Source organism: Lactuca virosa, chromosome 1, assembly GCF_052849685.1.
Source record: "Lactuca virosa cultivar CGN04683 chromosome 1, Lactuca_virosa_CGN04683_v6, whole genome shotgun sequence".
In the NCBI taxonomy this organism is placed as follows: domain Eukaryota; kingdom Viridiplantae; phylum Streptophyta; class Magnoliopsida; order Asterales; family Asteraceae; genus Lactuca; species Lactuca virosa.
In genome coordinates, this window is record NC_136426.1 from 171954284 (window position 1) to 172098462 (window position 144179).

Sequence of the window (144179 nt, forward strand, 5' to 3'; positions counted from 1 at the left end):
AGCGGTTTGCGTCGCTTGTCGGCATAACTCTTTTGTCGGCTACGAGATGCGAGAAGGTTATCGCGAATCTGAGTGATTTTGTCGGTTGTTTCCTGGATAAGCTCAGGACCAACGATTGGAGAATCCACTGTTGCGCGAATCACGTGGGACTCACCGATTTCATGCCAGCAAATAGGAGATCGGCATTTACGGCCATACAATGCCTCAAATGGTGGCATCTTGATGCTAGAATGATAACTGTTATTATAGGAGAATTCCACCAACGGTAAATGAGAGTCCCAGTTTCCTCCGAAATCCAAGACACACGCCCTCAACATATCTTCGAGTGTTTGAATTGTCCTCTCAGATTGACCATCGGTCTGAGGATGATAGGCGGTACTGAGATCGAGGCGGGTTCCCATGGCTGTTTGAAGTGATTGCCAAAACCGAGAGAGAAATCTCCCATCACAATCTGAAATGATGCTGAGAGGAATGCCATGCCGACTAACTATCTCGTTGATGTAAATCCGAGCAAGTTTTTCGACTTTGAAATTTTCCCGGATGGGAAGGAAATGAACGGATTTGGTCAAACGGTCAATGATTATCCAAATGCTGTCGTGTCCTTTTGTGGTACGGGGAAGTTTGGTTACGAAATCCATGGCGATCGCTTCCCATTTCCACCTGGGGATTTCTGGTTGGACCAATAGTCCAGAGGGTCGTTGATGTTCTACTTTGACCCTGGAACATGTAAGACATTTGGCCACGAATAAAGCAATATCCTTTTTCATTCCCGACCACCAATAATTGGTTCTCAGGCCATGATACATCTTGTCAGTGCCCGGATGAATGGAATATCGGGTTTTATGGATTTCTTCCATCAGGAATATGCGAAGATTGTCACGATCTGGGATCCAGATGCGATCTTGATAATAGAAAATACCATCAGATTTGGTTTCCAACTCCCCATCAATTCCCGTGGGCATGTCATTTTCGGTAATTGCCGAGTGTTGGGCTCCTCGAATTCGGTCGCTGAGATTGGACAAGATAGGAGAACATATTAGATGAAATGCATGGGCATGTTCTTTTCGGCTTAACGCGTCGGCTACGACGTTTGCCTTGCCCGGATGATAGCGTATTTCACACTCGTAATCATTTAGGAGTTCGACCCATCGTCTTTGCCTCATATTGAGTTCCTTTTGATTAAGAATATGTTGCAAGCTCTTGTGGTCGGTGAAAATTACGCATTTAGTGCCGTAAAGGTAATGCCTCCAAATTTTAAGAGCGAAAATCACGGCACCGAGCTCCAAATCATGAGTCGTATAATTCCTTTCGTGGATTTTGAGTTGTCGTGATGCGTAAGCTATAACCTTTCCCCTTTGCATCAAAACACAACCTAGACCGAGATTGGAGGCATCGCAGAATACCACGAAATCTTCGGATCCTTCAGGGAGTGTAAGAATCGGAGCGTCACACAAACTTTGTTTAAGGGTTTGGAAAGCGTATTCCTGCTTGGGTCCCTAATCAAATGGTGTACCCTTGCAAGTGAGAGAAGTAAGCGGTAAAGCAATCTTTGAGAAATTTGAAATGAAACGCCGGTAATAGCCGGCTAAACCAAGGAAGGACCGAATTTCCTTGGGGGTACGGGGGGCTTTCCAATTCTGGACTGCTTCAACTTTTGCGGGATCGACTAAAATACCCTTGTCACTTACAATATGACCAAGGAATTGTACCTCATTTAACCAAAACTCGCATTTCGAAAATTTGGCGTAGAGCCGATTTCCTTGCAACGTTTGGAGAGTTAGGCGAAGGTGTCTTTCATGCTCTGCCCTTGTCTTTGAGTAAATGAGGATGTCATCAATAAAGACGATAACAAAACGGTCGAGATAAGGTTTAAATACCCGATTCATCAAGTCCATGAATACGGCAGGGACATTTGTTAGGCCGAAAGGCATAACGGTGAACTCGTAATGACCATAGCGGGTTCGGAAAGCGGTTTTGGGGATGTCTTCTTCCCGTACTCGAAGTTGGTGATAACCCGAGCGAAGGTCAATTTTTGAGAAGCATGAAGCTCCTTGAAGCTGATCAAAAAGGTCGTCGATCCGAGGTAACGGATATCGGTTCTTGATGGTTAATTTATTTAACTCCCGATAATCGATACACATACGAAACGAACCATCTTTCTTTTTAATGAAGAGAACCGGGGCTCCCCAGGGTGAAGTACTAGGGCGGATAAATCCCTTATCGGTTAGTTCTTGGAGCTGACTTGCCAATTCTTGCATCTCGGTTGGAGCCAACCGATATGGAGACTTGGCTATGGGAGTAGCCTCAGGAACAAGATCGATGCGGAACTCTAGCTCACGTACTGGAGGGAGTCCAGATACATCATCGGGAAAGATGTCGGGAAAGTCTCGTACTATCGGAATATCTTCAATCTTATTTTCTTTGACCTTTGTTTCCACCACATGGGCTAAGAAAGCCATGTATTCTTTTCGTAGATATGATCGAGCTTGAGTACTTGACATAAGACTAAGCTTTTTCGAATGAGTCTCGCCATAAATACGAAGACTTTGACCGTCGGCGAGAGGAATACGAATGAACTTATCGTAACATACTATTTCAGCATGGTTTTGGGATAGCCAATCCATTCCTACGATGATGTCGAAGCTACCAAGTTCCATAGGAACTAAATTGACAGAAAATTTATGACCGGAAAAATCGAAAGTGCAATCTTGGATGACTGCATTGAGTGAAACGTATTTTCCATCGGCGACTTCTACGGTAAAGTACTCATTAAGAATCGTGCGAGGTGTGTGAAGTATGGGCTCAAATTCCAAAGACACAAAACTTTTATCGGCACCTGAATCAAAAAGTACTGACGCGTAGCAGTTATTTATGAGAAACGTACCATTTACGACCTTGTTATCGGTCTTTGCTTGGGTTGCGGTAATGACAAAGGCTCGGCCTTTGGGAGCTGGAACCTGCATTGTTGGATTTGCCTGGGCTTGGGTGTTGATGATATTGACTAACCTAGGACACGCGTTTTTGAAATGGGTGGGGTCACCACAGTTGAAGCATGTTCCAGTTGGATACCGGGTTTGTGTTTGCTGATTTGAGGGTAGATAGAGTGGTCGCTGAGTTTTTGGTGCACGACATGTGTCCGCCAAGTGGCCATAGCGACCACAATTCGTACAGAGGCGACACGGGCTAGTGGTCATATGGTGATAGTTACAGTGGTTATAGAGGGGGTGAGGTCCGGTATACGGATTTTTATTTGGTTGGGCTGGTGGGGTGACTTGGGTGATAGGAGTAGCAGGGGTAATAACAGCATGGTTGTGGTGATGACTTTTCCGCTTCTTTTTGTCATGTCGGTGGGAGGACTCGGACTTGACAATTTGGGGGGTCTCAGGGGTCGACTTTTCAGTTGACATCTTTGAACCCTTGCGTGGGAGGACACCATCGTTCACATTGTCCTCGTTGAGTTGACCTGCTAATTCAATGGCGGATTCTAGGGTAGATGGCCTGCTGCTGGTCACCGAATCACGGATCTGGCGTGGTAACCCTTTGATGTAGCGGCATATTGCAGTTTTCATAGGTTGAACCATGTGAGGTAGGAGTCTCGAGAGATCATGGAATCTATTGGTGTAGGTCGCGTTGTCGCCTCCCTCCTGTTTCAGATTCCAGAATTCATCCTCGAGAGTTTGCAATTCGCTGTCAGGGCAGAACTTCTCCATCATGCGTTCTTTTAGTTTTGACCAGGTCATTCTCAAGGCAACAGCCTCTCCCTTTGCCCGTTTTTCTAGGTTCCACCATGTGAGAGCATGACCTAGGAGGCACCCTGTAGCATGACGGACCATCAGGTCCTCAGGACACTCGCTATAGATGAAAGTACTCTCCATTTCTTCAATCCATGTGAGGAGTGCGGTGGCACCATCGGTGCCTTTGAAGTAAGGAGGATTGCAGTTACGAAAGTGCTTGAACGAGCAACGAGGAGTTGTTGCTGGAGCTTGTGGCTGAAGAGAATGAAGTTGGGTTGCAATTGTTGGGATGACGTTTGCTACCTCCTTGGCGACCAGGGCAGCTAGCCTTCTGTTGTTGCGAGCAGCGTATGGGGGTCGTAATGCCATCTACGAGAAACACGCATATGTACTTGTGAGTTATTTGTAAATTGATTATGGAAATAAAGTTTTTTTTAGACATTGTTGGGTAAAATAATTGTAAAACACTTGTTGGGCCATGGTTAGGAGTGTTGGGCACCTTTTGGGCTTTCCATGGTTACTAAATGTGAAACATGTAGCACTTGCGTGGGCCCCCACAAAACTAAGTTTTCATATTTCTTTCCCACTTCTAGGCCCATTAGGGAACTTAATAGTCCAATGAGTTGGCCATTTTGGAGTGTATCCTTTCGGATACGTTTGATAAGGTCGGGTATTTTGATGGCTCAAAAGTAATGTGAATGACGCGCTTTGGCCTATAGGTTTGGGAACTCTCGCCTTTGGTCCCCAGATAAGCAAACTGGTCCCTCGGTTGATTGGGATGTATACGAATGCTTACCTAGTCAGGACTTTCGGGCTACCGGCACCTCCCCCTTCCAGTTACTACGCGTCCATTACTATGATCCTACCCAACTAGAGTGGATGACTTTGAATTTCCTATGAGCTCTAAGGAATACATATATGTATATACATTTTGTTAAACAACTTGAGTATGTGTGTGATTTTCAGAGAAAGTGGAGAATATTCACAAGTGTATGCACACATATAAGTGTCAGGAGTAATACGTATGCACATAAGGGAGCAATTAACACACAAAGGTATTCCTAGGATTTTCTAAGTGCGAATTGCATACAGTTGTGTGTGCATTTTATAAACTAGCATACGAGAGGACCCTAGAGGCTATAGACTAGGTCAAGGCAATTAACCTAATTCCCTATAGTCAAGGGCTCTGATACCAATCTGTCACACCCCGATCCTTGTCGGAATCGATCAAGGCGTGATATATTGTTCAAAGTCTCATGACAACTATGTTATAATATGATTAGATTCAATTAAGTACTAAGTATGCAAACAAGATCCACAACATACAAATACAAATCCAAATACGAACAACATTTATTACATCAAATTTAAATTGTCTTGTGGATTTCTAAGGCACAACCTATTTTTCATCAATCTTCATTCTTCAAATCTGCATCATGGGTAAAAACAGGTCAACTACGAGAGTTGGTGAGTAATCTAATTTTAGTAGAGAAAGTTGTGAAGTTGAAACATTTATAATTTGAAATTTGTTTTCTTTTGAAGTCGACAAACAATTGTATTTGAGATAACGGTTTATAAATCAAAAATTGATTAACAAATGATAACAACAACAATAAGTCATCACCCTATATATACATATGTATATATATATTTATATATATATATATATATATATATATATATATATATATATATATATATATATATATATATATATATATATATAGGATGGAGCATCTAATCATCAAACACACTCAACCACGTGCGATCAATCACCTTAGCGTCCCAAGGCGGGGTGGTCAACCCAATAGCGCTATTATTGTCCATAACGTACCTCAAGAATACGGGCATAGTCATGGGGATTAGACTAAAAATGATAATGCACTACAAGTACATGTAGCGTAAACGAACAATAGTTATACAATTAATGACTCACGTATAAATGTCCCAACAATGTCTCAATTGTGATAAAACAATAAAATGAAGTTGGAACATATTAGAACCACATGATACACCCCAAAAGTATTGAAATTTATAAAGTATGGGGTAGATTACTCACTTTAGTCCCAAAACGAAATGCGTGTGTTGTACGATAGACGATTCGGGTCAAAATGGCGTAGAACCTAATATAATTAATAGTTTTGGTTTAGGAACTGCTAAACAAGAATGGAGTATTAATACAAATAATTAGACACGTATTCTTATATTAGATGAATTAACAATAATTCATTTTGATTATAATATTAAGATATTTATTTGTTAAATGAATTTTAAATTGAATTACTTACTTTGCATAATTAATTTATATTTTCAATTTAGGCCAGATTTTAATAATTTCTTATTAAAATAATAACTTGCCCAATTATAATTATTTACAGATTTTAACAATTATTTATATGAAATAATCATTAAAATGCATTTTTTACATGCTTAAATACTTAGGAAAATAGTTTTAAATAGTAAACAGTATTGAAAAATTATGAAATTTTTAGGAAATCATTATTTCATACAATATGAATTACTGTAAAATTTGTATATTTTTCTGAACTGTTTTAGTATTTATTTAATATTTTAATGATTAAACAACACAAAATTCGGGAAAAATAGTAAATGATTCTCAAAAAATCTGTAAAATTAACCATAGTTTTATAACATGATGTAGAGCCCAGTGTATAAGTTTCAGATATTTGTGACTATGGGAAGTATTTTTTATATATTTCATTATTAATTAATCAATAAAATCATAAATAATAGTAAATAGTAATATAAATGCATGAAACTTCATATATCATGTTTAATCAGTATACAGGTCATCCCAGAATTTTCTCAGAATTTATTGAATGCAACAAGTATTTTATGTGAATTATTGCCCTACTTTATTGAAATAATTATGATAATTCAATAAAAATAAGTTATTTTCTGAAAATTTCCAGAACTTCTTATTTTATTGATGGTATTCTGAGAAAAATCAGGTTTATGAAAAAAATGAGTTTTAGATATTTTGGTGGATTTAATTTGTTTCTTGTATGAATTTGAAACTTTTAACAACATACCTTGATGAATGCTTCAAGAGGGATGAAGATTTGAGTATAATAGATTGTTCTTGGATGGAATATGAGTATTCTTGGAGGAAATTTCGAGATTGAGAGTGAGAGCAAGAATAGAGAAGATTTAAGTGGTGAAGAGAATAATGTGTTGGGAGAAAAAGGAAAGGAAAGTGGATGGGAGGTGTGAGTGGGAGACCATGGGAATAATCTTTTTGCTTTTGGTGGTCTTCATAATTTCCCACTAACACAAGCATCTTTTACATAATTAATATATGAGTTTTATAAAATTTAAAGTAAAGTTTATAAAAAATAGAGTTTTATAAAATTTAATGTAAAGTTTATAAAAATGGAGTTTTATAAAAGATAGGTTATTATTTGATTATAACAATCTACTTTGATTTGAAGTTTAATTAGAGAATTCAAGTTTGATTCTTTTAATTTAATTAGAGCATTATACTTTGATTTGATTTTAATATGGTATCATAATTTACTTTGATTATAGTTATAACGTTGTACAATACTATGTTGCTATTAACGTCAAGTTATATCGTATTGTATGGGTTTTGATCCTATTAGCGTCAAGTAATCTTGAGTAGGGTTTATTAAATTTCCAATTGGGTTGGGTTGACCCGAATCCATTTTAGGCGGATGTCACAATATGGACTCTGCTACATTCCAAGCTGCTGTAACAGCGGCAGTAACCGCTGCTATGGCACAACTCAACGCAAACAACACCAACAGAGGTGGAAACAGCATCGACATGTAACATCCCAAAATTCAAGCCCAAAAATTTCATTTTTAATTAACTGGGTCATAAAAGTATTCATTAGAAAATACTGTGAAAACACGTCATCTCATAAAACAATGTATCATGTCTGAAACCCAAGTCATAAACTAATAACATATCAGAGCAAAATCCCAGAAAACACCATGCGGAAAATCAGGTGTGTGTGTGATGCGATGCTACACCGCCGACTCCTTCCCCTTAGACGAAGAGGTACCTGAAACCAAAACTGAAACTGTAAGCACAAAGCTTAGTGAGTTCCCCCATCATACCACATACCATACAATATCCTCGGTATCTTTCAACCGATAATCATCGTCGGTATCTTTCAACCGGTAATCCTCATCGGTATCTTTCAACCGGTAATCATCATCAATATCTTTCAACCGGTAATCATCATCGGTATCTTTCAACCGGTAACCATCATCGGTATCTTTCAACCGGTAATCCTCATCGGTATCTTTCAACCGGTAACTGGGGACTATTCCACCCCCTACCACTAGCATACAACAACAAGATATAAACATACAGTCAGGCATATCCGAGTACTAACCTACCCTTCGGTCCTAAGGACCACTGTCAGGGAAACTATCCCTATCATACACATAACATATCATACAGATATAACTCATAACCAAAACACGTAACCAGACCAAGATAATTATCACAAAGACAATCATCTTCTAAATACTCCTCTTTGGTGGGCCGACATTGTGGCCTTAGACCCACCCCTACTGGAAGGTAACTCACCTCAATGTCGTGCAGTGTTTGAATTCTCCTTGGCGCACAAGTCGACTCCCTTCGACTCCTCGATCCCTACACGACGACCTTCAGATCAACACACAGCAAGTACAACCCTAAACAGGGTCAGTCCAAGTCCAGACAAAGTCAACTTCAAGTTGACCCGACTCGCCGAGTTGGGCCGTCAACTCGCCGAGTCCCTCACCCTTTACTCGTCCTCATCCATGACCCCACTCGTCGAGTTGGGCCGTCAACTCAACGAGTTCTTATCTCATATGAACATCACATGAAAACTCATCCGACTCGCCGAGTTGATGAACAATTCGTCGAGTCCACCTTCATCTGATGAACAAGTTCTGTCCTCGACTCGCCGAGTTGATGAACAACTCGTCGAGTTCATGTTCATCCTTAAGAAGATTGCCTTGGACTCGCCGAGTCTGTTCTAGCACTCGCCGAGTCCCATGAACTCCAAGTCTAAAATCACGTCCAATGCATTGGGTAACTCTTTCTGTCCGATTACAAACCTTCTAACACTCAACTGGGTTCCTTTGACTCTCAACAGATATGGGGCTCAAAGCCTCGGACTCGTCGAGTCCAAGAACGGACTCGCCGAGTTGGTCACGTCCACACTCTAAATCTTTGATTTCTGATGTACAACCTTTGATCAAAAGATAGATCCAAGCTTCTATAATCGATCTAGCACGTAAAGTTACAAACTTTACGTGTTTGCATGGGACATTGAGCTCAAAAAGATATAAAACAAGCTTTTAAGATGCGTGGGGTCTTTCATGGGTGCAAAAGCCACTCAAATCTGCCTAGTGACCCCTTGAATGATGTGATTCAGAAGCTTTAACCCCCAACCATGTTTGCAAACATGGTTGGCCACCAAAAATGGCTTATAAAATCCCTAAATCTCCCCAAAGAGGGATCTAACAATGAATGAGCAAGGTTACAGCTTTTTACCTTCAATGAGCTGTAGAAAGTGCACAATTTCGGGTTCCCTTGGTCTCTACTTGCTTCCTCAAGCTTTTCTCCTTCCTTCTTAAGACAAAAAGCACCAAAATCCACCAATAAGGCTTAGATTGCTTCAATGACGGCTAGGGTTTCAATGAGAGGTGTTTTAGGAGCATAAGGGACGTCTTGGACGACATAACATTGTTTAAATAGGGTGCAAACCCTTGGATTAGGGTTTTTGTCCAGACAGCGTCTAGTCGCCAAGTCCGGGACCCGACTCGTCGAGTCCATCACTTAAATCCCGCGTCCCGTCCCGCTTCTACTCGACGAGTTGGTCCGTCAACTCGCCGAGTCCAAGGTCAAAAATGCAAAATACTTAGGAAGAAATACGTACCAAGAACCAGGTGCTACAAATCTCCCCCACTTATTTTAGACTTCGTCCCCCGAAGTGTGCTGCTCGATCCTGAAACATCTCTGGGTAGTGCTCCATCATCTCGTCCACCGGCTCCCACGTCCATTCCGAGCCCTTCCGGTGCTGCGATTGTACCTTCACGAGTTCCACTCTCTTGTTCCTCAGATCCTTCGACTTCCGGTCGAGGATCGCCACAGGTCGCTCAATGAAGTTCAGGCTGCCGTCGACCTGAATGTCCTCCAAGGGCACCACTGCTGAGTCATCCACCAGGCACTTTCACAGCTGGGAAACGTGGAAAGTGTTGTGGATCTGACTGAGTTCGGCTGGCAGATCCAGTCTATACGCCACCTTGCCCACCCGGGCTATAACCCTAAACGGTCCAATATACCTGGGACCCAACTTGCCCCGCTTCCTGAAACGGATGACGCCCTTCCATGGCGACACCTTCAGGAGAACCATATCCCCGACCTGAAACTCCAGGTCCGATCGGCGCTTGTCGGCATAACGTTTCTGCCGACTCTGAGCAGTCTGAAGTCTGCTCCGAACCTGCTGAATTCTCTCTGTCGTCTTGAGCACCACTTCGGTGCTCCCCATGACCCTCTGGCCAACCTCACCCCAACATATCGGGGTCATGCACTTCCTCCCGTATAACATCTCAAAGGGAGGACGGTCAATACTCGCATGATAGCTATTATTATACGAGAACTCCGCCAACGGAAGGTAGGTATCCCAACTACCTCCGAAGTCTAAAACACATACCCACAGCATATCCTCTAGCGTCTGGATGGTCCGCTCGCTCTGACCATCCGTCTGCGGGTGAAAGGCGGTGCTAAAATGCAGACGAGTACCCAGCTCGTCATGAAACGTCTTCCAAAACCTGGAAGTAAACCAAACATCTCTGTCTGAAATCACCGACACTGGCACCCCGTGCCGTGCTACCACCTCTCTGATATAAATGTCGGCCAGCTTCTCGGCCGAGATGCTCTCCTGAATCGGAATAAAATGAGCGCTCTTGGTCAATCGATCGACGATGACCCAAATTGAATCCACTCCCTGCGCGGTCCTGGGAAGCTTTGTGATGAAATCCATCGTAATGTCCTCCCATTTCCATAACGGAATATCCAACGGCTGCATCTTGCCGTGCGGCCTCTGGTGCTCGGCCTTGACCTTCCTGCAGGTCAAGCACCGCTCCACATACCATGCTACGTCCCGCTTCATACAGGGCCACCAATAGTCAGGATGAAGATCTCTATACATCTTCGTCGCTCCGGGATGGATAGAAAATCTGGATTTGTGTGCCTCCTCCATCAGGATCTGGCGCACGCCTCCATGATAAGGGACCCACACCCTACGGTGAAGAGTTAATAACCCTCGGCTATCATAGTCGAAGGAGGAAACCTGTCCCACAATCCACTCGCTCTTCCGATGTTCCTCCTTCATAGCCTCCTGCTGGGCCTCCCGAATCCGCTCCAAAAGTGGAGTCACCACTGTCATCCTCAGACAGATATCCCTGATCGGCGCTGCCTTGCGGCTAAGCGCGTCGGCCACCACATTGGCCTTCCCCGGGTGGTAAAGGATCTCGCAATCGTAATCCTTCACCACGTCCAACCACCGACGCTGCCTCATATTCAGATTTGGCTGGTCCATGAGATACCTCAGGCTCTTGTGGTCCGTGTAAATCGTACAACGAACCCCATAGAGGTAATGACGCCAAATCTTGAGGGCGAACACAACAGCCCCCAACTCCAAATCATGTGTCGGGTAGTTCGCCTCGTGAGGCTTCAGCTGCCTCGAAGCGTAAGCAATGACATGCCCTCTCTGCATCAATACTGCGCCCAAACCCGAGATGGACGCATCGCAGTATACAACAAAATCCTCCATGCCCTCTGGCAGGGCTAAGATTGGCGCCTCGCACAATTTCTGCCTCAATGTCTCGAATGCGGCCTGCTGCTCAGACCCCCAGCGAAAGACCACGACTTTCCTCGTCAGCCTGGTCAGGGACACGGCTATCTTGCAGAAATCCTGGATGAATCTCCGATAGTAGCCGGCTAATCCTAGGAAACTCCGAATCTCAGATGGAGACCTCGGAACCTCCCATCCCATCACGGCCTCCACCTTGGCCGGATCAACCGAAATCCCATTCTGGTTGACAAGGTGCCCAAGAAACTGCACCTCGCGCAACCAGAACTCACACTTGGAGAACTTAGCATACAAGCTCTCCCTCCTCAAAGTCTCCAGAACCTCTCGCAGATGCTCCTCATGCTGCTCTCGCGTCTTGGAGAAAACCAAGATATCATCGATAAACACTATCACAGACCGGTCTAACATCGGTCTACACACGCGGTTCATGAGGTCCATGAACACGGCATGAGCATTGGTGAGCCCGAAAGGCATCACCACGAACTCATAGTGGCCATAACGCGTCCGAAACGCCGTCTTCTGCACATCCTCCTCTCTGACCCTCATCTGATGATACCCTGAACGCACATCAATCTTGGAGAACCAAGATGCTCCCTGTAGCTGGTCAAAGAGGTCATCAATCCTCGGGAGTGGGTAACGGTTCTTCACCGTTACCTTATTCAGCTCCCTATAGTCTATACACATCCGATGCGACCCATCCTTTTTCTTCACAAACAGAATCGGGGCTCCCCAGGGTGAACTGCTCGGTCTAATGAAACCCTTGTCCAACAGCTCCTGCAGCTGTGTAGACAACTCCTGCATCTCAGGAGGAGCCAACCGATACGGTGCCTTGGCTATCGGAGCCACACCACGGACCAGGTTGATCCTGAACTCCACCTGTCGCTCCGGAGGTATCCCAGGCAACTCCTCGGTGAATACGTCCGCAAACTCTCGTACCACGGGCACATCGTCCACCGTAGCCCTACCCGCCTCCCGGGTATCCGCAACATAGGCGACATAACCTGCGCAACCCTGCTGGAGGTAGCGCCTAGCCCTCGCTGCCGAACATAAAGCTGGTCCTCATTGTGGCCTTTCGCCCTGAACCACCAGCTCTCCCCCACTAGGGGTCCTAATCCGCACTTACTGCTGCGCGCAGTCAATCACTGCCCCATTGGGGCTCAGCCAATCCATACCAATAATAACCTTGTTCCTCCGTAAAGGTATGGGAACCAAGTCCACCAGGTAACGTTCCTCGAATAGCCTCAAAACACAATCCCGGTAGACCTCTGACGCTCGTACCGACTGGTCGTCCGCAATCTCGACCTCTAGAGGGCAATCCAACATGCCCGAAGACTCCGGAAACTTCTTGCTAAGCGCAAGAGAGACGAATGATCGGGTGGCACCCGAATCAAACAATACCTGAACTGGGATACCGTTCACATGGAACGATCCTAAACCGTGCACATACATAACATATCAAGATCACAGCGCCATAACATATAAGCATAAGAAAGGAATCATACCCGTCACTACATCAGGTGCAGCGCGTGCCTCCTCGGCTGTCAGCTGAAAGACTTAGCTCCGCACCACTGGAGCCTTTGTCTTGGCCTTCCGACCATTGGCAATCCGCGCCGTCGCTGAGACCGGCGCCGCTGCTGGCGCTGCTGCTGACGCTGCTGTCAATCTCGGGCAGTTGGCCCTTTTGTGGCCCCTCTGATTGCAATGGAAGCAAATCAGGTCTGTCATCTGTACCGTGGGGGCGGCGGCAGTACAATCCCTGCCAAAATGCCCAACCTTGCTGCACTTATAGCAGCCTGAACCCGGCCCAGTGCGACAAGCTCCCTCGTGTGACCGACCGCATTTCCCACAGCGGTCCCGCCCTGATTGGCCTTTCGGCCTACCATCGGATCCCTTGGGCTTCTTCCCCGAAGCCCCAGTCGTCAGCCCCTCCACTGCCTTCCTCTTCTGGATGTGCTCCAGATCAATCTCCCTCTCCCTAGCCCTGGTAATCATGGAATCCAAGGTAGGGCAAGCTGAAAAACTAACATGCTCCCGAATGTCAGCTTGTAGCATGTCGTGGTAGCGGGTCCTCCTCATATCCTCATCTCCCGCATACTGGGGCACCAGCAATGCCCTCTCCCGGAACTTGGCGGTGATCTCCGCCACAGTCCCCGTAGTCTGTCTCATGTCCAAAAACTCCCTAGCCAGCTGTTGAAGCTCAACAGCTAGCGCAAACTCCGCCCTGAATCTAGTCATAAAGTCTGACCAGGTCATAGCCTCAACAGCCGAGGCTCCCAACGAGTCACCAACCGACTCCCACCAATCTCTGGCCCTGTCTCACAAGCATCCTGCTGCATATCTAACCTTCGACTCCTCCGGGCAGAAGCTCATCAGCTGCGCATACTCGATGTCTGCGATCCATCTCCTGGCAGCAATGGGATCTTTCACCCCATGGAAATCTGGCGCACCACTCCCTCGAAAGTCCTTAAAGGACAGTGTGCGCGTACCCACCTGGCTAGACGCCATATCACTCCTGAATGCTCGGAGGCGATCCTCCATCAGCTCAACAATCCCTTCCTTGATCGACCCGAAAATGATAGGGGTCGACTCAAGGATGCCTCTTGTGATCTCAGACGCGATGAACTCGCGCAGCCCGTCATCAACCTGCTCGGATCCTGCTCCCGAGCCTGATCCTGATCCTGATCTGGAACCTCCTGCTCCATGTTGCGTGGTCACCATGCTGAAAATACACGCATAAATTTCAGGATCATACATACTCCCGAGAGGTCTAACACACTCCCCAGGGTTCCCGGTTCCATCTAGGCCCTCCTTGATTCGAGTACGGGTCCTCTGCTTTCAGTAGTACGGGCCCATACTACGTTCCACATCTACATGTACTTTCCTCAAGGATTGCTTCGACTTCACCAAGTCCCTTTTACCGATACCCTTCCCACTGACCTCATCCTAGGCTTCCCTAGGGCACTCTCCGACCTACCCTCCGCCATCAGCTGCACTAGGAGTCCCCACCACTTCCTCCTAACTAACTTGCAGATACTGTTACATATCCGTTCCTTAGTTAGTCGAAAATGGCCAAGACCCCCATAGCACAAAGCAAGCAGCATTCGTGCATTGGGTAACCAAATCAGTCATAACCTACACAGGCCATCCTACTACTGACTAAACAGTCCTAGCATACAGCTCATACAACAGGCATATAAGGCATCCTCCTAGATCCTTAGCCCTAACTAGCATGCAATTCTCAGAACCATATATCAGGCACACAAGGCATCTTCCTAGATCCTTAGTCCTATTCTAGCATGCAGTTTTCTGAATCAAAACCATATAGCATAACATAGCAAGTATGGGTGTCTTTGGGAAAACTTACTTGAGCCCGGCCGGTCGCATGCATCACACACCTTGTCTTTCTTACAATCCTTTCGTTTTGATTTTAGAAAACCATTTTCCTTGTAAAAATCTTTTAGTCCCCCGGTTTGAGTCCAGACACTCCCGAGGGTGTGTGCGAATCCCTCAAACCAGGGCTCTGATACCAACTTGTAAAATCCCAAAATTCAAGCCCAAAAGTTTCATTTTTAATTAACTGGCTCATAAAAGCATTCATTAGAAAATACTGTGAAAACATGTCATCTCATAAAACAATGTATCATGTCTGAAACCCAAGTCATAAACTAATAACATATCAGAGCAAAATCCCAGAAAACTCCATGCAAAAAATCAGGTGTGTGTGTGATGCGATGCTACGCCGCCGGCTCCTTCCCCTTAGACGAAGAGGTACCTGAAACCAAAACTGAAACCGTAAGCACAAAGCTTAGTGAGTTCCCCCATCATACCACATACCATACAATATCCTCGGTATCTTTCAACCGGTAATCATCGTCGGTATCTTTCAACCGGTAATCCTCATCGGTATCTTTCAACCGGTAATCATCATTGGTATCTTTCAACCGGTAATCATCATCGGTATATTTCAACCGGTAACCATCATCGGTATCTTTCAACCGGTAATCCTCATCGGTATCTTTCAACCGTTAACTGGGGACTATTCCACCCCCTACCACTAGCATACAGCAACAAGATATAAACATACAGTCAGGCATATCCGGGTATTGACCTACCCTTCGGTCCTAAGGACCACTGTCAGGGAAACTATCCCTATCATACACGTAACATATCATACATATATAACTCATAACCAAAACACGTAACCAGACCAAGATAATTATCACAAAGACAATCATCTTCTAAATACTCCTCTTTGGTGGGCCGACATTGTGACCTTAGACCCACTCCTACTGGAAGGTAACTCACCTCAATGTCGTGCAGTGTTTGAATTCTCCTTGGCGCACAAGTCGACTCCCTTCGACTCCTCGATCCCTACACGACGACCTTCAGGTCAACACACAGCAAGTACAACCCTAAACAGGGTCAGTCCAAGTCCAGGCAAAGTCAACTTCAAGTTGACCCGACTCGCCGAGCTGGGCCGTCAACTCGCCGAGTCCCTCACCCTTTACTCGTCCTCATCCATGACCCCACTCGTCGAGGTGGGCCGTTAACTCGACGAGTTCTTCTCTCATATGAACATCACATGAAAACTCATCCGACTCGCCGAGTTGATGAACAACTCGTCGAGTCCACCTTCATCTGATGAACAAGTTCTGTCCTCGACTCGCCGAGTTGATGAACAACTCGTCAAGTTCATCTTCATCCTTAAGAAGATTGCCTTGGACTCGCCGAGTCTGTTCTAGCACTCGCCGAGTCCCATGAACTCCAGGTCTAAACTCACGTCCAATGCATTGGGTAACTCTTTCTGTCCGATTACAAACCTTCTAACACTCAACTGGGTTCCTTTGACTCTCACCAGATATGGGGCTCAAAGCCTCGGACTCGTCGAGTCCAAGAACGGACTCGCCGAGTTGGTCACGTCCACACTCTAAATCTTTGATTTCTGATGTACAACCTTCGATCAAAAGATAGATCCAAGCTTCTATAATCGATCTAGCACATAAAGTTACAAACTTTACGTGTTTGCATGGGACATTGAGCTCAAAAAGATATAAAACAAGCTTTTAAGATGCGTGGGGTATTTCATGGGTTCAAAATCCACTCAAATCTGCCTAGTGACCCCTTGAATGATGTGATTCAGAAGCTTTAACCCCAACCATGTTTGCAAACATGGTTGGCCACCAAAAATGGCTTATAAAAGCCCTAAATCTCCCCAAAGAGGGATCTAACAATGAATGATCAAGGTTACAACTTTTTACCTTCAATGAGCTGTAGAAAGTGCACAATTTCGGGTTCCCTTGGTCTCTACTTGCTTCCTCAAGCTTTTCTCCTTCCTTCTTAAGACCACAAGCACCAAAATCCACCAATAAGGCTTAGATTGCTTCAATGACGGCTAGGGTTTCAATGAGAGGTGTTTTGGGAGCATAAGGGACGTCTTGGACGACATAACATTGTTTAAATAGGGTGCAAACCCTTGGATTAGGGTTTTTGTCCAGACAACGTCTACTCGCCGAGTCCGGCACCCTACTCGTCGAGTCCATCACTTAAATCCCATGTTCCGTCCCGCTTCTACTCGGCGAGTTGGTCCTTCAACTCGCCGAGTCCAAGGCCAAAAATGCAAAATACTTAGGAAGAAATACGTACCAAGAACCAGGTGCTACACGACAACTCCAGCCGAAGGAACGAGCATGGAAACCAACCAGTGACAGCTTATCAAAGTGCTACAAACCCCAAGCTTAAGAGCGGGAAGCGAAAGTCAGGAAGTAAGAGAAAGGGGCAGCCAACTCAAGGGTTCTCGAAGAAGCAACATGTTGTTGTTGTCCATGCGACCATGACCCCTACTACATCAACACCATCGAGATCATATGCTGCAAGCCTTCCAAAATGCAACCAGTGCAATTTCCTTCATAAGGGAGCCTGCCGGGAGCCGTATTGTAATATATGCAACCGAAAGAATCACACCGCCAAATACTGTAGAACTCGTCCACAACAGAATCGGCAGTCAAACAACAACAACAATCGCAACAACGGTAACAACAACATCAATGTTGGGGCCAGTCACACCTGCTATGGGTGTGGAGGAACCGACCACTTCCGACTCAATTGCCCCAAGGATAACAATCAAGGGGCAGGAGGATCAGGAAGAGCCCTAACCCTAGGTCAAGGCGAAGCAATTCAAGTCCCGACGGTTGTTACTGGTACGTTCCCACTTAACAACTCCTTCTCTTGCATCTTACTCGATAGTGGAGCTGAACGAAGTTTTCGTTAGTAACAAATTCAAGCACTTACTAAAACAACGACCCCAGAAGCTAAACGAAGCCTTCACGGTGGAGATGGCTAATGGGAAAAACCGAATCAACCAAAGATATTTATGTAGGGTGTACCTTAACACTAGACATCCATTCTTCTCAAATAGATTTAATGTGAGTAAATATTAGGAATTTTGATGTGATAATCGACATGGTTGGATTAAGCCCCCAGCATGCTGATAATATGTGTCGCAAGAAGGCCGTTTGCCTTCACCTCCCTAATCACGAAACTCTAATAATATATGGTGATAAACCTGGTGCCAATCCTCGTCCTATCTCGTGCATCAAGGCACAGAAGTGCCTGCACCAGAAGAACTATGTTTTCCTCGCTCATGTTGTGGACAAGACCAAGGAAGAAGTAAGCATACAAGGTATTCCAGTAGCATGCGATTTTCCGGATGTATTTCCCGAATAACTTCTGGGAATACCCCAGAGAGATAGGTCGAATTTCGAATCGACCTCATACCGGGAACCACATCAATTGCCAATTTACCCTACAGGTTAGCTCCCGCCGAAATTCAGGAGTTATCCAGTCAATTAAGAAAATTTTTTAGCAAAGGATTCATCGGACCAAGCTTCTCACCCTGTGGGGCTCAGGTCTTGTTCGTCAAGAAGACGGATCCTTCAGAATGTGTAGCGATTTTAGGGAATTGAATAAGCTCACTATCAAAAACTGATACCCACTTCTTCGGATTGACGACCTATTTGACCAAATTCAAGGAGCTATTTGCTTCTCCAAAATAGATCTAAGATCCGTTTACCATCAGCTCCGAGTCCGAGAAGAAGACATTCCAAAAACTACCTTTCGAACTCGATACGACCATTTCAAATTCGTTGTGATACCCTTCGGTCTAACGAATACACCCACGATATTCATTAACCCTACGAACCGAGTTTTCCCAACCGTTCCTAGTCAGCCTTTTCATTATTTTCATCAATAACATACTCGCCTGCTCACGAAGCAATAACAAAACACTGTCAACATCTACGACCGGCCTTGAAAGCAACCAAGCCGGAGAATATCGTTGAGGAAGCACTGCATGGATGGATAAAACTCTCGAAGTCTAAAGACGAAACTGATCGTTATAAGAGTTGAGTTGGGCGTTATCTAGGTGATCGTCGATAGGTTAACCCAATCTGCCCATTTCCTGCTAATACGGAAATCAAACAAGACGGAAAGATTAGCTTGGATCTATATCAAGGAGATCGTGAGACTCCATGAAATATCAGTATCTACTATCTCGGATCGGGATAACGGAATTACTTCAAAACTTTGACAGTCACTTCAGAGGGCTATGGGAACATAGCTAGACATGAGCGTTGCTTACCACCCTCAAACCAATAGCCAAAGCGAACGGACCATTCAACCACTCGAAGTCATGCTCCGAGCCTGGGTGTTTGAACTCAGCAAGTCATTGGATACCCGATTTCCCTTGATTGAATTCTCATACAATAACAACTATCGCATGAGCATCAAGGATGCTCTTTTTGAGACTCTTTATGGTCGGAAATACAGATCACTCGCCAGTACTCTCACGGGACCAGAAACCATTCGAAAAACGATAGAGAAGATAATCCAAATCAGAATTCGACTTCGAGCATCACGAGATAGACAGTAGAGTTGTGCTGAAATATGATGAAAACCTCTGGAAATCCAAATCGGAGGCTGGGTGCTATTGAAAGTCTTTCCCTGGAAAGGAATGATTCACCATGGGAAACGAGAAAAAAAAATTGAACCCGCGATACATTGGACCGTTCGAGATCCTTGCCCGGATTGGTCCAGTGGCTTACAAGCTGTAGCTACCTGCCGAGCTCAACAACATACACCCAGTGTTCCACGTCTCGAATCTGAAAAAGTACCCTCACTTATTCTTCCCTTCGTAATCCTAGTTTTCGAAAGAATTTCGGGATGAAGTTCCCTCTAACGGGGGGATGATGTCACAACTGACATTTTTGCTAAGAAATTCTACTCTCATGTAATCATTCACCTAGTGTAATAACTTGTACTCTAAGCGAATATCCTACTCTATGCTCATTTAAATGCACCTCTCATGTTCAAAAAATAGTCTGAAAACCCTAAGAATCTCGGTTTAAGTCCATATTGGACTAGGATCTCCTTATTGGGCCTAATGGACCAATATGCTTCCGATTCGACTATTTTGGGCTTAGGACCCTTAAATGGGCTCTAATTGGACCCACTTCCATAAAACTTAGCATTTTGGGCCATTTTGGGTCCAAAATAAATTAGTTTACCCTTAATGGGCCTTCTTGGGCCATTAATGAATTAATTTGCCCTAATGGGCCATAAAATCCCTTTTTCTTTCAAACTGGACCAAGAACCACCCTGAAGGCCCAATCGGCCGAAAATTTACTCTATGGGCCTCACGATTTCGAACAAGCCAATAGATTGAGCCCAATGCTATTTTCTTTCACTTCATTTGGCCCATTTTCGGCCCATATGTGTAAAAAAAGGGATAATCAACTTAAACCATGCCACCTCATTTTTATATATAGGATACCAATGGATTATACACACCATATATCCATAAACTTCTCATATCTCTATGCAACCATCACCTCAAGACTTCTCTCTCTCTCTCTCTCTCTCTCTCTCTCTCTCTCTCTCTTCTTCTACTTACGGCCGAGAAGAGCACACACACACACACACACTTCACTTGCAAAATTTCTCTCAATCCCTCAAGAACAACTCCTCCTTCATCCCTCAAAATTTCGAGATTTAGGGTGTTTACAAGAGGATTTTTCACCACAATCACCATCATTGGTAAGTTGTTATCAAACACAAACATCTCCTTTCAATTTAACATTAAGAACTTCTTCTTACATAGCTTTATCCCATGAACACACTCTTAGAAACTTCATAAACTCGAAAACTACTCCAAGGTGTTGCAAGGACCATAAATCTCTTCATTTCCTCTTCAAAACCGAAACATCAAAGCAAAAGTGAGTTCATACCCCCTTGTTTTCGGTTTTTACATGATTTTTGGGGGAGAATACAAGTAAAATGTGTAGATCTATGTGTATATGCATGTCTTGTGTGATTTCTTAGCTTAATTGGCAAAAATGTGTTAGATCTTAGCAAATCTCGAAATTTTAAGTAATATTAAACAAAGATATATGAACTATGACATTATATACATCATATTATCAAGCCAAAGTGATTATATGTTTAAGATATAAAAATCTAAGGCAAAAACTTTATTATGGGTCAAAATTGTCAAGAAAACAAAAGATAAGGGTAAAAAGCGACATTTATGTTTTTATAAGGATCAAACAGGTCCTACTAGTATAAAAATGGATTTTTATGATAAACATGCTTTCCAAAGGGCCAAAAATGTAATTTTTAGCTTAATGGGCCAAATATTTGGGCCTCACGGTTTTGGGCCCAAATTTGCGAAAAAATGGAAGTTTTGGGATTAAAAATGTTATTTGACCAAAGTTTGGGTCATAAATGTAAATAAACCAAATTTAGGGGTGAAAATAACATTTATTGCTAAATTGGACCAAAAATGTAACTTTTATCAAAATTGGGCCGAAGGTGTAAATTTTTACAAACAATGGGCTGAAAATGCACTTTTCTGCAAAACTGGACCTTAAATGTCAAAATATATATTTTTGGACTAAAACCATGAATTTCTAGACATTTGGGACAAAATTACAATTTTTTATAAATTATGGACTAAAGTGTCATTTTACAAAACTTTGGGCCTTAATTGAAAATTTTGAAACTTATCGATCAAGAACGTCGTTTTCTCAAAAGAGGACTTTTTATATTCAATTCAGTAAATCTCGAACTAAAACAAATAACGAAATAATAACAAATGGACGTAATACAACGATAACAAATTTATTGGGCCTAACATTCACATTACGTGGCCAATGGGCCCTAAGGTCCCATTCAAGTGTATGTTGAGCCCAATATTTCCATGACATGTTTATTGGGCGCTGCGACCCATTTACATGTTAATTTGGGCTTGAGCTATGGGTCACATGTTTGTTGGGCCTTTGTGGTCCATTTACATGCCTATTGGGCCCAAATTACCCACTTACATGTTATTGGGCATTTGTGATCCATTTACATACTAATTGGGCTTGGACTAAAATTCACATGCTTAGTAGATCGTAACTATATCTTTACATAATTATTGAACTTCGTATACTTATATATGTACCTTTGGATTTGATAACATACAACATACACGTAAACATTAAACATGGTATTAGAGGTTGAGATTCTAGTGAGACTTGTCGGTTGGCACCCTTGAGTGTACAATCGTAGCCTGTAGTTATAACCAGAGTTTCCTGTAGGGAGATCGGGAGTTTGTGTATAGATCTATACGGGGTGACCCCCCACGCCTTAGCTGTTCGCTACAGCTAGACTAGGCCAGTCTAGGGCGACAAACCTTACCTATATCAAAACCGGCGCCTGAAAACGTCAAGACGGGCGAATTAGTCATTATCAATTATGGTTGTAACGGCTCACTTAGAGACTAGCTTCACCAATGATTTCGGTATCTTTATACAAATCTAGACGATACTAAAAACATACATACATCGATACACGGTCTTGAAAATTTTATGATTACGCTACTTTTATATGCAGAAAATATCGGATTTTTTGGGATAACTACATTTATACATTACCTTCCACTTACAACAGAAAAATACAGGGTTTCTATCTGGATTACATTTTGATTATTTATACATTTCAAAAGCAGTAAACACACATGCATTAATACTTGATTTTCACATCATTTTCAAACACTTTACAGAAAATATCGGATTTTCTGGTGCTTTACGAACTATACAAAACTTTTCAATCAAACATGCTTATGAACTCACCAACTTTTCAAAATAACTTGTATTCTCAGGGACTCGCTAGGCAGAAGAATCATCAAGAATATGGGAATTTGTTTTGTGTACTGTTAAACATCATCCAGTGAACGTTTTGGTCATGTAATTTAAAAGATTGTACTTGATGTAAACAATGGCAGTTGTATTAAATTATGCATGGTGATGGTGATGTTATGTTTCATTTATATTCACTGTGATGATATTTCAAGATAAAGTCACGCGCAAGCCCCCGGATGTTTCCGCCGTCTGGTTCGGGGGTGTGACATCTCTCCCCCACTTAGATTCGACTAAGTCTTCACTACACGCGAGAATTGAAGGATTCCCAATCCTTCTCGCTTTCTAATATCCCACTGATGATAACCTGCGCTTACCAATGCTAGCGATTAATCACCGGTCAAACCCTAAGATCGCCCATCCTCTGAAATCTTTGAGAGTACTCTTGAAATCTGGTCCAGTCTGATACCTCAGTCCCACCCCCAATCTCGCAGCACTCTGGCTGACGAATCCTCGTTCCCACCCCCAATCTCGCAGCACTACTGAACTCTGACCAAACACAACCCATGCGAGAAATGCAATTCTCTTGAACATCCAATAACCGAACACCCATGCGTCTAACACTCGCAACTGACTCCACTATCTTCATGCTACTAGTCCTTCCCTAGTAAGGGTAGTGCCTTGAACTCCAAAGTTCATCCATGGACAATTGTCGACCATACCTGAACCATGATAGAACCACTGAACGCTGACTTTACTCGAGAACTATCGCTCTAACCCTGACCGAATATCCTCTAAATAATACCCCGCATAGATCCTGACGAAGACCCGGAATGATAATGGTATACGCGGAACCCACTCCACAAGATGCGTCCCTCTGTGGGTTCATCAAGGACTTTTCGGCATGCAGGATGGCATATATGATCCTTTGGTAACCCAGACACTAGCAGAAACCGACCAGAGATCTAACTTATCCAAACTCAACCAAAATTCCAAGTGGTACAATTCCTAACATCCATCTAGCAGCAGTAGAAGATGACATACCCGCAGCATCTGCAGGAATACTGATCACCTTCAGCTGACATGATCAACCACGCTACCCTGTAGCAGCCTAACCCTTAGAGCGACAAACTCCCTTTTGCACTTTCCCGTACATGCTGCACTAACTCCGGCCCTACTGGCCTTTCACCCGATGATCATAAGTCATTGGTCTCTTCCCAGGATGCTCGAAATCGATATCGCATCTACAAACTCTTCACGTTCACTGGCTCACTTGCCAATGGTTGATCTGCAACAGCTGGAACATCCTCTGTCCCCAAACAGGGTCATAAACTCCTCCCCGAAGTTTCTCAGATTCTCCTGGACTCTCACTGATTCGAGTATGGATCCTGTGCTTTCAGTAGTACAAGCCCAATACTACCTTCCACACCTATCCATACTTTCCTCAGCAATCCTCCCGAATCCTCCAAGTCACTTCCTCAAACTGGTACACCCAAGTCTCACTTAACCTTACTACTAACCCACTGAAACATCTCCTAGGCTTTCCTAGGTTCCCGTACCCAACCAGTGCTCAGCTGCTGAAGGATTCCCAGTAATGTCAACTAGCTACCTCATGAATATAGCCACATGCAACAGAGATCAGATAATCCTTCGAGTAAAAGACCCATCTCTAGAACGGTTGTACTCAAACAAGAGCTGCGCAATAGGGTCAAATCTATCACTCTGAGATTATCCAGCATGTCACATCTGACTTAGCATATTCACTTAATAGCTAGCTCACATTACTAAGAGTCCCACAAAGCACAAAGCAAGCAACATTCAGACAATGGAAAATCTGACCATCATATTCCAATCAAACCATTCTATCCTCTAATCAGGAATCTGTACATGCAATTCAAAGGCTCATATAATCAGACATAACCTAAACAGGCTATCCTATTACTGACTGATCAATACTAGCATGCAAGTCTACAAGCACATACAATAGGCATATAAGGCATCCTCCTAGATCCTCAGCCCTAATCTAGCATGCAGTTCTCATAATCATATCATAACATAACATATCATAACATGTATGGGTATCTTGGGGAAAACTTACTTGAGCTCGGCTGATTGCACGCATCACACACCTTGTTCTTTTCAAAGTTCCTTTCTATTTTCAAACTTCTTTTTATAAACTGCTTTTACTTTTGAAAAATTTTCATACCAAGTCCTTAGTTTGAGTCTAGACACACCCGAAAGTATGTCCGAATCCCTCAAACTAAGGCTCTGATACCAACTTGTAACATCCCAAAATTAGAGACCAAAAATTTCGTTTTTAATTAAGTTATTATAAAACCATAAGTAATAAAACATCCATAATAACATCTCATGTCAAAAACCAAAGTAGAAATAATCAAAACATGTTATCATAAAACAATATCAGAGTGTAATCACCAAGATCTCATGTGCGGAAATATAGTGTGATGCGCTGCGATCGAGCCGACTCATTTCCTTTGAAAACGAACCAAAACTGAAAACCGTAAGCACAAAGCTTAGTGAGTTTCCCCCACCATACCACATACCATACAGTAACATACATAACCAAGCATATCTGGGTGCCGGCCTCCCCTTCGGTCTATTTCAACCGGATAACTGGCTAGCATATCTGGGTGCTAGTCTCCACTTCGGTCTCTTTCAACCGGATAACTGGCTAGCATATCTGGGTGCTGGCCTCCCCTTCGATCTCTTTCAACCGGATAACTGCCTAGCATATCTGGGTGCTGGCCTACCCCTTCGGTATCTTTTAACCGGTAACCGGGGACTATTTCACCCCTACCACTACCACATAATAACATAGCATAACATACATAAATATACTGCCAGGCATATCTGGGTGCCCGACCTACCCCTTCGGTATCTTTCAACCGGTATCCGGGGACTATTTCACCCCTACCACTACCACATAATAACATAACATACTAGCACATAAAGCATACAAATAGTGGCATACCAGATAATTATCACAAAGACAATCATCTAACAAACAACTCCTACTAGTGGGCCGACATTGTGGCCTGAGACCCACTTCTACTAGAAGGTAACTCACCTCACACTGCTAAAGTCCCGCAGACACAGCCCCAGCTGCTGGATGACAGGTTCCCAAACTGTCAACATCAAAACAACACCCAATTAATAATTGGGTTCCAATACATAAGCATAAGTCCATGCTTGGGGGTAAAAGAGTACTCTACCCCTAACTTGGCTTGATTCAAGCCCAAGGCCCAAACCAAAGGCCCAAAAGGTCCAACTACGGCTCAAGGCCCAACATATGACCCAATTTTCCAAATTGGGCCCAAACCTTCACATGGTCTCATTCTAAGGCCCAACCATTTATTCCAGTCCAACAATTGACATTCTAATGGCCCAATATCATATAACCATTAAGGCCCAAACTATGGCCCATCTATGGCCCAATTTTCCAAATTAGGCCCAAATCCCTCACATGGGCCTTACCCTAAATCCCATTAAATTATTCTAGTCCATTTGTTTGTTCTTGGATGGCCCATTAATAACCCAATTACCAAAGCCCGATAGAAAGGCCCAACTCAAGGCCCAATTAAAATTAGGGTTTCTCATAAAATGACAATTAAGGTTAAGTGTTTCTCACTTAACCCATTAAGGACTTAACCATTAAGTCCATCACTCTACTAGATAAGTCATATGGTGTGAGTGGGCTTAATACACAATTCCATTCCAATGGCCCAAATATGGGTCCCGATAAGTCCAAGCCCATAAATCCAATATTTAAGGTTTTCTAAACCCTAGTTAGGGTTTCCAACCCCATCTTATCCCAATAGGCCCAATAGCTAGGTCTTTTGATCAATTAAGGTTCATTAGGCCCATTAGTCACATGTTTGGGCTTTTATGTCAATTAGGGCTTCATTGGGCCCATTAGGGTTTCATTAGGCCCACTAGGGTTTATTAGTGTCACACCCCCAAACCAAGGATGGCGGAAACGTCTGGGGGTGGAGGACTTCATGTATAGTATCATAACAGCAATTGTAATAGTAATTCAAGCAAACACAACCAACATATATATATAATTGAAAAAAATTACATCATTGTATGAATTACATGTTTACGAATCAATCACAATATGTTGATAAAATATGAAATAGTAGACGCCTTAGCGTCCCATCCTCAAATGCACTTGATTACCTGTTTAATGATTTCCTGAGAATACAAGTTGTTTGAAAAAGTGTCAACACAAAGGTTGGTGAGTTCATAAGCTTCTGTTTGGTATTATTAAAAGCCTTTCGTTTGTAAAAGTAGTATTTGTGTTAGAAAAATCCAATATTTTCCTTAATGTGTAAATGTAGTCTTAAAACCCAAAGACCGAAATGTACAAGTAATTTGTCATATTTATAGTAAAACAATGCAAGTTTAAATCGACATAAACTCGTTAAATTTTTAATGAAGTTCCCGTAAATTCCAATGTTTGTTAATACTTTATGTGAGTTTATTATAACCATACTATGACCAAGGTTGCCTAAAACGACGTTCTTCAAGCGTCGGAAATGTTATGACATTTGTCACCCCAGACCTATCGGTCTAACTGTTGCATGCAGTTTAGGTGTGGGTCTGTCAAACCCAATATAGATCTATACACAAGTATCACGCTCTCCCTTAAGGAGACTCTGGTTACAATACAGGACTTAATGGTAATTTGAAGTAAATGTCTCACAAAGTCATTAACGGAATTACGTGTTATGAAAACTTGGTACCGTATGGTCGTACCTTGCTTAATGAAAATATCCTTTGTATAAATGTACCCTTTTTAAATGTATGTGTTATGTAATGTATCATAAACTATACCTATTATAGTTTATCAACCAAGGGTAGTACGTGGTAATGTATGCAAACTATATTCAAAATAGTTTATTTTATGTTTGAATGTATCGATTGTACTTTGATTATAATCACTTGTTATTCTTTATATTTTATATGACCAAATCCAGTTGTAAACTGATGTGTGTCTAAATATTAAGATAAAATGTCATATATTGCAGTAACATATAGTCACATAAAGATATACACCTTGCTCAACATGTTACAAGGTGAAATGAAATTAACAGCAACTTTTCGTTAAAAACAGTTTCTGTTACCGTTCTTAGAAAATTTATAGAAAAATCATCACAGCTCTAAATCCAAATCCGCAAATTTTGAGAGTTTGGAATATGAGTCTAGTTTGTTCGTAAATTTTATCATGATTTTTAGTGATCTCTAACAGAGGTGAAAATGTTCATAATCACAGACTGGTCCGGGTTTGCCTCTGAAATGACAGGCAGTTTTGTAAAAATCACCATTAATTGTAGAAAAATCATTTGGAGATGTGAAAGTAGTCATTTTAAAGCTAAGAGTTTGAACTACTTGCACCTGAAACAGCTTTGAAAACTAAAATATTTAAGTTGACCAAAACAGTCCGTGATTAATGTCCATCTTTTCTGATGCAATCTGTTAGAAAAAGTTTAATTGTGTTCTTGATGATTTTACTTGTATTCCCTCCTTAAAACTTAAGAAAAACATGTAAATGTATGGGTATGAACTCACCTTATGTGGTTTCAGTAGATGAAAGTGAGAGAAAGGAAGTGTTCAACTCAAGAACACTAAGAAGATGTCTTGATGATTCGAAAATCTAACACCGAATAAGATGGAACTTGTGTAAGATATCAATAATGGAGTTTAATAATTATGTGAATGATGAAGATACTTACTAATTGAAGAAAGAAATCCCTGGAGAAAGCCTTGAAGTTCTTGAAGTTAAGAGAAAAGATGAGAGAATTTTGGAGAGTGTTCTTGGTTGCTAAGTGTAGAATGAAAGAGCTTTTATGGAGAATGAGGAGAGAGGATCAATCAACCAGCTCTTAGAACGTGGGAAGAGCTGGAGATTGGCTGTAAAGGTCCACTAAGGAGACAAGGGGTAGTGGGAAAGAGTGGCTGATCATAGAGTGAGGTGGTAGTGGGTTGCTTTTGCCATAAATTAAGGAAAAGCAAATATTCCCTCAATAATTAGATCAATCACCAATTCTTTTAATATATTTTATAAAAACCCTGGAGATTTATATATTTTGGGGCCTTAGTTTATAAAATAAAGTTTTGGGTGAAAATCCCACGTTAAAATAATGAAAAACGGAGTTAAAACGAAGTCGTAGTCGAAAAACCGGTAAAAAGGGCCTGTCTGCGAGGCTTCGCTTCGGACCTTCGGACTTCGGACACGGCTTCGGACTTCGGACACGACTTCGGACACGGCTTCGGACGGACGGGACTTCGGACACTGGTCCTTCGGACCTCGGACCTCGGACTTCGGACCTCGGACCTCGGACACAGCTTCGGACCAGAAGCTTTGGTTTCGGATCCTTAAAGCTATTTTACTCGTTTTTATCCCGTTTCAAGCGATTTTGGACCCGGTTAAGGGTCGAGATGACCCAAATGATTACAAAAAAGTTAAAGTAACTTTTGAGAGAGATTTGGGAGAGATTTTAATTAGAAAGAGATAGAGTGAAAACGATTTAGAGAGGTTTCGTTTGTGATTAATTTGAGTGTCCGGCTTCACAACGCAAGGTTCGTAAACCCCATTAAACCGTGTTTTAGTGTCGTACACAATCCCGATGATTGTGCAATAGTGTTTTATCGCTTTGGTTCGTTATTTAGCACTGTTAAGGCTAAGGAAAATCAAACACATGAACTTTCCAAGTGATGATTTCTCATTAAAATAGCGAATTGTATAGTGATTACATAACGTAAACCCTAGCATACAAGGGTTATTGGAGTTGACCGGTTTGACTTGTTGACTTTGAATTTACCGAAATTTGACGGTTGTCACATCATCCCCCCGTTAGAAGGAATTTCGTCCCGAAATTTTCATTTTGACTGGGATTTCAAGAGTTTGGAAAGAGATGTGGATACTTTTGTTTCATCTGATCCTCGCGTTCCCAGGTGAATTCGGGTCCTCGTTTAGCGTTCCAACGTACCTTCACGATGGGAATACGACTTTGTTTCGTTCGTTTGATTTCCCGATCCATGATTTCGACTGGTTCCTCCACGAAGTGGAGATTTTCGTTAACTTTGATTTCGTCGAGTGGTATTACGAGTGTCTCATCAGACAAACACTTCTTTAGGTTAGACACGTGAAACGTGGGATGTACTTTGTCAAGTTCCTGAGGTAATCGAAGCTTGTATGCTACTGGCCCAATCCTAGCAAGGATTTCAAATGGCCCGATGTACCTTGGATTTAGTTTCCCGCGTTTGCCGAATCGTATCATTCCTTTCCAAGGGGAAACTTTTAGTAGTACTCGATCACCCACCTGGAATTCCAAGGGTTTGCGTCGTTTGTCTGCGTAACTCTTTTGCCGATCGCGAGACGCTTTCAGTCTCTCTCGAATTTGAACGATCTTTTCTGTGGTTTCCCTTATGATTTCAGGGCCAGTGAGGGTGCTATTAGAGACTTGCCCTCTAGCTAGCTGTGTATCCCCCACCTCAGCCAAACACAGGGGTGATCTGCATTTGCGACCGTAAAGAGCTTCGAATGGAGCGACTTTGATGCTAGTATGATAGCTGTTATTGTAGGAGAATTCAATAAGCGGTAGATGGGTATCCCATGCTTTACCGAAGTCTATCACACAAGCTCTTAACATGTCTTCCAACGTTTGAATGGTTCGCTCGCTCTGTCCGTCGGTTTGTGGGTGGTAGGCCGTACTCATGTCAAGCCTAGTTCCCAATGATTTTTGTAGAGACTACCAAAACCGTGAGGTAAATCTACTATCTCTATCGGAGATAATGGATATCGGCACACCATGGAGTCGTACAATCTCTCTGATGTACGTTCTAGTCAGCTTCTCCATCTTGTCGGTTTCTTTTATTGGTAGAAAGTGTGCTGATTTGGTCAATCTGTCTACAATTACCCATATTGTGTCAAGACCGCCCGATGTCTTAGGCAGCTTGGTTATGAAGTCCATTGTTATTCGTTCCCACTTCCACTCAGGTATATCCGGCTGTTGTAATAGCCCGGATGGTTTCTGGTATTCGGTTTTGACCTTAGCGCAAGTCAGGCACTTGCTCACATAGGTAGCAATCTCAGCTTTCATGTTCGGCCACCAGTATAATTTCTTGAGGTCCAGATACATCTTACCCGACCCGGGATGGATGGAGTATCGAGTCTTGTGTGCTTCATTCATGACGACATCTCGGAGTCCACCGAACTTCGGTGTCCAAATCCGGTTCATGATATAACGTGCTCCATCATCCTTGACTTCTAAGTTTTTATCCATTCCCCTTAATGTCTCTCCTGCCACCTTTTCTGGTTTCAAAGCTTCCAGTTGAGCTTCCTTGATTTGTATGGTCAGGTGGGAATGGATTGTCATTGTTAAGGATTTTACTCGGCAGCCCGAGTACTCCTTCCTGCTTAGAGCATCGGCCACTACATTGGCCTTGCCCGGATGATAACGAATTTCGCACTCGTAGTCATTCAGCAATTCCACCCATCTCCTCTGTCGCATGTTGAGCTCTTTCTGATTGAGGATATGCTGAAGACTTTTGTGATCAGTGAAGATAGTGCATTTCGTGCCGTAGAGGTAGTGTCTCCAGATCTTCAAAGCGAATACCACTGCTCCTAATTCCAGGTCGTGCGTAGTATAATTAACCTCGTGCGTCTTAAGCTGTCTTGATGCATACGCGATAACCTTCCCTCTCTGCATGAGCACACATCTGAGGCCTTGATTCGAAGCATCACAGTATACTATGAAGTCCTCGGTTCCCTCTGGGAGAGACAAGATCGGTGCGCTGCATAGGGCTTGTTTTAACGTTTGGAAAGCAGTTTCTTGTTTATTTTCCCACTTGAATATCACACCTTTCTGCGTCAAGGTGGTGAGTGGTTTCGCAATCTTGGAGAAGTTTTGTATAAATCTTCGGTAGTAGCCAGCAAGCCCAAGGAATTGTCGAATTTCGGTTGGCGTCTTGGGTGCTGACCAATTCTCGATTGCCTTGATCTTGGAGGGGTCCACATGTATGCCTTTCTCACTTACCACATGTCCAAGGAAATCCACTTCTCTAATCCAGAATTCACACTTACAGAACTTAGCATAAAGCTTCTCCGCTCTTAGCGTCTCTAGCACTTGGCGTAGATGTAGGCGATGCTCTTCTTCGCTTCGCGAGTAGATCAAGATATCGTCGATGAATACGATTACAAACTTGTCTAGGTAGGGTCGACACACTCTATTCATTAGGTCCATGAATACCGCAGGTGCGTTTGTTAAACCGAAGGACATCACCACAAACTCGTAGTGCCCATAGCGAGTTCTGAATGCAGTTTTGGGAATATCTTCTTCTTGAACTCGTAGCTGATGGTAGCCTGACCTTAGGTCGATCTTTGAGAAGAAATTTGCTCCTTGGAGTTGGTCGAAAAGGTCGTCGATTCGGGGCAGAGGATATCGGTTTTTGATGGTGAGCTTGTTTAGTTCTCGATAGTCGATGCACATGCGAAAGGATCCGTCCTTCTTCTTTACAAAAAGGACTGGTGCTCCCCAAGGTGAGAAGCTTGGTCTGATGAACCCTTTGTTCAAAAGCTCGGTCAACTGACTGGACAACTCCTGCATTTCTGATGGTGCGAGGCGGTATGGAGCTCTGGCTACGGGGGTAGCTCCGGGTATTAAGTCAATTCTGAAATCGACTTGTCGTGCGAGTGGTACACCAGGAAGATCCTCTGGGAACACATCCGGGAAGTTACACACTTCGGGGATGTCCTTGATGTCTTTCACGTCTTGTTTCTTGTCTACTACATGGGCTAAGAAGGCGTGGTACTCCTTCCGGAGATACTTTTGGGCTTTGATGCATGAGATGATTTGTAAATTCGCACTAGGTTTGTCACCATAGATAAGAAGGGTTTCGTCATTTGGTAGATTGAGGCGAACGGCCCTTTCGTAACATAGAATGTCGGCACGGTGAGGAACTAACCAATCCATCCCGATGATTACGTCGAAACTTTTTATGGTGACTGGCATCAGGTCAATTTTAAATGTATGGTTGTCTAGAGTGAGAGTACATTCTGAGTATATATCGCTAGTGCGTTCTACTTTCCCATTTGCCATTTCTACTACATAAGTATCCTTTAGTGATTGGGGATTTTGTTCAAGTAAATGTTTATATTGGTGGCTCACGAAACTCCTCTCCGCTCCACTATCGAATAGTATGCATGCATAAGAGTTATTGAGGAGAAACGTACCGGTAACCACCGTGGGATCCTCGACTGCTTCCCCATGTCCTATTGCCAGGACTCTTCCTACTCCACCAGCATTAGGGGCTTGTGCTTTGGGGCAGTCTCTTTTGAAGTGACCTGCGTCTCCACAGTTGTAGCAGGTCCGGGTTGCCCCCGTACTGGCGACTTGGTTGATTGGTTGAGCCGGCGCTTTACAGAAACGAGCAGTGTGCCCCTTCCTGTCGCAGTTGTTACAGTGCATCTCCCTACAAGCACTATTGTGGTGAAAGTTGCACTTGTTGCACTTAGGTAGTTTTCCCGCATATGGCTTCGGTGGTGCTGGAGTGGTAGCAGTAGTGGCAGCATTAGTGGCAGCATGGACAGCAACAATTTGTTGCTTCTTAGCGGGGTCCTGTGCTGGTTGGCTCTTCTTTTCGTTCCAGAACTTCCTTTTGTTGTTTCCCCCTTTTGATTTATCAGTGGTGGTGGTTGTAGTATTATGACCGGCTCGGTGGTCAACAAGTTGTTGTGCCAGCTCCCTGGCACTGTCAAAAGTAGTTGGCCTTGAAGCCAGGACACTACTTTGCACGTGGAGAGACAGTCCCCAAAGGTATCGCTCCACCTTTTTCTCCTCCGGAGTAACCATTGTTGGGCAGAGGAGAGCCAATTCATTGAATCGGGTGGTGTAGGTTTCAAGGTCAGAGCCCGTCATCCTGAGGTTCCAGAGTTCTTGTTCCAGCTTTTGAATTTCACCTCTCGGGCAGTACTCCTTCATCATCAACGTTTTTAGTTCTGCCCAGGTTATGGAGCTAGCCACTTCGAGAGTAAGTGACTTAACCCGACAGTTCCACCAAGTAAGGGCCCGGCCGGTGAAGGTTAAGGTTGCGAACTTAACTTTGCTCGCTTCAGGGCAGGAGCACACCTGAAAGACTACTTCGGTCTTTTCAAACCATTGCATCAACGTGATGACTCCCCCGCTTCCATTGAAGTTGTCGGGTTTGCCATTTGTGAAGTCTTTGTATGAACACTCTTTTGCACGCCACGTACTGTCTCCGTGGTTAGAGTGTGTAGCTCCCGATCCCGAACCACCAGCTCCGTTGGTCCCTATCTGCGACATTGCGGCCGCTACGGCTGCTGTTACTGCAGCCTGGAACATCGCGGGATCAAACTGTGGAGGCGGCGGCGGAGGAGGTGTTGCTGTGTTGCTGGAAGGTCTTGGTCTTCTTCTTGGCGGCATGGTTCTGTCATAAGTCGTAAACCAATGTACTTTTAGTAAAAGTGTATTTATAGGGAGAGAAATCTTTTATACATAAAGTATATTATTACGTTGTTTTCCGGTATGTTTACGATACATACGATTTTATACTTTTTATTGACCTAATACATTGGGTTATGAGGTAAAATGAAAGTATAAAATATTTTTATTATAGTAACACAAAATACTCCTATAGTATTTGTAAATGTTTAGTTTTGAGTTCTTAAAGCATTTAGTTACTTTATAATATTCATCATACTTTTAATGAGAATTTATAAGTCCTTGTCTTACCCGTTCGGCTAACGACCCTCCACCGATCAAGGAAGCGGTGGGTGAGAGTGGACACCCATTAAGTTGCCATTTTATAGGCAACAACCTTATACCCCCCTTATAGATCGGCTTCGTGAATGAGGCGTACTAGCGGTAAGACGATTTTGTTAGATTTGTTATCCATCCTGACCATCCCCCGGTATATGCAAGTCAATTCCCGGACAGATATAGTTGATCAGGCTATATCCTTCCCAGACTTGATTTACATATACCAAGGCATACCCATAATGTACAACTCCTCTTCTTTTATTTTATGTTCTTCTAGTTATGACACTATGTGAGCATGTATGCATGTATTTATACTTTTTAATAAAAAGAATCATTTATTTTCTAAAAGTATATTTATTTGAAAAATGCACAAATCAGAGACTATTAGTCCCAATTGTGTTTATAGTTTGTATATCTTATGCGGTTTGATATACTTAATTCACTATAAACTGCGCTCTGATACCAATCTGTCACACCCCCAAACCAAGGATGGCGGAAACGTCCGGGGGTGGAGGACTTCATGTATAGTATCATAACAGCAATTGTAATAGTAATTCAAGCAAACACAACCAACATATATATATAATTGAAAAAAATTACATCATTGTATGAATTACATGTTTACGAATCAATCACAATATGTTGATAAAATATGAAATAGTAGACGCCTTAGCGTCCCATCCTCAAATGCACTTGATTACCTGTTTAATGATTTCCTGAGAATACAAGTTGTTTGAAAAAGTGTCAACACAAAGGTTGGTGAGTTCATAAGCTTCTGTTTGGTATTATTAAAAGCCTTTCGTTTGTAAAAGTAGTATTTGTGTTAGAAAAATCCAATATTTTCCTTAATGTGTAAATGTAGTCTTAAAACCCAAAGACCGAAATGTACAAGTAATTTGTCATATTTATAGTAAAACAATGCAAGTTTAAATCGACATAAACTCGTTAAATTTTTAATGAAGTTCCCGTAAATTCCAATGTTTGTTAATACTTTATGTGAGTTTATTATAACCATACTATGACCAAGGTTGCCTAAAACGACGTTCTTCAAGCGTCGGAAATGTTATGACATTTGTCACCCCAGACCTATCGGTCTAACTGTTGCATGCAGTTTAGGTGTGGGTCTGTCAAACCCAATATAGATCTATACACAAGTATCACGCTCTCCCTTAAGGAGACTCTGGTTACAATACAGGACTTAATGGTAATTTGAAGTAAATGTCTCACAAAGTCATTAACGGAATTACGTGTTATGAAAACTTGGTACCGTATGGTCGTACCTTGCTTAATGAAAATATCCTTTGTATAAATGTACCCTTTTTAAATGTATGTGTTATGTAATGTATCATAAACTATACCTATTATAGTTTATCAACCAAGGGTAGTACGTGGTAATGTATGCAAACTATATTCAAAATAGTTTATTTTATGTTTGAATGTATCGATTGTACTTTGATTATAATCACTTGTTATTCTTTATATTTTATATGACCAAATCCAGTTGTAAACTGATGTGTGTCTAAATATTAAGATAAAATGTCATATATTGCAGTAACATATAGTCACATAAAGATATACACCTTGCTCAACATGTTACAAGGTGAAATGAAATTAACAGCAACTTTTCGTTAAAAACAGTTTCTGTTACCGTTCTTAGAAAATTTATAGAAAAATCATCACAGCTCTAAATCCAAATCCGCAAATTTTGAGAGTTTGGAATATGAGTCTAGTTTGTTCGTAAATTTTATCATGATTTTTAGTGATCTCTAACAGAGGTGAAAATGTTCATAATCACAGACTGGTCCGGGTTTGCCTCTGAAATGACAGGCAGTTTTGTAAAAATCACCATTAATTGTAGAAAAATCATTTGGAGATGTGAAAGTAGTCATTTTAAAGCTAAGAGTTTGAACTACTTGCACCTGAAACAGCTTTGAAAACTAAAATATTTAAGTTGACCAAAACAGTCCGTGATTAATGTCCATCTTTTCTGATGCAATCTGTTAGAAAAAGTTTAATTGTGTTCTTGATGATTTTACTTGTATTCCCTCCTTAAAACTTAAGAAAAACATGTAAATGTATGGGTATGAACTCACCTTATGTGGTTTCAGTAGATGAAAGTGAGAGAAAGGAAGTGTTCAACTCAAGAACACTAAGAAGATGTCTTGATGATTCGAAAATCTAACACCGAATAAGATGGAACTTGTGTAAGATATCAATAATGGAGTTTAATAATTATGTGAATGATGAAGATACTTACTAATTGAAGAAAGAAATCCCTGGAGAAAGCCTTGAAGTTCTTGAAGTTAAGAGAAAAGATGAGAGAATTTTGGAGAGTGTTCTTGGTTGCTAAGTGTAGAATGAAAGAGCTTTTATGGAGAATGAGGAGAGAGGATCAATCAACCAGCTCTTAGAACGTGGGAAGAGCTGGAGATTGGCTGTAAAGGTCCACTAAGGAGACAAGGGGTAGTGGGAAAGAGTGGCTGATCATAGAGTGAGGTGGTAGTGGGTTGCTTTTGCCATAAATTAAGGAAAAGCAAATATTCCCTCAATAATTAGATCAATCACCAATTCTTTTAATATATTTTATAAAAACCCTGGAGATTTATATATTTTGGGGCCTTAGTTTATAAAATAAAGTTTTGGGTGAAAATCCCACGTTAAAATAATGAAAAACGGAGTTAAAACGAAGTCGTAGTCGAAAAACCGGTAAAAAGGGCCTGTCTGCGAGGCTTCGCTTCGGACCTTCGGACTTCGGACACGGCTTCGGACTTCGGACACGACTTCGGACACGGCTTCGGACGGACGGGACTTCGGACACTGGTCCTTCGGACCTCGGACCTCGGACTTCGGACCTCGGACCTCGGACACAGCTTCGGACCAGAAGCTTTGGTTTCGGATCCTTAAAGCTATTTTACTCGTTTTTATCCCGTTTCAAGCGATTTTGGACCCGGTTAAGGGTCGAGATGACCCAAATGATTACAAAAAAGTTAAAGTAACTTTTGAGAGAGATTTGGGAGAGATTTTAATTAGAAAGAGATAGAGTGAAAACGATTTAGAGAGGTTTCGTTTGTGATTAATTTGAGTGTCCGGCTTCACAACGCAAGGTTCGTAAACCCCATTAAACCGTGTTTTAGTGTCGTACACAATCCCGATGATTGTGCAATAGTGTTTTATCGCTTTGGTTCGTTGTTTAGCACTGTTAAGGCTAAGGAAAATCAAACACATGAACTTTCCAAATGATGATTTCTCATTAAAATAGCGAATTGTATAGTGATTACATAACGTAAACCCTAGCATACAAGGGTTATTGGAGTTGACCGGTTTGACTTGTTGACTTTGAATTTACCGAAATTTGACGGTTGTCACAATTAGGCCCATTAAGGTTTTAGTCCCTTTGTGCAAACATCCCAAACGAGTCACAATACAAACGAGGCACACCGCCACCCGACACGGTGGCCGGTGGCGGCAGCCACCACCCTATGGTGGCGGTTTTTGATTTTTATTCCATTATTCATTTACCGATTACATCATACAATGCACATCTCAAACAATACACACACACACACACACAACCACCCTAGTGGTGGCCGACGGTGGAACGTGGTGGTGGTGGCCTTTCTTATGATTTCCGGCCAAACAACCCACACACAACACCTTCTCACAGCAGCAATACACACACACACGCACCAAAACACGCACACAGCCAGCTTTCACGGTGGCTAGTGGCGGCATGATAGGGTAGCTTGGCGGCGGAATAGGGTAACGGCCACACCTACGCTTTGCTCGAGATCCAAAAGCAGCCACCCACCTGGTGGTGTTCAACAAACTGCGGCAACAACCACATGGCATCCGGCAGCAGCTTGTTGTCGACAAAAACGGGCAGCGGCGGAGATGGTGCAACGGCAGTGGAGGCGGCGCTACTCGTCTGGTGGTTCCCTGTCTTGGTGTCTATTCTAGTTCCGCCTACGTCTCTGACATCAGGGTCGTGAATGGCTCTCAATGGCGAGGCAGCGGGCATCAGCCTTGTCTGATCGGAAGAACACCCATGGCGGCAGCCGGAAGTCAAAGGAAGGAAGGTGGAGTGGGGGCATCGTTGACGGAGAAAGGGGTGTTATAGCTCGACCGGTTCAAGGGAGTGGCGGTGATCGTCGGTTCCGGCGAGGCTAGAAGGTGGCGGCCGGAGCTTGGAGGTATAAGGGTGGCGGTGGGTTAAGGTTCCTAGGGTTAGGGTTAGTGTTACCCTTATATATGGAGGCTGCATGAGAGAGTGACGGGTTCACCCGTGTTTCAACCAACTTCTGCCCATTTTACAATATCGGCCCCTCCCTTCCAGATCTTTTCCAATTTAAACCCAAATGTTACCTTTTAACCCCTGCCTCCATAAAATCTTCTCAACTTTAATCTAATACTTACACTTTTAACCCCCGACTTCTAAAATTGTGACAATTAGCTCTTCGAGACCATCCTTTGATATATAATTATTTATTTTTGGGCTACTATTCGTTCATTAATTTATCTGTTTAATTATTTAATAAACGGGGTGTTACAATATATATATATATATATATATATATATATATATATATATATATATATATATATATATATATATATATATATATATATATATATATATATATATATATATATAGGTTTAGGTTCTATGGAAAACAAAAAAACCTTAAAAAAACCCTAAAAATCATAAAAATACATAAAAAAAATACCTAGAGATCACAAATATTTTTTTTGACTTTATATTATTAAAAATCGCAACTTTTTATATAATTTCGCTGAATTTAAAAAAAAACAAAAAAATTAAAAATTGATTTTTTAATATTTTTTTCGGCGAATTTATAAAAAAAGCTATGATTTTTAAGAATATAAACTCAAAAAAAAAATTTGTGATGTGTAAGTATTTTTTTAATGTATTTTTATGTTTTTAGGGTTTTTTTGTTTTCCATATAACCCTTCCATATATATATATATATATATATATATATATATATATATATATATATATATATATAGATTATGAACAAAAATATAATCTTATTTTCATAATTTGCCCAGGGCCGGTCCAAAGTCAATTTGAGGCCCGTGGCAAATACAGAAAATGAGGCCCTTTAAAACATAAAAAATTTGTATTTTTTTTTTGAGTAGCAAATGATTTTACGTATTAAAAGGTTAGCTTATAACTAGCAAAAAAAAAAAAGATATTTTATCAAACATGTGCCATCCATACTATTAAAGAAAAACACATAACAAGCTTCAAGTTTAAGATGTCCTTTCTTACTTCACGTGGTAATTTATCGCTCGTTTAGGTGCTGTTTGTTTTTTTGAAGCCAAAATGTCTGCAGTCTGCGGACCTCATCTGGAAGCCTCTACGGCAGAAGAGATGGACCAAATGTCTGCAGTCTGTAATAAAAAGACTGTTTGTTTTTAACATTTGCAGATGTTGAAATAAATTGATTTTTCAAACTTAATTTCATGTCATAAACATTAAAAATGCATTTTCAGCAAAAAAAAAAAAAAAAAAAAACTGCACGGTGGCCTATGTTTTTTTTTTTGTTTAGGTTAAAATGAGGGCTGAAGACCTTTGAAGACAGTGGCCCATGTCTGCGTTAGGAAGACCTCACGCAGACGTTTTGTGATCTGCGCACTTCCAAAAAACAAACACTCTGCGAGGGCATATGTTTGCGCGGCGCAGACAAAAGTGGTTGCGCAGATCTTCACAAAAAAAACAAACAGCCCCTTAGACATTTAACTACCTCTAACTCTCAATAATTTCTTCCGGTGCCTGGAAATTAACAAATTCAAATTATATACAAATGTTGTATTTCAATTCAATCAGACGAGGAAAGAAAAGCACATAAACAAAAGCGAGTTTTGGCAATTAAACTCAATAGAACCTACATATTACAACTCATTGTACACAAATCCAACTTAGGAAACCAAAAATCAGAAATGTAATAGGTTTACAGCAAGGTTGATTGAGGATTTGAGGTCATTGAATTGTCTTGTTGAAGCTTGATACTTGAATGATGGCATATTGACGACGGATCGACTGTTTAGTGAAAAAAGCTAGAACACAAGGGCTAAAATCTGAATAGACAAAAAGCCTTAAAAGCATAACTCACTTCGGGAATGGTTGTGCTTGAAAACTGAGAAGTCGGTTTGGAAACCGGAAGAACCTTATTGAAAACTGATAAGTCAAAAAGTCCAAAAACTATTGAAAAATGTGAAGTCGTTAAAAAATATATAGAAACTGTTGAAAGTAAGGTTCAAACTAAGGTCTAAGCTATTAACATTCCATGCGCTTAAACCATCCCAACTACAGATTTTTTTTTTTTTTTTTTTTTTTTTTTTTTTTTTTTTTTTTTTTTTTGCTGCATAATATTATTTACATTTGCTAAAACTATATGTATATATATTAATTACAACTTGACGCGGCCCCGAGATTTGGCGAGGCCTAGGGCGGTCGCCCAACTTGCCCTCTCTCTAGGGTCGGCTTTGAATTTGCCAAAGGTTAACACTAATAAATAACAATGAACTTTCACAAATCTTGCAATTTGGTCACTGCATCCAACTAACAAATGAAATTTCATTTAGAGTATCGACTCAAGAAATGCATCCAAGGCTTCTTGTAGTTGTATTTGGGGAAATGCTAAGACCCACTGGAATATGAGGGAACATTCTGTGAATCCACGGTTGGTTTCCCAAGGGAAATACAAATTCAAAATCGTTAGCATATATCTTTCGTACATGCTTTCATTATGAAATTTAGATCAGATTTTCCAAATCAAATTACAATTAAAAAAAAAAACAGATATGTAACCTAGCAATCAAACATAATATTCATCACAAAAACACACATAACAAATTTAAAATTTACACTTTATATAATATTTTTAAATTATATCTTAACTTTTCATCTTTAATGGTCATTAACACCTCTTTCTATCTTATTGTTGTGACATGCATCTATATCGCAAATAAGAGAAAGAACCATAGAGAACGAATGTTGACAATCATCTTTCATTAAAAACGCAATAAAATTCTTCGTGGAGCCGCTGAGATTCTTCTACATATAAAATTTAGTTATTTTCAAGTACAACTTCATTTCTCCATCTGAACCCTACAATGCAAATTTGTGCATTAGACAAAAAATAAAAAATAATCAAGAAATATACATCCTTTGATTTTAGTCCAAACATGACAAAAAGGCCCTTCACGTACAAAACTTGGCAATCTCCTGTTTTGGCAAGAAGACCAAGTGTATAGCATGCTAAGATTGTCTCATTTTTTTGTCCAATTACACCTCCTGATTATGTTGCTCTTTTTTTTTTAATTCTAAAAAAAAGATAGAAATACCCATCATAACCACCTCCTGTTGCTTTTACGGACAAGTATGTAAATTGCTGTTAAAATCACCTCGCCTAAAATATCTACTATATATATATATATATATATATATATATATATATATATATATATATATATATATATATATATATATATATATACACACACACACAAACATACATACATAGAGGTAGGTTTTGTTGAGATTAGTAAAAAAATAGAGATCTTGAAATTCAATCTCATCCATAAATTTCACATCATATCTGCCGCTCTAACCCTCAGACGTACCGGCGTGACATGCCTGTTAAAATCATAAATGATTATATAGCACTGCCCGTTGCTTTCTCCTTCACCACCATCCCAACCACCACAACTGTCACCACCACCACCACTACCACCACCTCTGACACAAGCCGACGCCACCACTGCTACCTCCGTTACTTATACCACCATCACCTCTACCACCATCATCTTTTTTTCACCAACTGTCATAATCATATATGATTACTGAATCTGTGAACAGACATATATGTATAATCATTTATGATTAGTCATATACATATAAACATGTATAAACATATATGCTTATACCTATCTGCCATGTAATCATTTATGATTAGACATACTCCGCTGTTGCCGGTACACTGGAGCGTTAAAACGACAAATGAGAAATATGTGGCTGAGGTTGAATCTCAAGATCTCTATTTTTTTTAATCGTAAGTGAACCGTCCCATATATATATATATATATATATATATATATATATATATATATATATATATATATATATATATATATATATATATTCCATACAATTGCCAAAAAAACCTTTTTCTTTTGTTAATTCTTCTATCTTTAATATACCATTTGACCTTTCTTTTTTTTGTGATACATAAACAAAATTTCAAAATCCATACTAACTCCATTATCTTTTGGCTTCAACTTCCTGGTCCAATTTTTATTAAAATGCTAAAAAATATTGAAATGACCAAGATACCCTTTTCTTTTCTTGGTGTGAGTTCTCATACTATATATTAGTGCAGGTGCTTCCTATATAAAAGTAATCATTCAAACTCCATCTTTTTATTTTCCTTCTACAAATGCCAAAAATACCCTTTATTGTTACAATCATACATACTATATATTTTCAACAGATACCAAAAAAGAGAAGATGCATATTTTATTCCCCAAGTAAGGACTATCACACATCTTAATTTTTATTTCTTTAAAAGTAAATCATCCCTCCAAAAGACTCCACTTTCTAATCTAACAATGCAAAAAAAAAAAAAAGCTTTTGTATTTTTTTTAATAAAAATCATAATAAATGGGATGTAAAACTAACAAACTCATGACCAAAAGATCAAATAAAAACTACCTAATGAACAAAAATATATTAAAATTAACAATACATTGAAAATCATGCTTCAAAAAACAATAGGAAGATATAACAAGAGAAATTAAAAGTAGAAGTATATTTGATTTCTTATATAAAAATGTCAAAGTAAGATGTTATAAATTTAAACACTTGTGGATCAAAAAATTATGTAAAACCACCTGATCACCAAACAATGTCATCTCATGTGCCAAGAATTGTACACACCCATTTTAGAAAATGAAAGAAAAAAGTTGAATCTTGATTGGTTACTTAATCTCATATGTAAATTTGCCCATATTAGAAATGGACAAAAAATTTGCAAACCATAAGTGAATCAAAGAATAAAAAGGGTCAGAAGCTTAAAAGCATCAATCAAGTCATTCAAGTGTATTCTTATCGAAAGATACCTGACTTGTTGTGAAGAGGTCTTGACCAGTCCATTCATATTCATTGAAAGTATAAAAAAAATCTGTAAAAATCAAGAACACAAATCATATATTATAAAAATATCTTTGAAAATATATCTATTGTAATGGTGAAGATCGAGAGATAAGAGAAATGAGGCAAAATTTAGATCCTGATTTGTAATTACAAACCGTATCTGTTCAAAATTTAGGGTTAAAATTGTGCAACAAAACGAATAAATAGACAGTTTGAGCAAAATATTTGAAAAAAATGACCTTCAACCGATCAAGATTTTCGTTGATTTCTTGTTTCTAGGATGTGGTTATAAATGACATTGATACTGAAAAGGGTATATTTTGATCATGTTGCTAATTAATCTTAAAACTCGATGATTGCTAATTTATAGGAACATTTTCTGAATTTTTGAGATGATATAGTATATCAAATTGCATTCAAAATAGATAAATCTTTCCATGTTTTCTTGGTCTTGAAAATCTATATAAAATCATGGAGAATGAATAAAGAAAATATTTTCCAATAACAATGTCATTTTCAATAAAGTTATATGTATCCCTTAAAATACCTGATGAATTGGAAAATTTATACAAAAGATTTAAAATACATACCTGATGTCAAATGCTTCTTTGAGTTGACATTAGTTATTATATGAAATGACCTAAAGAAACAAAATATATTTGTTTTAGTTGAGCTTTAAAAATAAATAAAACAAAAAAAATAGAAAGATATACAATAAAGATGGAATTACATATAAAGCAACTACCTAGTCACATCAACTCTATAATCATATTTAAAGAAGTGGCTTCAAAACTATCACCTAGCTTATCCTTGGACTCTCTTTTCCATCATTAAAAAAAAATGGTGAACTGAAGCACATAAATAACATATAACATGAAATATAGAAAAATAAATAAAAAATCTTACACAAGAGATGTCCTTCTAGATCTGTTATCAACATTTTTTCAAGTTTGTTTTTAGTGTTTCTCAAGTTTGTATCACCGTTCTCTATTCTTTGTTTCTTATGCTCTAAAATTCAAGAAAAGTAAACATTAATTAACCTGAAAAGTTCATGAAACAAAAGTCTAAAATCTTTTAATTTTTTACTCCTTTAAGATCCAAGAAGATTCACTTTTTAGATGTAATAATTCCACTTTACCAATGAAGTTCATACCTATGAGATATCTGACATGGTTCCCTTTTTTCTTCATCTCCCATGAATCTCGATGCTATAATTGAAGCCTAGGTTCATGAGAACCTGTTTAAATAAACATTTTAAATAAACTTCAAAAATTGGAAAGATAATGAGAAAATTCATGTAAATAATAGGAACCACATGTGAAAAGAAATAAAAATCACATAGAGATACATATCTAAAATAAAAAAAATAGCACACTTTTCAAGTAAAAAAATTACAAAAATAAGTTTTGGCATGTGAATATTTTCAACGAATAATGAGATGATGAGGCAAGCAAGTTAAAAATATTAGAAAAAATTAAAAAGAAACAACCACTCTTGTGAAAATAATCAAAGAAATAAGGAAGATAGATAATATATAAAATGCAACTTCACACATTGGATAATCAAAAAATAAACACATGATTTTGGAAGATATTTGTTACATCAACTAAAAGAATAGGTTTTGGAATCGTTTCTTATCCTCTAATTATCTTCTGAATAAATACAATTAGAGAGTGCCTTCAAATTAGGCAATATAATCTACAATATCTTTACAATATTTGAAAGATTATATAGGATATACATGAAGAAATACAGCGATATCTAATACACCCCCGCAGTTGTAGCTAGAGGAGATCAGAGGTTAAGACTGGACCTAAAATCCTCGAACATAACACGTGGCAGCCCCTTTGTAAAGATATATGCGATTTGGAACCGAGAGGAAACATGTAAAACCCAAACTTGTCCTTGACGGACTTTCTCCCGAACAAAATGTATGTCAATTTCAACATGTTTGGTCCACTGGTGTTGAATTGGGTTACCGGACAAATAAATAGCATTAACGTTGTCACAGTAAACAATAGAGGCTTTAAGTGGAGGGTGATGGAGTTCGAGAAACAGATTGTAAACCCAACACAACTCGGAGACAATTTTAGTTACCCCTCGGTACTTAGCTTCCGTACTAGACCTGGATATGGTGGTTTGCCTTTTGGATGATCACGATATGAGGTTAGGTGACCAAACGTCCGCCCCCTAATTACTAGACCGACCTGCTATAATAGTTCCATAAACACCTAGTGAAGATATGGCAAACAAATAAAGTAGCCCTATGTTCGGATCTGACAATACCATACCATAATCAAAAGGTGCCAGGTCGTCTCACACTAACATAATTTCCTGAGGCTGAGTCTCCGCCCATTGAGGAGTCTCTTTTTTATTTTGTTTCGACAACTTTTTCTATTTTCGTTTTTGGTGTCCCACCTATAAAGATCGATTTTCAAAGTATAGACAATAGCTTGATGTGGATCTCCGTGTGTATGGACAACCAGCCAAATTGGCGTCCGTGTAGCCAATGAGAGACATGGTGTTAGGTTTTGTCATGTGAAGACCGAAGGAGATGGTGCCTTGGATGTAGCAAAGGATTCTATTCAATGCATTGAAGTAGGGAATGCGAGGTGCGTGCATGACCATGCAAACTTGTTGAATGCCATAGGTTATGTTCGGTCAGGTGAAAGTTAAGTATTGGAGGCCCCCATCAGGCTGCAATATAATGTGGGGTTTTCTATGAGTTCTTCGTCGTTTTCACTTAGTTTACCATTAACATCAACAGGAGTGAGGGCTGGCTTGCATGATAAGAGGCCGAATCGTTTAAGGATATCCGAAGCGTATTTTTGTTGAGAGAAAATTAGGCCGGTTGGAGTGTGAGTGACGGAGACGCCGATGAAATGATTCAAGCGACCAATATCTTTAATTTCAAATTCGTCGGATAGTTGTTGCATGATGGTTGAACGAAGAATGTCAGATGATGTGATGAGGAGGCTAGTTGTTCAGGAGTAGCAGTGGCTTCATCGATTTCAACGATTTCCTTTTCAAGGACGTATTGTTTTTCCTCAAATCGAAGAGCCATCTTGATATTGCACATCCAATCATTGTAGTTGGTTCCATCAAATGTCACCTTGGACATGACAGAGAGTAGGGAGAAACTCAAATGGTGGGTAGATGACGATGGAGCAGAAGCATCACTAGGAGTATACATCTATAAAGAAAAGAATAGTTTTTAGTTAGATGACAATAATCCTTAATATTTTAACCCATAATAAACAATTAAGGTTAGGATCCAAAATAACAATTCACAACTAAGAAGAGAGATGTCATAATCTTATTGCAAATTTTATAAAGGCAGGTAAAGGCAATTTACAGATTTCGAAATATGAACTTCCTAGATCTTTTGAGATTCATTGTATCTATCAATGTCATGTTTAATCTCATCTTATTCTCTTCTATTTGTGACTGAGATACCGAGGATCACAAATAAGATGTGAAATAACCATACAAATATGTTTTGCACTCTCGATGCCATTTATCATCTCATTTTTATGTATCGGTTAACCACACGCGCTCCATTAGTCAACGATAATTTTCGAGATGCCCATTATTGCTCTATATAGTCATTATTAGTGTGCCGTTTAACCACACATGCTCCACCAACTACTATAAAGTATAATGTGTTATTTTATAGATTAGCATACTTTTCACATTTTTCCTAAAGTAACTAAGAGTGAGATTTTTATAAAAAGATTTAGTTACTTTTATAGCATTATAGTTATTAACGAAGTTATGTCCTATCAAGCCCATTCGGCTAACAACCCTCCACCACAAGAGCGGTGGGTGAGAGTGGACACCCATTCAACAACCCTTTATAGGCCGCTTTCTTATACCCTCTTCATAGTGTGGCTTCGTGATGAGGCCTACTATTGATTTGACTGACTTATTCTTATAAACACACACACACACACACACATATATATATATATATATATATATATATACATATACGTATACATATACATATACATATATTAAACAATTAATCATATTTATAGTATAAGTTGTATTTTAAACAATTTTAAAATACTAGATGTTTGAAATTAATTTGATAAAATTAATTAATATCTAAATTAATCACTTACACATTAAAAAAATAATTATATTTATCAATTAAAAAATTAATCAAGTCAAAGATTTATCTCCTAATTTTTAGGCTTTTATTTAATTATCAAATATGAAGCCAATTAAGATTTCGCGTGTATAAAAACAGATAATTACCAAATAAAAGGTATCTAAAACAGATTAGGCAGATAAACTTAAAAATTTCAAATTTATCAGATCTCACGTCGTGAGCATCAATTCTCATGTCGTGAGATACGAAAAACCAAAAATTTTTGTTTAAACAATTCACTAATTTGTAATTAGATGAAGGATAGCCATAGACTATGATATCACCGATGGAAAACATATGTTACAACTTAATGCACTAAGCGGAAAAACAAATAACTATTAAATGAATTAGGGCACATGCAATCTAAAAGATCTATGTATTTCATATAAAGACAACATACTATGAACTACAAAACCTAATGAAATTAGAATTCATAAGTAGGATTACATACCTCTTGATTTGTCATTGTAAACAAATCTAAAATCCTTCTTCAAAAAACTTTTGGAAGCGAGCACCAGAAATCTTGTGCCTCTGATGGTTCACACCGAATCCTAGTAACTAGGAACTTGAAGAGAGAGGAGAGAGGTGGTAAAATTTTGGCCTTCTCTAGAAGAGAATGAGTTGGATAAAAATTAAAGCTAAATACCTCCTTATATAGCTGTTAGAAAAACCTCAGATAAACCTTACTTGATTAAAATTACAATATCTTAAATCATGTAATTATCTGGTTTATTAATTATCTTCAAGAGATATTCTAGATCCCTAAAGAAGCCTTATAAAATTCGGCCATCCTAGGATTATTCTAGAATCCCTCACTTGTTCAACTATTGAACAATTACAACTAAGGTCTTTGCATTTTGAATTAATCCAATTAATCCCAAAATTTATTCTAATTAAATTCTTAATTAGACATTGCTATTTCTAATTAATATATTATTTCCATAATATATTAACAAATTTATTTATTGTATTTATTAACCATATAATAAACCAATAAACCAGTCTCTCTCTCTCTCTCTCTCTCTCTCTCTCTCTAAAAGTCATCCTATTCAATTACTATGTCACAACTAGCAAATTTAGAGTTGAGATTGTGATTCATATACAAAACAAATTCCTCTATGTAACCTTACAACACAAAATTAGTGAATTTCAAACTACAGTTTTATTTGAATACATACGTGCGTACATTGAGGATCAAGATGAAATAGCCACATGCAAGCCCAAAACTTGATCCAATAGCTAAGCCCACCCAATTTTGGGCCTTGACCCAAAAATTGTTGGCCCAAGCACTCTAGACCAAAAACCCATTTCCTTTGGGCTTTCTTGGGCCAATAACCCTTTCTTTGGACCTTAGTGGGCCGAAAACCCTTACATTGGGCTAAAGTAAGCCCAAAAACCCACACACTCGTCAAAACCGCAAAGCCTTTAAGGAGATAGGGTGTTTTCGACCACCCTAAAAACCGAAAACCCTTTTGAAGAGCCATAAGGGCCGAAAACCCTCCACATTTTCGGTTAGGGTATGTGTAAAAAAAGAGAGAAAAGAAATTGGCAAAAAGCTTGCCACCTCATTTGTATCCCACAAATAACAATGCTATTAACTAGCATACAACCATGCATATATACCATTACCCATCATGTTTCTATGCAAGTATCCCATCAAACATCAAAGAAACAACTCTCCCCTCTCTTATTCTCGGCCACAAACTCACACACACACAACACTCATTTGCAAGTCATCCCACTCTCCAAACTCTCTCAAGTTCTCTCATCCTTTCACTCAAAATTTTCGAGTTCCATCTTCAAGGAAGGAGTCCACTTCAAGGAAAATCTTAGTCATTTGGTAAGAACTTCATGTAGCCCTTGTAATTCCAAACATCTTTATGCTACAAACTTCTTGTTTACACACTTTTGTTATGTGTTAAATTCTTAGAAAACACTTGAAAAGTTCGAAAATTTCTCCAAGCTCAAGACCTGACTCAACAACTTCTTCTTCTTCTTCCTACCACACAAAACCAAGGTGAGCTTCATACCCCCATGTTTTCGTATTTTTCATGTTTTCGGGGGGAGAATACAAGTCAAGTTTCGTTTAACCATTGGATAATTGCATGTACCATCGTGTTTATGTGTTTAACCATTGGATAATTACATGTACCGTCGTGTTTATGTGTTTAACCTCTGGGTAATTGCATACATCTTAGTTATGGAATAAAAATGAAACAAAAACTTGAATAAAATGGTTCTTATCATGTGAAAATTCATAAAGTAAATGTTGATAACATCTTAGTGTTATAAAAGTTTTTGTGGTCATGTTGTACACTCCTAATGGCGAAAATATGAGGGTTGTGCTCAAACATGTTTAAACTCTTGGACATATACATTTTCAATACCTATACTTATACAAATTTTTGGTATTTAATAAATTTCAAGGTTATTATATGTATTCTTGTAAAAATCATGACTTATTTGAGGCACAACATAATAAAATATTTTGTGTTACAAAACTTTCAAACTAGATATGGTGTGTTAAACAAATTACAAAACTTGAATATTTTGCTAAAAATAATTTTTATTAGTAAAATAGTCGTAACTATGTTATCACCATTTAGATGGCTTAAAACCGGAAATATTATGTTACTAGGTTATAACCCGTGGAAATCACGGTTAGCAAAGTAAAAATATATTAATACTTCAAAACAATACTCGTTAATCAACGATTTCAAACATTTATTAATTTACAAAATTAAATGATTTGTCGGTAATTTTATGGTAGATTTAAATTAATATATAAAGTAATTTGAAGATACGAACGACGATCTTATGTATAGATTAATGATAAAATGATTATGTTGTAGAAGAAAATTACACCGATTCTTAAGATTTGGAAGTGATCCCCAAATTGGTTCTAGTTCCGGTTCCGAATATACTTTTTTTTTAAATAATAAATAAATTAACTATTACAAAGTAAATAAATAACCATGGGTGTCATTAGCAAATAAATACATTTTTCGAATAAGTATATTTGATTATAATTCATCGTTAACCAAGAAAAGCCAATTACGCTTTTTAACCTAACAATAAATAGGAGATTTAAAATCACTAAAGTCAACCGTTGATGATAATTTAAGAGCTTCTTGTTAGTAAATGACATAATTTCTAGTAAATAAGTTTTTCTAACTTAAATACATCATAAACGGTGGATTGATGTTATAATTAATTTAAACATTACTTTATTGTGACAAATCAAGTGATGGATTGATGTTATTAATTTATATATTGGTTTTTTGACAAATCAAGTGATGCTTGCAAAAAAGTGTGCAATTTACAACAGAGTGGCTCTATACATGAGATGCGTGTTGCATAATATTGTTTACAAATTAAGTGGTGCATGTAAATTTACTACAAATCAAATGGTTTATGTATATGTAATACACTTAACAAAAGTTTGGGTAGATAATTTCAAAATTGCATTACACAATTGTTGTTATCTATCCTAACAAAATCCTAAAATAATATTAGACAAATACCATTAGAAGTCTGTTGGTACAATCTTCATGCTTTACTCTAGGGTCTACTTTAATTGAATTGAAAACAAAACTTGTATGGGAGATTGCATCCGACATTCAACCTTGCCTTTTTGCTTAGTTAACAAATCAAGAGAGTGAATATTTAAAACATTAAAATCACACTCTAACTTAATGTATTCAATTTTATTAAATTCATAATCTGTTTAATCTACAATGTAAATAAAAGATGGCTTAAAATGCATGAATGGTCATCAAAGAAATATGTTAGCAAAGCGTTGAACATTTTGTTGTAAAACATTGACTTCACAATCCTCCCAATTTTTCCACTAAGGGGACCTAGCATGGAGCAAAAACCATGTAAATTAAGCGCAAACTAAAAATCATGCATGAATATCTACAATATTAGGCACAAATGACTCGCTTTGGCTACAAATGATGATCATCTCTTCTTCAACCATTTCCTAATGACCCCTGCTTAGCTTAGCAGGACCCTTGCAAGTCAATATAAAAGTACTCTGCACAAACAAAAATAATGACAGAGATGGAAGTAAATTTGTGAACGTAATTAATTGTGCCTTTAATCAACTTTACATCAAAGAACCAAATTTTACAATGTAACTTTCCAAGCTTTACATAGAAGACTTACAGTCAATGAAAGCAGAAATAGACAAATCTACTTGAATCATAAACATCGATTGTCATGTCAGAGTATCAGATCAAACAATGGCTTTATATCCGATCAGTTAGACTGTACAAATATCATTTTGTCTTAGAACATGATGAAATTATGCTTCAGATCGTAGCGAATTTCCAAATCAATAACAAACTATCGACATTCACGTGAAAAAAAAAATTAACACGGATAATTAACAATTGCAAGAAGATTTAACATGTAATGCACATATAACCTATGACATAGTACGTGTATGCTCTATTTTTTCCATGATATTTTGACCGAGTTCCCATTAAAGGACGATGTGGAGGAGATTAAAGAGAAGGCATCGATCATCATCGTAACTCTGCAATGAAATTTAAGGGATTGCAATCATGTAAATAAATATCAAAGCACTGATTTTTTAGGGATTACGATTTTGATTTAGTTGATAATTCCAATTTGAGATATTTGGTAATTCCGGATTACATGCATTCTAAAAGTCATATTTTGTTTTTGAATTTAAAAAGACAATCCCATAAAATTACATGTGTCATTTTTAGAGAGTATTAGAAAAAAACTGAAAATTATAAGAAAATGACACATGGACAAATCTAGACTCTTTTATTAGAAGATGTAGATTTTCACAACTTATGTTACAATTAGATATATTCAATAATGATTATTTATAAGAAGTATTATAAATAATTTAACCAAAATGGTATACAAAGCAGAATTCGTGACAGAAAGATTCGCGTGTCACGACCTGTCTATCATAAAGCTGTTAAAGCATGAGTAATAAGTTGTATGTCATAAAACTGTAAAACGTGTGTCATAAAGATTCAGTCATAAATTTACACTAGTAATGTCGTTCTCATTATTCAATAATGGGAGTCAAAGTTCGCGTAAATTAGTTAATGCTCTTGTGAGGCGTTTTCTTCACCGTACCAAACTAGCGTACACCGTAAGTCCTGCGTTATAACCAGAGTCTCCTAGAGGGAGAGCGAGACCATTGTTTATAGATCTATACGAGACTGACAACCACATACCTCAGCTATTCGCTACCGTTAGACCGACGTGTCTAGGGTGACAAAGGTCCCCCCCGGCTCCGACGCCTGAAGAACGTCGTGTTCAGTATTAGCATGGTTATAAGAACTCACATAGGGATTAACATACTATTTTGGTTTACGGGAAGCTTACACTCATTAGTTTTTCTAAAAGATATAATTACATACTATTGTTCAGTAAAACAACTCTCATACATTTTTGGTCTTAGGGTTTAAGACTATAGTTTTTCATACATCAAAAAATATTGGATTTTCTGGGAACACACTCTTCACAATTACAAACAAAAGAAAACAAAGGACATGCATGCATATATTCACGGTTTTGAACGAGACTTACAAACAATTTTCATAGAAAATATCGGATTTTCTGAAAGTACTACGAGAATTATTCTAAACAAGTACAAAACTATTTTTTTACACAAAAATGCTTATGGACTCACCAAATTTTTAGTTGACACTTTTCAAACGACTTGTATTCTCAGGGAACTAGTAACAGGTAAACAGCTCTGCTATGAGATCAAGTGGTGCGACTTTATGAAATTTTACTTCTTGTCACTTTTGTGTAACTGATGAAAGTAAAAAATGTAAACTATGTAAGTGTGTATTTCCAATGTATGTCGCTTGGAATGCTATGTTTCATTCATATTCAGTTGTTGTGACACTGTACAATGACGTTATTCGCCCCCGGACGTTTCCGTCGTCCTGGTTCGGGGGTGTGACAGATTGGTATCAGAGCATTGTTTATAGTGAACTAGTATATCAAACCATACAAAATATACAACTATAAATACAATGGGACTAAAACACTCTGACTAAAAGTATACTTTAAAAGTATAAGTATTTTATAAAAGTATACATACATACTAGGACAATGTCATGATAAGAACAAAACCAGAGTCTTTAAATGTTGGACACTACAGTCAAACCTAGACGGTTATGTAATCATATCTGGGATAAATATAGCCTGATCAACTATATTTATTTGAGATATGAGCAACGTATGTTTGGGAGTGATAGTGGTGTTGCAACAAGTCTAAAACTTACCAACTGTACGTTCCAAGGAACATTAGAATCGAACATAAAGTTTAAAATATTATAGGAGTATTTTAGGATACCATATAACCCCCGCACCTAAATCTTCTACATGTTTCTCATACCTCTATTCTCGCACAGGCAATATGGCTGAATTTCACCACGAAGACCCCTACTACCATGCCATAGTAGCCAACGAAGGGATCGAGGAGGAGCCAGAAGAGGTTCAATGGGAGAACCCAGAAGTGGGTCCTGAAGAATACCAAGAGATGGACTACGAGGGGGACGATTCTGTTAGATCAGTATCTTGGCAGATAAGATATTAGCATGAGATGGTAATCTATGAAATCTGCCTAGTTGTTTGATGACTGGTTAGCTGTTTGTTAGTATTGTGTATGTCGACATGTTATAGTTGGTTGGGTTGAGGCGGTCCTGCTTTGTGTTGAAGGCGCAGATACCCTGGGAGGTTCGGATAGACTGTAGGCCCTGCGAGGCAGTCCCGTCAGGACGAAGGCCCGATGAGCAGTCCAGATAGGCTGTAGGCCCTACGAGGCGTTCCAGTCAGGGTGAAGGCTCGGTTTGCATGCTCTTTGTTATTGTTATATGTATTGTGCTGGTAATTTGGGGGAAACTCACTAAGCTTTGGGCTTACAGTTTTGGGTTATGTTTCAGGTACATCAGATGATCGCGGGAAGGCGAAGGCTTGATTGTACACCTCATCATGGTTGATTATGATTTTGGGAAAACTGTAATGTTTGAAAATGTTTTGAAAACTATGTTTATAAACAATTTATGAATTTGGGTTTATTTTAAAAGTTTAAATTTATTCGGATTTTTATGAGTGTTACAGATAAAGTTGGAAACTTTATCCATTACGTAGCTATTAGGAACCAAATCAGAGAATTGGATGGTTAACTTTTTATATTAAGCACTTAATGGGAAAAGTTGGACAACTTATTATTACGCGGGTCGTAATTCTGGCTACGCAGCGTGTAGCCTCATTTTCACCCGTTATTGCCATCTTGGGCTCTACGTTGCGCGTACTCGGGCTAGATGTTGACTTTGACTTTTGACCATTGACCGTTGACTTTGACCAAGTTTGAATTTAGGTCATTTGGGGTATTTTAAACTGTAGATTTATGCTTGGTCCGTGTTTTTTGGAGCAGTGATCAGTGCAACTATCTTTTGGACTCTGAGACGAGTTTTCCTCACTGTACTCATGGTCGAAGGCACCAATAACGAACCACTAGATGGTGTTATGTATCCTGATATATATATATATATATATATATATATATATATATATATATATATATATATATATATATATACATATACATACATATATATATATATATATATATATATATATATATATATATATATAGTATTTTCATTATTTAATCCTCGATAATTAATACCCTTTTTAGTTTCTAAAAATATTAGTTATTAAAGTCTATGATCCAAGTTGCAAAACAGATAGAATGATTATATGACTTTTATCCCATTTATCTGAATCCATACGGTAGATATCGACTATCAATTGTATTTTACTATATAATTCCTAGTTTTCTGGGACCGCTAATAAAAACGTTTAATAGACATGTTTAATCTCATCTATGTCTCATATCTCTTTTGCTTATGTGACCTTATCACAAAAGATTTCCGATCAAATCATCCAATTTGAAAAATTTGCGTAATTGACTTATAACCTAGTCATAGAAATCGTGAATACACCCCGACCATCAAAAGATAACACTAAGCAGATATATGATCTCTATCCCACCAGCATATCAAGATATGCGCGTGTGTTTTTCAAAATGGATTGCCCAGAAATCAGGTTTTAAGGGGTCTTTGATGTTTTTTAATTTTAATTTAGAAAACATATTATATTATGGTTATTACATGCCCCAATAAGCTGTAGTATACTTTAAAAATCTCATTTTATATAAAATCACATTTTAATAATGCTCTTTTATAGCGAGATCAAATTTTAAATGTAATAGTTAGTATTGATTTACCGTTTGAGCATTTTAAAACATTTATAAACTTTTTAATAAAACTTTATTTTAATAAGTTTCTAAAATAATTTGATTGTATAAGTTACCTAGATTCGAGATTGAAAATTTTCTCAATAAAACTTCTAAAAGAATGCAGTAGTATTGTGAAATTTGGATTCTGAAAATTATGCCTTGATCTTGATTAAATCCTTTGTGTAAACTCAATTGGATCTTCAGCGGTTTTATTCACCATTTGATCAATCAACTTCAAAAAATTCAACAAAGAGCCTCCAATTTAAACCCACATTTTGATAAAAAAAAAATCTCCCCCCCCCCCCCCTACTATGATACAACTTGTGCCAATGGAAACAAAATACCAAAATGTTTATGTGTTTCTGTAAGAATTTTAGAATGAGACAACAAAGAAAATGATCAAATAAATCTTTATTCCATTGATGTGATGATTATGTGAAGAGATATAGAGGAAACACAAAGAACTATGAAGAAGAATGAAAAACTCTTTGTACACTTTTTTTTATATAATTTGTGTCAAGCTATTTTTGAATTTTTCAAAATTACACTAATGGCCCTAAAACTTTAGCCTTATTGACACTTTTAATCCTAAACTTGTTTTAATGCCACATTTTACTATATCATGGTGTTGGAGATGTGGTTTTCAAGACGAATCTCGATACAAATTGGTCTCTAAAGATTGTCAACTTTATTCTACACTTGAAGAGATTGTTAAGATCATTAGGACAACTTGATAATGAAGGTCAACATATTACATTTGATGATCAATAATGAAAAATGAAAAAACGGAACCTAGTCGCTGCTAAATGTCAGAAATGAGGTATACTATATATGATATAGTCCTCCCCCAGACTTCATATGAACTCTTTTGAAGAAACAATCTTGAACTCCACATTTATCTTACAATTATTACTTTATACAAAAAGATATGTGATAAGAATACAATTCAAAATATATAAAACAATATGTATCGGGAATATTCGTATAGAAAGTAAAGAACACACTTAATTACAAACCAACGATGTTAATCAGCAACAACAATGAAGATTGAACCATAAAATAACTTGGAAGCAAATGAAAATGATTACAAGAATCATAAACCAAAAGCAAAGAAATGTATGTTTCTATAGCACATGCACAACGGCCATCTACGTACAACATCTACAAGTCATCGTCTTCTCATCTTTTACACTTTAAGTTCCTGTAATAGAACACAAAAAATATCACATCCCAAAAGGATTTATTTGTTTGAAATTTTATTTAAGGCCAAGTTAAAATATACACCGTATATGGGGTACTAACATTTGATTGCTATATAACTGTTTTTACCATCACAATATACATGGCCCAATTTTTTACAAGCGCCATGATTATTACTCCCTCCGTCCCAAAATTATTGTCCACGTTTGACTTTTTAAGTTTCTTTTGGTTAATTTTGACCTTAAATAATTTACTTTTTGTTATATAATTTTTTATGCAAGATATATGAATAAATTGTTTTTTAAATGTATTTTCATTGTTATAAGTTTCATCAAAAATTATATAACACAAATAAAGTTATTTATGGTCAAAGTTTTTTAGTAGTAGTTATATCTCCTTTCCCTATACTAATAAAAGAGTTGTTTTGTTGTCATGTGTCACCATATTAGACCTCTTAATTAATGTGTTGCCACTTGTCAATCTATTAGATCTCCATGTTAAATTTATTAGACCTCCTCATTAATGTGATGCTATTTGTCAATGTATTTATTCTCTATTTTAAATTTAAATTTTAAATTTTATATTATTGTTTTCATTAATTCACAAATAAAAAAATGTTTGATACATATTAGAAATTAATTTTACATATTTATTTGAATCAACGATTATAATTTCACATAACTAATAAAAATATCTCTTAATTAATAATTTATTTAAAATAACTGATTAATAATTTTGAGTTTTTACTATAAAAGTTTAATTAATTTTATAACCGTGGTTCCCACAGTTATAAACTAGTTTATAATCATCACATGCACAATAAGGGAAGGATCATTTTTAGCCAAGTATTATCAGAGTAACAAAGAAAAATCCATGCATGTTTACGTTCTTGCTTTTTAAAATAAATGGAGTTCTTCAACATAGTTAAATAAAAGCACTTACTTGAAAATCAGTTGCATCCTCAAGTTTGTCGATGATTGTGTCCATTGTGGGGCGTTCCCGAGAAACAAAGCTTATGCACTGATAGGCAATTTCTTTGAATGTATGAAAACTACGACTATCAATTTGATCTTTGATATCAGGATCATTGAATCTCTCGGGTCCGTTTTCATAATAGTGTCGGACGAGATTTATCAAATGTTGTGGGTTACCGTCTACAAACTCTATTTGGTGATAAGCTGGCCTCCCACTCAACATTTCAAACAACACAACGCCTAATGAATATATGTCTGACTCTTTACGGAGAATGCCACTTCCATAGTAAATGGGGTCCATGTAGAAGTTGGTACCAGAAACTTTAGTAAAAATTTGACTACTTTCCTGATTTCTTGGGCCTTCTGTTGACAAACCAAAATCACAGATTTTAGCTTCTAGATTTTCATCCAACAAAATGTTCCCACTCTTGATATCCCTGTGTATTACTATGTGATCCTTCCCTAGACCTGAGTGAAGGTAGTCGAGTCCTTTCGCAGCTCCTAAGCAAATCTTGAGGCGATGTGACCATGTTAGGGAACGCCTCTTAATCGGGTCTACAAGATAATAATCAAGACTTCGATTGACTGCATATTGGTAAACTATAATCATCTGACCATCTTCATCATAGTAGCCAACAAAAGGGATAATGTTTGGATGGTGGAATCTTGAAATCAGGTTAAGCTCGGCATGGAACTCCTTCTTCCCTTGGTGACCTTGTGGATTAAGGCGTTTGATGCCAACTGTGCAGTTTTGCCAGCTTTTAGACAATTGTCCTTTGTAAACCGCACTAAACCCACCTTCGCCGATCAAAGTTTGAGGGTTGAAATTTCCGGTTGTCAAGTTGATCTCGTTTAGTGGAATTTTATAACTATCTAGGCTTCGTGTGGCAATGTTATAAGTTGCTCCATGGTTCTGTGTGCATAACAACAAAAACAAATTTACTTAGATATGCCTTGCCATTTTTGAGCTTTACTGAAAAATATGACAAGAAGAGTCCTTCATAACATGAATCTAACAACCTCATATGTGAATTTCTTCATCATTGTGTTTTTTAATTAAGATATTTAATTGATGAAATAGTAGCAAAACCCGTTTTTTTTTACTTTAATATCTTTAGTTTAATTATTAGCTATTTATTTGAACCAAAATCATATCTGTTCCTTGACAGTTCGACACCATTTCTTACCTTAGACTATATTACTTCATGAGTAGGTACAATGCCTATTTTTGTTTTAAAACGAGTTAAGATTCAATTGGATTTTATAAATTTGAAACTAATGGTAGTAAACAACACATCAATCCCACACAGGTAAATCAATATCTTCTTACTAGGATCATTTTTCAGTAAGATCATGGTAGGATCGTATGATCAGATTTAGATCATAAAACCGTTCATAAGATCGTATTATCGTTACTATTTTCTAAAAAAAATTCTAATATTTTTTATTTGATTACCTACGTAGAATACACCTTTTGAATTGTTTATTGTTAAATAGTGTAGTGGATATATATTTTTATGTTTCAAACTATTTATCGTTAACCGGATACTTAATATATGGATGCAAATATAATTTTTATGTTTTAAAATGTTTTAGGGAGGATCTGACGATCCGATTAGATCTTATGATAACGATCTTGCAAAACCTAAAATAAAGAATCCAAATTATCTTCAATTTGTATCATCAAACACAATTTATTATATAGAAATTGTAATGAACTCTTTTTTTATTCTTACATTTTGTACCGGTTTTAGAAAGTCATTTTTTAATTTTATGTTTCTGGCCTAAGTTCTAAATTTTGTAACTTATTAAATTTTGTTAGGAATTTTACACAAATTATTTTTTCACAAACTCGCTTCAAAAATAGCCTTTTCCAATTTTTTCTAAACTTTTTAAGGATTCCTTTTTAAAATTTACAGACCTTTTTGCAACTTTTTTGTTTTTACATTATTTTACAACATTTTTATACTTGTATTACAACTCTTTTAAATGATTTTTTGTACATTTTTATACAATTTCTTTCACAATTGTGTTAAAGAGTTTTCTTTATGTTAAATGCAATGGTTTTAAACTTTTTCTTTTCAACTAGTTTAGAATTTTTCATAATTTTTTTTTATAAATCAGTGGAGAGAAATTGGATATCAATTATAAGTTGTCTAATGCAAAGATTTGTAATAATAGAGTTTGTATTCCACTAAACTTTACAATAATTAAGAATATGTCTCACAATGAAATTATTTTAGGCACTCCATTTTTACAAAAAATATTGTCATTTGGAGTTAATGAAAAAGGGAATCTTAGGCAATTTTCAAAATTATGAAGTATTTTTTAAATTTATTACAAAACCTTTTACTCGTTGGATAGATCTTATAGATTTGAAAACAAAACAAATAAACTTTTTAAAAGAAGAAATTTTAATAATAAACATAGACGAAAAATTTGAAAATCCAAAGTTTATGCCATAACTATATGGTACCCCTGGGCCTTCTCTGGTTATTAAAGGTATCAGAGCCATAATAATGAAATTATTTAACACTTATTCCTCAAATGAATTTTCATATGTTCAAAAAGAATAATAGAAATAATGTTAAAAATCAAATAAATGAAGAATATGAAATCCCAAAACAATTAGATTTACTAAACAAATGGACAATTCCTAAAATACAACCAAAAGTTTTATATGAGCTAGGTACTTTTGAAGAATTAGGTTTTATACAATCAGTTAAAACAACTGAAGAAAATTTAACAATGAATCAAGATGATATGATTGTTAAATTATTAACATATGAAGATATTCATAGATATCAATATACTCATAATTATTTACATATAGGATTAGTGCAAATTGCTTTTAAACCTTTAACTTTACAAGGTTTACCATAAAGTTTTTTTGCTGTATTACGTGATGGTCGTAATATGAATTGGAAACAATCTTTATTGGGCATAATACAGTCCAGTCTGACCAATGGTCCAGTATATTTTAATGTTTATCCTAATTTACAATTATCATTATCTGATGTTAATATATTTGATGCTTTAACTTTAAATGTTAAAACAAATTGATACAATTATATGCCAGGATCTGAATTAATATGTATATGCTATAGAATATACTACAGACCTTTAAAAACAATGAACCCAAGGTGTAAAAAAACTAATAAACCTAATAATGAAACTATTTTAATAGAAAGTAATTTTGATATGTCTAAAATAACCACTAGAAAAGCTATTAAGTGGGATGAAATAGATTTCCCAAAAAATTGGGTCTTGGAAGGAGCGGTTCCTCCTCAACCAAAAATAAATAATAAAATTACAGAAATTATACAAACATCGGAAGGAAGAATTCAAATAGAATTCGATAATGATGATGGAGAAATACCTCTATTAAGAAGATGTAGATCAACTAGATCACTATATTCTCATATATCACCTTTACAATATAAGGTAGAAACCCCTTCTAGGTGTTCCACATCTCAATTAGACAAGAAAATAAATCAATTAAATATAAAAGAAAATATAGTCCAAGATGTCTATGAAGAGGATCCTACTGCCTCAGAAATGAACTTTTCAATTTAATGGATAGAGAAGAAATAATAAATTTTAGTCCGGGATCACCGGCAAGAACGATAATTTATAATGAATTTAATACAGAAAAATGGAAGTCTCTTAAAACTTGGCTATTTCAAGAATTTTCAAAAGAAGAATTAACAATTATACAAGATGAGTTTTATTCTTATTTATCAAAGATTAACAAAATCATATATTTTGTTCCATGGTTTTTTAATAAATATATATATTTAATTATTTAAATATATTAGAAAGAAAATATACTCTTGCAAATGGAAATATACAAAAATCAATTTTTCCACCCCAACAAAGTTTTCAGATTTCTAGAGAAAATATAAGTTTGAAATTTTATGCTTACAAAAAACTAGTTGAAAGTAATACTTTACAAATAACCGTTGAACATATAAACCAACTAATACAACAAAATAATTTTACAATTTTATATTCTATAATTCTTGGAGAAAAAAATTCTTGCTATAGAAGAAAAGGTGGAAAATATATACAAAATTATTGAACAATCTCAAATTGAGAAAACACAGTCAATTAAAGAGAAAATAATGGCAACTTTCCAACCTCCTCCGGAAATAAAAGATTTTAAATTTAAAAATGAAACAAAACTAGATCAAATTTTAGAAAAATTAAAAAAACCTAAAAATTTAAGTATAAATACTTTAAATAAAATTGAAGAATCAGATTATAATTCTGAGTCTGAATCCGAACAAGATAAACGTATTAATAAAATAAAATATGAGAGTTATGATGGTAAATTTGCTAGAAAACCCGTCCAATCTAAATATTATTATAATAGGCCTACCCTTCAAGATGTTTTATTTGAAGAACAAGAATTTATTCAAGATAATAGTTATAATGGTAAAAACGTCTATGAATTGAATTTAGATGGTTTTATAGAAAGACAAATATATTTGTTAACTCAAAGAATGACTTTGTATGCTACTAGTGCAAAACAAATTAGGAAATACTGATTTAACAGTTGCTCAAATGATAATAGCAGGTTTTACTGGCCAATTAAAAGGCTGGTGGGATAATTATCTAGATGAGTCGGATAAAATTCAGATTTACAATTCTACTAAAATAATTAAAAATGAAGATGGTACTTCAACAATAGTCCAAGATGTAGTTTATACACTTCTTTTAAGTATAATTGAACATTTTTCTGGTAAATGGTCAAATAATTCTAGTAATACTAGAACCTTACTAAATGGTATGAAATGTAAAACTTTAACCTCATTTAGATGGTATAAAGATACTTTCATGAGTAGAGTATTAGAATTAGATGATTGTAATTCTAATTATTGGAAACAAAAATTTATTGATAGTCTTCCAACACTCTTTGCGGAAAGAGTTAGGAAACAATTACAAGGAAACCACCCTCAAATTCCTTATGAAAATTATTCATATAGAAAACTTATAGGAATATGCACTCAAGAAGGCTTAGCTTTATGCAACGAAATAAAATTAAATCAACAGATTAAAAAACAACGACTCACTGAAAGACAACAATTAGGTCATTTCTGTGAACAATTTGGTATTGATACTTCAAAAAATAGAAAGAAATCTAAAAGGGAATATATCCCTAAAAAATATAAAAAATATAGTGAAAATAAAAAACAATATAGATTTAAAAGGAAATCTTTTAGAAAAGAAAAACATAATAAAAAAAAGAAAGATAATCCACCAACTTGTTATAAATGCTCAAATATCGGCTCATACGTGCCTGCTCAGAAGACACGTGCTCAGGGCAGAACATCGCCCTCTCATGAAACATCCTGGTGATCACAGTAACAGACTCTGTACCCTGCTTGAGGGTCAAGAACTCCTGGGCCAAACGCTCCCTTTCCACCGGGGGAACGTACTCATCACGAAACATAGCGGTGAACCTCTCCCAGGTCACCGCAGCAAGCTCTGCAGAAGAATAGTGCGCTGTCACAAACTTCCACCAATCCTTCGCCCCCAAGAGAAGCTAGTTCAGTGCGAACCGAACCCTCAGATGCTCCGGACATGAACATGTGTAGAAGCACCCCTCAATGTCAGAGATCCACCTCATCGCAGCTATCGGATCCTGAGTCCCATCAAACTCTGGTGGCTTCGTGTTGCTGAACTCCCGGTACAGCAACGCGTCACCCCCCTGCGGCCTGGCAGCAGCAACGGCTGCAGCAACAACAACATCAGTAAGAGCAGCATAACGCTCATCAAAAGTCTCGATCAGGGTGGTCTTGATAGACCCGAACATCTCTGGAATCTCAGCGCGGATGGCAGCAGCCACCTCATCATGAATCATCTGGCGGAGCTCCTCATCGCTCACACCCCCCTCACTAGTCCCTGGCCTGTGGCGTGTCCCCACCATGATGTCTCTCTGAAATACAACACAAGATATCAGAGACTCGCTCGAGTGTACACAGACTCCATATCCCAATCCTACTTGATCCCTGGTACCCTAAGGATTCTTACTTGGGCTGCGCACTGATCCGGTGTCTTCGGTAGTACGGGCCCAATACTACCGCCCACACCGCATCAATATTCACCCCAAGTCCTCCTCCTAGGATCCCAAATCCCAAGTACTCTACTCTCTCTCTATGCATAGTCTACTCTCTAGCAGATCTCTCATAAGCTCCTCGCTGCTATCTATTCACTCTCAAGCATCTCCTAGCAGCAAAATCCCTAGGCTAAGGCATCACAAATCAGGCCACTCTAGTCCTAATAAGAATACCTAGCCTACTCTAGCATGCATATCATATCATAACATGTCTCATAACTCATAATGTAAGGGTATTTTGGGAAATCACCGTTCGGGCGCTGGCTGATCGTACACACTGCTCTGCTCTGCTCTTTCAAAAACTTTTTACTCTTGAGAAAATTTTGTAAATTATTTTGAAAATCTCTCTAATCCTCAATTTGAGTTCAGATACGCCCGAAGGTATACCCGAATCCCTCAAACCAAGACTCTGATACCAACTTGTAACACCCAAATTTTCAAATAATTTTTCACATTTTATAAAATGCATTTTCATTCATAATTGTTATAAAAACACCATTGTATCACATAGTCAAATCATAACATCACATCCCAAGATCATAATATAAAAACTCCTCGTGTGTGTACTGATCAAGCCGGCGCCTTCCCGCGATCCTCACTGGTACCTGAAACACATAACACAACACTGTAAGCATAAATGCTTAGTGAGTTCCCCAAAATACCACACACAACACATATTAGCCACTCGAGGCTATAACTCTGTTTGACCCTCTGGTCAATGTGTCTCAGTGGGACCCTCCATTCCCATAACTCTGTGGGCCCTCTGGCCCTAACTCTGTGGACCTTCCGGTCCTAACTCTGTAAAATCTGTAACATACATAGCATAAAGCACATAGAAATCACATCATGCAAAAACATACAAATACTTTGTCACATAACTCTAATTACCACTCTAGGTAAAGTATAGTGAGAAGACTCACCTCGGGTAACTCGGTAAGCTCGAACTCTGTAAAATCGGGTCTAGCCTCCGCCTAATCATATAAAATAAACACTCTAAATCAATACATCTCTCAAGGCTAGACTATTCCTCCTATTAGTACTCTCAGAAGGGTAAAAGACCATTTTACCCCTCTCATGGCTCAAAGACCCTAAAGTTGACCAAACCCTAAAAGTCAACAAAAGTCAACTCCCCGGATTACGCTGCGCGTACCACACATGTACGCTGGGCATACCCCGGTGTCTTCACAGAAAACGGGGTGCGCGACCCCTTACGCCGCGCGTACTGGGATTATGCCCAGCGTAACTCCCAGTTTTAGACTCTAAGCATTTTGGGGTCTTAATCAGTTAAGACCCACGTCCAACTTCTAGAACTGACCATTTATAACCCTCTTAATCCATAAAGTCGGTGAATTTAAGCCTTTGCATGGCTGGACAAGTCACTAACACCCATAATACTCCATTTTCTAACACTAGAAAGCTCATTACTCAAGCATGACCTCATATCCACGACCAAGATGGGAACTTTATGGATCTATAACACAGATACCACTGAAATGGGACATATCTAGGTCCATGGAGCACATTACACTCATAAAGTCTCCACCTTTGGGACTTTTAACCCTAAAATGGTCCATGAAACAACAAACCAAAATGAAGAGGAAAGTTTTGAACTTTATACCTCCAAATGCAGCTCCTTCCTCTGTAGATCTCAGATCCAAACTTACACTTCAAGCTCTAGCCTCCACAAGCTCCTCTCCTTCTTCTTCACTAACACACCAAGGCACTTTTAGCTCCAAAACACTCACTCTCAAGCTAAGGACGATGAGAGGCTCTCTTAGGGTTTCACTCACTGATATGGAGGCTGAGAAATGAGCCTTAGCATCCATTATATAGTGCACAAGTCAAATATTAGGGTTTGCATCTGGACCCATTACGCCCAGCGTAACCCTGGGTACGCCCAGCGTACCCAGGCGAGTCCGCGTCCAAATTAAGCGCATGAGTACGCGCAGCGTACTCCCCAGTACGCCCAGCGTACTCGTTTGCTACAAGGACTCTTTCAAGGGACCACTTTTGACAAATTGACAAAATGGAAGGGTAGAATAGCTTTACCTGAATTTCGGGATGTTACAGTCTTACAATGAAATTATTTTAGGCACTCCATTTTTACAAAAAATATTGCCATTTGGAGTTAATGAAAAGGTAATCTTAGGCAATTTTCAAAATTATGAAGTATTTTTTGAATTTATTACAAAACCTTTACTCGTTGGATAGATCTTATAGATTTGAAAACAAAACAAATAAACTTTTTAAAAGAAGAAATTTTAATAATAAACATAGACGAAAAATTACAAAATCCAAATTTACAAGAAAAAATTAATAATTTGAGAAATAAATTTATCTTAAAAATATGTTCTGATCATCCTAATGCTTTTTGGGAAAGAAAGAAACATATAATCCTTCTTCCATATGAAGACAATTTTAATGAAAAAAATATTCCAACCAAGGCTCGCCCTTGTCAAATGAATTATCACTATCTAGACCTTTGTAAAAGAGAAATATCCTCTTTACTAAGTAAAAATTTAATTAGACCCTCTAAATCAGCTTGGTCTTGCACTGCTTTTTATGTTAATAAACATTCAGAATAAGAAAGAGGAATTCCCAGACTAGTAATAAATTATAAGCCTTTAAATAAAGTTTTAAAGTGGATTAGGTATCCAATTCCAAATAAAAAAGATTTAATAGATAGATTAAATATTGCAATCATATTTTCAAATTTTGATTTAAAATCAGGATATTGGCAAATTCAAATTGATGAAAAGGATCGATATAAGACTGCTTTTAATGTTCCTTTTGGTCAATATGAATGGAATGTTATGCCATTTGGTTTAAAAAATGCACCTTCTGAATTTCAGAATATTATGAATGATATTTTTTATCCTCATAGCAATTGTATGATAGTTTACATCGATGATATCTTAGTTTTTTCTAAAAACATCGAAGATCATTTTAGGCATTTAAATCTTTTCCAACAAATTATAGAAAAAAATGGTTTAGTCATATCCCAACCCAAAATGGTTTTATTTCAATCCAAAATTAGATTTCTTGGTTATAATATAGAGAAAGGAAAAATAATTCCAATAAATAGAAGTATAGAGTTTGCTTCTAAATTCCCTGACTAAATTATTGATAAAACTCAATTACAAAGATTTTTAGGAAGTTTAAATTATATATCTTCTTTTTATAAAGATTTAGTTAAAGATACGACTATCTTATATGATAGACTAAAAAAGAAACTTGTTCCATGGACTGTCTTCATACTCAAGCAGTCCAAAGAATAAAAGAAAAGGTAAAATCGTTACCTTGTTTGTCTTTAGCAAATCCAAATTGGGAAAAAATTATTGAAACCGATGCCTCCGATATAGGTTATGGAGGGGTCTTAAAACAAATTAATCCAAATAATAAACAAGTATATTTAGTTAGATTTCATTCAGGAAAATGGTCTGATTCTCAAAAGAATTATGCTATTACTGCCAAAGAAATCATGGCAATAGTAAAATGTGTTTTAAAATTTCAAGATGATCTTTACAATCAACAATTTACTGTAATTACTGATTGTCAAGCAGCAAAATTTATGTTTAATAAAGATTTTAAGCATGATGTGTCTAAACAAATGTTTGCCAGATGGCAAGCTCATTTAGCACCATTTGATTTTATGATAATATATAAAAAAGGTGAAGATAATAGTCTTCCTGATTTTCTAACTAGAGAATTTTTAAATGAGTAATGAGCATTTAAAACAATTATCTAATGATATTTTTAATACAAGAAACTCGATTAAAGAAACTAAAGTTGAAATAACCAACTTATTGGATAATATGCCAACAACAGACACAAATATCCTTGATCGTATTCGCCATACTAGACGAATTCATTTATTAAGATTCAGACTAATAGCCCTACGAGCTCATCTTAGGTTTCTGGAGAATAAACTTATATTACTTTTGAATTAAATTTTGCAAGATGATCTCCAATAGGGGAAGAGGTGGCTACCCTCATAAAGGTAGCAGAGGAAGAGGATCATATCCTCTTATACAACATGGGAAAATTTTGCTAATAGCAGAAAATATTGCCTCCTAACCATCATCTAATATTCCCAAACCTGGGGATCCGTTATACTCGGCTTTTCAACAGTTCTTGAAACAACAAAAGGATAATAATCCCTCTTTCTCAAAAATAGTTTCTGAAGAAGATAATGATGATTCCTCAGAATATATTTTAACTCCTCATAAAGATTTAATAATTCTTTTAGAAGAGAAGGATATCATGTTATATTTTGAGGATAATAATGATCCATGGAATTTATTCTCCAGATATCTGGATACTGCGTCATACGCAGCATGTTCTTATAAATCATGAAATTATTATGAAAATATACTAATTTCTACAGGTACATGTGAAATTTCACATTTCTCCTCTTCAGGAGACAAGAAAGTTTATAACTGCAGCAAAGTAATATTCAAAAGGATTATATCTGCAGAGGAATGGGGTTTAAGCACTCTCAGGGAAAGAGAATTTCTCCACCCTGAACAAAAGATCTTAATAAAATACAATTTCTGGGATTATATCGACAGCTTTTATAAAGCTTTTCTTTATGAAAATCCAAAGAAGAAACATTCTTGGTTTTTCAAAATTTGTGACCAAGTTTATAAACAAAAGTTGCCAAATTGGTTTACACAATGGTGGTCATCATATGGCCCAAGTGTTCAAATTCTCCCTGAACCGTTCAAATCTTTATATGTTGAATGGATTCATGTGGCTCCAAAATACAGGGAGGCGCTTGAGCACTCCAACAGAGGAAGAGAAGTAATACCTACTCTACATTTTTTCATAGAATTTTCCATTCCTTGGAATTGGAAATGGATCCCAGAAGTTGATTAAAATCCTAATAAGTTCCCATCTTTACAAAGATCATATCTTACAAAATTTTGGGCAAAAATGTTGCAAAAGGATCCAACCTCAAATGAGTTAAACTCCAAACAAACGATTGATAATATCAATCAGGCAGTTTTGAAATATAAATCTCAAAAAGAATTTTTATCTCATAAGGAACAATCAAACAATTTTAATCCTTATGAAAAAGTTCTAAATTCCATTAAAGCTCAAGGAAATTCCTCCCCATCAAAAGATGAAATTATCAAGACTTATTTTCGTCAAATGAAAGAAGACCTGCTTCAAAACCTCAATAAACAACCATCAGACAGCTCCATGTTATCCACAAGCAATGATGAAAATTGTCTAGCAGGAGAATCTCAACCAATCGATGATACCAATGACATTATGGATGACTTCACTGTGGAAGATGCTTTTGCCACTATTCAAGACATGATATTGGAAAAGCTGCAAAAGAAGAAGACAAAAGCATAAGGGCTATATGGTGGAAATTTCTACATCTGTCTACAGTCATAGGATTATTTACATGACATTATGTAAAGTTTAGTGGAATACAAACTCTATTATTAATTATTGTAAAGTTTAGTGGAATACGAACTCTATTATTACAAATCTTCGCATTAGACAACTTATAATAATTGATATCCAATTTCTCTCCACTGACGGTGCGAATCACATGGGTGGATTTTTCAAAATATTTGACAGGAATTAAACCTTCCTGTATACAGTTTATATCTGCTCCACTGTCAACAAGAGCAATAAATTCTTTTTTATAATATTCTCCAATTATTAATTTTATTTTGACGTACCATTTTTAGGATGTGATTAATTCAATAGCACTTACAAATTCATCAGACTCATTATTTGAAGCTGATGTCTTAACATTATGGGATTCTTTTTCAAGAGTAATAATTCTATTTTCTAACTTATTATGATTGTTTTTTAGAAAAATAATTTCATTTTTCAAATTATTAATTTCTTGTGTGTAATCCATGAATGTAGTGCTTAATGAAATATTATTTTTCATTTTTAATCTTTGATCTATTTCTTTCATAGAATATATTGGTTCTTTAACCTGAGTATTTCTTTGATTATTCATTATTTGATCAATGATTTGTGATCTTAATTCGGAATCATCTATATTTTTTAAAATAGATAAAATATCTTTATCTAAAACGTTTATTTGTAGATTATCCTGAAATTGTGATTGAATATTCTATATTTGATCATCACATGAACAATTATTTTTATTTATACAAAACAGTTATTTTCTTCTTCATTAGAACTACTTGAAGATGTATAAATTTCTTCATCCAAATTTATATTATTTATTTCATCATCAGATGAGGATTCTTCCGAACTCTTTCATATTATCGTCTAGATTTAGATTATTAATTTTTTTCTTTATTTTACATTTATTGGCAAAATGACCAATTTGACCGCATTTATAACAACTTGGTGGATTATCTTTCTTTTTTTATTATGTTTTTCTTTTCTAAAAGATTTCCTTTTAAATCTATATTTTTTTGATTTTCACTATATTTTTTATATTTTTTAGGGATATATTCCCTTTTAGATTTCTTTCTATTTTTTGAAGTATCAATATCAAATTGTTCACAGAAATGACCTAATTGTTGTCTTTCAGTGAGTCGTTGTTTTTTAATCTGTTGATTTAATTTTATTTCGTTGCATAAAGCTAAGCCTTCTTGAGTGCATATTCCTATAAGTTTTCCATATGAATAATTTTCATAAGGAATTTGAGGGTGATTTCCTTGTAATTGTTTCCTAACTCTTTCCGCAAAGAGTGTTGGAAGACTATCAATAAATTTTTGTTTCCAATAATTAGAATTACAATCATCTAATTCTAATACTCTACTCATGAAAGTATCTTTATACCATCTAAATGAGGTTAAAGTTTTACATTTCATACCATTTAGTAAGGTTCTAGTATTACCAGAATTATTTGACCATTTACCAGAAAAATGTTCAATTATACTTAAAAGAAGTGTATAAACTACATCTTGGACTATTGTTGAAGTACCATCTTCATTTTTAATTATTTTAGTAGAATTGTAAATCTGAATTTTATCCGACTCATCTAGATAATTATCCCACCAGCCTTTTAATTGGCCAGTAAAACCTGCTATTATTAATTATTTATTTGAGAACCTGTTAAATCAGTATTTCCTAATTGTTTTGCACTAGTAGCATACAAAGTCATTCTTTGAGTTAACAAATATATTTGTCTTTCTGTAAAATCATCTAAATTCCATTCATAGACGTTTTTACCATTATAACTATTATCTTGAATAAACTCTTGTTCTTCAAATAAAACATCTTGAGGGGTAGGCCTATTATAATAGTATTTAGATTGGACGGATTTTCTAGCAAATTTACCATCATAACTCTCATATTTTATTTTATTAATACGTTTATCTTGTTCGGATTTAGACTTAGAATTATAATCTGATTCTTCAATTTTATTTAAAGTATTTATACTTAAATTTTCAGGTTTTTTTAATTTTTCTAAAATATGATCTAGTTTTGTTTCATTTTTAAATTTAAAATCTTTTATTTCCGGAGGATGTTGGAAAGTTGCCATTATTTTCTCTTTAATTGGCTGTGTTTTCTCAATTTGAGATTGTTCAATAATTTTGTATATATTTTCCACCTTTTCTTCTATAGCAAGAATTTTTTTCTCCAAGAATTATAGAATATAAATTTGTAAAATTATTTTGTTGTATTAGTTGGTTTATATGTTCAACGGTTATTTGTAAAGTTTTACTTTCAACTAGTTTTTTGTAAGCATAAAATTTCGAACTTATATTTTCTCTAGAAATCTGAAAACTTTGCTGGGGTGGAAAAATTGATTTTTGTATATTTCCATTTGCAAGAGTATATTCTCTTTCTAATATATTTAAATAATTAAATATATATATTTATTAAAAAACAATGGAACAAAATATATGATTTTGTTAATCTTTGATAAATAAGAATAAAACTCATCTTGTATAATTGTTAATTCTTCTTTTGAAAATTCTTGAAATAGCCAAGTTTTAAGAGGCTTCCATTTTTCTGTATTAAATTCATTATAAATTATCGTTCTTGCCGGTGATCCCGGACTAAAATTTATTATTTCTTCTCTATCCATTAAATTGGAAAGTTCATTTCTGAGGCAGTAGGATCCTCTTCATAGACATCTTGGACTATATTTTCTTGTCTAATTGAGATGTGGAACACCTAGAAGGGGTTTCTACCTTATATTCTAAAGGTGATATATGAGAATATAGTGATCTAGTTGATCTACATCTTCTTAATAGAGGTATTTCTCCATCATCATTATCGAATTCTATTTGAATTCTTCCTTCCGATGTTTGTATAATTTCTGTAATTTTATTATTTATTTTTGGTTGAGGAGGAACCGCTCCTTCCAAGACCCAACTTTTTGGGAAATCTATTTCATCCCACTTAATAGCTTTTCTAGTGGTTATTTTAGACATATCAAAATTACTTTCTATTAAAATAGTTTCATTATTAGGTTTATTAGTTTTTTTACACCTTGGGTTCATTGTTTTTAAAGGTCTGTAGTATATTCTATAGCATATACATATTAATTCAGATCCTGGCATATAATTGTATCCATTTGTTTTAACATTTAAAGTTAAAGCATTAAATATATTAATATCAGATAATGATAATTGTAAATTAGGATAAACATTAAAATATACTGGACCATTGGTCAGACTGGACTGTATTATGCCCATTAAAGATTGTTTCCAATTCATATTACGACCATCACGTAATACAACTAAAAAACTTTCTGGTAAACCTTGTAAAGTTAAAGGTTTAAAAGCAATTTGCACTAATCCTATATGTAAATAATTATGAGTATATTGATATCTATGAATATCTTCATATGTTAATAATTTAACAATCATATCATCTTGATTCATTGTTAAATTTTCTTCAGTTGTTTTAACTGATTGTATAAAACCTAATTCTTCAAAAGTACCTAGCTCATATAAAACTTTTGGTTGTATTCTAGGAATTGTCCATTTGTTTAGTAAATCTAATTGTTTTGGGATTTCATATTCTTCATTTATTTGATTTTTAACATTATTTCTATTATTCTTTTTGAACATATGAAAATTCATTTGAGGAATAAGTGTTAAATAATTTCATTATTATGGCTCTGATACCATTAATAACCAGAGAAGGCCCAGGGGTACCATATAGTTATGCCAAAATACAGTCATAGGATTATTTACAATAACAAATAATTTAATTTGAAACGTTTATATATACCGAGTCAATGTCGTTGTCGTTGTCGTGGTCGTTGTCGTGGTTGTGGTCGTCGTCGTGGTCGTGGTCGTGGTCGTCGTCGTGGCTGCTGCTGCTGCTGTTGTTGTTGTTGTTGTTGTTGTTGTTGTTGTTGTTGTTGTTGTTATTATAGAGTCTGGAGAAAAAGGCAAAGTCATGTTTTAGCCCGCTTTTGTAGCCACGGTGCTGTTCTAGGGCGTTTTACTCATTGACTCGCCTAACCCACCTGACTCTTTTGTTTAAAAATTTAAATAACTTTAAAGTTTACTCATATCCCGTTATGGTCCTGCATGGTTATGGTATCAGAGCCATCGAACACTATGTGATATTACCTCGATTTACTGTTTATGAGTATATTCAGTAGATTCAAAAATAGTAATAAACAATTGATTAAAAATCAGCTAATAGAAGAATATGAAGTACCAAAAAATTTTGACCTTCTTAATAAATGGACTATTCCTAGTATCAATCCTAAATTCATATATGAATTAGGAACTTTTGAAGAATTAGGTTTTATCCAAACTGTTAAAACTACAGAAGAAAATTTAACTATGAACGAAGATGACATGACAGTTCAGTTAATAACTCCACGAGATATTGATAGATATAAATATATTTATAATTACTTACATATTGGTTTGGTGCAAATTGCTTTTAAACCATTAACATTACAGGGATTACCTGAAAGTTTTTTAGCAGTTCTTAGGGATGCTAGAAATAAAAATTGGAAACAATCTTTGATGGGTATAATAGAATCTAGTTTGTCTCATGGACCGGTATGTTTTAGTGTTTACCCAAATTTACAACTTTCTTTGTCTGATAAAAATATTTTTCAAGCTTTAACATTAAATGTCAAAACTCATGGTTATAATTATTTACCAGGATCAGAAGTAATATGTATATGTTATCGTATATATTTTAAACCATTAAAAACTATGAATCCTAAATGTAAGAGAGTTAATAAACCTATAAATGAAACGATTTTAATAGAAAGTAATTTTGATATGTCAAAAATTACAACTAGAAAAGCTATAAAATGGGATGAAATAAAATTTCCCCAACACTGGATTTTAGAAAATAATATACCACCCACACCTTTAATAAATAATAATATAGAAAGTATTATACAAACTTCTGATGGTGTCGTTACTATTGAGTTTAACAAAGAAACAGAGTATGAAAACGACCTAATAAAACGAACAAGATCTGCAAGATATTCACATTCATACATATCACCACTTGATTATAAGGTAGAAGTCTCCTCTACTCGTGCTTCTGTTGATATTAGAAAGATAAACAATTTAAATATACATGATGATATTGTGTATGAGGCGGAGGCATCTACTCCTTCTGAAATGAATTTTACAGTTTAATGGATTTAAAAGAAAAAATAGATTTTAGCCCTGGTTCTCAGGCAAGAAAAATTATTTCAGAAGAATTTTATTCAACTAAATGGACATTTTTTAAAGAGTGGTTATTTAAAAATTATTCTAAAGAGGAGTTACAAGAAATACAAAATAAATTTTATGAATATTTATCCTCTCTAAATCAGATTATACATTTTATTCCTTGGTTTACTTATACCTTTTTACATAATATTCACAACATAGAAAGAGATTATACTCTATCAGGAGACAAGATAATAACAAGTATATTTCCACCTCAAGTCCCTTTTACAATCACAAATAACAATGTTACTATAAAATTTTCGGCTTATCCAAAACTTTTTGAAGAAAAAACTCTTACAGTAGATGTAAATCATATTAACAGTATGATTCAACAATTAAATTTCCATAATTTATATTCTATAATATTAGGAGAACAATTAATGGATTTACATAAAAAAAAAAAGAAAAAATAAACAGTCAAAAAGATATAATAATACAGAAAAAAGACAAAGAAAAACAAATAAATGCTACTATTCAACCATCACCAAATATTACTCGTTATAAATTAAAAAATTACGATTATATGCTAGACATTATACAAGAACAAATGAAAAAATTACATATTAATACCATAAATAAAGACTCGGATGATGACTCAGATATAAATGATGCCCAAATAAATAAAATTAATAATTACGACAGTAAATTTGCTAGAAAGCCTATTCAAAGATTATATTATTATCCAAGACCAAGCCCTCAAGATGTCCTACACGAGGAACAAGAATATGAAATTAATAATAGTTACAGTGGTAAAAATGTTTATGAATGGAATCTAGATGGATATACTGAAAGACAAATATATAATATGATTCATAGAATGTTAATGTACATCACAATTGCTAAAAATAGAGGAAATAGTGATAAACAAGTAGCTAATATGCTAATTGCCGGATTTACTGGCCAATTAAAAGGCTGGTGGGACAACTATGTCGATGAAAAAAATCAACAAACTATTCTTAATACAGTTAAAACAGAAAATAGAATAACTACTCCCAATGTGGTTTATACTCTTACTTACTTGTACTATAATAGAACATTTTACAGGACGATGGTCAGATAATTCTGAAAACATTCGTACTTTATTAAATGGATTATTTTGTAAAACTCTTACATCCTTTCGATGGTATAAGGATATTTTTTTAAGCAGAGTAATGGAGCTTAATGATTGTAATAGTGTTTATTGGAAATCCAAATTCATAGATGGTTTGCCAAATCTTTTTGCTGAAAGAGTTAAAAACCAACTAAGAATAGATAATACAATTCCTTACGAAGATTATACATATGGAAAATTAATAGGAACTTGTATACAGGAAGGTTTGGCCCTATGTAGTGAGATAAAACTCAACCATCAAATTAAAACCCAACATCTTAATGAAAAAAGACAATTAGGAGAATTTTGTGATCAGTTCGGAATAGAGACTAGTAGAAATAAGAAGAAACATAAAAAAGAGTTTCAATAGAAGAAAAATTTTTATAAAAGAAAACATAATGATTTTAATAGAAAAGATAAACACATAAAAAAGAAATTTATTAAAAAGGAAAATAAAAAACCTCCTACTTGCTTTTCATGTGGAAAAACCGGTCATTATGCTAATAAATGCAGAAATAAAAAAATAAAAAAACAAATTAATAATATAGATATAAGTGAGGATATAAAACTTCAATTAATAAATTTAATAGATAATTCGTCAGACGATGAGAAAATCTCAGACAATAATTCTGATATTAATATGATAGATTACGACTCTGATTACGAGTCAGATTCTGAAGAAGTTGAATGTAATTGTGATAATTTAGAACAATGTTCATGTAACATAGATCATCAATTATACTTAATCCAGTCTCAATTTAAAGAAGATTTAACCGTAAATGTAATCAGTAATGATATTGCAAACTTATTAAAAGAAATTAATGATCCAGAAATAAGGCAAAAAATAATAGAAAATTTAAATACCAAAGAACAGAGTATAAAAGAAGAAGGGGTTTATTCAATGAAAAATGTACATGATATGTTAAAAGAAAGAAGAAATAAAAGTTCTACTAATATACCTACAGTACAGGATTTACAGGTTGAAATTCAATCTTTAAAACGGGATATATCTAAGATAAAAATGATCAATCAGTAAACAATCAACGAATTAATAAATTAGAAAAACTACAAAATAACCAAGATATTGGTACTAGCAATAATACTGATAATAATTTTCTTCAGTCTATGGAACTAGTAATCTCTAGAAAATGGCATGTTACAATTAATTTATTTATTACTTACAATTATCAAAGAAATTTTGTTGCCCTAATAGACAGCGGAGCAGATCTAAATTGCATACGAGAAGGATTAATACCTACTAAATATTTTCAAAAATCGACACATACGTTAAGGGAAGTATTAGGTTCTAAATTGGATATTAGATATAAATTAACAGATGCAAAAATTTGTACAGAAAATGTTTGCATACCTATTAATTTCACAATAATTAAAAATATGACTAGTAATACAATGATTCTAGGAAATCCTTTTTTGGAAATGATATTACCACTAACTATTGATAAAAATAAAATTATAAAATCTTATAAGAATCAACCTGTTATATTAAATTTTGTCTCTGACCCTTATTCTATCTGGGTCAATGAGTTGGATTTAAAGAAAAACCAAATAAATTTTCTTAAAGAAGAAATTAGGACTATTCAGATAGATGAACAATTAGAACAGCCTAAATTACAGGAAAAAATTAAACTTTTAACAAACCAATTTTCCTTAAACATTTGTAATGATCATCCTAATGTTTTTTGGGAAAGGAAAAAACATATAGTTATGCTTCCCAATGAGGAAGATTTCAATGAAAAACAAATTCCTACCAAGGCAAGACCATGTCAAATGAATTTTGAATATTTAAATATATGTAAAAAAGAAATAACTTCCTTATTAGATAAAAAATTAATACAACCTTCTAAATCTTCATGGTCATGTATTGTGTTTTATGTTAACAAACATTCAGAACAATAAAGAGGAGTACCGTGACTAGTTATAAATTATAAGCCACTTAATAAGGTTTTAAAATGGATTAGATATCCTATTCCTAATAAAAAGGATTTATTAGATCGTTTACATGACTCTTTGATATTTTCAAAATTCGACTTAAAATCAGGATATTGGCAAATTCAGATTGATAACAAAGATAGATATAAGACTGCCTTTAATGTTCCTTTTGGACAATACGAATGGAATGTTATGCCATTCGGCCTAAAAAATGCCCCTTCAGAATTTCAAAATATAATGAATGATATATTTAATCCTTATAGCAATTTTATTATTGTTTATATAGATGGTATTTTAGTATTTTCGAAAAATATTCAAGATCATTTTAATTATTTGCATACTTTTGAAAAAATAATAATAAACAATGGTCTAGTAATATCACAATCTAAAATGTCTTTATTTCAAACAAATGTAAGATTTTTAGGTCATAATATTGAAAAGGGACAAGTCATTCCTATACAAAGAGGTATAGATTTTGCTGCAAAATTCCCAGATGAGATAAAAGATAAAACTCAGCTACAAAGATTTTTAGGTAGCCTGAATTATATATCACTTTTTTATAAAGATTTATCAACCGATAGTGCAATTCTATATGACAGATTGAAAAAGAATCCTGGTGCTTGGACTGATAATCATACCCAAGCAGTTAAAAGAATAAAAGATGAAGTAAAAAATCTACCATGTTTATCTTTGGCTAATCCTAATTGGGAAAAGATAGTTGAAACAGATGCCTCTGAAATAGGGTTTGGAGGAATTTTAAAACAAATTCACTCTAACAGTAAGCAAGAATTCTTAGTCAGATTTCATTCTGGCAAATGGACTCCTAGTCAAAAGAATTATTCTACTACTGCTAAAGAAATTTTGGCATTAGTAAAATGTATTCTTAAATTTCAAGACGATTTATATAATCAACATTTCATTATAAAAACAGATTGTCAGGCAGCTAAATTCATGTTTAATAAAGACTTTAAACATGATGTTTCTAAACAAATGTTTACTAGGTGTCAAGCTACACTAGCATGTTTTGATTTTGAAATTCAATATAAAAAAGGAAGTGATAATAGTCTTCCCGATTTTTTAACTAGAGAATTTCTAAATGAGTTATAACCAGCTAAGACAATTATCTCATGATATCATTAATTAATGAAGCAGAAGTTGAATTAACCAACTTAACAAATGAACCATATTTAAGGAGAACAGTAATTAAATTAAGATTGATTGGATTAAGAGTTCAGCTCAAGAATCTTGAGAACAAACTTATATTACTCTTAAATTGACATTTTCAGGTAAAATTCTTATGGGTGACTCAAGATTACAAGTAAAGAATAATCTTCATTGTAAACATATCAGGGTCTTAGAATCGTTTATCAAACGAAATAAAAAAGATAGACTAAAAACAAGAATTGACATGCAACGATATAACATGATGTTCAAATATCTTCATAAGAAAATCTCAGAAACCACATGCTAATTTGCAGGATGAATTCCAATCGTGGAAGAGGCCATCCTTCATACAGGTTGGTTATAATAGAGGTCGAGGAAATCCTACGGCTTCAAGCAGTTCTTATAGAACTGGAAATTCGTCACAAGCAAATGATCAATCTCTTCCAGTTCCTGGAAGGCCATTATATGAGGAGTTTAAAGCATTTTTAGAATCAAAAAGGGAAAATACTCCTAGTTTCGCCCAAATGATCACAGATGGTGAAACCATCAACGATAATTTTGAATACAAAGAATCATCTCATAAAGATAATATTATTATTTTAGAACATAAAGATATAATGCTTTATTTTGAAAACAATGATGATCCATGGTTTTTAATGACCAGATACTTGGATACAGCGACATACGCTGGATATTCTTATAAACAAAGATTATATTATGAGAATATTTTGAAAATAACCGGATCAGTTGAATTTTCTCATTTTACATCCAGAGGTAATACCAGTGTTTACAATTTCAGCAAAGCCATTATCAAAAAGATCATATCACCTGAGGAATGGGGTTTAAGTACCCTCAAGGAAAAAGAGTTTATACTCCCTCCTTCGAAGATACCGATGCGTACTGGGATTATATTGAAAGTTTTCATAAAGCCTTCTTATATGAGAACCCTCAAAGAAAACATACTTGGTTCTTTAAAGTATGTGAAAAGGTTTATAACCAAAGTAAAGATATACCAAATTGGTTCACCAATTGGTGGATCTCATATGGCCCAAGTATAGATATTCTCCCTGAGGAACCATTCAGGAAATTATATGGGGAATGGTTACCTGTCTCTCCAAGATACCGAAACCAAGCCACTCCTTTGAAATCAGAAGGATTGCAAGCAATATCTTCTATGCATTTTTTCATGGAATTTTCTATTCCTTGGATTTGGAAATGGTCCCCGCATGTGGATTATACTCCCTCTAAATTTTCTTCTCTAAAAAGGTCATACTTTACCAAATTCTGGCCTAAAATGCTTCATAGGAATCCAGAAACAAAAATTCTTAATGCCCAGGAAACAATTGACCATATCAATCAGCAAATTAAGAAATACCAAGACCAGAAAAATTTCTCGGAAATAGCCTCCTCAACAGAAATAGCCTCCTCAACTCCTCAAAACGTTAATCTAACTAAAGAAGAAATGATCAAGTCATTTAGGTTATACTGTTCTGAATTGAAAGAAAACCTTAAACGGTTTACAAAACATGAAAATGTAAAAGATGAAGGTTCAAGTGAAGATATCTCAGATAATATGTCCGTTGATAACCAAAGCCAATCACAATGTTTAGCGGGGGAATCCCAGCCAGATGATGAAGAAATTCCAGATGGAGACCTCCCCATTGATTGCATAATTGACATGATTGAGGAGTCAATCACTCAAAGAAAGAATCTTTCCAAAACCAAAAGGACATCACCACAATAGACTCAAGGTGACAAGTGGATGAACCAAAATAAAAGAGGATGATATTCTTCAGAAATTATTAAAGACAAAGAATAATATTCGTCAGATATTATTAAAGCCAGAAGAATCAAACAAAGAGTCATTTCTACTTTTCTTAAAGCTGTTTGCCAATGCTAAATGTAATAATTTAGGTTTTGTTTGTTTTTGAGGCCTCCTGATCTATTTAAGAAGCCTCTTTCTTATGTTTTAGAGAGGCTTGGAGCCATTTTATCTTTCTCTCTTGTAATCTCCCCCTGTAAAAAATCTTTCTGCAATAAATAGTTTGAAATAAGTTTGGAGTATCAAAGTTTTACTATACAGCAATCTTGGATTCACCTTTCTGGTTAGTCTACTTCCCTATACTTCATTTTATTTTTAAGCCTAATGCAAGACTAATTCGTTAATATCACATAGTATTCTCATGGAAGCAGTATTATGATCAGCAAATCATAATCAGATATGAGTAAAAAAAAGTCTGGAGAAAAAGGCAAAGTCATGTTTTAGCCCGCTTTTGAAGCCACAGTGCTGTTTTGGGGCGTTTTACTCATTGACTCGCCTAACCCACCTGACTCTTTTGTTTAAAAATTTAAATAACTTTAAAGTTTACTCAAATCCCGTTATGGTCCGAGTAAACTTTAAAGTTATTTAAATTTTTAAACAAAAGAGTCAGGTGGGTTAGGCGAGTCAATGAGTAAAACGCCCTAAAACAACACTGTGGCTACAAAAGCGGGATAAAACATGACTTTGCCTTTTTCTCCAGACTTTTTTTTTACTCATATCTGATTATGATTTGCTAATCATAATACTGCTTCCATGAGAATAATATGTGATATTAATGAATTAGTCTTGCATTAGGCTTAAAAATAAAATGAAGTATAGGGAAGTAGACTAACCAGAAAGGTGAATCCAAGATTGCTGTATAGTAAAACTTTGATACTCCAAACTTATTTCAAACTATTTATTGCAGAAAGATTTTTTACAGGGGGAGATTACAAGAGAGAAAGATAAAATGGCTCCAAGCCTCTCTAAAACATAAGAAAGAGGCTTCTTAAATAGATCAGGAGGCCTCAAAAACAAACAAAACCTAAATTATTACATTTAGCATTGGCAAACAGCTTTAAGAAAAGTAGAAATGACTCTTTGTTTGATTCTTCTGGCTTTAATAATATCTGACGAATATTATTCTTTGTCTTTAATAATTTCTGAAGAATATCATCCTCTTTTATTTTGGTTCATCCACTTGTCACCTTGAGTCTATTGTGGTGATGTCCTTTTGGTTTTGGAAAGATTCTTTCTTTGAGTGATTGACTCCTCAATCATGTCAATTATGCAATCAATGGGGAGGTCTCCATCTGGAATTTCTTCATCATCTGGCTGGGATTCCCCCGCTAAACATTGTGATTGGCTTTGGTTATCAACGGACATATTATCTGAGATATCTTCACTTGAACCTTCATCTTTTACATTTTCATGTTTTGTAAACTGTTTAAGGTTTTCTTTCAATTCAGAACAGTATAACCTAAATGACTTGATCATTTCTTCTTTAGTTAGATTAACGTTTTGAGGAGTTGAGGAGGCTATTTCTGTTGAGGAGGCTATTTCTAAAAAAAATTTCTGGTCTTGGTATTTCTTAATTTGCTGATTGATATGGTCAATTGTTTCCTGGGCATTAAGAATTTTTGTTTCTGGATTCCTATGAAGCATTTTAGGCCAGAATTTGGTAAAGTATGACCTTTTTAGAGAAGGAAATTTAGAGGGAGTATAATCCACATGCGGGGACCATTTCCAAATCCAAGGAATAGAAAATTCCATGAAAAAATGCATAGAAGATATTGCTTGCAATCCTTCTGATTTCAAAGGAATGGCTTGGTTTCGGTATCTTGGAGAGACAGGTAACCATTCCCCATATAATTTCCTGAATGGTTCCTCAGGGAGAATATCTATACTTGGGCCATATGAGATCCACCAATTGGTGAACCAATTTGGTATATCTTTACTTTGGTTATAAACCTTTTCACATACTTTAAAGAACCAAGTATGTTTTCTTTGAGGGTTCTCATATAAGAAGGCTTTATGAAAACTTTCAATATAATCCCAGTACGTAAATTTCATCGGTATCTTCGAAGGAGGGAGTATAAACTCTTTTTCCTTGAGGGTACTTAAACCCCATTCCTCAGGTGATATGATCTTTTTGATAATGGCTTTGCTGAAATTGTAAACACTGGTATTACCTCTGGATGTAAAATGAGAAAATTCAACTGATCCGGTTATTTTCAAAATATTCTCATAATATAATCTTTGTTTATAAGAATATCCAGCGTATGTTGCTGTATCCAAGTATCTGGTCATTAAAAACCATGGATCATCATTGTTTTCAAAATAAAGCATTATATCTTTATGTTCTAAAATAATAATATTATCTTTATGAGATGATTCTTTGTATTCAAAATTATCGTTGATGGTTTCACCATCTGTGATCATTTGGGCGAAACTAGGAGTATTTTCCCTTTTTGATTCTAAAAATGCTTTAAACTCCTCATATAATGGCCTTCCAGGAACTGGAAGAGATTGATCATTTGCTTGTGACGAATTTCCAGTTCTATAAGAACTGCTTGAAGCCGTAGGATTTCCTCGACCTCTATTATAACCAACCTGTATGAAGGATGGACTCTTCCACGATTGGAATTCATCCTGCAAATTAGCATGTGGTTTCTGAGATTTTCTTATGAAGATATTTGAACATCATGTTATATCGTTGCATGTCAATTCTTGTTTTTAGTCTATCTTTTTTATTTCGTTTGATAAACGATTCTAAGACCCTAATATGTTTACAATGAAGATTATTCTTTACTTGTAATCTTGAGTCACCCATAAGAATTTTACCTGAAAATGTCAATTTAAGAGTAATATAAGTTTGTTCTCAAGATTCTTGAGCTGAACTCTTAATCCAATCAATCTTAATTTAATTACTGTTCTCCTTAAATATGGTTCATTTGTTAAGTTGGTTAATTCAACTTCTGCTTCATTAATTAATGATATCATGAGATAATTGTCTTAGCTGGTTATAACTCATTTAGAAATTCTCTAGTTAAAAAATCGGGAAGACTATTATCACTTCCTTTTTTATATTGAATTTCAAAATCAAAACATGCTAGTGTAGCTTGACACCTAGTAAACATTTGTTTAGAAACATCATGTTTAAAGTCTTTATTAAACATGAATTTAGCTGCCTGACAATCTGTTTTTATAATGAAATGTTGATTATATAAATCGTCTTGAAATTTAAGAATACATTTTACTAATGCCAAAATTTCTTTAGCAGTAGTAGAATAATTCTTTTGACTAGGAGTCCATTTGCCAGAATGAAATCTGACTAAGAATTCTTGCTTACTGTTAGAGTGAATTTGTTTTAAAATTCCTCCAAACCCTATTTCAGAGGCATCTGTTTCAACTATCTTTTCCCAATTAGGATTAGCCAAAGATAAACATGGTAGATTTTTTACTTCATCTTTTATTCTTTTAACTGCTTGGGTATGATTATCAGTCCAAGCACCAGGATTCTTTTTCAATCTGTCATATAGAATTGCACTATCGGTTGATAAATCTTTATGAAAAGGTGATATATAATTTAGGCTACCTAAAAATCTTTGTAGCTGAGTTTTATCTTTTATCTCATCTGGGAATTTTGCAGCAAAATCTATACTTCTTTGTATAGGAATGACTTGTCCCTTTTCAATATTATGACCTAAAAATCTTACCTTTGTTTGAAATAAAGACATTTTAGATTGTGATATTACTAGACCATTGTTTATTATTATTTTTTCAAAAGTATGCAAATAATTAAAATGATCTTGAATATTTTTCGAAAATACTAAAATATCATCTATATAAACAATAATAAAATTGCTATAAGGATTAAATATATCATTCATTATATTTTGAAATTCTGAAGGGGCATTTTTTAGGCCGAATGGCATAACATTCCATTCGTATTGTCCAAAAGGAACATTAAAGGCAGTCTTATATCTATCTTTGTTATCAATCTGAATTTGCCAATATCCTGATTTTAAGTCGAATTTTGAAAATATCAAAGAGTCATGTAAACGATCTAATAAATCCTTTTTATTAGGAATATGATATCTAATCCATTTTAAAACCTTATTAAGTGGCTTATCATTTATAACTAGTCTCGGTACTCCTCTTTCTTGTTCTGAATGTTTGTTAACATAAAACACAATACATGACCATGGAGATTTAGAAGGTTGTATTAATTTTTTATCTAATAAGGAAGTTATTTCTTTTTTACATATATTTAAATATTCAAAATTCATTTGACATGGTCTTGCCTTGGTAGGAATTTGTTTTTCATTGAAATCTTCCTCATTGGGAAGCATAACTATATGTTTTTTCCTTTCCCAAAAAAACATTAGGATGATCATTACAAATGTTTAAGGAAAATTGGTTTGTTAAAAGTTTAATTTTTTCCTGTAATTTAGGCTGTTCTAATTGTTCATCTATCTGAACAGTCCTAATTTCTTCTTTAAGAAAATTTATTTGGTTTTTCTTTAAATCCAACTCATTGACCCAGATAGAATAAGGGTCAGAGACAAAATTTAATATAATAGGTTGATTCTTATAAGATTTTATAATTTTATTTTTATCAATAGTTAGTGGTAATATCATTTCCAAAAAAGGATTTCCTAGAATCATTGTATTACTAGTCATATTTTTAAATATTGTGAAATTAATAGGTATGCAAACATTTTCTGTACAAATTTTTGCATCTGTTAATTTATATCTAATATCCAATTTAGAACCTGATACTTCCCTTAACGTATGTGTCGATTTTTGAAAATATTTAGTAGGTATTAATCCTTCTCGTATGCAATTTAGATCTGCTCCGCTGTCTATTAGGGCAACAAAATTTCTTTGATAATTGTAAGTAATAAATAAATTAATTGTAACATGCCATTTTCTAGAGATTACTAGTTCCATAGACTGAAGAAAATTATTATCAGTATTATTGCTAGTACCAATATCTTGGTTATTTTGTAGTTTTTCTAATTTATTAATTCGTTGATTGTTTACTGATTGATCATTTTTTTATCTTAGATATATCCCGTTTTAAAGATTGAATTTCAACCTGTAAATCCTGTACTGTAGGTATATTAGTAGAATTTTTATTTCTTCTTTCTTTTAACATATCATGTACATTTTTCATTGAATCAACCCTTCTTCTTTTATACTCTGTTCTTTGGTATTTAAATTTTCTATTATTTTTTGCCTTATTTCTGGATCATTAATTTCTTTTAATAAGTTTGCAATATCATTACTGATTACATTTACGGTTAAATCTTCTTTAAATTGAGACTGGATTAAGTATAATTGATGATCTATGTTACATGAACATTGTTCTAAATTATCACAATTACATTCAACTTCTTCAGAATCTGACTCGTAATCAGAGTCGTAATCTATCATATTAATATCAGAATTATTGTCTAAGATTTTCTCATCGTCTGACGAATTATCTATTAAATTTATTAATTGAAGTTTTATATCCTCACTTATATCCATATTATTAATTTGCTTTTTTATTTTTTTTATTTCTACAGTTATTAGCATAATGACCGGTTTTTCCACATGAAAAGCAAGTAGGAGGTTTTTTATTTTCCTTTTTAATAAATTTCTTTTTTTATGTGTTTATCTTTTCTATTAAAATCATTATATTTTCTTTTATAAATTTTTTTCTTCTGTTGAAACTCTTTTTTCTGTTTCTTCTTATTTCTACTAGTCTCTATTCCGAACTGATCACAAAATTCTCCTAATTGTCTTTTTTCATTAAGATGTTGGGTTTTAATTTGATGGTTGAGTTTTATCTCACTACATAGGGCCAAACCTTCCTGTATACAAGTTCCTATTAATTTTCCATATGTATAATCTTCGTAAGGAATTGTATTATCTATTCTTAGTTGGTTTTTAACTCTTTCAGCAAAAAGATTTGGCAAACCATCTATGAATTTGGATTTCCAATAAACACTATTACAATCATTAAGCTCCATTACTCTACTTAAAAAAGTATCCTTATACCATCGAAAGGATGTAAGAGTTTTACAAAATAATCCATTTAATAAAGTACGAATGTTTTCAGAATTATCTGACCATCGTCCTGTAAAATGTTCTATTATAGTACAAGTAAGAGTATAAACCACATTGGGAGTAGTTATTCCGTTTTCTGTTTTAATTGTATTAAGAATAGCTTGTTGAGTTTTTTCATCGACATAGTTGTCCCACCAGCCTTTTAATTGGCCAGTAAATCCGGCAATTAGGATATTAGCTACTTGTTTATCACTATTTCCTGTATTTTTTAGGGGTGAAATTGGTACCGTACCGATCTTTTTTCCTCCAAACCGTGTACCGTACCAATTATAGTTGGCAGAGTAATTTAGTTACCGGTACCGTACCAAGTATATTTGGTACCAACTAATTTGGCTGCCAACATATTTGGTTGGTACAATTTGCTATTGGTATATACCAAATTTTTTAATTAATACAACTTGAAATTGCCAATTACAGAAGAATTGCGAGAATCGGAAATTAAGGGCAAAAACTCATCTTAAACGCGAATTTGAGATAAAGTTGTGGACTTACGCTCATCCCTTCTTTTGGTATTACTTTCGCTTTTAGTGTAATATAATTCGTTTGGTATTACTCATCAAGTGCTCAAAAAATAATAAGTATAAAAAGAATTGACAATCACTCAATTATGTTAGTAATTCCAAAACTGATAGTTGTTACTCTAATTAAAACATGAAATACTAAGGATTGATACATATATATATATATATATATATATATATATATATATATTGGTTGGTATGGTACAACCGTGGTATCCAAAATTTCATACCGTTACCATACCAAGATTACTTAATTGGTATGGTATTACCAGCCAAATATATTGGTTACCAAAAAAGTTGGCTATCAATTTTATTGGTTCGGTTGGTAACGTGTTGGTTGGTTCTCTGTGGTACGTATTTGCCAGCCCTAGTATTTTTAGCAATTGTGCTGTACATTAACATTCTATGAATCATATTATATATTTGTCTTTCAGTATATCCATCTAGATTCCATTCATAAACATTTTTACCACTGTAACTATTATTAATTTCATATTCTTGTTCCTCGTGTAGGACATCTTGAGGGCTTGGTCTTGGATAATAATATAATCTTTGAACAGGCTTTCTAGCAAATTTACTGTAGTAATTATTAATTTTATTTATTTGGGCATCATTTATATCTGAGTCATCATCCGAGTCTTTATTTATGGTATTAATATGTAATTTTTTCATTTGTTCTTGTATAATGTCTAGCATATAATTGTAATTTTTTAATTTATAACCAGTAATATTTGGTGGTGGTTGAATAGTAGCATTTATTTGTTTTTCTTTGTCTTTTTTCTGTATTATTATATCTTTTTGACTGTTTATTTTTTTTTATATAAATCCATTAATTGTTCTCCTAATATTATAGAATATAAATTATGGAAATTTAATTGTTGAATCATACTGTTAATTGTTGAATAATAATAATAATAATAATAATAATAATTATTATTATTATTATTATTATTATTATTATTATTATTATTAGATATCTGATTCCAAATAAAAAAGATTTAATAGATTGATTAAATACTGCAATTATATTTTCAAAATTCGATTTAAAATCAGGATATTGGCAAATTCAAATTGATGAAAAAAAGACCGATATAAGACTGCTTTTAATGTTCCTTTTGGTTAATATGAATGGAATGTTATGCCATTTGGTTTAAAAAATGCACCTTCTGAATTTCAAAATATTATGAATGATATTTTTTATCCTCATAGCAATTGCATGATAGTTTATATCGATGATATCTTAGTTTTTTCTAAAAACATTGAAGATCATTTTACACATTTAAATCTCTTTGGACAAATCATAGAAAAAAAAATGGTTTGGTTATAACCCAACCCAAAATGGTTTTATTTCAATCCAAAATCAGATTTCTTGGCCATAATATAGAAAAAGGACATATAATTCCTATAAATAGGAGTATAGAGTTCGCTTATAAATTTCCTGACAAGATTATTGATAAAATTCAATTACAAAGGTTTTTAGGAAGTTTAAATTCTATATCTTCTTTTTATAAAGATTTAGTCAAAGATACAACCATTTTATATGAAAGACTTAAAAAGAAACCTGTTCCATGGACTGATCTTCATACTCAAGCAGTCCAGAGGATAAAAAAGAAGGTAAAATCATTACCTTGTTTATCTTTAGCAAATCCAAATTGGGAAAAAATTATTGAAACAGATGCCTCCGATATCGGTTATGGAGGGGTTTTGAAACAAATTAACCCAAATACTAAGCAAGTTTATTTAGTTAGATTTCATTCAGGAAAATGGTCTGATTCACAAAAGAATTATACTTCTACTGCCAAAGAAATTCTGGCCATAGTCAAATGTGTTTTAAAATTTCAAGATGATCTTTATAATCAACAATTTATTGTAATTACTGATTGTCAATCAGCAAAATTTATGTTTAACAAAGATTTTAAGCATGATGTATCCAAGAAAATGTTTGCTAGATGGCAAGCTCATTTAGCACCGTTTCATTTTACAATAATCTATCGAAAAGGTGAAGACAATAGTCTTCCCGATTTTCTAACTAGAGAATTTTTAAATGAGCAATATGCATTTAAGACAATTATCTAATGATGTTTCTAATACAAGAAACTCAATTAAAGAGACTGAAGTTGAAGTAACCAACTTATTGGATAATATGCCAACAACAAATACAAATATACTTGATCGTTTTCGCCATACTAGACGAATCCATTCACTAAGATTCAGATTAATAGGCTTAAGAGCTCGCCTTAAATTTCTAGAGAATAAACTTATATTACTTTTAAATTAAATTTTGCAGGTTGATGTCTAGTCGAGGGAGAGGTGGCTACCCTAATAGAGGTGGCAGAGGAAGAGGATCATATCCTCTTATTCAACATGGGAAAAATTTATTAATGGCTGAAAATATTGTCTCTCAACCATCATCATCTAATATGCCGAAACCTGGAGATCCACTATACTCGGCTTTCCAACAATTCTTGAAACAACAAAAGGATAATAATCCTTCTTTCTCAAAAATAGTTTCGGAGGAAGATAATGATGATTCCTCAGAATATATTTTAACTCCCCATAAAGATTTAATAATTCTTTTAGAAGAGAAGGATATCATGTTATATTGTGAGGATAATGATGATCCATGAAATTTATTTTCCAGATATTTGGATACTGCATCATATGCAGCATGTTCTTATAAATCACGAAATTATTATGAGAATATACTAATTTCTACAGGGACATTTGAAAATTCACATTTCTCCTCTGCAGGAGATAAAAAAGTTTATAACTTCAGCAAAGTAATATTTAAAAGGATTATATCTGCAGAGGAATGGGGCTTAAGCACCCTCAGAGAAAGAGAATTTCTTCACCCTGAACAAAAGATCTTAATAAAATATAATTTCTGGGATTATATCGACAGCTTTTATAAAGCTTTTCTTTATGAAAATCCAAAAAAGAAACATTCTTGGTTTTTCAAAATCTGTGACCAAGTTTATAAACAAAAGTTGCCAAATTGGTTTACACAATGGTGGACATCATATGGTCCAAGTGTTCAAATTCTACCTGAACCATTCAAATCTTTATATGTTGAATGGTTACATGTAGCTCCTAGATACAAGGAGGCTCTTGAACATTCCAATGGAGGAAGGGAAGTAATACCTACTCTACATTTTTTCATAGAATTTTCAATTCCTTGGATTTGGAAATGGATCCCAGAAGTTGATTATAGTCCTAATAAGTTCCCATCTTTACAAAGGTCATATCTTACAAAATTTTGGGCAAAAATGTTACAAAAAGATCCGATCTCAAATGAGATAAATTCTAAACAAACGATTGATAATATCAATCAAGCAATTTTGAAATATAAATCCCAAAAAGAATTTTTATCCCATAAGGAACAATCCAACAATTTTAATCCTTATTAAAAAGTATTGAACTCCATCAAAGCACAAGGAAATTCCTCGCCATCAAAAGATGAAATTATCAAGACCTATTTCCGTCAAATGAAAGAAGACCTGCTTCAAAACATCAATAAACAATCGTCAGACAGCTCCATGTTATCTATAGGCAATGATGATAATTGTCTTGCAGGAGAATCTCAGCCAATTGATGATAACAATGACATTATGGATGAATTCACTGTCGAATATGCTTTTGCCACTATTGAAGATATGATATTGAAAAAGCTACAAAAGAAGAAGACAAAAACTTAATGAGTTTATGATGGAAATTTCTACACCTGTTGATATTCACCATTTGCTTTTTTAAAGCAACAATAATAGAGGCATATTGACATCAAATCAACTAGTTGTCATAATGCACTCGATAGTGCACTCAATTGTTATCCTGTAACATTTTATTTTTTTAATCTTCGTTTGAAGTCCGGGCCTATATATAGGCTCTTATGTTTATATATTATGCATCTGGGAAGAGTTCTTCCTAACCTTTTGCTTATTCTCTCTCTTGTAATATATTCAGGAGTTATAAAATAAGTTTTAAAGTATCTCTGGTGCATCCTTCTTTCCATAATCAAGTCTTCTCTCACTCTTGTAAGTTTTCATTACTTATACTTGGTTATTGTTTGAACTAGCCTAATGATAGGCTAAACCCTTTTAAGTGTTAAGTAATCTCATGAAATTATGGCTTTACTAATCTTATAGAAACCTTCGGTATCATATAGTTATTTGAAATACAAAAGTCTAGGTTGATAACAAGTAAGTTAATTTGAAATGTTTAACCATTAGTCGTGATGTTGCCCGTCTTTTAACACTGGTTTGGCGTTTTAGGGCTGTTTGTCATTGACTCGGTATATCAACGTTTCAAATTAAATTACCTGATTATTGTAAATTATAATCCTATGACTGTATTTTGACATAACTATAAGGTACCCTGGGCCTTCTCTGTGTTTTACCTTCTTTGTGTTTTATCTTCTCTGTGTTTTATATAAAACACAGAGAAGGCCCAGGGTACCTTATAGTTATGTCAAAATACAGTCATATGATTATAATTTACAATAATCAGGTAATTTAATTTGAAACGTTGATATACCGAGTCAATGACAAACAGCCCTAAAACGCCAAACCAGTGTTAAAAGACGGGCAACATCACGACTAATGGTTAAACATTTCAAATTAACTTACTTGTTATCAACCTAGACTTTTGTATTTCAAATAACTATATGATACCGAATGTTTCTATAAGATTAGTAAAGCAATAATTTCATGAGATTACTTAACACTTAAAAGGGTTTAGCCTATCATTAGGCTAGTTCAAACAATAACTAAGTATAAGTAATGAAAACTTACAAGAGTGAAAGAAGACTTGATTATGGAAAGAAGGATGCACATAGATACTTTAAAACTTATTTTATAACTCCAGAATATATTACAAGAGAGAATAAGCAAAAGGTTAGGAAGAACTCTTCCAAGATGCATAATATATAAACATAAGAGCCTATATATAGGCCCGGACTTCAAACAAAGATTAAAAACTATAAAATGTTACAGGATAACAATTGAGTGCACTATCGAATGCATTGTGACAGCTGGTTGATTTGATGTCAAGATGCCTCTATTATTGTTGCTTTATAAAAGCAAATGGTGAATATCAACAGGTGTAGAAATTTCCATCATAAACTCATTAAGTTTTTGTCTTCTTTTGTATCTTTTCCAATATCATATCTTCAATAGTGGCAAAAGCATCTTCGACAGTGAATTCATCCATAATGTCATTGTTATCATCAATTGGCTGAGATTCTCCTGCAAGACAATTATCATCATTTCCTGTAGATAACATGGAGCTGTCTGAGATTCTCCTGCAAGACAATTATCTTTCATTTGACGGAAATAGGTCTTGATAATTTCATCTTTTGATGGCGAGGAATTTCCTTGTGCTTTGATGGAGTTCAATACTTTTTCATAAGGATTAAAACTGTTGGATTGTTCCTTATGGGATAAAAATTCTTTTTGGGATTTATATTTCAAAATTGTTTGATTGATATTATCAATCATTTGTTTAGAATTTATCTCATTTGAGATCGGATCTTTTTGTAACATTTTTGCCCAAAATTTTGTAAGATATGACCTTTGTAAAGATGGGAACTTATTAGAACTATAATCAACTTTTGGGATCCATTTCCAAATCCAAGGAATTGAAAATTCTATGAAAAAATGTAGAGTAGGTATTACTTCCCTTCCCCCATTGGAATGTTCAAGAGCCTCCATGTATCTAGGAGCTACATGTAACCATTCAACATATAAAGATTTGAATGGTTCAGGTAGAATTTGAACACTTGGACCATATGATGTCCACCATTGTGTAAACCAATTTGGCAACTTTTGTTTATAAACTTGGTCACAGATTTTGAAAAACCAAGAATGTTTCTTTTTTGGATTTTCATAAAGAAAAGCTTTATAAAAACTGGCCATATAATCCCATAAATTTTATTTTATTAAGATCTTTTGTTCAGGGTGAAGAAATTCTCTTTCTCTGAGGGTGCTTAAGCCTCATTCCTCTGCAGATATAATCCTTTTAAATATTACTTTGCTGAAGTTATAAACTTTTTTATCTCCTGCAGAGGAGAAATGTGAAATTTCACATGTCCCTGTAGAAATTAGTATATTCTCATAATAATTTCGTGATTCATAAGAACATGCTGCATATGATGCAGTATCCAAATATCTGGAAAATAAATTACATGGATCATCATTATCCTCAAAATATAACATGATATCCTTCTCTTCTAAAAGAATTATTAAATCTTTATGGGGAGTTAAAATATATTCTGAGGAATCATCATTATCTTCCTCCGAAACTATTTTTGAGAAAGAAGGATTATTATCCTTTTGTTGTTTCAAGAATTGTTGGAAAGCCGAGTATAGTGGATCTCTAGGTTTCGGCATATTAGATGATGATGGTTGGGAGACGAGTATAGTGGATCTCTAGGTTTCGGCATATTAGATGATGATGGTTGAGAGACAATATTTTCAGCCATTAATAAATTTTTCCCATGTTGAATAAGAGGATATGATCCTCTTCCTCTGCCACCTCTATTAGGGTAGCCACCTCTCCCTCGACTAGACATCAACCTCCAAAATTTAATTTAAAAGTAATATAAGTTTATTCTCTAGAAATTTAAGGCGAGCTCTTAAGCCTATTAATCTGAATCTTAGTGAATGGATTCGTCTAGTATGGCGAAAACGATCAAGTATATTTGTGTTTGTTGTTGGCATATTATCCAATAAGTTGGTTAATTCAACTTCAGTCTCTTTAATTGAGTTTCTTGTATTAGAAACATCATTAGATAATTGTCTTAAATGCATATTGCTCATTTAAAAATTCCCTAGTTAGAAAATCGGGAAGACTATTGTCTTCACCTTTTCGATAGATTATTGTAAAATCAAACGGTGCTAAATGAGCTTGCCATCTAGCAAACATTTTCTTGGATACATCATGCTTAAAATCTTTGTTAAACATAAATTTTGCTGATTGACAATCAGTAATTACAATAAATTGTTGATTATAAAGATCATCTTGAAATTTTAAAACACATTTGACTATGGCCATAATTTCTTTGGCAGTAGAAGTATAATTCTTTTGTGAATCAGACCATTTTCCTAAATGAAATCTAACTAAATAAACTTGCTTAGTATTTGGGTTAATTTGTTTCAAAACCCCTCCATAACCGATATCGGAGGCATCTGTTTCAATAATTTTTTCCCAATTTGGATTTGCTAAAGATAAACAAGGTAATGATTTTACCTTCTTTTTTATCCTCTGGACTGCTTGAGTATGAAGATCAGTCCATGGAACAGGTTTCTTTTTAAGTCTTTCATATAAAATGGTTGTATCTTTGACTAAATCTTTATAAAAAGAAGATATATAATTTAAACTTCCTAAAAACCTTTGTAATTGAGTTTTATCAATAATCTTGTCAGGAAATTTAGAAGCAAACTCTATACTCCTATTTATAGGAATTATATGTCCTTTTTCTATATTATGGCCAAGAAATCTGATTTTGGATTGAAATAAAACCATTTTGGGTTGGGATATAACCAAACCATTTTTTTCTATGATTTGTCCAAAGAGATTTAAATGTGTAAAATGATCTTCAATGTTTTTAGAAAAAACTAAGATATCATCGATATAAACTATCATGCAATTGCTATGAGGATAAAAAATATCATTCATAATATTTTGAAATTCAGAAGGTGCATTTTTTAAACCAAATGGCATAACATTTCATTCATATTGACCAAAAGGAACATTAAAAGCAGTCTTATATCGGTCTTTTTCATCAATTTGAATTTGCCAATATCCTGATTTTAAATCGAATTTTGAAAATATAATTGCAGTATTTAATCTATCTATTAAATTGTTTTTATTTGAAATCGAATATCTAATCCACTTTAAGAATTTATTTAAAGGCTTATAATTAATTACTAGTCTAGGAATTTCTCTTTCTTGTTCTGAATGTTTATTAACATAAAAAACAGTGCAAGACCAAGCTGATTTAGAAGGTCTAATTAAATTTTTGCTTAGTAAAGAAGATATTTCTTTTTTACAAAGATCCAAATAGTCGTGATTCATTTGACAAGGACGAACATTGGTTGTAATATTTCTTTCATCAAAATTGTCTTCATATGGAAGAGGAATTATATGTTTCTTTCTTTCCCAAAAAGCATTAGGATGATCTGAACATATTTTTAACACAAACTTATTTCTTAGATGGTTAATTTTTTCTTGTAATTTTGGATTTTGTAATTGTTGATCTATGTTTATAATCAGAATTTCTTCTTTTAGAAAGTTTATTTGATTTGTTTTTAAATCTATAAGATCTATCCAACGGGTGAAATGTTTTGTAATAAACTCAAAAAACACTTCATAATTTTGGAAATTACCTAAAATTCCTTTTTCATTAACTCCAAATGACAATATTTTTTGTAAAAATGGAGTGCCTAGGATAATTTCATTGTGAGACATATTCTTAATTATTGTGAAGCTAAGTGGGATACAAACTTTATTATTACAAATCTTTGCATTAGACAACTTATAATTAATATCTAATTTTTCTCCACTAATAGTGCGAATCACATGAGTGGATTTTTCAAAATATTTGACAGGAATTAAACCTTCTTGTATACAATTTATATCTGCCCCGCTGTCAACAAGAGCAATAAATTCTTTTCGATAATATTCTCCAATTATTAATTTTATTTTGACATACCATTTTTGGGATGTAACTAATTCCATAACACTTAAGAATTCACTAGATTCAGTAGTTGAAGTTGAAGTTGAAGTCTTAAAATTATTAGATTCTTTTTCAAGGGTAATAATCCTATTTTCTAATTTATTATGATTATTTTTTAGAAAAGTAATTTCTTTTTTCAAGTTATTAATTTCTTGCGTGTAATCCATGATTGTAGTGTTTAGTGAAATATTATTTTTCATTTTTAGTCTTTGATCTATTTCCTTCATAGAATAAATTGGTTCGTTAACTTGGGTATTTCTTTGATTATTTATTATTTGATCAATAACTTGTGATCTTAATTCGGAGTCATTTATATTTTTTAGAATAGATAAAATATCTTTATCCAAAACATTTATTTGTAAATTATCCTGAAATTGTGATTGAATATTATATACTTCATCATCACATGAACAATTATTTTTATCTATACAAAAATAATTATTTTCTTCTTCTTCATTAGAACTACTTGATGATGTATAAATTTCTTCGTCAGACTTTATATTATTTATTTCATCATTAGATGAGGATTCTTCCGAATTGTTTAAAAGAATTTCTTTTAATTTTTCTTTCATATTATCATCTAAATTTAGATTATTAATCTTTTTCTTTATCTTATATTTATTGGCAAAATGACCAATTCTACCACATTTATAGCAAGTTGGTGGATTATCTTTCTTCTTTTTATGATGTTTTTCTTTTCTAAAAGACTTTCTTTTAGATCTATATTGTTTTTGGTTTTCACTATATTTTTTAAATTTTTTAGGGATATATTCCCTTTTTGATCTCTTTTTATTTTTTAAAGTATCAATACCGAATTGTTCACAAAAATGGCCTAATTGTTGTCTCTCAGTGAGGCGTTGTTTTTTAATCTGTTGATTTAATTTCATTTCATTACACAATGCTAAGCCTTCTTGGGTACATATTCCGATAAGTTTTCCATATGAATAATTTTCATAAGGAATTTGAGAATGATTTCCCTGTAATTGTTTCCTAACTCTTTCAGCAAAAAGGTTTGGAAGACTAGCGATAAATTTTTGTTTCCAATAACTAGAATTACAATCATCTAATTCTAATACTCTGCTCATAAAAGTATCTTTATACCATCTAAATGAGGTTAAAGTTTTACATTTCATACAATTTAGTAAAGTTCTAGTATTACCAGAATTATTTGACCATTTACCCGAAAAATGTTCAAATATACTTAAAAGGAGTGTATAAACTACATCTTGAACTATTGTTTGTGCGGAAGTTGAAGTGCCATCTTCATTTTTAATTTGATTAGTAACTATTTTGGTAGCATTATAAATTTGAATTTTATCTGATTCGTGTAAATAATTATCCCATCAGCCTTTTAATTGACCAGTGAAGCCTGCTATTATCATTTGAGCAACTGTAAGATCAGTATTTCCTAATTGTTTTGCACTAGTAGCATATAAAGTCATCCTTTGGGTTAATAAATATATTTGTCTTTCTGTAAAACCATCTAAATTCCATTCATAGACGTTCTTACCATTGTAACTATTATCTTGAATAAACTCATGTTCTTCAAATAAAACGTCTTGAGGAGTAGGTCTATTGTAATAATATTTAGATTGGACGGATTTTCTAGCAAATTTACCATCATAGCTTTCATATTTTATCTTATTAATACGTTTATCCTGTTCAGATTCAGACTCGAAATCATTATCTGTTTCATCAATTTTATTTAAAGTATTTATGCTTAAATTTTCAGGTTTTTTTAATTTTTCTAAAATTTGATCTAATTTTGTTTCATTTTTAAATTTAAAATCTTTTATTTCTGGAGGAGGTTGGAAAGTTGCTATTATTTTTTCTTTATCAGACTTAGTTTTCTCCATTTGAGATTGTTCGATAATTTTATATATGCTTTCTACCTTTTCTTCTATAGAAAGAATTTTTTCTCCAAGAATTATAGAATATAAATTTGTAAAATTATTTTGTTGTATTAATTGGTTAATCTGTTATACGGTTATTTGTAAAGTATTACTTTCAACTAATTTTTTATAAGCCGAAAACTTTAAACTTATATTTTCCATAGAAATTTGAAAACTTTGTTGTGGCGGAAAAATCGATTTTTGTATATTTCCATTTGTAAGAGTATATTCTCTTTCTATCATGTTTAAATAATTAATTATATACTTATGAAAAAACCATGGAACAAAATATATAATTTTGTTTATTTTTGATAAATAAGAATAAAACTCATTTTGTATAATTGTTAACTCTTTTTTAGAAAATTCTTGGAATAACCAAATTCTAAAAGGTTCCCATTTTTCTGTTTTAAATTCATTACAAATTATTGTTCTTGTCGGTGATCCCGGACTAAAATTTATTATTTCTTCTCTATCCATTAAATTGGAAAATTCATTTATGAGGCAGTATGATCCTCTTCATAGACACCTTGGACTATATTTTCTTTTATATTTAATTGATTTATTTTCTTATCTAGTTGAGACGTAGAACACCGAGAAGGAGTTTCTACCTTATATTCTAAAGGCGATATATGTGAATATAAAGATCTAGTTGATCTAGTTCTTCTTAATAAAGGTATTTCTTCATTATCATTTTCGAATTCTATTTGAATTCTTCCTTCGGGTGTTTGTATAATTTCTGTAATTTTATTATTCATTTTTGGTTGAGGAGGAACCGTTCCTTCTAAAACCCAATTCTTTGGAAAATCTATTTCATCCCACTTAATAGCTTTTCTAGTTGTTATTTTTGACATATCAAAATTACTTTCTATTAAAATGGTTTCATTATTAGGTTTATTAGTTCTTTTACACCTTGGATTCATTGTTTTTAAAGGCCTGTAGTATATTCTATAACATATACATATCAATTCAGATCCTGGCATATAATTGTATCCATTTGTTTTAACATTTAAGGTTAAAGCATCAAGTATATTAACATCAGATAACGATAATTATAGGTTAGGATAAACATTAAAATATACTGGGCCATTAGTTAAACTGGACTGTATTATCCCCATTAAAGATTGTTTCCAATTCATATTACGACCATCACGTAGTACGGCTAAAAAACTTTCGGGTAAACCTTGTAAAGTTAGAGGTTTAACAGCAATTTGCACTAATCCTACATGTAAATAATTACGAGTATATTGATATCTATGGATATCCTCATATGTTAATAATTTAACAATCATATCATCTTGATTTATTGTTAAATTTTCTTCAGTTGTTTTAACTGATTGTATAAAACCTAATTCTTCAAAAGTACCTAACTCATATAAAACTTTTGGTTGTATTTTAGGAATTGTCCATTTATTTAGTAAATCCAACTGTTTTGGTATTTCATATTCTTCATTTATTTGATTTTTGACATTATTTCTATTATTCCTTTTGAACATGTGAAAATTCATTTGGAAAATAAGTGTTAAATAATCTTATGAAACACATGGCTCTAATACCATAAAACACATGGCTATTATTATCGTCGTCGTCGTCGCCGCCGCCGCCGCCGCATTTAACGTTGTTTTTACGCATATTTACAAGGAAAACCTTTATAAAAGAGTTTTTAAAAAATGTTAAAAAGTTTATAACTGTTTTACAACTATTTCTAATTATTTTGTTTAACATTATATATATATATATATATATATATATATATATATATATATATATATATAGGTTCGGTAAGAAATAAATATTTGGTAGGAATGGTAAGAAGTGCAACATTTGTATGATTTTTGGCGAATCAACAAAATGAATTTTTATATAATACAAATTAATATGATTTGTAAAAAATTCTAAAGAAAATGCATCGCTGATTTATTATTGCAATGATTCACTAATTTATGAATCATGTTATATTTGTACTAACTAATGATTTATTTCGTTGGTTGACCAAAAAACATACAAATGGAACACGCATACGTACGACACACACACACACACACACACATATATAGTTAGATATATGAAAAAGTTTAATAGAAAACTATTATTAATCAAGGAACTAGGAAACCAATCTAAAACATCGAAATTTAAAACGATCAACCGCAAAAAGAAGGGTTGCAGACTTTTACAATGGATGTGCATGCATTAGATTATACCAAAACCCACTTCTTTTTTTAGTTTTATTTTTTTAGGCCATGTTTTTTTATCGAAAAAACCGGAGATACCATTGTTCATGATACTTCGTTCTCTTTCCATAGAGATTCATATTGATATATAAAAAATGATTTTTTTTCAAACAAACCCACTTCATTCTCTCTATTTTTTGAAAAGTTAAGGTGTCTCACCCGTTTCAGGTAGAAATTTAATTTTTTAAATGACAATATTGTTTTGGGTGGCCACAACATGGTGGAGCCTCACCACGACATGACATTATCTTTTGGGTCGCGGGTTTTCATGGATCACCACGGCGTGACCATGAGGTGCCACAACGTGGCAACCAATATTGGTGAAACCCTAATCCTTTGGGCTTTGAGCCCTATTTAAAGGACTTTATGGATAGGGTTTCGAGGTCATTCAGCCTCCATCACCCTCGCAAGCACTAAAAACCCTAACCCTAGCCTCCATTCTTGGAGGTTCATTCTTCATATTTTGTTGGCATCTTTGAAGGAGAAGGAAGCCTTGGGTGAGTATTATCATCTTGCAAGCAACATATTCATCTTCTAGCCTCTCTTCTAAACTTGGGTGAGTGTTCAAGACTTAATCTTTTCCTTGCTATGTTGTTGGATCTTGGTTTTTGGCTCCTTTTTCTTCATGTGTACTGGGTTTTGGAAGATGAGATCTCATAAAGCTTGCAACTTTATGAATCTCTAGGCCATTTGGAGCATTTAACTCTTTGGATCTGAAGTAGACTTGAGTTTTGAGGCCATGCATGAACCGTTGACTTTGAACCAAACTTGACTTAGGGGCATTTTGGGTATTTTGATTAGTAGTTGAGCTTAAGTGATTGTGATTGTATAAGTGGCTGGTAGAGTCAACATTTGGAGCAGTGATATGTATAGCTATTTCTTTAGACTGAGAGGTGAGTTTTCCTTACTATACTCGTGGGTCAAAGGCACAAATACCAGCGCACAAATACCAGCCCACTAGGTTGTGTACCCTGGTTATAGGATGGTGTTATGCTAGGATATGACTGATTAGTAGATCTGTATGATTATCTATATTTGCTAGTTCTGTATTTATGTCTATCTGTTATATATGTCGACATATTGTGGTTGGGTTGAGGCGGTCCTGCTTTGTGCTGAAAGCCAAGATACCTGGGTCGGTCCAGATAGGCTGTAGGCCCTTCGATACGGTCCAGTCATGTCGAAGGCCGTAGAGCGTTCTAGATAGGTCGTAGGCTCTGCGAGGCGGTTTAGTCAGACTGAAGGCTCATATTTTCATGCTATAGTTTGTCATGTTGTGTGATAGTATTTTGAGGGAACTCATTAAGCTTTGGTTTACAGTTTCAGTTTATTGTTTCAGGTACTTTAGACGATCGTGGGAAAATGAAAGGTTGATCATGCACATCTTCCTATTTTCATAATATTGGATTTTGGGACTCTGATATGATTTTACTTTTGAAACAGTGGTTTTCTTGTAAACAATTATGGAAAATGGGCTATTTTTAAAAAATTAAAATTTTTGGAGTGTTGCATAAGGTCTATTTTTTTTTATCGAAAATAATAATTAATATATCAAAATTCATATTTTTTTTGGTACTATTTAAACATAGATTCATATTTATGTAAAAAAAAAATCAGAATTTCAGTTTAGATTCACATTATGAATCTGCTCAGATTCACAGTGTAAATAATAGTAAGTCATATTCATATTGTGAATTCTGAAAACTGAATTGTATACAGTTCAAATCCACAATGTGAATAAACTCATTTGTTGATTTTACAAAATTAGTTTATGAGTAATCAAAACGTTAAAATATTATAATATTACATAGAAATATATTTTGATTCATATGTAAATTTCATTAAATTAATTTGTGAATGATCAAAGAGTTAAAATAGTAAGTCAGATTCACATTGTGAATGTTAAAATTGAAATATTTATAGTTCAGATTTACTGTGTGAATTTGAACTGATCAAAAGTTTTTTTTAATCAATGTTGATGTTTATTAATAGTAGACAAAAATTGAAAATTTTGGTATAATTGTTTTTGGATAAAAATAAACTTAAATATTGGTAAAAAACAACAAAACAAAGTGGTTTTTTTTTAGGAAAAAAGTTTGTTTTTTATATCAACATGAATTTCTATAGAAAGAAGACGAAAAATCATGAACGGTATATTCAATTTTTTTTTTTTTTTTTTTTTTTTTTTTTTTTTTGATAAAAGACATGGCCTAGAAAAATTTTAACGAAAAAAATAGGTGAATTTTTTTGTATAATCTGGTGTATGTATGTCCAATGTACAAATCTGCAAATATTTCCTTGGCCGTTATTCGTTATTATTTTCGACGTTCACGATTAGGTCTTTGGTTCTTTATTAATAATGGTTCTCTATTAAACCTTACCTTTTATATATATATATATATATATATATATATATATATATATATACACACACACACACACGATATATATACAAATATACACACGTTTGTGTGTGTAAAAAATACGTATAACATGGAAAATCGTAAGTAATAAAACGTCAAAAAGTGTTAAAAAAAAGCTTTTAAAAGTGGTAATGCAAGTTTAAAAATGGTTGTGAAATGTTATAAAAAACTGTTAAAAAGTTAAATAAAAATTGTATAAAAGTGTACAAAAAACTTAGAAATATAGTAATATTAGTTTAAAAAGGCTGAAAAAATTTATAAAAATGTTACAAAAAGTCTATAAAAAGTTTTAAAGAAGCCTTAAAAGTTTAGAAAAAAAAGTAGTCAAAAAACTTGGTTTGTAAAAAATTTATTTATGGAAAATTTGTAAAAAGAAATATCGAACCAAATTCATAATAAAGTTTAACTAAAACATAGGCCAAAACTATAAAATTGAAAAATGACTTGTGTACTGCGAAGGAAATTGCTTACGCAGTTTGTTGAATATACTGCCTTGTTTAATTTTTTTTGCAACTTGACAGTAACAAACCATTTTTTTCGAAACAGTTTTAGAAATGGGCCATCTTTACAAACACTCCCTTATTCAACTAAAATTTTATTTTAATGTTGAAAGGAAAAACTTACTTGAAAGTTCAGTGCGTCCTCAATCCCCCTGGTGATCCTCTTCATGGTTGGACGATCGTTTAAGTTGGTACTAATACATCGATAAGCAATCTTCTTAAATGTATACAACGAATGAATGTTAATTTGATCTCTTATACTGGGATCAATGATCTTGTCAAGGCCATCATCATAGTAACGTTTGACCAGTTGTAGGAGTGTCTGTGGCTGACCATCATCAATGCTCCTTTTATCTTAAGCGAGCATCCCACTCAACATTTCAAACATGACAATCCCAAATGAGTACACGTCTGATCCTGCATTGACCATGCCACTTTCTTTGTAAATGGGATCAATGTAGAATTGGGTACCCGCACCAGGTTCGTAGACTTGTGGCTGATTTGGGTTCACAAATAGTGAAAGTTCAAAATTGCAAATTTTGGCGTCCAGATTGTCATCTAACAATATACTTGAGCTCTTCATGTCTCTATGAATTACTGCCCTGTTCTCCCCAAGACCCGAGTGAAGGTACTCGAGTCCTTTCGCAGCCCCCATACAAATCTTCATGCGCTGTGCCCATGTTAGAGAAATACTATTATTGGGGTTTCTGAGATGATGATTAAGGCTACCATTACTAGCAAATTCAGAAACTATAATCATTTCATTGCCTTGATCACAGTAGCCAATTAAAGGGACGATGTCTTCATGGTTGAAGCTTGACATCATCTTAAGTTCAGTAAGGAACTCATTTTTTCCTTTGTATCCGTTGTGATCCAAGCGTTTGAACGCAGCTGTGCGGTTTTGCCATTGTTTAGAGAGTTGTCCTCTGTAGACTTTACCAAACCCACCCCCTCCAATACAAGTTTCAGGACTGAAGTCTCTGGTGGCCTTTATGATCTCTTCTAGTGGAATTAGAAAACTTTCTGGGATATCATATTGAAGGCTTCCTATGGTAACTGTTGGAGAAGCACAGGGGTTCTGCGAATACAAACAGAACCAAGTTGGCAAGTTTGCTTAGAGGTATGTATTGATTCAGCCATTTACCTAAATAAATTATATTCAAGCACTTCCCATGTAACCATTTTTTTTTTTCATTTCTTTTATATATACATGACATAACTGGTTGGGGTTATGAAAATTGCAATTTTACAATTCCCTAGTTGACCTCTGTTTTTGTTCATATAGGTAGCTTGTTTTGTAGGCTGGACTGGACAGAACAAATATATATATATATATATATATATATATATATATATATATATATATATATATATATATATATATATGGCGTTTGACATGCTTAGAAAAGGAACAAATAAGTTTTTGACAAGTCAAATGTGACAATTTGTTAAAAATTTAGTTCCCCCCAAAATGGTGGAACATGATGGGACAAAACAGATAATTACAAAAAACCACTTAGCCTCCATGTGTCCTCACTACGTCTTGCACCTTGATTTTTCTCCCACAAACATTGTCTTCTCCATCTGAACATGATATTAATTTTTTACCCTACAAGTTTCATTGTGATTTTTCATGAGATTATTGGATCTTCACCGATTTTTGTTTTCCACAAACATTCAGCATCTTATTCTATTGAACCCTGTCTCTCTCAGAACCACGAATAAGTCTTACTCCTGTTTTTGTGTGTGTGTGTGTGTTTTTTTTTTGACAAAAAGGATCCATTATTTTTTCATGAAATTCTAAGATCCCATATCCGGAGCATTGTTTCTTGAATCCATCATGCCAGTTTTAGGTGATCAAATGTTCATCTAGAACACCATCGTTCTCTAGAGGTGTATTTTGTTAGTCCGATATACGGTATTTTTTTAGATTTCTATCTATCATGTACCCTTAAATTTAAGATAAAAGGAGATAACTACAAAATTCATATATTTTGGAAGTTTGATAAGATAATGGATGGATTTAAACCAAGTGGTTATAGGCTTCAGAATAGTCAAAAACATAGTCGTGGTAAAGACAGAAAAACTAGACTTCTTTTAATATAATTAAATAAAAAGACTTACTTGCAAATCCAGTGCTTCCTCAATCCTCTCGATGATCACGTTCATAGTAGGGCGATCCTTTAAGTTCCAAGTTCCAACTAATGCATTGATAAGCAATTTCCTTAAACACATTGTAAGAACGCATATTAATTTGATCTCTTATATAAGGATCAATTAAGCTGTGGAGTCCCTCAGCATAGTAGCGTCGGACCAGATTTATGAGTGGTTGTGGCTGATCACCATCAATACTCCTTTTATGATAAGCTAGCATCCCGCTTAACATTTCAAACAAAACAACCCCGAATGAGTAGACGTCTAATTCTGTGTTGACAATGTCACTTTCTTGGTAAAAGGGGTCCATGTAATAATTGGTACCTGCAATACCTTCATAAGCTTGTGGCTGATTTCGCTCGACTAATATCGACAAACAAAAATTACTAATTTTTGCTTCCAGATTGTCATCTAAGAGTATATTTTGGCTCTTCACATCTCTGTAAATTACTATTCTGTCTCCACCAAGACCCGAGTGAAGATACTCGAGTCCTCTTGCTGCTCCATTCAAAGCATATTCAGAAACCGTAATCCTCTGATTTCGTTCATGACAGTAGCCAATGAAACGGATTATATTTTGATGCTGGAATCTGGAAATAATATTGAGCTGGTTACGGAACTCGGCATCTCCTAGGTAACTACCCGGATTAGCGAGATCGATGGCAACTGTGCGGTTTTGTAGTTGTCCTCTGTAGACATCAACAAGTCCATCATGATTGATGTGAGTTTCTGGACTAAAGTTGTTGGTGGCCGAAATGATCTCATCCAGTGGAATTACAAACTCTTCTAGGTGAACCCCTGATTCTGAAGAAGACATTAGACATTGTTTTATGAAATTAATTGCTGCCTTCGTATATATGTCAGTGTGTATGGTTCTGTGAAGATAAACAAAACTTAGTTCGCTTAGAGATGATGAGATATCGCCTTTGCATCTCAATTATTGTCATCGTCTTAATAAAATATCATAAACAGTTCCTGCCGGTGAATAATAAAATAACATTACTGGGCCCGTTTGATTTGGGTCTAACCGGTCCGGTCACACAAAAACACTCGGTCGGGTCAGCGTGGGTCAGCATGAGTAGCTGACTCGTTCCTATTTGTTTTCTTCTCATTTTTGCCATTTGCGTCACAGATCCATCGACATTCCACCTACCACAAAACCAACCATATCCCATGCCCTGTTCACGCACACAATAACCAAGAAAATCCACCACAAACACCACAGACCCTGTTTATCCTTTTAACGGTTTAACCCCAAACGAAAAATCACATCTGCGTGAGAGAGAAGGAGAGGGAAGCACCCTTTTACCTGTTGATTGAGACTAGGAGGAGTGAAACCTGCTATGGATCGAAGAGGGTGAGGGTGTTTTGGTAATAATGTTGGATTCTACCATTGGTGGTGGTTTGGTGGGTGGAGGCGAGGATTAGTTCAGTGCCAGATCGGGACTTACCTGGTTGTTCTTCCCACCGGAAGTGAACTGAAGCTGAGGTTTGGAGCGGTTGTGTTAGCATGGCCGATTGTTCAGGGAGGAATGGAACTGCCTGGAAAAGAGCTGCAGCTTTGGTAAGATAATTGGGTTGGATTCTACGTCCGATCTCATTCTTTCTCTAAAATTGAATGAAATGGAAAGAGAAAGGTGAAGAAAGGGTGTGTAATAAGACCATCTCTAAAGTCGTTCATTGCAATAATCGATTTACTATAATCTAGAAAGTTAATTGCTTACAGTTTTATAAGCTAAGAAAACAGCTCGAATTAATATCAGTAGATAAAAATAAATTAAAAATGTATAAAATAAAAATAAGAGGGACTAAAATTGGCAACCGAAAATTCAACTCCATTTTTGGAAATATGAATAGTATTACCCCAAATATAGGGAAATACTATTCATATCTCTAAAAATAAAGATGAAAATGGGATAGGATTGGAGGAGAATAGGGGAAGAAATGAAAGAAAAAATAGAGTTTGGGGTGGGTTGGAGATCCCCTAATCTATCCTTAAAAAAATAGTTTTACTTTGCCACATGTCAATTGCTAAGGCAAATTGCTATGTGTCAGTTTTTAGGCATCTATGCGTTTTTTGAATTCTACTCGCGTAATATCAACACGCCTGGAAGAAAGAGACACAAAGAGACACGCATTCTACCTATGTAAACGAGAAATCAGCTAGTGCTTACGTTGAATAGACACACTTTGTAACTATTAAGAACGAGAAATCAAGAATTGATCAGCGAAAAATTGAGTTGATTAGGATCATGAAGGTTATCCTATTCCAACTTATTGCTAAAACTCTCTATTTATTGCTAAAATTTGAATTCAGTAGCAAGAAATCAGGAATCATAATTATATCCAAACTTAATCATCAATATCTTGAAGGTAGATTCGAATGTGTTTTTTGTGACCATATGTTTCCGATACATAACCCGTCCAGAACAATCAAAAAATCCCAATATGCTTTCCTTACGTTGTACATTACATAAACCTACTTTTATTTGTGTTTGAAGGTTTAAAAAATAAGAAACATAAATGAAAGTATTATGTTATATTAGACAAAAAAAAGTAAATTATTATTTCATGCATTTGTCAATGATTAGGCTAAATACAATAAATAACAATTTGTTTTCATTTTTTTTTGTCTACTATAACATAATACTTTCATGTTACTATATCGGTAGAGATGGGCACAAAAACCGGATTGGGCTCTCGGATTCGATCCGATTCGGAAACCGGATTTGGTCAAAACCGGTTTTGACCGACGGATTAAACCAGCCACTGGATCGAAACCGGATTGAAGCTTCGAACGCGAAATCGGATTCAACCCCAGATTGAGAATCGGATTCCGTTCAAACCGGATCCTAAACCGGTTTTTTTTTACCGTTGAACAACGGGAATTTTGAATTTTGAATTTTTATTTTTTATTTTTTATTTTTTATTATAGCCATTGGTAAGTGAAAAAAACGGCTAGTTTGACTTTTCTTGACTTTTTTGCCCTTCCAAACACATATAAATACAACCCATTTGCTCCATTTACATTTTACACACATTTCTACTACTTTATACTTCTATTTTCATAATCTTCTAAGAAATGAGCTCCCGAAATTCTATCGCGGCTCAAGAGTCGGATGCAACGGTGGTTAAAATCTTACCAACCACTCGGAGTAAAGATGTGTGGGAACATTACGATTTGTGTTTGTTGTCGAATGGGAAAGAAAAAGCAATGTGGGATGTTTTTGGGAAAAGATGGCAATAGTACGTTGAGGAGTCATACAACAAAAACGTGTCCGGTTGTAAAAGGTCAAGGCGATCCAGATCAACCAAATATTACTCCCGACGTTTCGATCTTTATTTACAACAATGATGACATTCGTGAAAGCTTTTGCAAGTTCGTCATTCAAGAGGGCTTGCCTTTCAACCACTTCGACAACCCACGATTAACAAAGATTTTGCGGGAAAAAATGCAACCACAATACCGTCAAGTAAGTCGCACTTCTCTTAGACGTGATGCTTTAAAGTTTTGAGATATAGCCAAAAAAGATATGTAATTGAGATTTTTAAATATGTGTTTCTTTAACTTGTGATGTTTGGTCCTCCACCGGTAGTTGTCCCAAAAGCTATCTTGCCGTCACGGCACATTGGATAGACCCCTCTATTTGGGTAATGAACAAACGAGTTATTGCTTTTGAACTTTTTGCGCATCCTCACACTGGGGCACGCTTATTTGCAATTTTAGTAAGCGTTATAGAGACTTATAATTTACGCGACAAAATCTTCTCTATTTCGTTTGACAATGCAAGTAATAATACCGCGGCGGCAAAAAGATTAATTGCAAAATATAAACCTATTTTGGATGGCTCGTTTTTTCATACTAGATGTGTTTGTCACATTATTAATCTTGCGGTACAAGATGGTCTAAAAATGATAGATTCGACGATTGAAAAATTCAAAACTGTGTTAACTAGAGTTTTTGGAAAAAATAAAGCTACAACGGAAAAATATCGAAAGTTTGCCATTTCCATAAACATAACTCCATATAGTCCTCATTGGGATGTTGACAATAGATGGAGTTCAACATGTATGATGTTTGAAAGTTTGACACGTCAAAGAATCGCTTTGCAATTATTTTAAGACACAATTTCAAAAGGAAAAAACCCGGTTTCGGATTATGATTGGGATTTGATGGAAGAGTTTGTGGAAATGTTAAAAGTTTTTTAACAATCAACCACTTTTTTATCGGGCGTGCATTACCCTACAAGTCCGTTGTTACTAAATGAATTATGGTTGATGTCCGCACAATTGGAGCGTTTTGAACAAAGAAGTGAAATATTTGTTTTGGTTACGAGACCAATGAGACAAAAACTAGTCAAATATTTCAAAGAAATGCCACCACTTTTTACTTGCGTCGCGGCATTAAACCCTTGTATCAATGTTACGGGTGTAGAGGCTTTGATTACCAAAATTTTTATGTCTTTAAATTTGCACAAAGATGACTCAAACTACATCCGTAACCAAATACACACTTTTAATAATATTTTTTACTAATTTGTTTGACATTTACGCTACAAAGTATGGCGATAAACTACATCCGTAACCAAATACACACTTTTAATAATACTTTTTACTAATTTGTTTGACATTTACGCTACAAAGTATGGCGATATGTCAAACACTTTTTGTAAGGTCCTAGATGGAAGGATTTTCACCAATGATCAATCAAGCATAAGAAAACAAAGAAGAAATGAAGTAGAAGATGAATGAAACTGAGCTTGCATACGATTAAACACTTGAAACCGTCTGATACAACTCATGGACCGAAAACTAGCAAAGTACAACTCTTTTTCTACCCTGACAGCCTGACACCTATATATACTGACAAGGACCGAAAACAGTTTTCGGTTAGTAGACCGAAAACTGGTTTTCGGTCACACCTTAACCGAAAGCTTCCTAGACCGAAAACATCAAACATACACAAAAGACTCCAAAATACATTGACAAATGTCCTAACTCATCCATACATTGATGCCTAGTCCAAACCATATATATTGGCCCTTCAATCTCCCCCTTGGTTTGGGGCTAGCATGATTCAGTCTTTATCAACCACCAACACGTCTGACTTTCCCATAGCTCCATTCCACATCTCCTTTTCAATAATATCAGCAACCATGGCAGTGTATTCCTTAGCAAAAGACTCAAAAAGGTCTTCAGCCACCTTGATCTGATGAATAGAAAGCTGATGTATATCCCACTTTCCAAACTGTAGCAGATGCCTCTTGTCATATAAACGAATACATCCATGTTTAAGTTTGATAACAGCAGAAGCTATAGTTTCATCAAACACCCAGTATTGCATGGATTGTAGAGATCCATCTGGATGGTTCTGAAGGATAGGAATCTGCTTTACTTTATTAGTAGCGGGCCACATCACAGACCGAAGAGGTTGATTGGTTTTGGGATCAATGACACTCGGGTATACCTTGATGATAGACTCTGCAGTCTTCATTGAGGGAAAGCCCTTTGCCACTTGACCTTCCAAAAATAACCTGAACTGTGTCGCCTTGGGTTCATTTGATGGATTTGAAAAAGGAGCCTTAGACAATTCCGTAAGATCAACCCTGGTCCAAGAGTGGAAGTCGTGAGCATCTTTATACAATTCGGTATTTCCACTCTTCCTTCTTACAATCCACATTTTCAGAGGGTCATGGAATCCCCATGAGATGATCCCAGACCTATCACCATAAACGTCTCTGAAGCGATTTTCTCCAAGATCCGTAAAGGTGATGTTTGGTTGATCCACGGGAGCATTCTGATCCGAGCTCCTCTTGAACAAAAATTGACCCTTCTCAGCAGACTTAGCTAGTTTAGCACGTTTTAACGCCACGACATTTGGAGCCTGTGCTGGTTCTTTGTCAAAACGATTGACAATCGTGGTTGTTCTTGTAGGAGGTGGAACTACGGGAGCGTCTTGATTGGGAAGATAGACTTTGGGCTCATTGACAGATGATTTGAATTTGTCACCAAATTCTTCTTCCAGCTTCTTCTTCAAATCATAATAGCTGGCGGTCAACAAACCAAAATGCGTCTGAAGATCGGTGATCTGCTTTGTTTTCTGAGCTTTATCTTTAAGAAGATCAGCAACTTAAATATTGAGCTTGGCGTTCTCAGTTTGAAGGTCTGCAACCTTGATATCAAGCTCGATATTTTTCTGGTTCAGCACACCAATCTCCTTTCTCAGCTCAGGCATTGAGGCGTCATCATCTCCAGATATACCTTCCTCAAAGGATATTCCTTTTCCGCATGAGGTGTGAGTTGGACTTAATGGCTGGGCCAAATGAATAGCTAGTCTCTCAGAGACAGTATCATGATAAGGCCTTGGAGGAGACGATCTCAGGCCAGCAGACGAACCACCAGCTTCATGTATAGAGCTGGGATTCTCTTGAATGGGCACAGATGAGGATGGAGCAAATGTTGTAGATGGAGGAGTCTCTGTGGTTTGAGTTGGGTCAGGAAAAACTAGTCCCACCCTTGGATCAATTCTGTGTCTTTTCATCGGGGACTGGGAAGTCCGGACTGACTGGGTATCACTTGTAATTGGCTCGGATGTAGGAACCACATAATCAATGAGAGGAATCCCTGATGATGTGTCCATATGAGTTGAAGAATCAGCCGCTTGAACGGTAACCGGAGGCTCAACTTCTCGATCGTCAGCTTTCTCCCTTATCTCCGGTGTTGAATTGGCACCATCATCGATATCTTTGAGGAAGTCATCGAGGTCTTCATTTGGCAAAGGGTGCTCAAGTCCAATAAAATGCATCGAAATATCATCTTCGTCGTAACCGGACAGATCAAGATTCTCATACCCATCCTCTTCTCCTCCTTCAGTCTCAGTAACTTCTTCTGTAGTTCCCTCACTGAAGTCACTCTGAACCGCCACGTTTGTGAGATCATGCTCTTCAGCAACAATGGTGGACGGAGTAACATTTTCAATCTCATGGTCTGAAACGGTGATAACATCGTCATTCACATTTGCATGTTCTGACGATGCTTGATCAGTTGACATTTGTTCAGACGACCCATGGGATTCTAAAGAGTCTGACAGCTCAGAAAACTTTCCAAATTTCACGAGAGGGTACTTCCCATGAAACATGATTTCCCCTTTACGGTTCTGTTTGATTAGGCTCACAGTGTTTGGTCCGAAGGCTTTCATGTAAAGTATTTCTCCTGTCTTGACCAGATCGGGAAATAGGTTGTTGATGAAGATTTGAATAAATCTTGGATAGAGCAGGAATTGATCCTTCGACTTCTTGTTAGCATTAGTAACCATCTCTTCCAAAATAAACCTTGAGAAGTTGAAGTCAATCCCGGCAGCCAATGCAACGATCGCCTGAGTATTTCTCGAGGAAATTTCGTCTGAACCACCCTTTCTCCCAGATATGCAGTTGACAAATACGTGTGCTAGAAACCTCCAGTAAGGAGGTAACAACTTCTTTAGGGTTGGTGGAAAGACTCCTTCGTTTCCCATCTTCTCGAGATACTCATCAACAACTCTCAGATCTATATCAGTCGGGTAAGCAGCTTGATCATCAATCTTCAAGATATCTCTAATAAATTGCTCAAAGATAACAACTTTGCGTCCCCTGATAGAAGCTTCAATCTTCACTGATCCATTGTCTCCAGTCTTGACACTTGCAGATCTCCAGAATTCGTTGATCAGGTTCAGATAAATGATGAGGTTCCAGGTAAGTGCAGTTGAGATGCAGCACTCCCTTAGCCTATACATCATTGTTTTGAACTCGTTGTGTGCTACTGGAAGATCATCAAGAAGAATGAACACGTTGTGACTTTCTGCAACTTTGAGACTTGCCATTTTACCTGCACAAAACAAGTCAGGTGAGAAAACATTTGATTATAACAAATTAAAATTATTTTCTCAATTAAATCCATTAATATTGGCCATTTTAAATTGAATTTTATTAGACAAGCATGGGTTCTCGGTCAAGACAGTCAGACCGAAAACTCATGGGCTGAACACTAGTGTAGACCGAAAGCCAATTAGAACCGAAAAGGCTTAAATGAGCCGGTTTGACCGAACACGGCTTCGACCGAAAGCCGTCTAAGCCGGCTTGACCGAAAACGGCTCGGCTTGACCGAAAGTCGGTTAGCCGATGGACCGAAAATGCCTTCGATCGAAACCTCGCCGACAATTCTCTTTTTCACGATTTGGCCACGATTCCACGATTGATTCTCAGCGATAAGAGCATAGTTGTGATCGGAATCATCATACCTTCAAGAAAAACAAGTTGATTTTGCGAAACAACACAAAAAATTTTCGAGACTAAGAGAGGATTTGAGAGGTTTCGGTATGTAGAAGAAAATGAGGGAAGAACTGATTTTCGGTATCCACATTCCCTTATATACCTGATCCGAATCCGGTGGGCTGCACCCGGAAGAATGTGAGGCCCAATACCCAAAACCATTTTAAAATTGAAACTCTTGGAGGATTAATTTCAAAATAAAATAAAATAAAATAAAATTTTCTAAATTTTACCAATCCTAAAAATTTAAAGAAAGAAAAAATAAAAATAAAAATAAAAATATTAAAATAAAAACATTTTTCTAAAATTTATCAATCCAAAAAAAATGAAAATAAAATAAATTAAAATTTTAATTCAACCTAAATTCAATCCTCTATATTGAAGACCTTTTGTGATATGGGATCAAAGTTGTTAGACAACCTTTTTCATTTATCAGTACCTCTTCTTTCATGAATAGATCTGGTCTATCACCGGTATTGTGGTCCACTTAAGCACTAGAAATTGTGACAAATTTTAGGAATGCTATCAGTGACAGGACAGATTGATCCTAAGTTACTAGACAAAAATACCTAAGGACCACTTATCTGACGACGACCAAGGATATTGTTGTCCACCTAAATTGAGCAGCGAGATCTACAGAAAATCTAGAATTGTTCAATTTTAGATGTACTAGAACATGTTTCCCGCTTCCTGACATACCCCAATAATCAAGAACTTCCGAGATACTCCTTACTTTAGGTGAGCAGACTATTATTCATAGAGAATATAGATTTCGAATGCATATGTCGTATACTCAGGTCAGATCTTTCAATCACGCAGAGAGTGAAACATATGACTGACTAGAATTTCAGAGGGATTTAGAAGTAGAAGGTTGCATATGCTGTGTACCAGGTCGGATTGTTAATCACGCAAAGGAGACAGCATATGGCTAACAGATAGGAAGAATTGCATAGATAGAAGATGCAGAGAAATAGAGTTGCATATGCTACAGTCCAGGTCGGATCTTTCGATCACACAGAGGAGGCAACATATGACTAACAGAAGGAGAGAAAGAAAATAATTTCCTACATACCTACTTTATCGGAATTCCCCAGTCGCCCCATCAATACCGAAATTAAGGACAAAATCTGTACATCGAGGAAGAGTTAAACCACAGTTCTAGATACGGGTTCTTTAATGTGACCGGTAGATTCTCATGTATATCTCCCTGCTCAACCTACCCAAGCGTCATATTGTTAGGCTAAACGGAACTATCTAGGTCAAGATTTATCAAGTCTCTAGATTCCTTAAGTTCATCTGAGCCTAGTCAAGTCCATTTAAATCTTTCGTGCCTACCAGCGCATCGAACACAGAGCCTAGACAATTCAGCTTTGGTACCTTACACAGATTCAGATTGCCTGTTATCACAAGTTTTATATCACTTCCCATCACATCACTTTTCAGAAATATTTTTGATTTTTCTGTTTTTCTAATGTTTTTGGATTTTCTGATTTTCTATTGTTTTTGGATTTTTAATTTTCTAATTTTTGTTTGGTTTTTGTTTATTTCTCCCCCTAAATTTGTGCATGGGTGAGAATGAAATTAAAATGCACAAATTTAAACTAATCTAAACAAAAATTAATCCTCAAAGCGAATCATTTTCAAAAAGTTTACCAGCACATCGAATCGAGCTTTGTTAAACGGCTTGGTGAACAGATCCGCCACATTATTATCAGTGTGAACCTGTTCTAGCCAAATGAGCGAGCGCTCAAAAAAATCTCTGATAAAATGAACTTTGATGTCGATGTGCTTGGTTTTTGAGTGTTGGACCGGATTTTTAGCAATTTGGATCGCAGCCTCATTATCACAGAATATAGGGGTTTCTTGAAAATTCAAACCGTAATCCAACAGCTGATGTTGGATCCATATGACTTAAGAACAACAGGCAGACGCAACTATGTATTCTGCTTCTTCTGTTGAGGTCGAGACAATATTCTGCTTCTTGCATTGCCAAGACACCAGCCTATCTCCGAGAAATTGACATCCGCCTGAAGTCGATTTCCTGTCAAGCTTGCAACCTCCATAATTGCTGTCTGCAAAAGCATAAAGATCAAATTCGGAATTTTTCGGATACCAAAGACCCAGTTTTGGGCTGCCTTTGAGGTACCGAAAAATCCTTTTAACAACAATAAGATGAGACAGTTTAGGATTAGCCTGGTAGCGCGCGCATTGACAGACCGCAAACATAATGTCTGGGCGACTTGCAGTCAGATACATCAGCGATCCGATCATCGATCTGTAGTACGTTTGATCTACGGATTCACCTTCAAGATCAGGAGTCAGAAGTGGTCTCTCCGCCATGGGCATCAAAGCAGGTTTAGCGTCTCTGAACTCGAACTTCTCGAGCATATCGTCCATATATTTGGCTTGATGAATCAGGATTCCGGCTGAACATTGTTTGACCTGAACCCCCAAAAACATGGTCATTTCCCCCAATGAACTCATCTCGAACCGCTTTTTCATGACGTCCTCGAACTCCTTGCATAGCTGAGGACTCGTCGACTCGAAAATGATATCGTCAACGTATATTTGGACAAGAATCTGGTCTGCACCGACATGCTTGATGAATAGGGTCTGATAGATAGTGTTGCGGAAATAGCCATGGTCGAGCAAGTGTTGTGTGAGGGTAGCATACCAGGCTCTGGGAGCTTGATGCAGCCCATATAAAGCCTTGTCTAACTTGTAGACATGGTTAGGAAGTTTTGAGTTAACAAAACCAGGAGGTTGGTCAACATAAATCTCCTCCTTCACCTTGCCGTACAAGAAAGCCGTCTTGACGTCCATTTGATATACGGTGAAGTTCATGTAGGAAGCATAAGCGAGGAAGATACGAATAGCCTCCAAGCGCGCCACCGGAGCATAGACTTCTGTATAATCAAGAACCTCAATTTGTCTGAACCCACGGACCACCAATCTCGCCTTATTACGAACAATGACACCCGAATCATCTTGCTTGTTCCGAAACACCCATCTAGTGTCGAGAGATTTCTTGCCTTTAGGCAGCTCCACCAACTTCCAAACCCCGAGCTTTTCGAATTGATTGAGCTCGTCATGCATGACATCTACCCAGCTGGGCTCATTCAAAGCCATTTCGATGTTCTTGGGCTCTATTTGAGAAATGAAGCAAGAATAGAGACATGTGTTGACATCTCCACTCTGGCTTCTCGTTTGAACTCCGTCGCCCAGCTGGCCAATGACGTTTTTGATGTGTTTTAGGTGAAACAAATAAACTAGAAAACAATTCCTAAGTTCACATGCAACCTACTTTGGATCTATGTTTTAACTATTGAACATATAACTTTGAATTGCAAAACAAGAACCCTGGAGGAGGTGGCTATTTTCGAAAATAGTAAACTAGGGTTTAGGAGTTACATACCTTTCAATTGTTATAGCAAACAATTGATAATTCCCTTGATCTTGATCTTGATCTTCTTGGAAGCTTAGCACCACAAGTGTAATGCCTCTAATGGAATCACACCCAAGAACTAGCAAGAAGGAAAGTAGAAGAAGAGAGAGGGAGGGAGTATGCAATTTTCGGCCTAGGGTTTCTTCCAAAGAACAGAGTGGTCGAAAATGTGAGCCAGGAGGCTCCTTAAATAGCTAAAGGAACTAGGGTTTTGGGAAAACCCTAATGCTCCTTGCTTAAGGCCTAAGCAAAGCCCAAGGGCCTTATCTAGAACCCCTTGGACGAAATCTCTAGGGTTTCCCCTATGGATTTCGTCCACCTCCTTCCAAGGAGGTTCTGGATCCTTCCACTCAACTATTAGTTAATTGCAAACTGGTCCCTGCACTTTATAATTAATTCTTTTAACCCCAAAATTAATTCTGATTAATTTCTGGCTAACTATTAATTAAACATAATGATTTCTAATTAATATATTAATCCACTAACATATTAATAAATCATTTATATATTAATTTATTAATCTTATAAATTAATATCTCTCCTTTCATAATTTCCTTGTCTAGTTGCTAGGTTGAGGGCAACCCAAAAGGACTGTGCTGCTATCAATTCAAGTACATACCAATTATAGTTATGGACTTAGACACCTAATCCAACAGTCTCCCACTTGGATAAGTCTGTAACTATAATTGCTAGTATGACTTCTAAATCTGACCAGCAAATTGTAGCTTCCAAAAGCTGCTGCTGAACTCTGACCCGGTCAGTTACGTGTCCTTAGATAAGTGATCATATAATCCTTCGTTCTGCAAGATATCCCCAGACATAAGACATGTAATGTAATCAATCTCTTTGTCCAGAATCTCTGTTTCCCGATTTCTGATTTGTGATGATGTAGGACTTCTAATTGAACACATCAATTTAGTCCTGGCTGGGCCCAACACATAAGTCAACACCAAATCATCGAGGGGTCCACAGATATCGCTTTTCCGGTTAGGGCAAAAGGAACGAATAAACGTTAACTCATATGCTTGTATCTTTTACTCATCAAATTATACATGACAATACGTTTTATAACACCAAGTTACTGATGCGTTTTCGTATCACCAATGTATAACCGACTTTGTAAATTACAACTCATATATCTTCGTTTCAAGATTATAAGATATTATCGTCTCAGTATTACTCGTGATGAATTCCATGAAGTGATACTCTAAGCGAGGGTTTATCCAATACTCAAATCTCAATTTCTGAGTACTCATGAACATTGCAGCAATTCTATTGCTATGTCTATCCTTAGACAGACTGCAATCCAATTCACGACAGTCTTGATTCACTACTTACTTCCAAAAGTACGAGCGACTGTGGAGTTTGAATAATCTTATTATTCAGGAAGTCAAAAACATGCAAAGTGAAACGCAATAATAATATTAATCCTATATGGCCCCAAAGCTTTTGAGTGTAAATAAAAACACTTTTATTTAAACACCATATTGATTACTCATTATTCATTGCTTACTGTTTCAGAAAATCAACTTATTACTCGAATTATAACCACAATTGTCCCATGCTCCAAGCATGCACACTTTGGTTTCCTATGGTCCATACTTTGTGAAATAGATCAATTGAAAAACTTTTCATTTCACAATCCCCAATCCTTATTATTAATATAAGAATACCAAATTCTTACCACTTTTTAGAATATGTCAGATTCTAACATTTTATGCAATGATTCTTTCGTAATGTCATAGCACCAAAGTTACCAAGACTCGACTAATGAAATTACAAGGTATTCTATCGGAAATTGTTACAAGACAATTCCATAGACGTGAAGTCTCACATTCAAAGTACATTCCTTTGAACATCCTTCTCGCATAAAAGTTTCTAATCTAGACATATTTCTTAATATCCAACTCCCATTAATGGAAACATTTCCATATTTGCCATATGACAACTCATTCTTAATAGAATCTTATCTATTCATAATAATGTCAATATAGTCCATTCAGTACTATACTTCCAACTACTCACAAGCGACAAATCCTCAGTGAACCTCAGATCGTCCTTTGATAGTTGTTTAATTATTTTAGTCAAAACCGATTCTAGTCCCTTTTTCCCTCTTAATGCCCTAGGCATTTGGAAAATTTTAGAATGGTCAAATATTACAGCATATGCAATTGATCCTATACCCAAAGCGTATTGGACACGATGCATAATGTCTCACATAAAGACGTGATACTTTATCATCCTTCTGCCACAACATTTTATGTGCCCTGTTCCCACAATTCGAACTATGAAGAGGGATGCCGTAATCATAATCGAATTTTGAGAATGCACTATGTATCCTTGACTAAATTTATTAACGTTTCTCGATCTAAACTTTTGAATTTTGAAACGAAATATAATATTCTCTCCCTTAATTATAGCAAAACAACTTTTCAACCATTGCAACTTTGCAAAGTGAATCTTTGTTTTCTATAATTAATATTGCTAACTTGCAATACTTACCATAATAATCATGCTCCCACTAACATGATGATTATTTTCTTACCATCATAACACTTATGCTCCCACTAGCTTTGACATGTATTCAGAAAACAATTTTAACTTCCAGAAAACAATGCTTATTGAATTCCTTAAGTTCATATTTCTAATACCTAATGCTTTGATAAGCCTTTATCTAAGCTTCTTAAACTCATACACCTTTGCCTTAGAAAGCTCATATGTGTGTCTAGACAAATTCAGAACTTATGTTACTAAGTCCCAAATGTTCAGACTAATTGCCAAATCTCATAATTCGAACTATGAAGAGGGATGCCGTAATCATAATCGAATTTGAGAATACAGTTTTCACAATTGTTGTCTTCTTAAAATCTCTCTTAGTGAAAGCATTTCCTCACAATCATTTTCATGAAGGAGGGAAACCTTATGCCACTTAGATTTTATGGTGTATGTGTTCCTATCCATGTGAATTTGCCAAAAACAAAGTTTGCGACAAATCCAAACTCATATGGACCGAACGTGCTCAATCTCGATTTATTGCCTCATGGTAACACGAGTGCCCACCATGTCTTCCAAGTGGTTTAGCAACTCATCCTTACTTATCAATGTACTTTCCATTGATCAAGGTGCTTTGTCTTTATGCATTCACATGAGAACTCATAGAACTCACATGCATAATTAACTCAATTGGAATGGCACAGAAAAGGAGTATGTCATCCACGATAGGCTTTAAACCTCAAGTCGTGTGCTAGTGATGATCAACTAGGTTTAACTCTTGATTTGTTCTTGAAACCTTTCAAGACCATTAAGACTCCCACTAACTCTTTGACATATAAGATTCTCTTGTCAAGAAACATTCCTTGACAAAACAAATATTCAAGAGTTAGTGTAGTTTTTATCAAGACTATCACTTCACATAATTGGTTCTAGTTGATCTTTGTCTTATCCAAGACATCACAACTTACCAATCTCAAATGTGCAGGAATAAGAAGACTTTTTCCAATTCCACATTTGTTGAGTGTTATAAACCTACTAAAGACGTGTCACTCAAGTCACAATCTTGGAGTATGACTCTTAAGACTTGATATTGGAATGAAGTGTGATTGACTTATTGATTTAACTATTTCCATAATTCTCGATTCCTCTTCTTAGACATGCAAATGCACTAAGACTCACTTAGAGGACCAATTGAGAAATAGTTCTTAATCATTAAGACCTATCATAAAACACAATAAAAGGTACTCTCCCTTCTTCTTAGAATAGAGAAACTTTTATCTTTCTGCCTACTTGATTCTTCTTATTCGTTCTGCTATTGATTGAATCTCTTTCGATCAACTCAGAACTATACTTAATCTTATAAGTATAACCATATAAACTTTAGTAAATCATGATGAATATCTTTATCACTCTTGTGGTGGACTTGATCAACGCACAACCTAGTGTACTCGATCTCCTAGTCCTTCTCTTGACACTTTGCTAAAGAATTAGTCTAATTTCCAAATATGAAGTTTCTCATTCATCACGTAATCTAGTTGTATGATTCGAAGTTTCTGTCCAATTGAAACTTGGGCGATGAGAATCTTCCCTTATTTGGCAAATTCTCGACATTTCCACAAATAACATAATTAAGAATCAAATCCATTCATTGTAGTAATACACAAACATCAATTTTTCATAATGATTTCATTGCAAGGATATATAAAATTATTCAAACCAAAATTTATTTTATTCATAAAAGCAGCGGAAAACATGTCCTTACAATGCAAAATCAACTGAAAAACTATGTAATCAAATATTCCTAACAAATCTATTATAACTTTCTAAGCTCAAAATCTGATCTTCGAATCCATGCAATCGTGATCAGACTCATCTTGCTTTTCCATCAAGCTTCCTCTCTTTTCTCTGATCCTGCAAAACATTCAAATGTAATCTTATCACATTATGTATTAAGAATCAATGAATAGGAACTTAATGGAGTTAGATAGTGGATTTTACCTGAAGTAGAGTCATACTTCTTGACTCTCCCATCTCTTAGATCTCTCAGGTAGACTGGGCAGCTTCGTCTCCAATGCCCCTTCTCTTGGCAATAAAAACAAATTGATTCTTTTGGAACAGTACACAAAACTACTTCAAACTTTGCCTTTTTCTTATGATCAAACTTTTCGACCATGACATGCCTTTCGTTGCCATTGCCTATATCCATAGAGGTCTGGAAGGCAGATCCACCAATCAACTTTGCTTTTCTAGTGCGCCAAATCATCGTTGATTCAGCAGCAATAAGCAAATAGGTGAGATTGATGAGGGTCGCGTCGTGGTCTAACATATAATGCTCTCTTACGAACTCACTATATGAGTCAGGAAGCGACCGAAGAACCCACTCAACAGCCAGCTCCTCACAGACAACGACTCCTAACATTCTTAACCTATCAATGTGTGACTTCATCTCTAAGACGTGTGCACACACTGACTTTCCTTCTTCATGTTTACTTGCCAAAAGGGCTTGAGTGAGTTTGAACTTTTCAAGCCTTTGAACTTGTGGGTTAGGGAGAACAATAGGAGGAGGTGGAGGAAGTGAAATCAAGCTAGTCCACATGGCAGGGATTGATCTTTCACCTTCATTGTGGAACAGACTTTCACTTTGAGCAGGAATACCTTTTCCTTTGGATTTGGGAAGACCATGGTTAGATTCAGACATCTACAAAACGGGAGAAATCAAGTTAGTCCATTGAATCCTTAATAAAACACCCAAAAGAGATATTAAGGCTAGGATCCAACTATGAAGATTCACAACCTAGAAATGGGATGCCGAGATCCAAGTGTAAATTTCATAAAGGTAGGTGAATGACGATTCACCAATTCCACCATTAGACGAAATAAACGAAGTGAAATTCCTAATTCTTTTGAGATACATTGAAACTATTCAATGGCATGTTTTAATCTCAGATTATGCTCTTTTATTTGTGACTGGGATGCCGAGGATCACAAACAAGATGTGAATAACCATGCAAATGTGCTTGGTAACCTCATTGTCTTTATCATTAACTATTGATGTTCTGGTAAACCACACATGCTCCATCAAAATGACAATTATGAGATACCCATTACTACTCTTTATTGGTGCCTTTTAGTGTGCTGGTTAACCACACACGCTCCACTAACGACCAATAAAGCATAATGTGCAATTTCATGGATTAGCATACTTTTCACATTTTTCCTAAAGTAACTAGAGTTGGGATTTTGTAAAATAATGTTCTAGTACTTTCTTTAATAACATTATACTTTTAATGAGATGTAGTTGTCCTATCAAACCCGTTCTGCTAACGACCCTCCACTAATCAAGGAAGCGGTGGGTGAGAGTGGACACCCATTCAACTACCATTTTATAGGCAGTTTCCTTATACCCCCTTATAGACTAGCTTCATGAATGAGGCATACTAGCGATTTGACTGACCATATTCTTATACATATATAATATTAAACTTTTAATTATAATACATATATAAGGTGTGTTTTAAACTTTTTAAAACTTTAAGGTTTATATATAAATTTCGAAATTCAAACTATTAAATTTAAATTTAAATAAACCAATTAACTAGATTTAATATTTGTCTATTAATTAACTTTTAATCAATTTATTAAATCTTGTAAGGATTATCAAATCAAATTAATCAATTAATTTAATCCTAATCCTTATCCCTCTAAATTTCGAAAATAGGGTAAGGATAATTATCCAATTAATCTAATCAAGTAACAATTATCCAAAACAAGAAACCCTAAAACAACTAGGCATATTTCGAAATTCTTAAGGGAGGAGGCTAGGGTTTTTCAAAACCCTAACCCTAATTTTGATTAGGGTTCTTTGGAGGCTAGGGTTTTCGAAAACCCTTTTATCCAAAACCCTAATTTCAAAAATTTGGCCTTTAGGGTTTAATAGCTATAAACCCTAATTTGCAATTCAACAATTATAGCAATTCAATTTAAAACAAACAATGTCTCTGATACCACTGATGTGTTTTAGGTGAAACAAATAAACTAGAAAACAATTCCTAAGTTCACATGCAACCTACTTTGGATCTATGTTTTAACTATTGAACATATAACTTTGAATTGCAAAACAAGAACCCTGGAGGAGGTGGCTATTTTCGAAAATAGTAAACTAGGGTTTAGGAGTTACATACCTTTCAATTGTTATAGCAAACAATTGATAATTCCCTTGATCTTGATCTTGATCTTCTTGGAAGCTTAGCACCACAAGTGTAATGCCTCTAATGGAATCACACCCAAGAACTAGCAAGAAGGAAAGTAGAAGAAGAGAGAGGGAGGGAGTATGCAATTTTCGGCCTAGGGTTTCTTCCAAAGAACAGAGTGGTCGAAAATGTGAGCCAGGAGGCTCCTTAAATAGCTGAAGGAACTAGGGTTTTGGGAAAACCCTAATGCTCCTTGCTTAAGGCCTAAGCAAAGCCCAAGGGCCTTATCTAGAACCCCTTGGACGAAATCTCTAGGGTTTCCCCTATGGATTTCGTCCACCTCCTTCCAAGGAGGTTCTGGATCCTTCCACTCAACTATTAGTTAATTGCAAACTGGTCCCTGCACTTTATAATTAATTCTTTTAACCCCAAAATTAATTCTGATTAATTTCTGGCTAACTATTAATTAAACATAATGATTTCTAATTAATATATTAATCCACTAACATATTAATAAATCATTTATATATTAATTTATTAATCTTATAAATTAATATCTCTCCTTTCATAATTTCCTTGTCTAGTTGCTAGGTTGAGGGCAACCCAAAAGGACTGTGCTGCTATCAATTCAAGTACATACCAATTATAGTTATGGGCTTAGACACCTAATCCAACAGTTTTCTATCGGATGATCGCGCTGTATGCGAGAGGGGATTTCGTGACTAATGTCATTGAATGAGACGGGAAGATTATGGATATTAATAGCTCCGTCATGTGCTGAAGAATCCACAGTAGATGTACCAGCTTCGTGTGGTGAATTTGCTACAAACTCATCTGCGATCTGTTCGGGAAAGAGAAGTTCCATTAGATTTTGAGTGACAACGGAAGCATCTTGGTTCATGAACTCTCTTTCAACTGGAGTTAGAGGAGTAGCGTCAGAATCTGGAGCAGATTGTTGTGTTGAGGATTCAGGAGAAGCAATTGGAACAGTAGACACCACCAGAGGATCAGAAGAAACCAATGGTGGTTTGTAGACAACCTCTTCATCTTCGTCTTCAATGATAGACTTCTAGCCAGAGGTAGACCCAGATTGGTTATCAGACGACACACTAAAGGATTTGAAAAGAGATGTGTAGTCAAATAGCCAATCAGGACCCACCCTAGCGTCCGTCTCATTCTCTTCAAGCCAGCGAACATCGAAAGACTCCACGATTTGCTTCGTCTTCTTGTTGTATACCCGGTAAGCAGTACGAGCAGCGTATCCGACGAAATAGCAATCATCAGCTTTGGCATTGAACTTCGGGTTGGATTCCAAGTGGAGAAGGGTACAAGGGCAGCCAAATACTCGGAAATGGATGACAGATGGCTTGTGTCCATATAGAATCTCATACGGTGTTTTCATCTGGGCTTTGTTGATCAGGACACGATTTTGAACGTAACAAGCTGTGTTGATCGCCTCCGCCTAAAAGAAAACTGGAAGTTTAGAATCACAAAGCATCGTCCTTGCGGCGTCTTGTACTGTCCAATTCCTCCGCTCAGCAACACCGTTCTGTTGTGGCGTCCGAACAGAGCTAAATTGACGCACGATCCCTTTCTCAGCGCAAAAATGATCAAGAACATCGTTCTTGAACTCTGTTCCATTGTCTGTACGAAGCGATTTCACTTGGTTGTTGGTTTGGTTCTCGATCATCACAATGAACTTCTTGATAAGATCGGCGATCCCAGCTTTGTTGGACAGAAAGAAGACCAACGTGAAACGAGAGAAATCGTCTATCACAACGAGATAATATGAATTTCGGTTGATGCTGAGGACGTTGACCGGACCAAACAAGTCCATATGCAACAATTGGAGCACCTGACTGATGGAGTTGACCTGCTTTGGCAGATGTGGTTTCCGATGGTGTTTGCCTTGAGCACAGGAAACATATTTTTCAAAGGTAATAAAATCTCTGACAGACAGACCGCGGACCATTTCGTTCTTAGCAAGACGATTCAGATTCTTTGCATTTGCATGGCCAAGTCGACGATGCCACAACATTGCGTTTTGTTCTGAGACTTTGGAAAAGAGACAAGTGACTTCATCGGGTACATTGCTGTTCATGTCGATAATATAGGCATTCCCATCCCGCTTTGATTTTACGAGAATCCACTCCTCCGGGATGACAATGCCCGGCTTTAAGATTAGACATTCTTTATCGGTGAAGTGTGTTGAGTAACCCTTGTCACAGATTTGAGAGACACTCAGTAGACTATGCTTCAGCTCATGAGCATAATTGACATTTTCAAAACTGAGAACTCCGTTGGACACCGTTCCCTTCTGCGTTATCTTTCCGCCTTCTCCGCCCGCGAAGGAGACATATCCCCCATTAAATGTCTGAATGTCACGCAGTTGGGAGATATCTCCAGTCATGTGCCGGGAGCAGCCGCTGTCGACATACCAGGGTCTGACGACATTCCTCCGCAACTGTCCCTGCACGATGAGCGGAATCATTTAGATTTGGGGACCCAGGTCATTACAGTCCTGGGTTGACCCTTAACTTTCACAGATTCATCTTTCAATTTTTCTTTTGATTTTTCTTTTTCAACAGATACAGAGGAGGATGATGACTGATCAGATTTTAATTTTGGCATCCATTGATATTTAGGTTTTGAAATAGTTTTCTTTTCAGTTTGCTTTAAGCAGGTGGATTTTCTACTCGAAGAGTTTGAAGATCTAGACCTACTCTTTGACGAAATCGACTTTGGCTTAGCTTGGGTCGATTTTGGCAAACTGTTTGTGAATTTATTGAAAACCTGTTTGTTCTTTTGAAAACTTGCCATTTTCTTGTTTTGATTTGTTTTCCAGTCATCATCTCGATAGCGAGTTCTGGAGGATTTTCTAATTAAAGATCGTCCTCTAGACTCATTCTCTCATCTTTTTGACATGTGATGCACAAACATCCGGTTTAAACAATTTCTGGCAATATGACCAGCAGTACCACAATTGAAGCAAATTTGTTTATTATCATTGGATTGAGTACTGCTCTTGTCAGATTTCTGGTTTTTATTATCTTTTCTAGCATATTCACATTTGCAAGAACATGCACTAGATTGTGTAGCAAACGTGGAAGATGTAGAAGCATTCAAATCAGATTTAGCAACTTTATCAGAAACAACACCATTATTTTCAAAATTATCAGTGTGAAGCAACACACCACCAGAAACAAAAACGTTAGTGTTTGAATTTAACACAGATTCATCACAAAATTCAACACCAAATTTAGACACAGAATTATTCGACTCAGACTTTTCAGCTTCTTGCTCCCCCTGAACTACTGACACATCTGCACTTAAGGTAGAAATGTTAGTATCCAAAATTTTATTATTAGACCGTGTTGCTTGTTCAGAAGCTGACTTCCCATAAACCATGAAAGGTTCTCTATTAATTTCTTCTTGACATAAGCGAATAGCAGTGTAATTATGATTGAAGGGAGGGGGGACACTCTCAAATCCTAATCCTACTTTTATCTGATTACCACAAGTAATATCCTTCCACTGCATCTGTCCTTCTATCATTTTTGCAACTACTTCACTTGACCCATCGAATTTGTTAAAAATAAATTCAGCATTTTCAAGACGATTTTTCAATGTGTCAAGTTCAGCGGTTATAGCAACAAATTTTCTTTTGAGATGATCATAATTCTGGCATTTGTTGCTGTAATCCTCTTGCAGTTTCTTAAAGTCCTTTGTTTTATTTTCTAATTGTGTCTTTAAAGGCTTTTGATTTTTCCTAAGTGTGTAACCCTCATATTTAAGGTCCTCGTTCTCTCTCTTGATTAATTCAATTTGGTCTCGCAAAAATTTAACAGTTTTAATACAAGACTGAGAGCAACCAAATTCACTAACCTCGGGTTTGGCAGGCTCTGAAGTGGTTTGCACCATGAATGCAAACTGAAGATTCATCATCTCTTCTTCAGGATCCTTCTCTGCTTCTTCTTCCACACCATCCTTGATCTGGGAAAGATGTGCATTTTTAGGTCCTGAAATATTCAGAGCCTAAATTTGGTCTTCCCAATTAAAGGATTGGGCCACCATCGCCAAGTTAGCAGTCTGATTGCTTGAAGAAGATCCCTTGTTGACATAGGTCACCGACACCATGGTTCGCTCAGAATTCTCTCTTCGATCTGGCTTTGGACATTCCCTTGCAATATGCCCAGGCTCATGGAAGTTGTAACATCGCAGTTTTCCTTTGTTGAATCCCACTTTCTTGTCGGAATTCACACTCCAATTGTTCTTTCCTGTTTTCTTGGAGAACTGCTTTGCCCTGAAAACCGCCATGGCCATCTGCCATGTGATGTCCATCTCTTCCACATCCTCATGATGGATCTGGTCTAGGTCAGCAAATGAGAGTTGTGGGGAGAGTTCTCTGGCCACAAAAGCGTTGTAGCAGTTTACCAAACCAGTGGCGAGGGCCAGGTTTTCTTCCTTTTCTTTTAAAGATAAAGCTTGAGGACTGATTCCATGAGATTGAACTGGTGCAGCTGTGGATGAATCAACACTAGAACCAACTTGTTGAGCTAAAGTTTGAGGTTGAGGAACTTGAATGTGTTGCATTTGAGGTATAACGTATGAGGTGGGCTGATGAGTCACATAGGGTTGAACTTGAGGAACATGAACTTGAGGAGCTTGAGGAGTAGAAAAGCTTGAGAAAGCAGTGTTGTTGGTGGTTTGGATCCCAAGATTTGCTGTGGAGTATGAATTGACATGGTTAATCTCCCTTTGCTTATCATCAAGATCACAAGCCTTGATGATCGCCATCGTTTCAGCCAAACTCAAACGGTTCAAATCTTTGGTCTTCTTAATCACCGAGACATTCATATCCCAGGATTTTGGCAGAGAGTTCAACAGCTTCTTGTTGATCTCCGATCTTGTAACCATCACACCAGCAGAGCTCATTTTTGTGGTGAGTGTGATAAACCTTTGCAACTGATTCTCAAGTGTTTCTCCCAAGACATGGTTAAACATATTGAACTTTTGTCGCAGCATGTCTTGGCGACTCTGTTTCATGTCTTCGTTGCCTTCATAGACTTCTATCAGTGCTTCCCATAAGGCCTTTGCTGATGTATACTCACGGAAACCTTGAGCGATTTCCGGAGATAATGCCATGGTAAGTGTAGCAAGAGCCTTTTCCTGCTCCTCGACTCTCTCGAAATCATCATCGGTGTAGTTCTCAACTTGCTTATCAATTATGGTTCCATCTTCCAATGTAGTTGTAATGCGGATTGGACCTCTAAGAATGCTTCGCCATATCTTGAAATCCTTCATTTTAATGTACTTCTCGATCCGATATTTCCATTCTGGAAATCCTTCCGCAGATAACAGTAGTGGAATTCGAGAAGTAGTTCCCATAATCGCATCCAATTCATGGTGAGCTGACATGCTTTGAGATTCCATTTTTTTTTATTTTTGTTGGTTTTTGATTTTTTTTAATAAAAAATTAACTTGAAAAACAAATAAAAGGATCAAGTAAATAGGTTTTTCGGTTGAGTGGTGATAATCGAAAACAAGGAATTCGGTTGGAAAGAAATAAGGTTTTCGGTTTCTGAAGTAAAAGGAGGTTTTCGGTTTCTAAATGATAAGGGGTTTTCGGTTTATGAAGGATCAAGGGTTTTCGGTTTCTGAAGATTCAAGAGATTTCGGTTGAAGAACAGTTTTCGGTTTCTGAAGATTCAAAGGTTTTCGGTTGAAGAACAGTTTTCGGTTTCTGAAGATTCAAAGGTTTTCGGTTGAAGAACAGTTTTCGGTTTCTGAAGATTGAACCGAAAACTAACAGTTTTCAATGAAAAACTTAAATTTTCGATCCGATTTTGATTTCCACACACTTGAAACCTCAAACACAGCTTCCAAACAGCTTACATCTGAGCAGAAATCAATTGAAGATATGTTTTCGGTTGATGAAAATCAAATCGAAAACAATAAGATTTCAACTGAAAAGCTGAAATCCAAGAAGATCTCGATTCCACACGATGCAAACTGTGATCTGATCTTCAAAAACTCGAGCAAAAACAGGCTTCAAGATACCGAGAACGTGAAGAACACGACTGTGAAGCAAAAAAAAACTGAATAAACACACTTGATTGACACCGGTTTTAGCTCTGATACCAATTGTAAGGTCCTAGATGGAAGGATCTTCACCAATGATCAATCAAGCATAAGAAAACAAAGAAGAAATGGAGTAGAAGATGAATGAAACTGAGCTTGCACACGATTAAACACTTGAAACCGTCTGATACAACTCAGGGACCGAAAACTAGCAAAGTACAACTCTTTTTCTACCCTGACAGCCTGACACCTATATATACTGACAAGGACCGAAAACAGTTTTCGGTTAGCAGACCGAAAACTGGTTTTTGGTCACACCTTAACCGAAAGCTTCCTAGACCGAAAACATCAAACATACACAAAAGACTCCAAAATACATTGACAAATGCCCTAACTCATCCATACATTGATGCCTAGCCCAAACCATATATATTGGCCCTTCACTTTTGCAAGTGTAACCGACTCTACTAGTGGTGCATTGGGTAATGGTGGGGGTCGAACAGATTTTCATATCGACCTCTATAACTACCTTTTGGAGGAACAAAACAAAAGAGCATGCACATTAACCCCTAGTAGCGAACTTGGAATTTATATGGGGTCAAACTTTTTAAAATTCATGAGTGCACCACAATTTAAAAATTTGGATCTTTTGGCTTGGTGGAGAGAAAAGGAAGCACAATTTCCTATTCTCTCCGTCATGGCCCATGATTTACTAACCGTCCAAGCTTCCACGGTAGCTTCGGAATCCGCTTTTTCTTTTAGTGGTAGAGTTTTATCAAAGTTGAGGACGAATCTTACCCCGGTTGCGGTAGAGATTTGCGTTGGCTTGAAGGATTACTTGGATTCGGTGGAACGTATACAACACTTGGCATCACTAGAAGGCCCACTAGCACAAAATGTTGAACCGGAGATCATGTATGAAGAATATGCACAAGGCTTATCAACATCTCCGGAAGACGAAGACGATGACGATGAAGACGAAGACGAAGTGGAAGACCACAAAAACTATTTCTATTTAGCTAAATGTTATAACGCCACTTTATTATTAGTATTATTATTAGTTAACTAGTTTGAAAACTCTTTCTAATTCGATGTTTGATGTATGTTTTAACTATTTAATGAACCTATGTTGCATTTTGTGTTATATATGAGGTCCAAAAAATGTTTTTTTTTAAAAAAAAAAAATAGGCAAAATCGGATCAGATTTCGGATCGGATCGGATTAAACCGATTCGGATTCGTGCCTCGGAAAACCGGTCAAATCTGGTTTGAAACCGGTTCGGATTAATGGCGACTTCTGATCGGACGTGACATCATCAAACCGGATCGGATCCGGATCCGGATCCGGATCGGATCCGGATCCGGATCGGATCGGGTCTTTGTGCATCTCTATATCAGGGACTATTTAGGAACAATTTTTTGTATTTTTGGTGTAGGGATTAGTGTAACATGGACAATTTATGTCAATTTAGCTTTAATACATGAATATTTCTATGAAGTTACTTCACCTTTACTGTAACAGGGATCATTTTCTATAAATAAAGTTAATTAGTCACCATTTATGTATCTTTATTGTAATAGAGACTAATCTTATAAATTTTCTAGGACAGAGACTTTCTATAATTTTTCTAAAGTAAGTATAACAATAACCATTTATGCAATTTAGTTCTATCATCTATCATTTATTAAAAATTACTTTTGAAGATATGGTGAAATTACATTGGTATTGTCTAAAAGGGATAATGACTTAAAAGGGTAACATATTATTCGATTTGTACACATTTGACCACTGAGTTTTTTTTTCGTCCACATTTACCCCTTAAACTTGTTAAACTGTACACATTTAGTCCTTATGACATGTTACTTCAGGTTAGCCGGGAAAAATGACTTGATAGGGTAATATATTTTTCATTTTGTACGCATTTAGTCCTTAATATTTTTGTACATATTTAGTCCTTAACATTTTTTTTTGTTTCAAAATAAGTCCTTTTTTGTACTCATTCAGTACTTATGAATGATTTCTTTAGGTTTTTTTCACGACATCTTACGTGAGACAATCATTGATGAGGTGCTTGGGGTTGTTGATGCTTATGTCCAATGTGATCTCGACTGCTTGGTTGCGTAAGTCTTGTGGTTTGGCTTAGGTCTTGTATTTTGAACATCGTAACTTCTTCATACGATATCAGATTTTAAGGATCTTTATCCACGTGTTCATTTTTAGAGTCTACTACAACTTTCATTAAGATTACTCCCGTTAAAATGTAATATATTTTTACTAACGATTTTATAAAAAAAACATACATACATGCATTCATAAAAAACGTATGGACAGGGGAAGACGCAGTAATACATAGTAGGTGTTGCCGATACATGGAAAATAGGTATAAACGTAAAAAAAATGCGAAAATTTTTCCACTGCGAACAAAAAAAACAGATGTTGTCGGTGCAACACGGAGACCATACTAAATCCGCCACCGCGTATGGATATAAAAATCGTAAGTAAAAATATATTATTTTTTAATGTGAGTAATCTAAATGAAAGTTGTAGTAGACTAAAATACGAACGCATGGATATAAAGATCGTTAAAATCCGAGATTATATGAAGAAGTTATAACGTTCAGAACACATGACCTAAGCAACCAAGTAGTCGAGATCGGGATGGATATAAGCATCAAAAGCCCCATACACTTCATTAATGAATGTCCCACATAAGATTTTGTAAGAAAAAACTAAAAAATCATTCATAAGTACTGAATGAGTACAAAAAAAATGACTTATTTTGCAAAAAAAAAAAGGACTAAATGTGTACAAAAATATTAAGGACTAAATGTGTACAAAGTGAAAAATATATTACCCTATTAAGTCATTTTTACCGGGTAACCTGGAGTAGCCGGTCATAAGGACTGAATGTATACAGTTTAACAAGTTGAAGGGGTAAATGTGGACGAAAAAAAAACCCAGTGACCAAATGTGTACAAATCGAAAAATATATTACCCTTTTAAGTCATTATCCCTGTCTAAAAATTACCATTTTGCCGATGATAATGTAATAATGACGTTTGAAGAAAAAGTAGAATAGTGAGATTTGGTGATAGGATTTTAGTGATGGGGTGGATGGGTGGTTGATCATGGGGATATTGTGTATTTATTTGTATGTGAGATGATTTTTATAAACTATCATGTATGATAGGTGTTGATATTTTCAGTTTATAAAGTTTTAATTAATGCTTCATGGTACACATGCAAGGCTGCACCATGATTATATATATATATATATATATATATATATATATATATATATATATATAAATTAATGTTTCATGGTACACATGCAAGGCTGCACCATGATTATATATATATATATATATATATATATATATATATATATATATATATATATATAAAGATTTCGGACCTGGAAGGAGTAGAGAATGTCCTGTAGTTGAAAAATAGTTAGAAAATAGACATTTTATATACGGTAATCTTGGAACAAAGAAGTGTTTTTGTTGGAATGTTGTATACGAAAAGTGTTTGTAATTTTATGACATGTAATTATGAAATGAATGGTCCTGTGGTATACGATAAATTATATATATATATATATATATATATATATATATATATATATATATATATATATATATATATATATATATATATATATATATAGAGAGAGAGAGAGAGAGAGTTAGGTTCATATATGGATTGATATTTATTGTGTGGTTATAAGAACCAATAGGATTTTAATAAAAACTTTAATTAATAATTAATATAAGGGTACTTTAGTAATATTAAACATTGATTAAATGACATTCCAAATTAGATGCCTATAATCTTGGATAAATAATTGAATCTCCCTTTATATCATCATACGTTTGCCATCATCTCCAAAACCCTATGCCGCCGTTTTTGTTCATAACCTTATTATGATTACAAAATAAAACCTCGGTGTGTATCCAATGTTCATCGACTTCCTTCCACGCAAAGCGAACAACCATCGATCGATCAACATTCCATGACTCGGTTTTTTCAATATCAAACAAGATTTGGGTCAACTCTCCCAATGAAGAAACACAAATAATTTTTTATTCTAACTCTTATAACATACAGTGAGACACAACAGCCATGATAGACATTCTAACTCAGTTATTTGCATGAATCCTATTAATGTGTATGTACATTATTGATGCTATGAGTTCATGAAATGCTTATATAAACACAATTTGGTATATGTAATGTTATAGGTTCTTAAACATTTGAAACAAATAATCATATAGATTCTTCAGTATGCGACTTGGCCTTCTAAATGTCTTGTCTGAAGCTACTGTGATAAATTACCAATATATCAAGTCAAGTTACATAGTTAAGATCATTGACTATTAAAAAATTATGATAATATAGAAAATTCTAAGGATGAAGTCGTACAGATGAAACTAATATATAAAAGTTTTTAATCCTAAGATTAATTTTTAGACTTTGTTATCATCATACGTTAAAAATTAGTATATAAAAGCTTCTAATTCTTGTCTCTTCGTATGATACAGAAGCAAATTTCATTTTTATTTTATTTCATCTTATTAAAACCATAATTTGGATTGGTTTATGTTTTTGAAGGTCCAACAAAACTTCCTATTATTCTTACAGAATGTCATTCTCACCTAATGTTATTCTCTTAAGAATGGTTGGAATCAAGTCGATTATCTAGACAATTCTTAGAGAATGTCATCTACAAACGAACCAAGAAGGAGAATGTCGATTCTTTCAAGAATGGCGATATTCTTTTGCAAAAGATTTCAAGAATCATAACAATAATATTCTTTCAGAATGAATTAGTGTTTTTGTTAGATTTTGATGTTCTTTTTTTTTCTCTCTTTTTTAACCATTCTTATTTTAATCATTAAGAATAATGTAAAATTTAACCATTACTTGTCATATTTTTTTCAAGAATGAATGTAATTATTGTTATAGTCTTATTCTTTAAGAATTAATGTAATTAATGAATAAAAAATATCATTACTAATTCATGGCTGACATTTTGTCTTTCTGACAGAACAAAATTGGTTTATATAAAAAATTATGTTGGAATTAAAATTAAATTAATTTAAAAATTCACATTTTTTAAATAAAGAGATAATTATCCCTTTAAATTCGAAATTTTCATTTTTTAAATATAGTTTAATTGACCAAAATACATTTCTGCTGAAATTTGGATGATTATATTGTACATGTTATCCCATTATAATATCATAGACCCTTAGATCATAGTCATTCATTCTACTCATCCATTGGTCCAGAATTGTCCTTACGACCACACAATAGATGTCATCCACATTATATATATATATATATATATATATATATATATATATATATATATATATATATATATATATATATATATATATATATATATATAGAGAGAGAGAGAGAGAGAGAGAGAGAGAGGTTCCGTTGAGATTAAAAATAAAATAGAGATCTTGAGATTCAACCTAAGCCACGTATTTCACATCTGCCGCTCTAACCCTCCGGCGTACCGGCGCGGCAGACCTGATGTAAATGATTATACAGTGCCGCCTGTTCCTTTTCCTCCATCACCATCTCCACCACCATAACCGTCACCGCCACCACTACTACCACCACCTCTGACATCAGCCGACCCTACCACTGTAACCCTCATTACTTATACAACCGACACCTCTGTCAACACCATCTTTTCTGCCACCAACAATCATAATCATTTAGGATTACTCAATCTGTGATCAGGCATATATATATATATATATATATATATATATATATATATATATATATATATATATATATATATATAATCATTTATGATTAAGCATAACGTATAAACATGTATAATCGTATATGATTATACCTCTCTGCCATATAATCATTTATGATTACGCATAACCCGTTGCTGCCGGTACGTTGGAACATTAGAACGGCAAATAAAAAATATGTAGCTGAGGTTAAATCTCATAATCTATATTTTTTTAATCTAAAATGAACCGTCTCATATATATATATATATATATATATATATATATATATATATATATATATATATATATATATATATATATATATATATATTACTCGGACGGTTCTAATATGATTTTTTGTTGTAGGCTGGGTCCTATCCCACATAAAAACAATCAATTATCTATTTTTATTTATTTTTAATTTATTTATTGCTAATTTATTATTTATATATCAAAAAATTTTATTAGTTAAGGTGGGTCCCGCTGTTGCCCTTTATCTTCACCTTCGTTGTCATCTTTAGTCTCCAAAATCACCGGCTTCATTTACTAACATCACCACACACTCCTCCCTCTTCACAAAATAGGGACCATTCATGTAATTTACTTTATGTGTTATAGGAGGTTGGTGGGTCTATAGTCATGTATGCCGATGAAAAATACTTCCGACTCATGCGACTTGAACGTGACATGTGAGTGTGTTTATTTTTTTAAAAAAGTTTAGTTAATTTTAAGTGGTTTATTACTTTGATTTTTTTTTATTCCAATATTTATTTCAATATGTTATTTATATTAATGAATACTTTATAACTGAACTGAAATTTACAAAAACTAAAAATTCAAAAATCAAAATGACAAAACTGCAAAAATGGTCTGGGTCGTATGTAATTTTTCCGGGTTTTAGTCCAAACTCTAATTTTTTTTTTTTGATTGGTGGTCTTTTTAACCATGTTTGTTTGTGATTGGTCATTCGAAAAACTGAAAAGACTACAATGCAATTTTTCTGGGTTTTTTTATAAAAAAAATTAAATTTTCATGATTGTTTGCTCATTTTGTAGATAATTAAATGTTAAGAACTTTGATTTTTTCATATTTTAATTTTCAAAAAAAAAAAAAAGAATTATACCTAAAAACCAAAATGGGTAGAAAAAAAACCCTACGAACCAATGGCTTGGGACATGTTACGAAGAGAGAAAAAGAGGGGGTGGGGGAAGTTGGATGGGTGCATTTTTTTTAAACACCAAATCTTTTAACCTTGTCAAAAATTATCAATCACATAGATAATTACCAAAACGTCAAATCATCTCGCAAGATATTGACGATAAATAAAATCAGATCTCCATCTTTTATTTTTTTAATCTCACGACAAAGATTTGTCCCGATAGTCCTCATTTATTTTTGAGTTTTCAATCGATCAAACTTTTATACATATATATATATATATATATATATATATATATATATATATATATATATATATATAGATTTGTCCTGATAGTCCTCATTTATTTTTGAGTTTTCAATCGATCAAACTTTTATATATATATATATATATATATATATATATATATATATATATATATATATATATAGAGAGAGAGAGAGAGAGAGAGAGAGAGAGAGAGAGAGAAAGAGAGGAGCGTTCATCGAGAACATTTCTTATCGCGTTAACATTTGAGAACAAATTTGGACCACACAATTTTTTTAATTAAAATTATAAAATAATATTCATATAAATCAAAAAATAGTTACAAACAATTAAAAAACCCACTAACTATTGGAATAGTGTCCAAGGTCATTAGCTATTGGTCATGTTTCTAATAATAGCAGGGTCCTTTTGGGTTGCCCTCAAGACCCAAATTGAGTAGAATAAATAAAGGAGAAATTGGTTTATTAATTATGGTTAATAATTAATTAGAAACTAATTGGAAATATATTTTGGAAATATATTATGGGAATTAATTAACAGTTTAATTAATTAAAGGGTTGAATGTTCATTAATCTATAGTTGGTTAATCAGGAATGTTCCAGAACTTTATGGAATTAGGGTTGCACGAAAAACACTCCATCCCACATGGGAAAGGAGTGCAATTTCGTGGTTAGGCCTCCATCCCACATGGGAAGGAGTACTAAACCCTAGGAGGCATCCAAGGCTATAAATAGGGCCTTAAGGATTTCATTCCTCCTCATACCTTGTGTAAGGTGGTGAAAACGGATCTTTACCAATGATCAAGCAATCACACAATCAAATAGAATAAGAAACAAGGTAGAAACAGAATTGAAACAAGCTTGCACACGCTTATATTTCATAAAACGTCTGGTACAACTTGCTCTCTATGACCGTGAACTATTGTAGCATCAACAACCATTAAAGACCTACACAACCCCTATATATAGTGGACTTGGGCCGGACACTGGGTTTACGGCCGTAAACTCACTACTTGGCCGTAAACTAACAAACAACCTACCAAAACTGCATAAAGACTCAAAAGAACTTATTACAATGAAAGCCTAGAACAAACCACTAACTAGACCCTTCAATCTCCCCCTTGGTTTGGTGCTAGCTTGAGCTCAGTCTTTGTCGACCACCAGCACATCCGACTTCCCCATTGCTCCATTCCATATCCGTTTGTTAATGATCTCCACAACCATAGCTGTAAACTCTTTGGCAGCTGGCTCAAAGATGTCTTCTGCAACTTTAATCTGATGATGGCTCAGCTGCTGTATATCCCACTTTCCAAATTGAAGCAGGTCTCTTTTGTCGTACAAGCGGATGCATCCCTTCTCAAGCTTGATGACAGCAGATGCAGTGGTTTCATCAAACACCCAGTACTCCATGGTTCGCAGAGATCCGTCTGGATGATCCTGAAGGATAGGAATCTGCTTCACTTGTTTAGTATCTGGCCACATCACAGCTCGAAGAGGTTGATTGGTTTTAGGATCAATTACGCTTGGGTACACCTTAATAATTGACTCTGCAGTCTTCATTGAAGGAAAACCCTTGAGTACTTGATCCTCCAAGAACTGCTTGAACTGTGTAGCCTGGGGATTTTGAGAGGGATTGGCAAAAGGAGCCCTTGACAACTCTGAAAGATCAACCCTGGTCTAGGAGTTGAAGTCATGAGCATCTTTATATAGTTCAGTGGTCCCACTCTTACGTCTCACGAGCCACATGTTTAAGGTGTCGTGAAATCCCCATGAGATGATCCCTGACCTATCACCATATATATCTTTAAAAAGATTCTCTCCAAGATCTGTAAAGGTGATGGTGGGCTGATCCGCAGGAGCATTATGATCTGAGCTCCTTTTAAACAAGTATTGACCTTTCTCAGTAGATTTAGCCAGTTTGGCACGTTTTAAGGCCACAACACTTGGAGCTTGAGTTGGATCTTCTTCAAACCTATCAACAATACGTGATGTTGGAGCAGATGTCACAATGGGATGAGCTTGGATGTGCAGATTGATCCTAGACTCATCAACGGATGTCTTGAACTTGTCACCAAGTTCCTCTTCTAACTTCTTCTTCAAATCAAAGTAACTTGAAGTGAGGAGATTAAAGTGCTTCTGTAGGTCAGAAATTTGCTTGGTATTCAGAGCTTTATCCTCTTGAAGATCAGAAACTTGAATCTTCAGATTTACATTCTCGCTCAAAAGATCATTAACTTGAATACTGAGCTCTATGTTCTTTTGATCAAGTACATTTACTCTCTTTTGAAGCTCATCAATAACTGAATCATCTTCTCCTGAATGACCTTCTCTAAAAGAAATTCCTTTAGCTCTAGAAGAAGGTATTGAAGTTTGTTCCTGGGCTAGATGCATGGCTAGCCGTACAGAGGCATCATCAAGATCTGGCCTAGGAGAAGAAAATCCTGCTTGAGCAGAGGAACCACCAACCTCAAAGATGGTGCTAGGGCCTTCACTAAAAGGTTCCGTTGAGAAGATGGCAGGGGTAGTTGTTGGAGTAATTGGCAGGCCTTGAGATAAGTCAGAATCCAGAAGCCCATGTCTAGGATCACGTCTTCTTCTCTTTGACGGAGGTTGTAAGGTCTGGATTGTTGCATCATCACTCTGAAGTGGTTTAGTTGTAGGTGAAACAACATCAAGGGGAGGAATCCCTGACACTGTCACCATGGGAGTTGTCGTATCAACCACTTGATCGGTAGTAATAGGTGTTGACTCGAGAACGTCATCAGAGTCCCTTATCTCCGTTACTGGATGAACAACATCACTGATATTGTCAAGTAGTGTGTTGAGATTGACATTTGACAAAAAGTCTTCATTACTTCCAAAGTTAGTCGGAATCTCATCTTTATCAAAGCCTGTAAGATCAAGGTCTTCATATAGATCAGTCTCAGTCATGTTCTTAGAAGACCCTTCGTTATAGTCACTTTGGACTTGGACTGCATATCATGCTCCTCAGCTACAGAAACATCGGGAGCAACTGTCTCTTCCTTTTCTTGATCTAACACTGTGATCACATCCTCTTCTGAAATAACTTTTTCTGATGAAGTAGGCTCAAAGGATATTTTGTCAGAGGATCCATGAGACTCGGATGCCTCATTTGGCTCAACAAATCTTCCGAATTTTACAAGTGGATACAGTCCTTGAAAGATGACCTTTCCCTTGCGATTTTGCTTGATGAGCCCAACAGTGTGAGGACCTAAGGTCTTCATGTCAAGTGTATCTCCCTCCTTGACCATATTAGGAAATTGTCTGTTGATGAATAGCTAAATGAACCTGGGATACATCAAGAAGGTATCCCGAGTTATAGCGTTGATGTTGACCACAAATTCGTCCAGGATAAACCTCGAAAAGTTGAAGCCAATCCTTGCAGCAAGAGAAACGATGGCTCCAGTGTTTCTCAGAGATATTTCATCCGCACCAAACCTCCTGCCGGAGATGCAGCTCACGAACACATGAGCTAAGAATCTCCAATAAGGTGGCAGAAGCTTCTTCACAGTAGGAGGAGAGTCGCCTTCATACCCCATCTTCTTCAGAATCTTCTGAGCGTCTTCAATCCCGATTTCAGTGGGAAAACTAGGTAATTCATTGATCAGCAATGTTTCTCTAATGAACTGCTCAGTGATCACAACCTTGCATCCCTTAACGATTGCATCCACAGTCACTGCTCCATCGTCATCTCTTTTCATCTTGGCAGTCTGCCAGAACTCCCTTATGATGTTCTGATAGACCACAGTGTTCATGGTGATGGCGGAGGCCAGACATCATTCTCTCAGACCATGAATCATCGACCTGAATTCTCCATGAGCAACTGGAGGATCTGCCAGTACAATCGCCAAGTTGTGCATGTCTGCGAACTTTAAGCTTGCCATTTGATCTGCACTAAAACATACCAAGTAAGAAAAGAAAGATATTTGAGCAAATAATATTTCAATCGATTTAAATTTAGCCCAAAAATTAATTATTTTTGTTCAAAATTTGAGTTCACGGTCAACCAGGAGTTTACGGTCAACCTGGAGTTTACGACCGTAAACCCGTGGCCGTAAGCTCAGGGCCGCAAACGGAGTTTACGGCCGTAAGATCCTAAGCTCCGACAGACCTATTTTCGTCGATTTTAGGCTCAAAACTCAACGATTTCGTGAAACAAATACATATCCATGGTCGGAATCTTACTACCTTTGAGATGATCGGAGCAATTTCACAGAAAAAAACGAAATTTTTTTCGAAGATGAGAGAGAAAGGGAGAGAATTTGCCGCCGGAAGCTGAAAAGTGAAGAATGAGAGAGTTTCCGGCTGTAAACTCTCTTATATACCCTTGACTATTTTATCTGTTTTCCACACAGTGTAAGGCATAGTCCAATATTTCAAATAATTTTCAAAAATAAAACTTTTGAGGATTTAACAATTAAAAATAACATTAAAATTAAAAAAAATAATAAAAAAAAATTTCTAAAATTTAAAATTTTAAAAAAACTTTGACAACTTTTAACAAAATTAAAATTAAGATTAAAATTTAACAAGGACAAAAATAAAAATAAAAATAAAATAAAATAAAATAAATAAAATAAAATTAAAATAAAATAATGTCCAAAATTTAAAATTTAAAATTTTGATAATTACAAAATAAAATTAAAATGAAACAAAAATAAAAATAAAATTAAAATAAAATAGTCTAAACTTATAAAATAGACTAAACTTATCTAAACAAATACTGAATATAATTTTGTGACTTAGGGATCAAAGTTGTTAGACAGCCTTGGTCTACTTATCGGTACCTTTACCTTCATGTCTATGTCTGATCGATCGTTGGTATTGTGGTCCACTTAAACACGAAAAATTGTGATAAAATTTGGACAAGCTAATAAAGACAAGATCCTTTTGATTCTATATTCTTAAATAAATTTCCTATGGACCATTTATCTGACGACGACCAGTGATATTGTTGTCCACCTAAATTGAGCAACGAGATCTACAGACAATCTGTAAGTGTTCAATTTTAATTGTACTAGAACATGTTTCCCGCTTCCTGATATGCTCCAGTAATCAAGAACTTCCAGAATACTCCTTACGTCGGGTGAGTAGACATTTATTAAGAGAGAAGATAGATCTAGAAGGCATATGCTATACACCCAGGTCGAATCTCTTCCAATCACGCAGAGGATGAAACATATGACTAACTGAAGTTTTAGAGGGATTGAGAAAAAGAATGATGCATATACTGTGTGCCAGGTCGGATTGTAAGTCACGCAAAGGAGACAGTATATGGCTAACAGACAGAAAGAATTTCATAGAGAGAAGATGCAGAGAGATAGAATTGCATATGTTACAGTCCAGGTCGGATCTCTTGATCACGCAGAGGAGGCAACATATGACTAACAGACAGAAAGAAAGAAAATAACCTTCTACAGACCTAATTTATCGAAATTCCCTAGTCACCCCATCAATACCGAAATTAAGGACAAAATCCGCACATCGAGGAAAAGTTAATCCACAGTTCTAGATACAGGTTCTTTTAATGTGACCAGTAGATTCCCATGTATATCTCCCTGCTCAACCTATTCGAGCGTCGTATTGTCAGGCTAAACGGATCTAACTAGTTCAAGATTTATCAAGTCCTTGAATTCCTTAAGTTTAAATCTTCATAGTCAAGTCCATTTAGAATCTTTCGTGCCTACCAGCGCATCGAACACAGAGCGTAGACAATTTAATTTTGGTACGTTACACAGATTCAGATTGTCTGTTATCACTTGATAATATCACTTCCCAACACATCACTTACAAGCAAGACTATCAACAACGTATTTTGATTTTCTGAATATTTATTGTTTTTGGATTTTTGAAAATTTTCAATTTTTTGTTTGGTTTTTGTCTATTTCTCCCCCTAAATTTGTGCATGGGTGAGAATGAAGTCACTAAAATGCGCAAATTTAAACTAATCTAACCAAAAATAAAATAGAAAATAAGAATTAAGAAAATAAGAATAAAAAAAACTTAAAATAAGTAAAAAAATAGAAAAATAAAATTAATCCTCAAAACGAATCATTTTTAAAAAACCCACAAGCACATCGAATCGAGCTTTGTTAAAAGGCTTGGTGAACAGATCCGCCACATTATTAGCAGTGGGAACCTGTTCCAGCCGGATGAGTGAACGTTCATAACAGTCTCTGATAAAATGAATTTTGATATCAATGTGCTTGGTTTTGGAATGTTGGACAGGATTTTTAGCAATTTGAATCGCAGCCTCATTATCACAGTAAATAGGGGTTTCTAGATAATTCAAACCGTAATCCAACAGCTGATGTTGGATCCAGATAACTTGAGAGCAACAGGCAGATGCATCAACGTATTCCGCTTCAGCTGTTGAAGTTGAGACGGTGTGTTGCTTCTTGCACTGCCACGACACCAGTCTGTCTCCAAGATATTGACACCCTCCTGAAGTAGATTTCCTGTCAAGCTCACAACCTCCATAATTACTGTCAGCGAAAAGCATATAAATGAAATTCGGAATTTTTCTGTGACAACCCGAAATTCCTAACCGGTACATTCTTTATTTTTATCAAAGTTAGCCTCGTTTTGTTATTTTGTAATAAGTTTTGGGTCCATATAAAGTGCCTTAGGCTTAATACAATCGAGATATGATTCTTAGGGAGGGTTAGAATGTGTAAAACATCACAAAATCGGGCCAAACACACCTTGCAA

The 144179-nt window shown here is 35.5% G+C and overlaps 3 protein-coding genes and 2 long non-coding RNA genes across 12 annotated transcripts; 1 reads left to right on the forward strand and 4 right to left on the reverse strand.

The window, feature by feature from the left end:
• Nucleotides 1–41416: 41416 nt before the first annotated feature.
• Nucleotides 41417–44943, reverse strand: LOC145107429 (uncharacterized). Its single transcript, XR_013707859.1, has 3 exons — nt 44902–44943; nt 43715–43776; nt 41417–41705 (listed from the first exon to the last, which is right to left on the reverse strand). It is a non-coding gene; the product is annotated as an uncharacterized LOC145107429 (long non-coding RNA).
• A 1692-nt stretch (nt 44944–46635) lies between these two features.
• On the reverse strand, nt 46636–59430 carry LOC145123976 (putative serine/threonine-protein kinase PBL1). Its single transcript, XM_079059183.1, has 4 exons — nt 59407–59430; nt 58355–59299; nt 46861–46941; nt 46636–46812 (listed from the first exon to the last, which is right to left on the reverse strand). The coding sequence occupies exons 1-4, from the start codon at nt 59428–59430 to the stop codon at nt 46636–46638; spliced, it is 1227 nt and encodes a 408-aa protein (XP_078915309.1).
• LOC145161318 (putative receptor-like protein kinase At5g59700) lies at nt 58360–107440 on the reverse strand. Of its 8 annotated transcripts, none has more exons than XR_013738473.1 (4): nt 105707–107440; nt 103707–104660; nt 73703–73853; nt 58360–59299 (listed from the first exon to the last, which is right to left on the reverse strand). XR_013738473.1 is itself a non-coding variant. In XM_079080822.1 (2 exons), the coding sequence occupies exons 1-2, from the start codon at nt 105815–105817 to the stop codon at nt 103938–103940; spliced, it is 834 nt and encodes a 277-aa protein (XP_078936948.1). In that variant the 5' UTR covers nt 105818–107440; the 3' UTR covers nt 103604–103937. The 8 variants fall into 8 exon arrangements, 1 of the variants encoding a protein (XP_078936948.1); XR_013738471.1 differs by lacking the exon at nt 58360–59299 and adding an exon at nt 69389–69844; XR_013738478.1 differs by lacking the exons at nt 58360–59299; nt 73703–73853 and adding an exon at nt 69391–69844.
• Nucleotides 106001–106553, reverse strand: LOC145123985 (receptor-like protein kinase HERK 1). The gene is made up of 2 exons (XM_079059196.1): nt 106188–106553; nt 106001–106099 (listed from the first exon to the last, which is right to left on the reverse strand). Exons 1-2 carry the CDS (start codon nt 106551–106553, stop codon nt 106001–106003), a joined length of 465 nt encoding a protein of 154 aa, XP_078915322.1.
• On the forward strand, nt 107224–109417 carry LOC145161346 (uncharacterized). Its single transcript, XR_013738482.1, has 2 exons — nt 107224–107300; nt 108409–109417. It is a non-coding gene; the product is annotated as an uncharacterized LOC145161346 (long non-coding RNA).
• The last annotated feature ends 34762 nt before the right edge of the window (nt 109418–144179 follow it).

Bases quoted from the DNA above. Each gene is read 5' to 3' on its own strand.
- LOC145123976 (XM_079059183.1), bottom strand. From the start codon at position 59,430: ATGATGAAGAAATTCACATATGAG. The intron at 59,300-59,406 runs GTTGTTAGATTC...TTATGCACACAG, and splicing joins TGAAGAAATTCACATATGAG to AACCATGGAGCAACTTATAA. The intron at 46,942-58,354 runs GTAAGTGCTTTT...TTTTCTTTATAG, and splicing joins AGGATGCAACTGATTTTCAA to ATGTATACTCCTAGTGATGC.
- LOC145161318 (XM_079080822.1), bottom strand. From the start codon at position 105,817: ATGTGTTTAAGGAAATTGCTTATCAATGCATTAGTTGGAACTTGGAAC. The intron at 104,661-105,706 runs GTAAGTCTTTTT...TTGTATTCGCAG, and splicing joins AGGAAGCACTGGATTTGCAA to AACCCCTGTGCTTCTCCAAC.
- LOC145123985 (XM_079059196.1), bottom strand. From the start codon at position 106,553: ATGTCTTCTTCAGAATCAGGGGTTCACCTAGAAGAGTTTGTAATTCCA. The intron at 106,100-106,187 runs GTAATTTACAGA...TGTCGATATTAG, and splicing joins GTCTTGGTGGAGACAGAATA to TCGAGCGAAATCAGCCACAA.